The sequence below is a fragment of the Glycine soja genome, chromosome 19 (assembly GCF_004193775.1).
Source record: "Glycine soja cultivar W05 chromosome 19, ASM419377v2, whole genome shotgun sequence".
NCBI classification, from domain to species: Eukaryota; Viridiplantae; Streptophyta; class Magnoliopsida; order Fabales; family Fabaceae; genus Glycine; species Glycine soja.
Window position 1 is genome coordinate 49,489,663 of NC_041020.1, and position 130,945 is coordinate 49,620,607.

Here is a 130,945-nt window from a genome sequence, read left to right on the forward strand (position 1 = left end):
GATAGAGCCTCTGGAAGATCGAAAGGAGTTGGTTTTGTTACTTTTAAAAAGGAAGATCAAAAGGAGTTGGATGGTCTGAATACTAAATATTTTGATGGTTGGGTTATATTTGTTGATCTTGCTAAATCAAGAGAGTCCAATCCTTCTTACCCAAGAAAGGAATCTTTTCTTTTATTTATTGCTATTATTATTTTTCTTCTTCATGTTTGGCTTTGTCACACTGTTGTTTAATGAAGGGCATACACCACATTTTTGTCTCTTATCTTTGATTGTCTCAGTAAAAAAATTATCTAAAAGATGGTTACATAGTTTGGACACGGGCAGAGAAGGTTCTGATGAAAGATGCAAAAATTTGGAAGAATTCATAATTACGATGATTTTGTATAGTGTCCAAGGGTAGTTGATCGGAGATAATTGATTTGTTTGTATATCATGTTTTAATTTCTTAGCTGCTTCTCAATAGTGATCGAATAACTATTAATTAAACACATGAATCATGGTTTGTTCGGTGCATTGCAAGTAGCCAGGTTGATATAAAGTGGTATTTTTTTTTTCATATTTTAATACATTGTTTGATAAAAATATTCACTTTGAAATTCGTTAATTAATGTATTTAGCATTTGTCATCTTTTTATTCACTTTAACTATTTAGAAGAAATTTTATTCTATTATAAATTTTGAATTTTTGTATTAATTTTTCTAATAGTTTTAATATAAATTTATTTCTCTATTGCTTACTCTCTTGGGACTTAACTCAATTAATGAATATTTTTTTCGAATAAAATTTTAATTTTCTTTTTTTTACTGGATTTTAATTTTCTCTTAACTAATAATTTATATTCAATTAAATGAAAATATCAAATTCAAATACAAATTTTATTTCCGTTTTTTACATAATATTTAAAATTTTGAATCATAAAAAATTGTAAATACATGAATATTCTTTTATTATTTTCACATTAAATTTTATATATAAATTAATTTTAGTGTAAAAATATACATAAAACATAACACAATAAATAAATTGTGTCCCCGCATTAATATGATGAGGTTTTAACTTTTTAAAGCGTGTTTTTAACCTTTTCATGTTTAGCTTTTTGTCTCTCCTATTACAAGAAAATACATATATATGTTAAGTGAAATATATAAATATAATACAACTTATAATGCCGTCCATACATTGCACAGATACTAAAACTAGTAGACAAGCAGAAAGAGGGCTCTATCTTTTCTTGCTATGGTTTCCTCTCTTTGACTTATGGCACTCATACCCTGTGCCCCAACAATAAGCCCTTCTAAAACTTGCCATTATGCACTTAAAGTTTGCTGAAGATGGAAATTAAGGAAATAGTGCCTCAGAGACTTGGCAATATTCCACCTCCTCCATGCCCAGTTCCCAACACTCCAGAATCCAGATGATCACTTTGACCCTCCTCAATCCCCATCCATCACTGCCATGGCCATTATTCCTTGCCATTGCCACCTCTGGTACTTGAAATAAATTGTTTACTTGTTATTCTAAGTTACGAGTTAATTAATGCTGTGTCTTAATGTGTAATGAAATTATCTGGTTTCTTATGTTGTGCTCTTGCACTAGAGTTGACACAAACAATTTCTCCAACCAATATATTTGCATCGTATTCATCACGGGCTGCGAAACAACTGTTCATAGAACAGTACATTGATCCTAGTATTAATTTTACCGTTTGATTTTCATTCAATCCATGGCTAAACGGACTACACACTTTAGAATCGGCATTCTAGTTAATTAGAGAACTTACTTGTGTTAATACTAATGATACTATTATATTTTAAAGCATGAACCAAGGCTGCAGAATGCAGATTGCATCATATGAGTAAAAGATGAGAATCAGCAGTCCCTTTGACGTTTGGGTTCATACTAAATTCTTGGGGTTGACTTTGGTATTGTCGTAAAAAAAGAATATCGTATTAATTTTTAACTTATATTTTTTATGTGAAATGTTACAAATCAAATATATATTGAATGATAATACGTGAATGCTTATAAAAACTACTGACTATTATTTTTTATTTTTTTTTATCACCATAAGTAATTATAGTCTTTGGTGGAGTGTCTGAAATATTTTACAAGTTTTAATAATCTTTTGAGTTAGCTGTAGAATTAATTTTCATCCGTAATTTAGTTACGGTCCAAATTTTTTGTTCTTTCTAAAGATATACGGGGAATTGAATTACCTCCTTACAAACTTAGTTTGTGTTGTTATATTTATTGCTTAATTTTGTAACTTGAAAAAAGTAAGAGTATTTTGTTTTTAAAAGGGACTGAACTAAGGTCTTAGAGAAATGTAAAAATAATAAATAAACTTTTACTTAATTTAAAACAAAAGAATTAATTTATAAGAAAATATTGAGAAACTAAAATTATATATAATTCAAATTAAATGAATAATAAAAGGACAAAAATTATACGAAAAATTGAGAACTGACGTAAAACATGTTGTAGATTCCCAAAAATACATACACGAATCAGTCAAAAATACACCACAGATATGCTAAAAATTTCTTGGTTGGATATACAATTGTAGATAGACTTCAAGATCGATCAATAAATTGCCTTCGGCGACAATCTTTTGTCTCATTGCACTGAAAATGGTCCACAAATTCCACGTAAAAGAGGACATTCTTGAACAGACCTGATCCCACTGCCTGAAACGAATCATTATCATAAATCATAATCATTATGTACAAAATAGACCTTAACTATAGCGACAAAAGAAAACAGCAATCAGAGTACCATTTAAATTTGCCGTTTATATATTACTAACTAATTACAAAATAATAAATTCACAGGGACGAAAAAAAGTTGTTAAATAAAATTGAATTTGTGCTATATTAGTACTTTCATTATTATTAATTTTATTTAACCATACTTGTAATATGAGTTTAATTAAATAAATTTTCGTTTTTACGATACTTTTTTTTTACAATAAAGACAAAAATAAGAAGGAAAAAAAAGAAAAGAATTAATAATATGATAAAGGAAATATAAATGAGTTATGAGAAAGTGTCGTAGAATATAACATATGAATATTATAAATCAGTTGATGGATAGATGTGGGGAAATTTTTATTTTCTTACATGATATTGAGTTGAAGAGTGGAGCATAGAGTCTAAGATTAAACATTGATAGAGAGAGAAAAGAAAGTGGTGGGGATGGGAAAGGCAAGGTTTGACGAAGGAGGTAAATGTAACTTAACTAACAAGCATCCATATCCATATCCTGGGAGAGAGTAAGAAGGTGTTCCAAATACTCTGCCCCTAAGTCCTCCAACACCATCACATCGTGGAGTTGGTGCTTCTTGGTCTCTGATTTTCTCTTCATGGAGTGCCTCTTCTTCAACTCCAGAACTGGAGAAGAGCCTTCTTGGAAACTACCGTACTGCTCCATGTTCCGAAGCGATTGGCGAACAATCTCAGCTGGGAAGTTCAACACTGCCATGGACCCTCTCATGACCAGCGCGGCCTGGTCGTAAGCCAACGCAGCAGCCTCGGCAGTGTCGAAGGTTCCCAACCAAACCCTCACTCCGTTCCTCGTAGAGTCCCTTATCTCCGCCGCAAACTTCCCCCAGGGCCTCCTTCGAACCCCTCTGTACGAAACCGAAACCTCTGCTTCCACAACACTACCTGAACCATGAGACACCGAGGAAGTTGCACCAGCCTGTGTCAGCACTTGGTAAAGGAGCATTTCTTGCGAGTCATTGTGGTTGAAAGGAAGGGAATACTGATTATGACGCGAGGATGAAGAAGAACAAGAGTACTCGTAAGGGGATTCAAAGTTTGAGGAACTCATTCTCAACTCCTAATTTGAGTGTATGCAAAGTTTAGAGGTCTGGCGTTGTTTTGTTGGAAGAATGTGCTTATATATAGGGGAGGTTTGAGAGGGAAGGGAAAACGAATGTTTGAAATAGGTTTTGATATAAGATAGCCACTAGCAACAAGGGCACTAAATAATTTTGGAAGAGTGGGACCCAATTGTTAAGAGATGAGGTTGATCGGTACATGTGAGTCAAAGGAACTTGTGGGCTTGGCGGCCAGCCTCAGCCCTCAGGTGGGGTTCATTCAACAAACACATTACATGACTTCAAATTTAACTATATATCTAGCTCCTTAATTCTCCAAGCCTGCCTTCTCCTTTGTCTTTTATTTTAGAACTGCCTCTACTCCTACCATGTTCTCTAATATGCATGCATGCACCTTTTCAATTAAAACCAGGAGAGCCAGCCAAAGCAATGAGGAATTGATAATAATAAAAAACTCAATTCAAAACCCTAACTCTGAATTCAATTAAGAATCTAGAGAGTTGCAGAAAGGATTTTGGTTAGAAATTATGAGTGTTTTCTAATTTATTGGATAAAAAATTAATCTTACTTACCGTGCATGCATGATGTCTCGCTAACAAAGGGGCAAGATTATTGGTTTAAATTACAACAATATTGTTCCACCATTTTCACATCGATTATTAAATAACTGCTGTAGAATCCTGACGTAGAATACCACTTTTGCAGTAGTGGATAGTTGGAGTAATTATCGTTAGTCAACGTAAAATAACAAAAATAGTTGGGACGCAAATAATAAAGTTCAACAAAATTCGAGTGTCATCCAAGAGCGAGAGTACATTGATAAAAAAAAAAAAAAAGTGGAAATAAATGAAACAATTAAACAAATGGTCCATTCCTTTCTTTCGGATCGTTTAGAAAATGCGTGAACCTGTTGCCATTGTTGACAATCGATGCTGAAAGGTTACAATCAATTTTAGTTCACTGATTTAACGTAATAGGATGTTGATGCAGAAATTGCAATTTCCTTATAATACAGGATCAACAAACCACTCCAAAAACAATTTCAACTTTTTTGCTACCAACTTCAGTTCTCTGCGAAGTTATACATCAGATAAATGCATGCAAATTTGTAAGAAGGTCTGGATTTTAAACCTTCATTTTTTAAGATATACGAGTAATCTGGATAATAATTAAGCATATTAAAAATAAAGGGAGCGGGAATGAACGGATAAATAATTGATAAAGATGATGAATAATGATGAACTCGTTGCTTTGTGCATGCACTGTATACTGGGTCAATATTCTACTTTGCGATTCTTTTTTTGTCTTTGTCTGCTTGCAACCACACGTGCATGAGAAAAAGACAACACATAATTAATTGGAGATTTGGGGATCAAGAATTAATTAAAAATCTTAGGCTAATGCGAGAGTAAAATGAGCTTTCAAACTTCTAGTTACGTTGAATGTTGAAATTAATTAATAGGGCGGCACTGCTTAGTGCTTGCTTTCAGACCAAAAGGAATTCTTTCAGAAATGTAATTTTTTATAAAGCTGTCAAAGATGACAATTGTAGTGAACTTGTACATTTTTTTATTTAAATATCTTTTTTATATATAATATACTTTTTTATATTCTATTAACCTATTACGTCATCACTTAATTAATTAGATCATTACTTAATCAATGATTTAACATTTTATAAATTTATCACTTTATTATTTAATGAATCGAAATTAATGACATATTAAAAATAAAATTTTATGAATGTAAGACGATAAAATAAAATAAAAAACTAGATAATAAACTATATATATATATAAAATATAATATAAGTATGAAAAATATATTTAAATATTTTTTCATTAATCAATTAAGGATAAAAATAAAATAGTAAGTTATTATCTATATATATATATATATGAATATAATTTATTCAAATCTTAAATAATGATATTAATAATATAATATTAGTTTTCAAATAAAAATGTATTTAATATTTATTATGTTATTTCAGTAAAATATTAAATATTTTATAGATATATAAATATAGAAATATTGCAATAATAACATTCAATACTATATTAATCCTTATTCTTAACTTCTATTAAAATTTTAAAATTAGTTACTCAAAAAATAACTTAACGAGCTGAAAAAGAATGTGACAATACAACCAACCCAAGATTTTGTATAATTAATGATGTCACATTCTACTATATTATCATTTACGAATCCATGTTAACGGTGGGTAGTAAAATTGGAAAAAAAAAATGTGAGAAAAAGGCAGAAGAGAACAAGTGTCAGGGAGAATTCGAATTCATTACATTGTAAATGTAGCTTATAACCGATTTATTTCGTCGGCATTTTTACTGTTAGCTATCACAAGATGTTTTTGTACGTCATTTTTTTATTATTATCAATAACAATGGAAGACGCTAAGATCAATCATCCATTCCATGATCAAAGTTATCAAATTTAAAAGTCTAACTAGATTTATGAGAATGACATATAGAGAGGTAAGAGTTTATTTTATGTAAAAATAATAATGAAATATTTATAAATAATAAACCAATTAAATATTTCAACATAATAAAATAAAATAATAAATTATAAATTCTATAATATTTAAATAATTAAGTTTAGTAATACATCACTATTACATAATAATTTGTGGAGGTAAATATATAAAGCATTTCCATTTGAAGATTTGATATTATTGGAAAATAATAGTTTAATGTTGTTAGATATAAGTTTTTCAATTCAAGAATAATATATCAAATGTTGAACCTTAAATGCATAAAAAAGCAAATGACCTATATTTTGGTCTAATTTTTTTAACTTATTGATCCATTGACTGGTTCAGTAATAATCTCAAGAGTCTGTCAAATTTACATAAATTATTTTAAGTCTATACAAAATTTATTAATAAGAAAGTTATCACATGAAACGACTCACAAAAAATAAATGAACTCATAAGAATTAACAAATTGATTCGAATTTAATAATCATATTGATTGTCTACAAGATCAATAAACCATGAATTTTCTTTTAGCTACTATTTACTATGGATATGGATACTATTGTTGAAGCAAGTGTTTAACCAAGGTTTTTTTTTATGGAACAAGCAAGTATATTATAAGTAATATATAATTATAATAAGAGTTTAATGTAATTGATTTTGATCATAAATTATTATTTGAATTACTTTAAAATAATTATTTTAAAAATTAATAAACTTATTATATTATTATGATTGAAGGAGTGAATTTTTTTTAAACCTTCCCAGTATAATCATTTTTCTCTTATAATAATTAACAAACAATTAAAGAGACAGCAGAACATTTTAAAAAGTAATAGTACTTGGACTGTTGGACATGCAAGGAGACCTGATTCAATATAGTATTACCCAATCAAAGCCATATGAAGTGTCTTGCTTTCACTTTGACCATACCCACAAGCCTAGTTAATGAAGCTTCAGTCTTTTCAACTGTGATCTTTGTTGCTCCGTTTGCCGTTTTGGTCTCCTCATCTTCCGCTGGTGTTGGATCTTGTATTATAACTTCTTTGGGCTTTTACTCTGTCTTCGAATTATCTATCACCACTTCCTTGGTCTCCACATGAATAACCGGGAGCTCAGCTTGTGGGGCATCAATTGTTGCTGCTTCTATCGGTTCTTGTGCTGTTTCTTCCTTTGGTTTTTCGATTGCTGCTGGTTCTGGGGCTGGAACATCAATGCCTGATTGTTCTGTTTCTGGGATTAGTCTTGGTCGTTACCTCGTTGTTACTTGTTTCACTTTGGTTCAATTTTGTTGGGACTTGTGCATCCTGCAAGATCCAATTTCAATTCAAAAAGCAAATTCATGACTAAGTTAGGTGATAAAATGGCACGTCACATAATCAAATCTGGCAACTTAATTAGAGAAAAATGTGGATTGGATCAATAGGCATAGCCCAGGATGAGAAACTAAAGAATATTGAATCCTTGAACTTGAAGTGGCAGCTAATCAGAACTGATTTATTTCTTTTGTTTCTAATAAAAGTAGAAGTTCATATAATCCACCACTGGATATATACTATGTGATCTGTAAAATTAACTGGAAAATGACTTGTGCTTCACAACTAGATAGGGTCAGAACTCAGAAGGCATGAAACTCCGCCACTCTGTCTCTATTATATATATACCCTGAATTGCAAGAAGCGAATTTATGACCAACGATGATTCATACGACGCGAAATTGTGTATTACGTATTGTATATTGATGATTTGGATACGTAGATCTAATATAATACAGTGGTACTTAACAAGAACATTATGATATGTAAATTTGATCGGCTGATCAAGCTCAGAGTAGAATGAATCTCCCAACAAGAATAATAATTTATCACATAGATTCAATCGCATATATACTGCGTAGACTAATATGAAGTAGTAGTGTAATCTTGACTTTGAGTTACCTGAACACTGGCCATTGAGACAATGCAAATAATTGTAAGGAACTGAGACTAAAGCGAGAAATGGGCATTAGCAGTAAGCTAGCTAGCTAGGCAAAGAGAGTACTTTTGATTTGTGAGGAGCTTACCAAAGTGAGAGGTATATATAGTGGTTTGGGAGTTACAAATAGTGGGATCAAACATTGGAGAGATAGATATTGGAACAATCTTTTTTCAGACAGGCACTCCATGTCACTGACAGAAATAAAAGACATCAGCATGCATTTCCGTTACATAATTAGATGTTTGGACTGTTTAAGTGTCCATATTAACATGTGTTTGGATTAGTTTTTAATTTGACCAAAATCAATTAAGTTGAAGCCAAAGCAACAAATAGTTGCTTCAATTTTTTCAATTCTCTACCATGATTTTGAAAAGTATCCAGACCCACCGCTATTAATTAACACACTTTAAGTTATTGTAGTGTTTGTGTTTACTTTTTTCAACTTCACTTATTAAAATAACAGGACTGCTATATGGTACGAAAGACACGAAAAGATTACGTGTAAATATTGTAAAAATAACAAGTTAAAATGTTAAAAGAAAATTAAACAACATTGAGCCCAATAAATAGATCATAATCAAATCCAGCTAATCCCAAAGATATCCCACCAAAGCCGAAATAAACAAAAACCTAAATATCAAGATTTGCCAATAAATTCTGCAAATTTCTTTTGGTAGAGCAGTGCCGCTTTATCAATTTATTTTAATCGTTCTTTGATTAATATGTGGTAGAAAGAAAATCCATCAACACAAATAAAACCATTTTGGTATAAATAATTAGCAAATAAGGAATGGAAAAACTGAGGCTTTGTGGTGGCGCTAAAGAGTATAGGGGAGGAGATAATGTACAAAATGGGCATTCAACATTATTCCGGTTTATGGCAGCTAAAAAGAGTATCACGGTTTAATGAAATCAAATTAGCAGCAGTGGACATAATTCTTGAACAAGCAAAAGCTTGTTCACCGTAATTGTCGGGAATTTACTTTTTACTGTTAGGGTCAATATGTGCTTACCAATTTTAAGGTTTCATAGAGTAGCTTTTGCCAACCACAATTTGAAAGTGATGGCAGAAACGAAGGAAAAACAAGTGACAAGCGGGACCCAAGGTGTGTTTAGATACACGTCAAAAGTATTTTTTATTAAAAAAATAAATATTTTAGTAAAAATACTTTTATTCAAACATATGCTTAGTAGGACAATGTGTGGGACCTGCATGACCAACGTCATTACTAACAGGGTCTCATAGATAGAATCAATTCATTTATTTTGGTGAAGAGTTGAATCATAACTTTTTATTTAAAAATAAAATAATAAATCATTAAGATATTTAATTTATTTAATTAATTTTATAAACATTATTCTATATTTATCATTAGATTACAACTGTTAATTTTTTTAAAATTATAAAATTTATAAATTAAAATAAAATATTTAATATTTAATTTACATGTATTTACTTTTATTACAAAATTTTATTTTAATATAAATTAATAAATTATTAAATTATTATATATAAAAATTTATTCTTATTTTAATATAATTTTAAAAAAACACATTAACTAATATATAGATTATTTTAAAATATATATTTTATGTAATTTATGCAAAATTAAATTTGAAATAATATTTAAATAACCTAAAAATTAAACTGAAAATATATTACTTTTTATAATTAAAATGAAAAATTGTATTATTTTTATATAAAAAAATGTACATAATTTTCATAAATTACATAAAATAATTTATATAAATAATTTACAAATTAATTTATGTATTTTATTTATTTATTTATATAATTGTATTAAAAACTTATTTATTCAATAATTTTTAAAGTTAAAACAAAAATATTAACATGTAAGTTACCTAAAAAAATTAAATATTAAAATTTTATTCATTGATATAGTTAGAATAAAAATAATTAAAATATTAAAATAAATTTACGTAATTTGTATAATGTAATTATATTGATATATATAATTAGAGTAAAAAGAATTTATATATTAAAATCAATTTATAAAATAATTTATATATTAATTTATGAAATTTATTTATAAATTGATAAAACTAAAATAAACATATTAATATATTCAAAATAAAAATATATAAAATAAAATTTTAAAAAATTATATATTAAACATTTTATAATTTATAATTTTTTTATAATTCAAAAAAATTAATAACTCTCAGTTAATAATACATAGAAAATTATGTTTATAAAATTAACTATATAAAGCAAATGTGCAAATGTCTAAATGATTTATTATCTTATCTTTAAACAAAAAATAATCAATTGACAAAAGGACTAAAATTATTTATTCTAAAAAATAAAAAAGTTAAATATTTTGATGATTTAAAAATAAGAAAACAAAAATTTATAAATTTAAAATTATAAAAAAATCAAAATTACAATTTAATCTTTAATACACATGATGACGGATATGATGATATATGAAGAAAATGATATATGTAATGTAACACAGAACACCTTCCTTAGGGCAACAGAGGGATGCACGCAGAAAATATAATTGCAAATATGTAGTGCTTCATCCTTATTCATTCTAATTTACCAATCAACTACAGATATTCGAGCCTATTGCTTCCACAATTCTATCAACGTAATCTCTGACCAACTACAGACAGCTACGCATTTTTAGTTGGAACAAATGTAAAAGCAGATTTAGGAGTACAAATTTGAGAGTTACATTAATCATGGACAATTGACTCCTAGTTACACAAATCACTTATTATAATACTAGTGATTTGCATTGAATAGCAACAAACATGTCTCGAAACATCGTTGTATCAAAACTCACTTCTCTACAATCTGGCCACAATCTTCTATTACTACCGGTTCAGATGTCATGCCACTTCCTGAACCCACTTTCTCCATCTCCTGCACAACGCTGTATCCATCAACAACTTTTCCAAACACAACATGTTTCCCATCAAGCCATGATGTCTTTGTAGTACATATGAAGAACTGAGAACCATTAGTATGAGGTCCAGCATTTGCCATGGAGAGAATACCAGGACCGGTATGCCTCAAATTGAAATTCTCATCTTCAAATTTGGAACCGTAGATTGACTCACCCCCGGTCCCATTCCCTCTTGTGAAATCTCCTCCCTGACACATAAATTCTGGAATAATACGATGAAATACAGAACCTTTGTAGTGTAAAGGTTTCCCAGATCGTCCAATCCCCTTTTCCCCAGTGCAGAGAGCCCTGAAGTTTTCAGCTGTTTTTGGGGTTGCATCGGCAAACAACTCCATCACTACTCGTCCAGCTTTCATCTTTCCAATTAGAATATCAAAGAAAACTTTTGGATTCTTTGACATATTGATCACCACTTTCTCTAGCCTCAATGAAATTCTTAGTTCCTACATAGATAAGGTTGTAACTTTTAAAATAGCACTCTATTATTGATATTAAAAACCAATATGGCAGAATCCATTACATTATGGGCTATAACTGAAATAAAAACAAACTGAAAGCATACCCATAACTTCATTTTTGTCAAAGAAAAAAATATCATGTGACACCAAAAACTCTTCATATTCAAAATGCCTTGAATGGGAATCGAAAAAGTTTTTATTTAGATTGAGATATTAGAAAGGAATTATAATATTTGCCACAATGTGGAAGTGTTATTCCGATATGAATTGGGACACACACAAAAAAATCATGGTGGCAACATTAGATGTAGCTTAGGTTTATGTTTTGTGCTGATGACATAACGAATCAGTACAAGACCGTCCATAAGCACAGCATGTATATCAAACAAAATCCTCAAAGGAACAAGTTTCACTTGCAAAAATAGTTCCCTTTGCAAAATAAATAGAAATAAATCATTAATGGGTTGGTTAGAGAATGTTCATCATTCTGCATAAAACCCTCAAGACATGCACATCAAGAAGATCTGAATTGGAAACAGGATGATATGCGATTTCGCACAAGTTTTGAACTCACAGGCTGTAACAGAGCGCCTGCAAGTCTTCGATATGTGCAGTGTGAAACAATACACCGATAGTAATAAAATGGATAAGAGAGTACCTTTGGTGAGGTTGAAGTTGCCTACGAACAATGGGAGGGGCGCGCAACAATGCCATAAATATACAACATGCCGTAGCCCTAGCCGTGATGAGGATTTAGGGTTTTGCATAATTGCGGGTTGGGCCTCATACTGCAGGGATCCACTTACAAGGCAATTATTCCTGCACCTCCTTTTTTTTTCTTCTTACACCCATAGGAAGCACAATGGACTAATAAGCCCCTTCCCTCAGTAGCACCCCCCTTCCCCATCCAACCCTAGCCTTCCTTGCGTCATGGCACCCCCTCTCCCTTGGTCCCTCATGCCGCCATTTTCTAAGATCAACACCAAAGCTCTTGGATACCTTGGGATAGGATGTGTCACAATTTAGGAATAGCAGCAACTCGAGGGACAATGCTAAGAAGTGGACCTTTGATTTGGTTGGCGACGAGGACATCGCAGAAGCGTAGATTTTGATCATGATGACGGAGTCATCGTCTTTCCATGTGCAAGGTCTTATGCGGATATGTTGAGAAAGGGTGTGTTGATGTGGTGGCGGTGTGGCGCGGATGATGAGGTCTCCAATTAGGCCATTAGTGGAAAAAGGAAAAGTGAAAAGGCAACAAAGGTGTCACCTTATTCTAAAATGTGAAAATTATATTCCAAAATAGGTTTAAATGATGTGGAATACCTACTCCAGAATATAATTTTCACATTCTGAAATAGTTATCCCAAAATATGATATTATTTTAGAATGACCATTCCAAAATAGGAGGGGTGACTAATGAGGGATATTTTTGAGGGTTGAAGTCTTTGGGAGATGCATGAAATAAAAAATAGAGGTGCATGAAGTACAAGTCAAGTATAAAACGTGCTAAAAAAATATTGAGGATTCTTTTTCTTACATTTGAGTTTAGATGGAGTATTGGTAAAATTTTATAAATTTGAATTTTACTGTAACATGTCAAATCAAAAGTTGGTTTATAATTTTTTGAAGGTCTTGCTAGCAAGTGTTTTTAGAATATTGGTTAAAAAATTAAAAAGAAAAAAATATTTATTATGTAATTTATTAGAGAGCATAAAAAAATCATGTGCAACACAATTTTTTTGTCTTTCAATAAAAATATTTCTACTTTAAATTTCTTAAATAATACTGTTAAGGCACTAGTTATCATTTTTGCCTTCTTGATACCTCTAAAAAAAAGAATTTTTTGATAATTTATTCTTCAATTTTTGTAAGTTTCTTTTAATTTGTATGCATTTAATTTAACAGAGTATAAAACGTGCTAAAAAAATCTCTTAAAATTTGTATGCATTTAAGACGAGGCCAACTGTAATCAAATAGCAAGAACTATACACATGATAGCCTTAACTACTACCAATTTCTACAACTTTATTGAATAACTATTACTATCACAACCATATATATTCACCATTGTGCAACATACGTTGAAAAATCAAAGCTTTGGCACATTCATCCATCTTTTAATAAATAAATGCAAGAAAGTATACGCAATTTCAGAATTTTGCATTTCATCGTTTTCTGTTTGATGATGGGAAGCGGTTCTATACACCTTGTATAAATCCATAATTCATTGTACGGTAAAAAGATCATACAGAAAAATGGTTAGCAAAATGTACCTAGTATCTAGTATATTTAGTTTGTTATCAATTTCAGGTTCTCTTTCAAAATGTCAAAATAATGAATTTTGAGGAACCTAAAAAATTTGAGACATTTAAAATTGTTCTCACAATTTTTCACCTGCACGGTGCAGGACTGTTCTAAGTTCATCTGCCATCTCATGAAGGAGGATAGGTTTTCGAATCAATCCATTCATTCCCACCTGTAGACATCTCTCCTTGATGTGTTCTTCTGCACTTGCAGTAAAAGCAATGATCAAGGGCCAATTATGGCTTTGGAACTTCCGAATCCTTCTTGCAACTTCAAAACCATCCATTTCTGGCATGTGAAGATCCAACATAATAATTTTGAATGAGTTACCAGAGGCACTTATAGCACCAAGACATTCAAATCCTGATGAAACAGCAGTTACTTGACACCCCAGTTTCTCGAGCAGCTTCTTGGTCACAGTCCTGTTTACATCATCATCATCAGCCAAAACAACCTTAAGCCCCCTAAACTGAGAGTTTGAAAACTCTTTGGGAGCAAGAATGAATCTTCCATGAGATGATCCTATCTGAAACTTGAGAAGAAGTGTCATTCCTTGTGCAAAACCCAGAGAGTTAGTTGATATCCAAATATTACCTTGCATCATCTGCATATTATTCCATATTGTATCAATACTCAGAATTACAAACAACAATCACACCACAATAAACTAAACATATTTCAGTTGGTTTATCACTGAACTACTGAAGGCTGCTCTCGACCAACCCACAATCAGCTTGGTTTTAGGCCCAAGGACAGAATCCTTCAGTTATAGACAGGTGTTGACAGACACGAGATAAATTAAAGGTCATGACATAAAAAAAAAGCCTTGTCCCCTTGGCTGAAACATGCAAGGAGAGAAATCTGTGCAAAATTGAATGTCAATATCACAGTACCACATACTAGAGATCAGTGATTTTGGATTAACAGATCAACTGTAATTTGACTTTCTCAATGAATAATTAGAAGAAACCCTTCCGCTAAAGTGACCACTAAAAACAGACAAAAATACGGTCCATAAATGTGTCTAATTACCATTAGAGCCATTGCATATTGGCAAAGTCAGCATTATGATTTTAACTGAATGGCAATGACTGTCACTTTAAACTTAAAGATTTCCAATAATACAAAATCCTAATGCTTTAATGAAAAACAGTAAATGTAAAGGAGACATATATCAATGAATATAGTCAAATTTGGAACAGAAAGTCTACTTTGAGCATTTTAGGAGGCCACTGTCATTCAGCATCATGAGTCCATATTGCAAAACAAACAGCAAACTAAATAGGGGTTTTCTATATGAAGGCTGTTTCTTATTCTTAAAACTGACCTGATAGTTACACTACCACAATCTAATTTAATTTATAGTTTCATCACTTACACTACCACAATCTAATTTTAATTTACAGTTTCATCACTTACACTACCACAATCTAATTTTAATTTACAGTTTCATCACTTACACTACCACAATCTAATTTTAATTTACAGTTTCATCAGACATTCTCAACATCATTAACACTTCTCCAATGCATCATTCACTGACTCAAATAATTGAGGGTTCAATCCAATAATCATCTTCTAAGCATAAAATGTAATGCTAAGGGTTACAGCCAACACAATTCGTACAATTAATGCAGCAGCACATAATTTCTCAAAAGGGGGATAATGGTGCTTTTTAATAAACAGTCAAAACTTAAACATAGGAATAATCTATATAACTAACAGAAAATGATACATAAATTTTCATAAGAGAATGATGCACCTACCTGCACCAGCGTTTTGCACATGCTGAAGCTCAGGCCTTCCTTAAGTTCATTGTTGCAGTGATTTCTACCAGTATAATTTCTTGTTGAAACTGATTCATCTGAATGGAAACTAATACCATTTATCTGAAAATTAAATTTTATATGAACATACTCATTTTGTATGCTTGATCTCCATATTCCAAAACTTCTATCATCTTTATCTCCGCTATCACTTTCAAGGTAAACTTGAAAAGTGAGAGTCCCTTTATCATATATGTTCAATAAATAGCCAATCATATGTAAAATTACTTGGAAAGTCCTTGCCTCATCACCTATGACCAGATCAGGCAAAGACTTGTCAACATCAACTTCAAGACCAAAGCCTTTATATATACACAAACACTTGGCAGTGCAAGAAGCTTCCCTCATCATTGAATGTAGATGGAAAGGTTTCATCTCTAACTGGAAGCTTCCATTGTCATTTTCTGCAATCTCCATCACATCATTAATCAATCGCGATAGTGCATTGCTAACTTTCAAAATTGAGTCAATAACAATCTTCTGTTCAGGTCTTATATTATCCTCTTGAAACATTGAAAGCAAGCCCAGGATTGAATGCATAGGTCTCCGCATTCCATGACTCATAACTTTCTCAAACGAGCTCCTAGCCTTCCTTGCCATCATTGCATTCTTTTGAGCCTGTTGCAACGCCCGGTTTTGCTCTGCAAGTTTCTGGCTCATTAGCTGTGACTCTTCAAGAACAGACGCATGAGACAATGCCACAGCCACCTGGTCAGCAACAACTTCCACTATCTCCATTTCATGGGAGGTCCAAGCCCTGGAGTTTGAATTTGGAAGAACCAAAACCAGTACACCATAAGATGTTTCAACCAACTCTGGTGTCCCTCCTTTGAAATTCGAAACATGAAGTATTGGCAAGCGAATGGCAGCCACAGCACCAGAATCCCCAGATCCACCACCACTACTTGCGGCTCCTAGTGCAGAATCAGGCCTCAAAATCCACACCCCTTGGCTCTTCTTTATGTCCAACACATCAGGATCACTGATAGCAATAGAATTGTGAAAACTCCTCGCTGAGCTTGGTTTCAACTCATGAGTCAAATGCATTTCTCTCCTATCCTCATCAGGCATCCATACTGCACAATTGTGCAAATCCAATGCCTTGGAAAGCTCAACAAGTGTGGTATACAAGATGGTATGCTTATCCAGAGATTTCCTAATCTCACAAGTGAGCATCCTAACATGCCAACTAGCTTCCTTCTGTTTCTTCATCATCCCAACCTCTTGGCCCAATTCCAACACATTCTGCCTCAAAAATAGCTCCCTCACTTTGATTTTCAGCAAAAGAGGAATGAGTGTGGGAAAGGAAATTGCAGTGGCACAAGAAACAAGAGCAGTGAGGAACTTAGCAACAGTAAGGGAAAGAAACAACTGGAAGGAGTGAGGGCCATAGTAAGTATAGGCATTGAGCAAATGGGTCAATCCACAGAGAACTATGAAGGCAATGAATTGAAGGAAGACCAATTTAAAGGGGACATTGGAGCAGCTCACAAAGTAAAGAAGCTCAAGGGGTATGGAAAAATATGCAATGGCAATGAAAAAGTCACTCACTTTCTGACAAACCAGCACGCTGTGGATGCTCCAAAGCCCTTCCTCATCACAATTGCACTGTGAATATTCCACATCGTTGGCATAAACAGAAAGCACCATAACCAACAACAAGAACAACAAAAGAAGCAAACCTCTTTCCATGGCAACAACTCAGTACTACTTTTTTCCTTTTCTAAACCATACCTCAAAGTTAATAGCTCAAATAAATTGACATCACAATTGCCATACACATTACAATATAGATCCAAACTAAATTTAATTTAACATATCTATAAACTAAGTTCTTCAAGTTACGTAGATTTATAAATTCTAATCCCAATTTAAGTAGTTATAGACTTATGGTTAACTAATTGGATAGAACAGGAAAAGCTCACACTACTCACTAAAAAATTGGGGGTAGAAACAGAGAAGATAATAAGAAAGCAGGGCTTCCCAACGACAAAGAATAAAATTTCAATCCAAGTTTGAAGGGAGCACTTGATAGGTCTTGAAAGCAGCGAGAGAGAGAGAGGGAGTGGGACCCACACAGCTTTACATGAACTGAACCGGGACTGGCTTGCTCTTCTCACATACCTTTACATGTAATAATAAATGTCTTTAGTCACTATTAATTATAACATAAGATTTCATAATATCACTTACAATAATAATTAAGTTAAGCAAGTATACTTGTTCTTCAACCCAGGACCGTCATTTTATTTTTTTAAAATTTGAAAGTGTGATGCGATGCATGAATGGGAGCGAATCCAGTGTTGCACTTTCGTGTACTCCTACTCGTACTTGGGATATTTAAAATAAATTGGATTAATTGACAATTGCTTAAAATTTTAAAATACAAAACTCCTTCTAATTTAATACTCGAATACCAACCTTACTAACAAAAATATTGTCACGTTTTCATTGTATGAAATATTTTAGTCTTCCAGTAATTTATGCATAATGAATTATTGAGATTTATAAAAAGGACCTCTCCTGTTAAAACCCAATATATCTCTTTTTATTATTCTGTATTTCTCGAAGAAAAGAAGTTTGACTTTTGGTATTTTTGTATACTGTGATGTGAGTCTGTGACCCACAAAAATGACAGTGCGCTATCGTGCTGTACTGCTGATATGACCGTCGACAGGATTCGGATTCTCCCTCGACCAAAATATCCCACACTCTCTTTTTGTTTAGAAGGGATAGATAATAACTAAAAACAAAAACAATAACTTTTAAGTTTTTTTTTACTGAAAAACTTTTAAGTTATTTAATATGAGACTAAGTGAAAGAAAATGAAAAAATAATATGTATGTAAAATAATACAAATATCTTAAATGGAAAAAAAGAGAAAGTATTAATAAAATAACTTTCTTTTTATTATATAATAATAAAAAAATCTTTCATTTCTTTTTTGTCCAAATTGTTGGAAAGAGTGGAAAACAAGTCTATATAAAATCCAATTGTTTTGATGTGATTAAACTTTCAATTTCACATTCTTAAAGTATTACTTTCTCTTTTATATTTATTTTACTGCAACTTTCTCTCTTATATAGTCTTTAAAGTAAACAAATTGTATAGATAATTAGAAACTATACTAAATTTTCCCTCAAGTATTGGAAAAACATTCAAATTAATTTCTAAACATTAATAAAAAACATTAATATATGAACTAAATAGAATAATAGATGAATATTTTATACTTTAAGAATTACTCATATACTTTAATGATTTATTTTATTTGTTCGCTTCTAAACAATGAAAAATCATAAATATTCAATTTAACCGTGTCAACTTATGATAGTTTGGTCCTTAACAAATAAAAAATTAAAACTTAGTTTTTAAACGTACAAAAAATATAACAAATTCATCATATCATTAAATATCTTTTGTTAACCTAAACATCTTTATATATGTGGTACCTTTATATCTATTTGCCATCGAAAAAAATATTAACTATGTTATTTTCTCGAGACTAAATTATAACATACAAGTTTAGATTTTTACTATTTTTTTTTGCCTCTTTTCACAATTACTCTTTCTTTTTTTTCTTTTTTTTCTCGCATATGACAATTTAGTTTCTCTATGAAATCAACACACCTAACATTCTTTTCAATGACAAATGGGTCTAAAGATGTCACATAGACAAAGACATTTGGGTTAATGGAGAAACTTACAATATAGGAAATTTGTTGCATTTTTTTTTTGCACTTGGAACTAAATTTTTGTTTTCTATCTTTTAGGATCAAATTATCACAAGTTGACACATTCAAGGACCAATTTGAATGTTTAATCATTAAAATTTGAACAGATTAAATATTGTGGTGTTTTTCTTTCACTTACAATCATTTCATATTTCTATAAAATAAAATTGGCCATCATTGGATGATGATAGGATAGAGATTTCTATTTATTAATCACTTTATTAGTGTTTATCATTTTCCTTTATTTTCTCTTTTTGTCATATGATATTTACATTTTTTTAATCTTTTCCTTTCCTTTTTCCTTTCTAGATGTTAAATAGCATTTGAAATCTATTGATTATTTTCCTATCTAAGTGGGGAAATTCTTGTTTCAAAATTATTTATTAATTGAGATAAATATACATTATAAAACTGAGATAAAAATATATTACTAATACTTTATATAAGAACATTATTTTCAATTTGTTGAGAAATATTTTAGAACACTTTGATAACATTCCTTTCAAAAAATGGAAAAAGGAAACGCACTTGAGGTTGAGAGTTGATATAGTTTTAACTGGGCTATTTAATATCTGATTCAAAAGGTAAATCACTGTGACATTCATATTTATTATTCAACATGGTCGTCCACTTACAAATGCCATCATTACAGGTGCAATTACCACCAACTCTTCTATCAATTGTTTAAAAAAAAAAAAAGAACTAATATTAGATGTATGAAATAAAAATAAAAAAAATTTAAGTGAATAATTTTTATCATATAATTAAGCTTAAGTGAATAACATGTTATATCAGTTCTATACATCATTTTTAATTATCTCATACTGTTAACTAAATTAAAAAATTGCGTAAACAAATATGTGGTTAAAAATTTGTAAATCTGATATACATTTGTAACGGATTCCATCTATTTTAGTATGTATAGTTAAGACTTTGCCTAATTGCGTATTTGTCTCTCAGAATTGACAATTCTGTTCACTTTGAGGCACATTTTGTACATTGGTAATTAACAATGTAAACAGAGGACATGTTAATGATTTAAAAAAAAAACGCCATTGAAATTTGACAGTGTAACTTTAAAATATCCCTTAAATTTTTCATACACTCAAAAATCAAAATATTCTCTAACAAACAGTCAACACTTATCTTTTCAAGACGTGCGTAAAAACCACTGAAATAACTTTCACCTTTTCTAACAAAGTTCTTTCATAAACATTAGAAGAAAACCAAACTTTTGTTAACATGCTAAAAAAGCTACCAACTATCCCAAACTTTTTTAGTATGTCCGTTCTATCTAACTCTCCATCGGAATTGATAACCAACTTTAATAATCGTATGAGAAAAACACTATTGAAAAAGTTAATAAAAAATTACTTATTTAAAACTTCTGAGCTTTATATATAACTAACGCCACCTAAGACAAAATGAAGCCACCCATCTCACACTACACTTGAAAATTGAAGAAAATATATTCCACAGTAGATTGGCTAATCTAGGAAGCATATATCTATTATATTTATCCCGGTATAAACTAACAGGCCCGCAAAAATGAAGTAAGCAACCCCGATTTAGTGATTTATAAATACAACATGAGTAAATGAGACAGAACAATATTTTCAAGGACATCCACGAGTATTAATTTTCAGAAGCCACGATCCTTAATGAATGATGCATACTATAAACGGCATCGCGTGACAAAGACTGCTGGTACGTAGAGATATCATACATCTATCACACATTTATCACTGCTATCAAATCCAAAAAGCCATCTTGGTTTTTCAATCGGGAATTTGGTCATAGCCTCCATTCTCAGGAGACTGGTGCGCCCCATGACCTGTCCTTCCTGCAGATAGGAAACCTTATTGCACCATAATGAAAGTATTAGAAGGGGCGGGTTAGTCTGTACCTGTCAACTCAAAACCGGTATTTCTTGAATCCGGACGACCCCAGTCTGTGGATCGGGGAGGTGTTCCATGCAAACCAAGCTGTTGAATCATGAAATGACTTCCATCCATAGCTTGATGCTCATCATTTCCGCGGATTGGATTACCACTGGAAGAGTCAACTGATTGGCGGAAACCTAAACTTGATACCGGTTCACTAACTGGAGATGGCAACTTGCTGGCAGAGGCATCACCTTTTAAACCAGCACCATTATCTTTCTTGTTGTCAATAAAGAATGTTCCAACGATGACCTGTGTAGATTAACCTTTCATAAAAAGTACTTCATGCTGTAATTCTTCATATCAGGCAGTGTGAAGACAGATAAAATAGTGGAATTTGACATTAAGTAGATATAACTATATGAGGTTGGTTATATTAATCAAATGATGACATAATGTCCTAATCATAAATCATGGTCAATGACACATCATTTAAAGTCCTTAATGATTTGGCCTACAACTTTTCAAGGCATAAATGGCATATTGATCAAGACCAAGAAAAAGAGATGTAAGGCACAGCTCACATCTCCCACCCACAAATTCAGTTATAGTTCTTTCTGAAATTACCTGAACTGGACCAGCTGCTTTAAGTGGCCCACCAACTCCACCACCTATGATTTGCCCGTCAGTATTAGATAAGCATACACTGAGACCACCAGTTCGAGTTCCAAGTTCATTACGGACATAAGAACCAGTAAGTGAAATAATCTCAAACCGACCCTGATGTCAAAGCAAGAAACAGTTAAACTGTTATGACTGCAATATGAGCACATGACTATCAAATATGACAAAGCAAATTATTTGACTAAAAAATTAACAATTATTATTTTCAGCAATAAGTCATATGTTCATTAAGCTGTAGACTATGACTCCTACTTGATAGTTAATTCAGTGACAATATTACTAGTCTACTGCTTCTTGGCACTAACTTTAAGTGAGTAGTCATAATCTAATATAGACAGTTTTCATAAAGGACCTTAGTGTCTGTGCTCTGGCAGGTAACTGAAGAATGAAGATCAATTTTCTTGTAAGAGGGTGCAAGAGCTAACTACGGAAAACAAAACCATTTTGTTAAGTTTCCAACTTTGAGCATCAGAAAAATATGGAGAGAAAATTAGTTATAGTTCTTAAATAATATTTTTAAATTAAAGTTTCTAAACCAAATTTTTTTATCAGTATAATTGAGAAGCAAGAGGATTCAGAGCAGATTTGAAAATTTTACTGATGGCAAGAGAAAAACTTAAATTAAAGGGTGAATTACATTTTCCTCCCACAAGTAATGCTTAAACTACACTTCCTTTTCCTCCAATTTTAAAAATTACATTCTCCATCCACTCCAGAATTATGTTACACTTCAGTCCAATTATAGTAAATGATCCTCTCAATGGTGGTAAACTATTATGAATAAGCCTCCTAATAGGGAAGGAAATGGATAAGATTTGAAAAAGGGCACTATAGTATCCATTCCTACACCAACATTTAAAACAAATACCCATCTCCAAACCCATACCCACATCAGTAGCAACTTTAGTGTCCATCCCTGTACCCTTTGGTAGCTACATACATTTAATGAATTTTCTTTGACAAACTAGTAAAACAAAATGCTATTTTAAATACTGAAATTAATTCTGAAAAATCAACAAAACAAAGAACATTAATTAAAAATTCTACTGCAAGTTGGATGGAAGAACAACCAACTGCTCCCATAACTAGATGAATATGAAGCCGTGAAGACTTTAGACAACAAAGTCACAACAACAGCACTTAGGGTTTTGAGATGAGAAGTACATGATCTGTGTAGACTTCGATCAATTATAATTTGCATTGTTGAATAAGTAATTAAATATTAATATTTCTAATTTTAGATTTAATATATTAAATGATGTGTGTGTGTGTGGGGTGGGGGGGGGGGGGGGGGGGGATGCCACACCTATTCCTTTAATTTTTTGCAAGTATTTATACCTGGTCCCAAACCCATTTAGTGGATACTTTCCCTCCTTGTCATGGTTAGTTTTTGGTACGCATTGGGTCCAAATACGATCGTCATCTCTCCCAGGAATATTTTTCCTCTCTGCAACTTTTAGTGTCACTGGAAACTATTTTTCAACATCCGATTATCAATTTTAGGACTTTTAAGAACGAGATAATGTTTACTAGTCCTACTAGCACCTTTGGAACTTCACCCAAAATCTTTATTTTTATTATTTGATGGTTAAAGTTTAAAAAGTGTTGCCATTACCAATAATATTGAGTGTCACAGAGACAGAAACTATCTTTTTTTATAACGTTAAAAAAAAGACAGTTTCTCTCTCCGTGACACTCAACATTGTTGGTAATGGCAACTATCTTTAAGAGGCCTATGCACATTCAATAACTAAAGTTTAACAAACATTAATCTCTCTAGGGAAGAGCGTGTAAATCTTAATTTACCCAAATAAACAATAAAATCCAAAACAACATAACAAGATTTTGAGCCTTGGTTATCTTAATACTCACATAAACTAGATTTTGACCAAAGTTGCAAGTTTCAACAGTTCCTTTTCCTTTTATAGAAAGATTGTTTGAAGAATAGCTATTAGAATATAACAAAAAGATATGATGAAAAAAAGTGACCAATATTTTACCTCATAGGTAATGCTGCCTCCTGAGGTTGCTGGCTGGCGAAGAGAGGCATTAGAGATGGAACCAGATGCAGACAGAATACACATCTCACGCCTACTTTGTTGCATAAATAACATAATTTTCTGGCCAACATCCTATTGAGTGCACAGTTAAACAGTTATAGAAGAAGCACATATACAGAAGAAAGCTGAAAATAAAACTGGACAAATGACAAAACATAATATATTCAAAATCATGGATGGAGGAAATTTTCAAGTTATATAAAGAGTGGTGAACTACCAAGGAGAAATGGAATAACATCAGAAAAAATACAGAAAAGCATAGTTAACTAAAATAATTTTTTGTTTGGAAATGCAGAAAATAAATCAAGAAAAATTATTCTGACTGTTGACAGTTCACAACTTCACATCACATCCACAGGTTAGCTAGCTATTAGGCACATCCATTGTGCCTCACCTGGATTCATTATAGGAACCCTTAAGCAGGTGCAACTTGGTGAACTTCAGCCAAGGGACCCCCAGTGTGACTATGCTGACCCCTAAAAGGCATTATCCCTGAATTGCAGTAGATCACTCCCTCCCAATACACCATCTCAATTACGAGACATTATTGTCACATTATTTATCAAATCTCTCTCCATAAACTCACTAAGTAACATAGAACATGATCTACCAAGAAATTACCATTTGACAAAACTGAAATCACCACAACACAGATGGATAACCATATAGGATGAACAAATACCGATATGACTATATAGGAGGGGGTGGAACAAACCATATAATAATTACTAATTAGTAGGATTGTAAATGAGCTGAGCTATTCATGAACTATTTAAACTTGACTTGTCAAATGTTCGATCAAGCTCGTTTTTTTAATTAAATAAACAAACTTGAGCTTGGCATTGAGCTCAGTAATTTAAAATTTTAAATGAACCAAGTCCATGCTTTACATATATATATATATATATATATAGAGAGAGAGAGAGAGAGAGAGAGATCTTGCTATAGCATACTACATGTTGAGCACATACTTCTATTTGTATATTATCATTTAGTATTCAAATATTTTATGAAATACTAAATTGTTAAAGTTTAAAAATAATTTAAGGAAAATTTCCACAAAAGCAAAAATAATTAAGTTAAAAATGAGCTAAAGAAACCAAACTCAAGCTTTATTTTTTATAAATAAGTCAAAAATAAAGCTTTCAGTTAAGCTCGTTTAAATAAATGAGCCATGCTGAGTAATCCATTTATTTTACAAGCCAACTCTAAATTTCAGTTATACTCTCACTAATTAGTAAGAGTCGGCAGTTGAATTTTCCAATTCTAACGATACCCAGCAGTTATATTTATAAGGCAGTAGATAATTAAAATTACATGCACAACTTAGTTACCATTGTTAGCAGAATAGAATATAGATTGTCGGGCTGTTTATATATATATATATATATATATATATATATATCCAGGTGCATATATAATCATCAATTTAGTCACTACGTTTATATATTTTACTAATGTCCCGGGACTAATCGAAGGATTTTTCAATTTTAGAAAGACTAATTAATAGGATTTCTAATAGCTGAAAGATTGCTTATATGATTTGTTTATTTTATTAGGAACTACTTAGAAGAGAAAGTAACACTTTTTTAGGGATGAAATTGATGGTTTATTAAATAAATATAATATAATAGCCAAAACATTTGGGACTTTATTACAGGTAAGTCACTCTAGTTGCCCGGTGCAGCAAGCAAGCAGATGCAGAAATCTAAAATCAACAAACAAACATATTGGAGGTCTGTGAAGTGAGAACAACGCGTACCTCACCAGCGGCAACAGAAATCACATGCGGAGTGAACCCTTGCCCTGCATTGCCTGCATCACCCCATTAGCATCAAATTAAAATTCTGCCCTTTATCATGCATTCCATACTTTTTTAAGTTCTTAAGATGGAGTCGAAAGCATAAACCTTGAGCTAACGAAACAGTTCATACTTCATATATAACTAAGAAACACCTCAAAACTTGTATGAAATACTATACTCACTCGCAATCCCAATCTTAACAGTTTTCAAATTAGAAAGAAACACTAAACGCGAAACAAACAAACACCTCGAAATAATCACACTCCGGAAGCAGAATTTGAAATCTCCAGGAGAATTAGATAATGAAATTGAGAAAGGGAAAGCGAACCTAGAGCGAAGGAAAGGGATTTCTTGGAGGAAGTGAAAGAAGAGGAAGGGAAGGTCGGAGAGTGGGGCTTCTTGTCCGCAGAGAACGACTGAGACGACGTCGTAGCGGCTTTCTTCGCGGCCAGAGCTTGCTCCGGCGTGCCGTACTTCCTCGGCCGCCCCCGCTTCCGCTTCGCCGGTTCAAGCTGCGACGACACCGCGGACGCGACCGAGTGAGGGTACAGCATGTGGGACCCATCCGCGTTCGGCAAGAGACCGTTGGTCGGCGACGCCGTGGTCGGCGGCGGCGGCGGCGGATGCTGGTGCTGGTGCTGGTGGTGTTGTTGTTGTTGCTGGTGGTGGTGGAAGAAAGAGGTGAGATGGTTGTCAATAGGTTCCATTTTTGAGACACAAAGATGTGTGTGCTGCCAGGGCTCGCACTGCAAATTTTCTTTTTAGATATTTTTAATTTATTTTTATAATGAAAACAAAACACTCTATCTTAGAAGGACGGAGAGACTCTCAAGTCTGAACTGAAACCTCTGATTTTTGAGTCACATTCTCTTATTTTGACCATCATCATATCTTTTTTATCCATCATCTTAGTAAGTATTTATTAAATTTGATAAAAAAAAATTATTATTAATTTTCTAGAAGATCATTTTTAGGATTTTCTTTACCAATAAATTTTTTCTCATTCAAATATTTGAATTCGAAATGTTACTTTATAAGAATTTATGGATAAATAGTTACTTTTGTCCCTAAATGTGTAATTAGTTATAAATGTATTTTCAAAAGATAAAAATATAAAATTTAGTTTTTGAAAGTATAAAAAATAAGACAAATATATTCTGCTTCAATTTAATTTAAGAGTTTGTTAAAAAAATTATCCCAATCATTATAAATTTTTTAAAATTATAATAATTAATCATAATTTATTATTAACGTCCAGATATATTTGTTACACTTTCGAAGATTAAATTTTGTATTTCCATAGACGCATTTGTCAGTTAGACGGGAAGATGAAAAATTTTAAAAAATATTATATGAGAAATATGTCTCTATATTAACAACTAGAGATAATCAGACTAACAATAATTTCAGTAACAAATTTATGCTCATGTATCACGTAAATTATTTTATCAACAATGATGAACAGAAGTTAACGATCGAATATATTTATTGCGCTTCACACATTCGGTGACTATATTTTCATCATCTTCGAATGATATATTTATCATTGAATTATATATTTAAGGACAAAAATAACTATTTAAATGAATTTAATTGATCTGATGTTACTTGTATGAACCACTTGTTGATAACTTCATCACATGTATCTCCATTTTAAAATTAAAAAAAGTGTAATAATATTTATGAGAAGGAGTGGGACGTGGATATTTGTATGGGTGACAGACAAGTAAAGAGTAGGAGTAGTCACAGACAGCGACACTGACAACCAAATATACATAACCGATAAGGGTTGGGCTTGGTCCTAAATCCTAGTCACTCACTCACTCACCTCGCCTTAGACCCTTTACCTCATTTTATTTATTTCTTAAACGGCTTATATTCTCCCTAAATTCTAGCTGCCTAATATACACGACAAAGGACAAACATTTCTCTTTCCTCTCCACACAAATAGAAGATTTTTCCTTTCATTTGACTAAAACAAATTTCTCTTTCTTATTTTCTGTTTAATTATAATTGGATTACAATTTTAACTTAACTCTTAATCCTTACATGTGTTTTTTTAATTTAAACAAATAGATTTTTAAAAAGTTATAATTAGAGAGAGATTCACGTTAAATTTTTTGAACACAGCAGTTCTTATAGACATTTTAACTTTTTTTAATATAATATATATGCATAATTATAAAATTTTTTCTTAATTTGAAATGATGTAAAAAAGATCATAATATAAATATTATTGTCACATATAAGAGTATTTATTTTCTTTGCATTTTAAAACTTTTGAATTTTTTTCTAGAGATGATAATAGGATGTATGTTTTACATGAATAATATAATCAACACAGGTATGTTTGGCTTAAGAAAGAAAGTAAAATGGAAGAAAATAAATTTAGTAGAAAGTGAGATGATTGGTAAGTTTTTGGGGAAAAAATAAAATAAAGGGAAAAAAGTTATTTTTTTAAAGTAAAAGGAAAAAAAATGTATACAAAATGACATAAAAAATAAGCATCCCAAGTACTTTTAACTTTAAGGTGTCAATTTTTTCTCATTGTAAAACTAAATGACAGAACGAAAATAAATTACACACTTTTATGTTATTCTTCATTCTCTCATCTTGGCTTCTATTCTTTGAAATAGACCATATATGTATGACATAAACTAGCATGACAATAACTTGCATGATTAAATTTTTATTTTGGTTTGTATACTTAACATTTATTTTTAATCAAGTCTCTTATATGATGTTTATTTTCAATTTGGCTCCTATAAAAAATGCTGGATAAATCATTTTTTTCCTTTGGTAATTCGGGATAAATCATTTTTTTTCATATCTAGTGACTAATACCAAGGTCATTTTATGACAAGTCAAACTATCACTTTATGTACTACTACTATTATTATTATTATGGGAGAAAGGTTTTGGAACTCTTGACTTTATGCAAAGTCTTTAAAGTTTTGCAACGGTCATCCATCTAGAAGCCAAGATTGGATGTGGAATTTTGTTAGGTTGTGCTATTGGGTTTGTGAATGGGGAAACATCAATGAGTGAGAATACTATGTTAATTGTGCATCATGTGACATTCTGGGAGGAGTTGGTATAACGTAAGGTCTCTAGGACGAGGTATTAATAGACATGAACATCAGAGTTCTTCCAAGTAATCACACCTGGACCATTTTCTTATAATCACCAAATTTAAATTAACCTTTACGCGTAAAACTAAAAGGCCATTTGAACCTTTTATTCAGTAGTTATAATTCAACCATTTCATTACAATTTATTATCTGAACCATTTGAATCATTACTCAAAAGTTAAATGGTTTAGATTATTATTTTTTTAAACATTGCTACTAAGTTAAACAAAGCCTCAATTCAAACATGATAAAGTTATTTTTTTCCCCGCCGCATTAACATGGTAACTGAGAATGGGGGCAATGGCGATTTACTTTCAGAAAATGGAAAGACAAGAATAACCATCACACAAATTCTCTCTTCATTTTAAAAGATCTATTGTTTAAAATAATACATACATGTTAAAAATTTATTTATTGCACAAGTTATTACGACAAAAATAACTTTTTTTAACTAAAATATTCTTATTTAAACAATTAGTTTAATTGTAAATTAGTTAAGCATCTAAAGGTGTTGTTAAAAAATACTCCACTTTCTTGAACTATACTATTATTTAATAAAAAAGACGGATAATTTGAATTGAAAGGAATATTAACTTCATAATTAGAAAACACCAAACACCTATCTTGAAAACTTCATAATCATTTGTTTTCCAAAAGCTCTCTCACAAAAATGATAAAAATAAGCTGAACTAAGTGCTGTCACTCACTGTTATAACAAGTTTAGCAGTGGCATTAGGAAGGTTATGTGATTTTTAAGATTTGCCGTAACATAAATTAGATATTTTTTGCTCCCCGAGAGAAGAAAACATCAAACGTGGCAAAATGTTTAATTAGACTTATCATTTCCTCCAGGATCAAGGAGCATATGACATTAGAGGGGGTAGAATATTATGCATTAAGAGGGTCGAGGGTTATGACCGCTTAGACCATAAACTGGTGGTTCGTACTTTCTTCTGCCTAGTTTTTGCGCAAGTGAAGAAACTAAAACAGGCAAAAACTTAAAAATATCATTGAAACTTGAAAATCCATTCCATTGAAATTCTGTTACATATCAGAATAACTTGATAAGAAATCAACACCATTTTACCAATATAAATCACAGTTTAAGTAAAAGGAAGAAGTGATTACAAGTTACAACAGAATCCACCAAAGACAAGGATCAGTGAACAAAATTACAAAACAAAACATTACCAAAATCAACCAATAGTCACTCCCCAACAACAAAAATGATAATTTTACACCAGAAGGTGATGTCAAATACATGAATTACATGATACCGTTTGAGTTTGGTTAAAAACCAAATTTCCAGAAGTATTTTTCACAATCAGTAGTCACCACTACCCCCACTGAAAAAAAGAAGAAGAAGAAGAAAACATTGGAAAAATTGCAAACCAGGTTAAATACACCTGTATGGACCTCCAAGAATTGCAAGTTTCAATGCAGAAGCTTTAGAGCCCATCTTTAGGAGATTCACTATCAGTTGTTTCCTTCGTAGATGCCGTTGCCAAGGCATGCGAGCTTTTCATTTCTTCTAACTGTGAAACAGTATGGTACACATTGAATAAACCCTAGCATCCATCAAACTAGAAAATTGGATCGGTAGAACTCTCCCTAGATTAGTGATACTAGGATTTGCAAGTTTGCTAGAGTCACAATCCACTTATATGGTGATCAATCATTATATAGAAAGTTAACATATTTAAGAATACATCTAATAGAAGGCAAGATTTTGTAGAATCATTTGTATCCATTTTACTCCTATGTGAGGGAACCCACAATAACCAACATATCACATTCCTCCAATCCTGATAAATTTTGACTTGACAAGCAAATGTGTACATGCATGCGTATGCCATCATGTGTATTAGACGCGTATCAAGGGAGAGGGCCTTTTATATGTGAAATTTAGATGGACAAATATTGACCATTATATCTTATTATAAATTATGAAAATTAAAACACAAAAAATCACAACTTTTTGAAAAGGTTATGCGACTTTAAGTAACTGTTAATCTTGCTTGTCCGTATATATAAGAAGGGTAACATGTGAGTGATGAGAGGATCTGCTAATCTTGATCATACAATCAAAGTGGATGGTCAAAATTAGTTTTAAGTAAAACAATCTTGACTATCCAATATCCATTCACTCCATTGATGGTAATATGACTAAAATGAACTCTTATCACTTCTCACATTCTTGTTAGACATGCCACACATTTTGTGGCCACAAAAAATCCATGATACATTATCAAGCAGAGATAATGATTGGCTGATGTTCTGCTTCCTTCTCCTCTGTCAGTCCCCAATCTCCTTCCCTTCTATGCAGGTCCATAGCCTTTTTCCTATGATACATTACCTTCCAATGCCCAAACCCCCTAAACATAGCCAAGTTCCCTAACCACACAAGACATTAATCCATCATAACCAACATTTTCAAGTCCATAATCTTGTGGCTAATCAAGGATCCCACTTTCATCACATGCTTTAAAAATATATTTATTTCACCTGTCATCTAGAACCCACAATCGTTTTGCAACAGTAGATAAGCTTCAAGTACTTGTCTGAATAAACTTCTCCGATGAAAATTCTCTCGTCAACTTATCACAGACTGTATTTTAACTACAAATATTTACAGTAAACAAACAGTCTTGCTGAGTAAAAAGTAAAAGTAAAAAAAGGCACCTCTTTGCAGGTTTTGTGGTGTGCTGCTAAAAGGTCATTGTATTTGATTTGCAGATCGGAGAATTCGGCTTTCAACTTTTCATACACTGAGATGGAAGGACAGCTTAATTTCTGTTGAATGAACCTACCATTTTTTGTTTAGAGTTGATGAATTCAACATATTTTGCCTTCTGTGTCTGTTTATTTCATGCCGTTTTTTTTTTCTTTTTATCTTGGCTTAGGTCAAAACAGGTTGAACTCATCAAATCTATCAAAATTAAATATTCTTTAAATTGTAATATGAAATTTAAATATATTATAAATGAAAGTGATAACTTTCATATATCCCTCCCCTCCAAAAAAAGAATTATATTTTTGTTCCGACACAGCTTTTATATTTTCATCATCGCCTTGGCCCGTCATTAGTTTTTCTCCTTTTCACTCTTCCTTCCATCCAATATAATGTACCCAAAAAATTATAAAAACATTATTTACAGCGTTCTTTTCTCCCTGATTATATGATGGTTAATAGCAATAGGGCTGCCACTGATCAAAATAGAGCAAATGCTTTTGCTTTATGATTATTCGGCCACTCGAATGCTAACACCAAAAAACCCCTGCCTACTGAAAGTCTTTTGAGGGTGACGAAGGCAGAGTAATAACGGCATGTATTGATACATTGGCATGCATCTTCATATTCTGTGAATTCATGGATTTCACTATTATTATTGCATCTAGTGTCATTGGCTATCTGTAGAGAATGCTTAAATCATGGTTTGATAAAAAAAGTCTACAAGAAATTACTCAAAATATATATAAGAAAAAAACAAACATGAACAACTGATGTGTCTTCCATTATACAACAACAGTGTGCTTTCTCTTTTACTTGTACTTTTGTAATTCCCAAATAGGTTGCACAAAAAAAAGCTCACTTATTTGGGTTTCCCGAAAGAAGCAAACTATCTTTCATTTACATACAGGATCCAAGAGAGTTGTTTTTTGGCATAATACTACATGGAATAGCATTCATTGTGAATTAGATCCGGTAAATAACTATGACATCCTCGACAAATCAGAAAGTCCGCGAGTATTTCCTAATTTCATACATGATTGAAGATATGGAAACAAGATCCTTGTTCAATGCAGATCCACCGACGATTCTCTTAATGCAATCCGAGAGTCTTGTGTAATAAAGCAACAATTGAGTCAAGGCAGCCCTTAAAATCTCCATACCACACAAGAAGTTGCTGAAAGAAGTGATAACGTCTTTATGCATCAGCTCTATTGCAGCCTTCCACCTACTCGCAAAATCCTTCACTAGTGGCTCGACTTCAGCAACAGTTATGGGCTTATCCGGACTTGATGTTGGGTCCTCGGCTGATAAATTACACACAATCAAGCCCACATTTTTCAAAATAGAAAAAAAAAGAAAACAATGTGTCATTGTTATGATACTTACAGGCTTTGGACTTTACAAACTTGATTAAATCATTAAAATGTTCTTGAAGCAGTTCTTCCTACAAGGGATGAAGAGAACAGTGAGGACAACCACACGTGAGAACAAGCGGGAAAATTATATATTTCTTTGCCTAGTATAATTTATAGGCACCCTTTCCCCTTTTTCTAATTTAAACCACTTGTTATATTTATAACTATTGTAGGTCCTTTCTCCAAGTTGGAGATCATAGTCATCATTTCTGAGGTCTTATCTGCCTAAATGGTTTCCACTTCCTTTCACAAGTAACAAATTGAGTTCTCATGAATTGAATGGTGGAGAGACTCAGCATGCTAGTGTTATTTGAAAGTCATTATCTCAAGTTTAGGACTTGAAACACTACAATTTTCTAGGCGGGTCTTAGATGTGAACATTATATGGCAAAAGAAACAAGAATGTGAATATATAGCAACAGAAAATTGATGTGCACATTTCTTCCTGAAACCATCAAAATACAAACTTATCATTGTATTGAAACTGTATATACAAGAAATTGATTGTGGTTACCACAAATATTGTTGTATTGCTCTTTAGCAGTTCCTCAAAGTGCATTTGAATTTTCCCACCTTCAGGACCTGCTTCCTGTAATCAAGCCAGTGGGAAAACTTTAGTTGTCAAAAGTCAGAGAACAACCTATCTGGTTATGAAAACCACATTGCAAACCCTTGACCTTTCCATTGATTGATGCAGATATAGCTATACTTTAAAACTGTTATTTTAAAGATTCCTACCTTCAGAACAGTAATTGTCATATCATAATTGTTTATAAGAAACACAGTTTGTGATTTTGGTTTTGGGAAGTTCTTCGCAAGCTTGATAAATAAGTCATCAACAGCCATTCTAAGTCGTTCCAAATTCAAATCAAGCTGCAATTGATCAGAGGATAGATTATATTAGAATTTTACAAAAGAGAACTTGGATGACTCTAACTTTTATCATACTAACCTGACCATCTCCACATTCAGCGTTTAAATGGATAAGCGAAGCAGTAAACTCAGCATAACGCCTCATGACATAGTGAGGATGAACGTCATCTTCCCATAATGTCTTCACATTTGCATTACGCAAGCTGTTGAGGTGCATGTCAAATACCAATTTAAATCGAGGCCACAAGGATATATTGACCTGCCCAAAATAAAATTAGCTTCATCAGGGATCAATAGTAGTAAATTCTATATGATATACAGACACATTATCTTATTAGCACCCAGTCCATATAAATCCAAAGGTAACTTCCAACTATGAGCCAGATGCAAGTAAGAGGGATATCAGAAAACCAAGAATGTGTATATAAATAGAAGAGGTAATAAAGAAAAGGGTGAGAAGGAAGATGAATTTTGCCAAATAAATATCCTCCACACTCTGCTTTGTGATATTTGCCAAATAAATAAATTTTCTATATATTGTACAAAAATGTCATTTACATTATGTAGCAGAAAATAAAGTTGGAAAACCTAGTGCTGTCATAAAGCAAATTCAGTCACACTTCAAAGTGGGCAAAGGGTTAGGAAGCCATCAACATATTATACAAAAAAAATGTCGATGAACATTATCCCAAATGAAAACAAGGAGAAAATCTGGTCAGGTTTGAGTTTTCCGGTCATCAAAGAATGTCAATCATATTTTACTTTTTCTCTTTTATCTCTTGTTATTTCAACAAGAATTACATCTAAGTGACTTTAATACCTTATAGTGAATGGAGCTAGACTCACAGCTCAAAGCATGTACTAAAGCTATTCCTAAACACTCTCAAGAAAAGACTAATCTAGTGTAAATAAGTCTATAACCATTGCATAGAAAACTGACCTTGTCTAAATATGAATCCAAGCATGGAATCCGTCTCCGAGACATGATGAGCTGAAATTGAAAAAGTCAGTAACAAGCTGATTGTAAAGGTGAAATATATTCAAATGCACCAAGTACATCTGCTAAAACATGCCGCGCACTACAATTTTTTATGTTGATTGCTATATGCTTCTAACAAAGTTCTATGTCTGCATATGTTTTATGTGCTAAAAAAGTTCAAGAGCAGAGAGTCATCAATATATTCATGATGTTGCATGGATCATTTTGACATTATTCATTCATATGGTAGTTCCTTCCTAAATGATGTTCCAAGCCCCCCAACTGTTAAGTGAATTCTCTCTCAGTCTGTTTGGAATCAAATATTTTAAGAATTGATTTGATTTAAAAATGAAATCCTTTGATTATATAGATATGATATAAAAATTGATTTCATTTGGAAATCCCTTTTCAATAGTTGTGTGCAAATAGAAATCCACTCAAATTTGGTTGGATTTGACTTAATTTTAATTTTAATTGTTGAAATTGATTTAACCTATTTTATGTAAACTTCTAACATAAAGTCAACTCAATTTATCTTTAATGTGTTCCAAACATGGAATCTGATTTGTAAATAAATTCAAATCCCTTTTTATATAATGAATTTAAAACATAAGAATTAATTCATAAATCAAATCAAATTATTTCTAACTCTTTAATTCCAAACACAACCTTTGAGAATTTCAGGAGGGGGTTAAGATTCAGAATTAGATTCTTGGAACTTGGAATAAAATGCTATAACTGTTAAGAATCATCCATTGAGATGACACATACTTAGGCTAGAACTGTCTTAATTAGCATCACTATGGTTTTTGCTTAGACATGTTCTTTTCACCCAAAGATCAAAATCAGAGTAAAACATTACCTGATGCTTGTGTATTATTCGAATCATAAGCATGAGACCTATAGCATCATAACAATTTGGAAGTATAGAATTGAAGTGCTCATCAATGACACCAAATGGACCTGAAAATACCAAAGAGCAAATAATAAGGGTCTGCTTGAAAACCCAACTCTGAGATGAAATGGAATTCAACACTGAAGTGATCTAGTGGTGTTCGTATAATTAGAATATATAATATACAATATATACCACAATGAATTTAACAAATATGCTTTCTTGATTCAAATTCAAATCATTACAGCAACCGCCACCAAAGCCGTTTTCCAGAAGGTAGGGTGGCTATATGAATCGAATTCAAACCATTATAACTAATTCTTCGAAGAGATCATTAAATTCTAAATCCTTCTGAATGGTTTCATTTAGTTTCTTTCTTGATCTAGCTCTACCCCAAATTATTAGGCTATCCATCATCTACCAATTCTTATAACTAGGGCCTTTAGCAGTCTTCTTCTCACAATGCCCAAACCATATTAGATGCTATTTTACCTCCTTTTCCTCACTAGATGTCACTCCAACTTTCTATCCAATATGAATATTCCTGGTCTTCTTTCCTTGTATGATCATCTTATTTCTCACAATAACTAAGTTCTCATCAAGGTGACAATGAATCCAACAATGTTCACCTCACATATTAATAAGCTAAAAGTCCTCCTTATGTATACTATTTGTTTAATTTTAAGTGAAAAATTCCTCAAAATAATCAAGACAGTCCATAAAAAATACCTGAAAAAATTTCATAAAATATAGATTCTTCTCCAAAGAAATCATCACAGAAATTATATCTGCATATGAATGAAAATAATGTCAATATGCTTAATAGTGACTTTATGCTATGACAACATGACATGACATAGTGAACTTTTAGAGTACTCTGAAGTAGCAGTATCCATCAGCAGCTTCTGCAAGCTCCTGAACAGCACCTCATATGGATATTTATTGGAGCTGGCTTCAGCTATATGAGGAATTAATGCAGGTTCATCAATATCCTGTTAACAGTAGAACAATTAATGTACAGTCAAATATGACGCAGTTATCCAAAAGTCTGTAAAATCTGTGCAGAGTCGCCTAATAATATATCAATTCCTATTAAACCATGCAAAGCTCAAGAATGACTTAATATTACAACAAAGGAACAAGTGTACTCTGATACCATATTAGAAATGAGATATCTTACCCCCACTCCTTAGCATTAGGAAGATGAAATTAGCAAGACTGGACATCAATGAGCGACCCAAAATAAAAATTGGATAGACTCTAATATCATATTAGAAATGGACTAAATATAACTCAAACCCAAAAGCTAGCTTAAGAAGGGAGAGGGTTGCCAAAGCATTATATAGAGTATTTTAACTATGTTCCTTGTCAATATGGGATATCTTAACAAAACGTGATTTCTAGTATGAATCTATTTATTTGTTGAATCAAAGTAACGTCTAACTAATCATTATTGCTTTATAAAATTAGTAATAGGTCCCTAAATCTTCAAAACACAACTTGCTAAAATAAAAATATGTATTTCTTTTCTAACAATTGTTTTTCCTAGTTTTAAAATTGACCTTCACTCCTTGAAGGAAGCTATTGACATCAATAAAAATATAACTAAATTAAATAAACACATGGATTTCTAGGCCAATTTGATTAGTAGTCATAAAGAGAATCACATTGCATGAATTTCCTTATTTTTTCCTGGACAGGGTTATACCTTCAATATATTAATCCTATCCCCAAGAGCAAATACAGCAGATCGATTCTTCAGTGGTTCCCTTGCTCTTATGAATAGGCCACTGCTTCTAGTCTCTACACCAATTAAATCATTATATGTTGCTATATCCAATTGTAGTTTCTCCAATGCTTGTATATAAGCACGGAAATGAGCACTAAGAACCTGCAAACATTCAACAGCATTAGCTTATTTCTTAAAATTATCTTCAATTTTACTGTTTCTATAATTCTATCTAAAACTATCCCAGTGTGGATTGTGAAGGGCTTATTTGGGCTTGTTGAAGTTGCTTATGGCCTTCCCATGGGCTCTTTTTAGTTTATTTCAGTAAGTTTCATGGAGAAACTAGTAAGCTTTACAATCAGACTTATGAATAAGCTCTCATTTGACAAGAGTTTATTGGACAAGTGCCTAATTATGCAAATTTCAGCAAATACAACCCAAAACAAAGTCTTTTATGCAAATTAATGATTTAGAACTACAAATCTGTGAAGATTAACAATAGACTAATCAGGTATAGCATCAAAGACACTTGATTATCAACCTAGAACCATTAACATCTTCCATACAGTAGTTGTCCTTGTCAGGCCAAAGCAGAGCTACATAAAGTCTCCAATGCTATCATATCCATGTCTCATTTTAAACTGCATTTAAGAAAAAATATTTTATGTATTTTTGGTGTGGTGGGCTTTGGCTTCCTTCATTATTGAACCTAGATTTAGGTAGTATCATAATCATACAAAACAAGGTTTTCGTCATCAGATTACAAATTTAAAGGAGGCTTAGGTTTCAAAATACTAAACTAAACTTATCAAACAAAAAAACTCTCTTGAAGACACATGGGCCATGATGTTCATCTAAGGTTCAATATACTTTGAAACAGATGCTGTGGATCAAGATTATAAACAAAGATAAGTACATCAAAAGCAACCAAACCTTTTCTACTCCTGATAGCAATATTAATTCAAGATTCTAATTTTAACAGTTACCTTGTTCATCGTATCAATGTATGCTGCATGAACTTCATTATATATTTCCTTGCCATGTTCCTTGAGGAAGGAAACAACATACCTACACATGTATACTTTCATTCATTAGATTAATAGAGAACCAAAAGCACACAACATTACCAAAGTGATTCCATAATTTAAAGGAGAGGGGGGCCGGGGGCAAGAAAGTGAAGTATAGATTGGTATATTTCACAGCCTTCCAATGTTGGCAGGCAACCAAAACATTTAATTGAATACTTAGTAAATAGATTCTTCAAGATTAACAGTTCTGTTTATTACCAAAGGCTCTAATGAATTAGCTGCCAGTGGGCACTGTGCAAGAAAGACTGAAATACACACCAATTTAAACAAAATAATATTTAGTCAAAGAGGAGATTTGCTCGAATACCATCTAATTATCCAAGAGAGACACATTTAAAACAAAGTTTGTAGCTGTTATCAAGTAGATGCAATTACATGCTAGAAAAAATTATCAATTGGACTTCGAATAAACTGTCAAGGAGTGGCTTATGAAGCACAAATCAGCTTCATAGCAAAAAAAAATGTGATATAGCAATTCAACCAAATGCCAAAACCAACAGCGAGTTCCATTTCATCCAAATCCAAATAAAAAACATGAGCAAATGTTGCCAATAGATTTTAAAGAAAAGGAAAGGGTTAATTATCAAACAATCCGTTAAATTCAGGATATTAAAAGGTAATACAACAACAACAACAACAACGCCTTATCCCACTAGGTGGGGATATTAAAAGGTAATACAAAGAATAAAATCATTCCATTCAAATGGTAACCAAATCCATAAAATACAGATATCCAGAAACACAGGTTTCAGAATGAAATAATTATATTTTCACTTATCTCAACTCTCAAGTCTCAAGCAAACACCACCATAGCAAACTACTATGATCTAAGAAACAATAAGAAAAACTCACTTGTATTTTAAAAGGACACTTTGTTGAAGTATTTGGATATTTGTTTTGGGCTTTCTCAGTGCATAAAGTTTCTGAACAATAAAGTCAAACACCTGCAGATGGAAAGTCATGATGATTATTTTTTTACCTATTAAATGGTCAACCAAATAAAAAGAAAAATCAGCAAGAAAAAAATATTATTCTTATTATTTTAGGCATCAATAACCTTTGAAACTGCTTTCTGCCTGAGCTTTTCAAGCTCAGGTTGGACATCTTTTAGAGCTTTTGAAGCTTTAACCATTGGATCTACTTCTACAAACTTCAGTTTTTTACTGAGAACCTCAAGAGTTCTCATATATTCCTCATTGACCTGAAAAGAAGTCCAAAGAGTACAAGTCTAATTAAAAGGGAATATAATGGTAACATGTAATATATAATGAAAACTATACACATTAAGAACCAAGTGATCTAAATGAAAATCAAAACATAGACCAGGATGATTAAATTGAAATAAACTAACTCTAGGCAAAAACATCAAAGAAGATCCAGAAGATGTATCTCAGCGGAAAATATAAACTGTCAATCTAGACATTATTCTCAAATTCAATATAATCATTATACATTTTATAAATGTTTCCATGGCTACCAATGTCTAGATAAGTAAAAAATAAGATATTGAGTCTATAACATCATAAACAAGACGTGACCGATGGTGTGAACAATCAAAGTCACAAACAAAGCACCTGAGATCCTCAATTAGAATGTTGGTTTTGAAGTCATGAAAACTGAAATGTATGTAAAATGCAAGCAAAATAGTATAATACTATAGGAAAAGATTAAATATTTTCCACACCACCAAAAGCAACTTATGCAATATTGGTGGAGAGAAGTAGGTCATGAAAAAAATATATATACCTCTCCATCAACAAGAACGTCAACCATCCTTGGAGGGACTATTATGTCCTCCACAAACTTAGCCAATTTGGATTCAGCCACCTGTTGGATGAAACAAGACAAATATCAACACAAGTAGATATAAAAGATGAAAATGGAGAAAGAGCATGTGATAAACATTAAAAGAAATCCAATTGTTAAGTGTAAACAGCCTTCTGATGCAGGTTGCTTCCCAGATCAAAAAGGATAGTAAGTTACACAATACTAGTCATTTTGCTTTGGTTGTATTATTATTAAGCAAAGGCAAAAAGGGTGGTACAATTTATGAACAACTTTGAATTTTTTTTGTCTAAATTAAACATTCATACCTTGCGATTCTTAAGTCTCAAACTCATATCCATAGACTTCTCTTGGAGAATCTTTATGTCCGAACTAATGGAACCAATTTCAGCCTGATAAAAAATAAGAAAGATTTCATGATTTAATATTCAATATATACAAGAAAAATGTAATCCAAATTTTTTATTAAATCCTTCAAATTATTGAAGGTATTCTATGAACGTACATGGTTTTAGTTACATGACTATTAAAGATGAAATATAGGTCAACAAGTATTTCAGCATTGCAGAGTGAATCTAATAATTCTCATGGGGATAAGTCTTCATAAAAAGAGAGGAAAATTGAAGTGTCAAATTCAAGCTTCAAGATAAAACTTACTTGGCCAAAATCATACCTGAAATCCACTTAGAAGAGTTTCCATCTGTGATAGGATACTATCACAATCATGAATTTGATCATGAAGAGAAACTAGATTATCACTTTCTTTAATATAATCCTGCAAAAAAGGGAATAGGAAACTAATCATCAAATCAAGCAAAAGCAAAAGCATTAGCTGAGTACAACCAACCACACTTTAATCAGATATTCATAATAACCAGGATAAGCAAAATAAAATGGAGGAGCTGTTAAAATTTTCAGAAAATTGACCACAAACCTGAATTGAATCCAATTCAACTTTGCGCAAATCGTTCTCAACTCCTTTTGTATAATCCCTAAGTTTGGTACCTTTAGAAAGTATATTTGCAACTACCTACACAGAACAAAGCAACATAATAACTTAATACACGCTGATCCATTTCAATAGCAGCGTTTTCAACACAACAACGGCAAAGTCACTCACATCATTGTTCTTACACTCTTCTAGTTCCTGTTCTAGTCCTTCCAACGATATATCATCGCTGCAAAATCAACAACTAGTAATATAATCTTGATTCAAAAAGTTGCATGCTCAAAAGTGCACGAACTGGAAATAAACTTAGTAGAAAGTGAAGAAGACCTGCTTGGATCATCTTCCAAAGTTAGGTCTCCAACAAACGCTCCCAAATCGAACACATTCTTCTGCGCATCGTTGGTTTCCCCGATGGAGGGACTCTGCAGAGAGCCGAATGAGCAAAAGATAAAAGAGAGAGAGAGAGAGAGAGAGAGAAATGAAAAAGTGGTGATAACAATTGACTGAAACTGGGAACTAGAATCGTTTCAGCTGAAGTGCAATTGAAAAGAAAGGTGACGGGTTCGCACCACTGTGGCTCCGGCGACATCGGCCATTGTTGACGAGAGTGTGAAGTGTACGGAATGAGTCGTCGTGTGATAACTGAGTGGATTAGAAGAAGCGCGGCTTCAAGTTCAGCATCGTGAAAAACAAATGCAACACATCGTTGTTTGGATTGGATGCGATCTGAATGGATCCACGAAGAAGAAACTACAAGCCTGTACCCGATACCAGTCGAAAGAAAATAGAGAGAATGGGATCGTTCGGGGAACCAAACCAAATAAAATTACCATATCATTTCTAATTTTCTATAATTTATTGTAAACCCCAAAAAATAAATCCATTACATGTAGTATAAAATAAGTTTCCATTAAATCAGTGCGTTCTTGTGGATATGTTTTTTATTTTATGATATTAGTTTATTTAACATTAATTATATTTTTAAATATTGTAATATAAATAAACTTATTAAATTAAAATAAAATAATTTATATTTTTCTTGGATCATCTCATGACATTAGTGTTATCAAGATTAATGAAATTTTTCTCACTAATCACATTCTTAATGAGACCCACATTAATATCACTCCAACAGATAACTTGTTAATAAGTATGTGTGTTTTAAATATTTAAAAATTTTACCTCATAAAAAAATTAATGATAAGTAAATGTTGAATGATTTAAATAAATATTTTTAACTTTTTTAAGATAAATAAATATTCTAATCTCAACTCTTGAATAAAATAAGGTTTAAGTTTTGCATGTTGTATTTTTGGAATGTATAACTATAATTATAATCACCTAAAAAATTATAATTATAATTATTTGTTTTTAAAAATTAAAAACACTCATGACATGTGAGACCAAACACATCATTAAATATTTGCCCCGTAAATAAGATACATTTTATATAAATCTAATCTTTTTTAAAGGACATATAAATTTAATCTATTTTTCTTACTTCTATAGTTATTTTTAATCACTATAATTAGAATATTTGTTCATTGATAGAATCCTAAGATATCTCACAAGTTTCGATATCTTGAGTTGGTCATGAAACTAATTCTTTGATACATAGCTTAGTCATATTTCAAGTTATTTTTCCCTCCCGAGATATGTACTTTACAATATCGAATCCAAATCTTTTTTATACAAACTCAACGTGCATTACAAATTTAGTTACACTCGTTAAATATATTGTTGTGTAATAATATATAATATATATATTATGATCTAATTGAGTTGGGTCAAACAATTGAGTCAATCCAAAATTATACTTATAAAAAAAATTATAGTTTCTAATGCAGTGTTAATTCTTTATTATTTGATAATATTAACTTAATATAATGATAATGCTTTTAATGATGTCAATATCAATGATAGAGATCAAACAATGTTCGAATCCAGGGGTATTATTTGTTTATATAGTTTTGGGTAAATAATTATTTTTTGTCATTGAATGTGTAATTCGTTGGTAAATATATTCCTGAAATATGAAAATACAAAATTTAGTCCCCGAAAGTGTAAAAAGTGCGACAAATATATTCGACTGTTGATTTTTTTTTGTCACCGTTAATAAAACATTCAAGATTTAAAAAAGTGAAATATGAGATATATTTATCTTTTAGTTATAGTAGATTGTGACTAATTATTATAATTTGAAAAATTTTATAATGATTGGTACACTGTTACAATATTTATCTTGGAAAATTTCTATTGTGACAAACAAATTATGGTTGATAATCAATATTATCATCACTATTTATTTGAAATTATGTTTGCCAATATATATTTTAAGTGATCCTTATAATATTATGCTTATAACGATAAAAAATGACAAAAATTCACCTTGAAATTATATTTTACCCTTAAATGAAATGAAATTTCAAATGTAACAAATTAGTCCAATATAATCATATTGATATTTAGATCCAACAAAAAATTATTGACATTTTTCTCCAATAAAAAAATATTGGCATTTTTGTCTAACAAAAAATTATTAACATTTACGTCAAAAAATGATATCTTACTGACATTTTCATTCAATCTAGTCATCATGATCACATTGACAATTATTTTAATGACAAATTTGTCTCTCTCTACCACGTAAATTATTTTATTAACGGTGACAAATGAAAATTAACCGTTGGATACATTTGTTGCACTTTTTACATTTTCGGGAACTAAATTTTATATTTTTATTTTTAAGAAACGCATTTGTCAATGAAATACACAGGACAAAAGTGACTACTTATCCTATAGTTTTCCAAGAGTTATAGGTTGGGTGGTGTAAAAAAAATTAATTTTCATTTTGTATAAAAATGTAACAAAATAGAAACTTGTTTTTTCTTACAAAAATATCGCATTAAATATTTTTTAAAATAAAATATATTAAATTAGTTTTTGATCCTCTATTTTATTTTTTAGATTTAATTTGGTCCTCTAGCTTTTGAGATTCAATTTGGTATTCTAATTTTTAAAAATGATTCAATTTGACCCTACTACCTAAATTGGATCGACGGTGTTAAAAAATCGTAATTTGTGATGGTTTAAAACCATCGCTAGATGATTTTAAACCATTGCAAAATGCATATTTCATGATGTAGTTAGTTTAATTGAAATGAAATGATCAAATCGATAAAAAAATTAGATGACCAAATCAAACCTAAATAATAAGTTAGAGGAAAAAAAATAATTTAACAAAAAAAAAACAACTTATCTACATGAAGAATAATAATAATTCTATAAAAGGAAAATTAAGAAATGGGAAAAAGAAAAAAGGCTTAATTACAAAATTAATCCTTTTATTTTGTCTATTTTACCAAATTGATCCCCTTATTTTTTTTAATTTACTATTTGAGTCACTCTATATAAAATAAAAATAAACTTATATAAATGTACATATTTTAATTGATGCAAAAATGGAATTTAATCTTATATATTATATTATAAAAGATAACATATAATATTATAAAAATATAATAAATTAAAAAAATAAAGTTTAAGTTTTAAATTATTTTCATATAAAACTTATATTAATACTATATTTTGTACTAAATAATTAAATAATTGTGTGAATGTAATAGTAAAAAAATATTATTCACTTTAAGGATCATGATTTTAGTCGATTAATATTTAAATTTTTTAGCCGTCATATGAAAATAAATTTTTAAATATAATAGCTTTAAATAATAAATTAAAAAATAAGAATACAGATTTTAAAATAAGTCAAAATAAGAAGTGTGAAAATCATGGCCATTGAACAATGAGGTTGGGCTGGGCCAGGTGTGATCACGTTTTTTTCTTTTTATCAAAAGAAAATATTTAGATAACGTCGTCGTTTGGGGAAAGGCGAGAAGGGAGCATTTTCCATTTTGAATTGGGCAACAGAGCTGTGAGACATAAAACCCCATTTGGTGTGGTTAGACAGCACACAAGTGAAGAGAAAGAGCCTTCCAAAATGTTCAAGCTATCTCGCATGCTCCCTCTCACTTCCACTTCCAGGTATTTACTCGCCTTCTCTTTCTTTCAACCTTTTTTTCTTTCACTATCACTTCTTACTTTCTAATCGATTCATTATTCTTCGCAACCTTGTCCGAACAGAAAAGAAAAAGGTTATAAAAAAGGCATAGGCTTATTATATTGTTTTAACGTGGAATCACGCTTATGCAAAATAAACATATGCTTTTGATGACATCACGAGATGCATTTAAATTTTGCAATTTTGAGACAGGCATAGGCTGTTGGAAGTGCTGTCCTCTAGGAAAGTTGAAGTCGGAGACCGTCTTAGCCATTCAGCTGGCATTTCTACTGCTACAAATAACTATGCTGCCAAAGGCATTGCTTTATACAAGTGTTTATATTTTTGCTACCTGTTTTTGGCTGACATTGAACTAGGCATTAGCTTTACTTCTGTTTTCCTGCCATTAACTTGCAGGATATGCTTCCGATCGAATATTTGCTCCTTATACTGTTTACAAGGGCAAAGCTGCATTCTCGTTGATCCCTTGTCTTCCAACTTTCACTAAGTTGAATGTAAGATTGAGGTTTTCTTTTAATAAATTTATTCAATCTGACTTTTTGTGTGTCTGTGTGTTGTATTAACCAAACATCATATTTATCAATTCCCCTTGTCAGTCTGGGACTGTTGTAGTTGATCGACGTGGTTCAATCATGATGACTTTCATGCATTCTATTGGAGAGCGCAAATATGACTGGGAGAAAAGACAAGTAATTGTTTTTGCTATTCCATTTGCATGGTTAAAGTTGTCTGGGTTGTGACAGGTCCCCCTTCCCTCGTTTTTGCAATAGAGAATGCATTGTCAAGTTGACCTAATATCTTGTTTCTGATGTTCTATTTAGTAATTCAAGGAGGAAACATACATAGAATCTTTTGACGTCCCTTTATCTTCCTCTTAGAGTAATTACCCTTTTGTAGAGATTTGCTCTCTCAGCAACTGAAGTTGGTTCTTTGATAACAATGGGCGCTCAAGATTCCTGTGATTTCTTTCATGACCCTTCAATGTTATCAAGGTTGTTTTCATGGCTCTTGGATTAACCTATTAGTTAGAAATTATTTTTTTATTTATACCACTTCAAAGATGATTAGTGATGGTTTAGTAAGCACCTTATGTTGCAGTAATGCTGGTCAAGTAAGGAAGAGCTTATCAATTAAGCCTCATGCAAATGGCTACTTTGTGTCTTTGAGTAAGATTTTTTTTTTTTGTTAAGTTTTTCTCCTTTTGTGCTGCTTACTATATATTGCACAGTGCACCCCACTCTCTCTCTCTGATTATTGCTCCTTCTTTGACAGCTGTTGTCAACAACCTGTTAAACACCAATGACTACTTCAGTGTTCCTGTCACAACTGCTGAGTTTGCTGTAATGAAGACAGCTTGCAGTGTATGCCTTTTATCTGCTTAGTTTCTCATAAGTTTGCGTTAATTATATTATAGCTTCCACTAGTTATGGACTGATGAGTTTCTGCTTGCAATACTTATGAAATAAGAATGGAGAGGGTTATCTGTTATCTTGCCAACAATTTTCTTTCGAGCGCTGAAGTGATAAACCGATAAAGAAAATAATTATCCTGTCTTTCTGCATGGCTATTATTCCATTAATCTTTAATCAACATAGTTCTTGTCTTGAAACATTGGTTAATACATTACAAAAATGCCTGTGGTCCTTTAAATTTATCAGCTTTCTGATCCAGAATTCAGAATTTCAGACTGACTGGTGGGTTTCTCTTGACATTTTTATTAGCATTCTTGAACTTTTTTTGCACATGTGACCATGTTGGCAACCACCCACTTTTGTTTTTAGGTGAGGGTTGAAATATAGTTGAATATATGTTATTTTGTTCACTGAAAAAAACTGTCATAGTGTTGATTTCATTCATAATTTACTGTAGATAAGTAAAACTTAAAATAAGTATATATAAAACTGTTCTAGTCATTAAACTGGTGAAGGTATTCTTGGTTGAACCAAACATATACACTCCCACATGCACACCATATTCTATGGCCTGCAAGAAAAGAAAAACCCAGTATGAGAGGTTAAATAATGATCATCCTACAAATACAACATGACAAAACATTAAAGCAAAAAGAGGCTGAAAGGGTAACTATTGTGTTGCTTGATGCTTCGAAGTCTCACATTGGACACTCAGTCAAACATACAACATATATTAAAGCTAAGAGGAGGTTTTATTTGCAAGTTCCTCATAGGATAATGAGTACACCATACATGAAAAGTAAGAGGGAGGCAAGTCATATCATGCCTTGCTTATATGTTAGCCTTTGTATTTTGAAACTGGTTCATCATTTGGCTTTTGTTTTTTTTTGGTCAGCGGTTCATTATTTTGCTTAAATAAACCTGGTTGAATATTATTAACTTTTTGAAAGGTTCAAACCACTTCACCACCAGTTCTTTGCTTGGCCAGTTTTTTTTTTAAAATTCATTTCTCAAAATAGCTGTTTGTATTAGGCAGCTAGGAGCATTCATGCTAAGTTTCTTTATTTGTGGGGCTAGGATTAGACATGGCAAGAAAATCCGTACCCGTGGGTATCCATCCGAATCTGTTCCGACTTTGACGGGTAATACTTGAGTTGACTGGGTATGAGTTCGGGTTTGGGTTTTTCCGATAACCAAAAGTCGGGTACGGGTACGGGTATGAGATTACTACATCCGTTCTGACCCCGAACTAGGACTCGTCCCGTCACTTAATTTTTATAATTTTTGCATAATTTAATCAAAAGACCTAGAATTTTTATTACTAGTTAATTTTATTTTAGAATTTTTATATAATTTAACATTTTTTTCTTAACAATTTTTGTAGACACATGTGCTATAATAAATTTATTGATATATAAGTAGTTAAAACTAAATGTTTAACAATCAATTTATTTTTTTTAAAATCAAATTTTTAATATTTTCTTTACAAAAAAAATTATTTTTCTAATTTGAATCGGGTATGGGATGGGGTCGGGGATACCCGATCCCAACGGATACGGGAATGGAATAATAAATTTTAACCCGTCAGGTACGGATATGAGGACTTGTTGGGGAGTCGTAATCGGGGATTGGGGAGACAATACCTGTCCCCGCCCCATCCCATTGCCATGTCTAGCTAGGATCCAGTTCTTACTTCTGAGTCCCCGCTTGTTTCTTGAGTGGTTTTGGATCCAGTTATACATATATGACCCCTGGTCCTTCTTAGATGATTGGTTTTATTCATTTTTTTTAATTCTATTGATAGTAGTTAGTTACTTTCAGTTTTCTCTCGTTTCCTTCTTTCTAATATTTTGTGGTTATGGCACAGGCATCCAAACAGGTTGTAGAAAGCCACAGTAGCTGATTCAATGAAACTTTAACTACATTTTCATCTCTACATTTATTCTAACAGTTCTCGCCCCCCACAAACTGTTTAGTATTATTTTGCACCTTGTTAAGAGCTTTGCCAATTATTAATTTGTCTTTTGATGCAGTTTGCACTGCCACACATTATGGGTTGGGACCAGATAACTAATCAACAATCCAGAGGCATAGATGATCTTCAAGCAAAGGGTGACTCTAAAGTTTCAGACTTGGAATGGGAAAAATGAATTGCTAGGAATATCCGAATATGAAATGGATCCTTTTTTGTTTCGCAATTCCATTTGGTATATTGCCAATTTGAAGACAAGGATTTGCTGGGGGAAGATGTAAATTACAATCTTTAAGAAAGGGATCTGAAGTTGTATAACTTGTTAAACTAGTTGTTTGAAAAATTATCAAATGACAAATGTTTTATTTAGATAGATAAAATTAATTAAATAGAAAAGTATATTAATGTTTGAATGAATAGAAAAATAAATAACATAATTTTAGTATTAATTTAAAAATTAAATTAAATTCTAATATATTATAGTGATTTTTTATCTTAAAAACTAAAAAGAGAAAAAAATTATTTCTATCTTAATTAAATAGAAAAGTATATTAATGTTTGAATGAATAGAAAAATAAATAACATAATTTTAGTATTAATTTAAAAATTAAATTAAATTCTAATATATTATAGTGATTTTTTTATCTTAAAAACTAAAAAGAGAAAAAAATTATTTCTTTCTCAAGAAGAAAATAACCAGAATCATATGATTTTGTCCCTTTTTGATATATATCCTAGAGAAGAGAATTATGTCATTTTTATCTTAAAAACAAAATGGTGATTTATTTTTAGTGTATGCACCTGGGTGCATGTAAATTTTACAATAAAATGACAAATGAAGCCCCATTGAGATCCAACTCATGACCCTTCATTTATAAAGCAAATGCACTGCCACTTTGTTATGAAGGTTATTTGATGAAACCTGGTGAACTATTCCTAAAGAACTATTATACTCTTACATCCTTTTATTTTGTCTTCATAGGTCAGAGATACGATAAAAAATTAAGTTAAAATATATTTGTGGTCTATAATAAATATTTAAATTTTATGTTTGTTTTCTAATAATATTTTTTTTTTAAAATCTAATGACGATAAAATTTAGCAATGATTTCTTGGATCAGTAATAACAAATTATCACAAGAACTCATGGAAATGCACGTTTGTGCATGTACGTGCATGTTAATTTTATGAATAAGTGATTAAAATATCATTTTAAATGTGTTGTTGATTATATGCACTTAATATGGTATCTGTTTTTCTTACTTTTATTCTTGAAGTTCCTAAAAGAGACAAATGTGAAGAGCCCTTTAAATTTGGGATACAGAATCCTTAATTACTTCTTTGTCCAAAGCTAAATAATCATGTTGAATACTTTGCTACAGAGGTTGTTTGATGAAACTTAGTGAACGATTCCTACAGAACCTAAAGAACTAGTACACTCTTAAGTCTTTCTATTTTATCTTCAAAGGTCATAAATCCGATATAAAAATTAGGTTAAAATATTTTTTTGATTTCTAATAAATATCTAAATCTTGTATTTGCTTTCTAATAATTTTTTTTTTCGTTTTTGCTCTTTGATAAAACAACAATTTTGATTTTGGTGTTTGACACTTTTTTGAGAACAAAAATCAAAATTGTTGTTTTATCATAAGTAAACACAAAATTCATGTATTTATTAAATATCGAAAATATATTTTAGTCCAAAAATTATATAAACAAAGTGAAATGACCTCATTAGATAAATGTTCATTAGTCATTACTACGAGTTTATTATAGAAAATTTAGATAAAAAATGTATATAAAATGAAATTAAGCCTAATAACTTCTTATTTTAATATTTATATAATAAAAGGTAAATACACATCGATTTATTGGTTAGTTTGGTAGTACATAATAATTCTCTTCTAATTTCTCTAGTACCTATCTTTTTATTTTTTACAAAATTTTATCTTTCAATTAACTATTAAAAAAACTCCAAAAAATTCATTCATTATTAGTCTTCCGAGTTCCTTCTTGCTGGTGCAACTTCAAGTCAAGTTGAATCTATACCCACACTGGTTTATGCCTTTAGATTGATGACTATGGACTATTGAGGGTGACAAGTGCAATCAAGAGTAGTATTCTCATTTCATTTGCATGATTTGGAATTTGGTTTACCAAGTGTATTATATACAAGATTTTATTGTAAAAACAATAAAGAGATAGAGACTAGACCCTTTTAATTTGTTATTCTAGAATGTAAATTCATTCAAGAAACACACATGCATGACATTTTACAATTGTTTCTCCACTTTCATATAAATATTACATTCCCATTATTACTTTGAGAAAGAAAAAATCATAACTGAATATTGTCACCTAATTTCAAATATTATCTCCTCTTGAGTTAAAGACTTTACTAACAAGTGACTTACCCTTTATCATAATTTTAATTTTGCTTTAGTTTAAAAATATGTTTGCTTAATAAAATAATATATTGTACGACAAGAGTCTAACTGAGTTTGTGGACATGATGAACATGAGACCGGAGGCATAAGCTTTTTTTTTATAGGAATTATATATTTTTTTAAAACTAAATTTAAGTGCTAATTTTAGATGATGGAAAACATCTAGACCATTAAAATGTTAAAGGTTTAAGATGCTTAGCTTTTTTAAGGAGATATCAACTAAATAATTTATAAAATCTTAACAGAATATCAGAACTTAATTTCAAATATTACCATCTTTTTTGTTAAAGATTTTCCCAACCTGGATTTATAGTTTACAGTTTAACAAGTTAAAACAGAATATTACAATTTAATTTTAAATCTATATTTTATCTTTCAAATTCAAATTCTTATTTTCTTCTTTTCTAAAGAGGGTGGTTTATCTTTTCAAATTTTTTCAATCTCTATCTTTTTTTAATTCATGTATAATTTGTATTTTTTACTTTATTATATAAATATTTATTCTTATAATTTATTTATTTATTTTTATTCATTTTAATTGATCAATGTGAATATTTTTTTAATTTTTATGATAATTAATTATAAATAATAAAATTTAGATATTAAAGCTGGCCTAAAATACTAGTTGACCAAAAAAGGATAAATGGTTCACTCAAGAAGAATTGTAACAAGAAAATAAAAAGAAGAAAGCAAACTCAAAAAAGAACAACATTGGACTTGAAACCCATCTAAAGATTTAAACCGATGTCTCAAAGATATAAGAAAAATTAAGGAGAAATATTTGAAACATTATCTTCAATTTAAAACAGAATAATTCATTTTGTTTTTAGGGGGTTTGTTATTTATAATTCAGTTAAATTTAAAGATATTATCAATCTATTTTGATTATTTTAATATTTATTTCATCTTCTAAGAATAAGATGTTATGGGTATTATGTTAGTATATAAAGTTAAGAAATAGAGGTTTGACATAAGCTCTTCACATATCTTTTCTTTAGCTGACCAAAGCTAAAGCTCTGTTCAACCTTTGGTATTACATGACGCCAAATAAACTTTATTTTCATCTATCTCCAGACCTAACTACAGTTTTCTTCCATTTAACTCCAGAGCTAACAATGTCGGTTGAAAGCAAACCTACAGAGCTAAGGTTATTAGAGTTGGGTGTTATTTCGTGGACAAAGTGAGCGATTAAATTTCTTCCAACGTGTTATTTATTCTTAATTTGCTCTATGTATAAATGTTGATTTTGTTTTGGTTATAGATGGGGAAGAGCTCCAGGACAGTACGAGTCACACACAGAGGCACAAGAGACATATTTTTTGTTGAAAGGGAGAGTGAAGTTTATCCCGAAAGACTCAACATATGACCCTATAGAATTTGGTGCTGGCGATCTTGTTACCATACCAAAAGGACTCACATGCACATGGGACATCTCTGTTGCAGTCGACGCACATTACAAGTTCCAGCCCTAATTAGTTCCTTTACTACTTACCACTCATTCAGATTATTGCTCTTTATTTCTTGCTTCTGATCGATCACAATATTATATTTATACTTCCCTCTTTAATTTCTATCCTTTTGTCTCCTAAGCTATCAAATAGAGTGTTCATATATCTTTATCCTTAATGTTATAATCAAAAGTTGCACCAATGGTTATATATACAGGTGTAATTGATTTGTTATATGCATGCTGGGGAAATAGGTGTTGAAAATTCTTCTTTTTTTTTTTAAAAAGTATATGCTTGTTCATGTTGCTTTGATTGGTCAGCTTAAGCTGTCAATTTAATTATTACGGCTTATATATCATGTTTATATATCAATTACGTCTCAAAATTTATGAAAGAAATCCATACAGCATACCGTGTTTATTTTGAGTCGACCCAGTTTTTGCATCTCTGATCGATGTGTTGGGTGAAACTGAAGAATAAATAACTTTTTTTGTTGTTGTGCACTGTGTCACATGGAAAAATATTTTCGTTGTGTTAATTTTTTCACAAAGCACAATTTTTTTATCACAACGGAAATAAATTTCCAATCAAAATGCTTAACAAAAACTAGTTTTAGATTACTAATAATAAAAAAGATTATTGGTTCAATTGAAAAAGGTAATTTATATCACAATTATTTGATTATCGTAAAAAGGATAACTTGTATCGTCATTAAGGTAATTTATATCATTTTTTTAAAAACAACTTATATAATTAACCACACAATCAAAGTACACAACAAAAAGATATTTGTTATTTTTGATACAATTCGCATCTAAACGTATTTTCATTGTATATTGCAAAGTTATATCACAACAATAGCATATATTCCGTCAAGGGTAACTCTGTAAAAATAGTTTTTAGAAAATTTGGTGGTGAACTTAACAAAAGAATGTGAAAATAGCAAAGTCTATTTCCTCATATAGCTTGATCTAGGCCTGTTTCAACTTTGAGGGCAGGGTGGAGCCATGCCGTGCTGTAACTCATATTTTATGGACTCAAAAAGTCTAGCAACTTATATAGTTATTGGTAAATTTTGTTTTTAATTCTTGAAGATTTTGATATTTAAGATTTTGGTCTTTAAATTTATTGGTGACTGATCAACGCCGTTGATTTTTTTTTTTGTCAAATGTTTTTATTCTTTTCCTTCAATTCGGTCGTTAAGTGATAATGTAACAAATTAATGATGTAATCTCCCATTGTTGTGGTACAACAAACAAAAGTATTAAAATAAAAAAAAATATGATAAGAAAATGATGGTGAGAGAAAATGATGGAGAGATAGAGAGGATGGAAGGAGACCGGAGAGGGAGAGGATATATCCAAATGGCTGGTCCTTAGTTTATTTGTTACCACAATACATGAATTTTAGAAAATTTAGGAAAATTGATATGATTATGAATTTATGATAAATAAAGGGAGTGAAAAAAATTTAAACCTTTAAACTCAAGCATATAATCCTCAATTCAATTATTGCACTCCTTGTAACTATGGGATATTTAAGAAAGAAAAAATAAAAGTGAAGGAAAAAAAAAACAGAATTAAGCTTGACATTTACTAGATGAAAGTCATTCAATAATTGCTTAATTGCTTAATTATTGACTACAAGTCTAGAACGTGAACACATACATTTTCCTTCGATCCCTTCCAAAGGAAACAAAACAAAAAAGTGAAGGCAGAAACAAGAATGGAAATGGCTCTACAACAATAATTCTATAATTACGTACAAGCAAAGAATGCAACAACACGAAGATATTACTTGGACGTGAACTAACTCAAAACAATAGTGCTAGAACGAAAAGCTAGCCAGGTACGTCATGATGAAGATATTAAATATGATATGATATCATGCATTATGGGCACTGAGGATTGTTGCCTGGCCCACCATAGTAGAAATATGTGCCCCATTCGTTACTATAGGAGCTCTTGATGTCATAACAATTGGTGTTCTCAGCTAGTGTTAAGATATTGTGCACCGAGCTAAGACTATTGTCGGTGTCTACAATCTCAAGATTACGAAAATAGCTTGCCTTTCCAAAGCCATCATCAGCAAAGTGGCCCGAGCCCATTTGGGTGGACGTGTGTTGCCCATTGGCACGTGTGTTGACCACTTCGCCACCCCACTCCACCATGGTGGCGTGTGTGGCCAAGTGTGTGAATAACTCTTCTGGCCAATACCCTACCAATGTGCCATCACCAAAACTCATCCACCAATTCCCTACTTTTGGGTCCTAATTAATTAATATTGCAAAAGGAAGTGAGTATATAATTGATATATTGGATTTGCTAATTATTTGGAGAAAATTAAATCAAATGTTCTTTAAATTAATTTGCATGTGGAAGAAAAATATTAACCTTCCAAATGAGGATGGTGATGTCATATTGGTTGGATTCATAAGATGAGATGGGGGAAATGGCAGCTCCAATGGCTATCCTGCCATTTGTTTGCACAAAACCCGCACAAAGAAGGTTGTAGCATCCGGTTGCTTGATATGAGTCACTCTGCATCACCCAAAAACTAGACAAAATTTATAAATTTCCACTCAAGGGCAAACTATCCCAATAATTGTTTTCTGAGTAATAAATACATGGGTTTAATTTTGAAGTATATGTATTGCAAGTTTTTTTTTTGTTTTTTTTAATTAAAACATCTAATAAGAATTCAGCCTATCGCTTTATCATATTTTAATGAATAGAACGACGGGACAAGAGAGTAAATTTTGATTGAACAATGTCCGTGGAAAAATATTTTACTCTGAAAAATGTAGATAAATGAAGATTCAATGTCTAGACATTAACACATTATTACGGGTTCTATATGCGAATTCATGTTTAAAGCTTGATTGATGTGAGTAAGAGGAGAATGAAGAAAAGAGAGATGAATGCTGACCGTCCAGTAAGTGAATAATCTGGGCCTGCTGTCACCATAAAGCTCCGGACTGACCTGACTAGTAGAACAATCAAAGATTTAGAGACCAACATTTCTTAATAATCCACCAAAAACCATATAAGAGATATATATATATATATATATATATATATATATACTGCACTATTTGGTAATTAAACTTAGCTTCTCCACATTGAATTTAGACAGAATATATACCTGCCATCCAGCTTCAATGCTGTTGAGATCTGAACCATCAAAGGAGCCAGAAAGAATCCAAATTTGAGAGAGACTGAACTCGTTGACTACTTGGATCGAAGGTTCCCACACATTTATTGTTGCCTTTGCACCGTACACCTCCTGTGATGATCCAGTGTATGCGATCGCATGCTACATAGTACATATACACACAGAATTATAAAAAAAATTGTAAACTTTTATTTATTATATAAAAAAACGTTACGAATTCAATTTTTTAAAATAAAAACTTGATATTTGCAGAATTAAATTACCAAACGAGACGATGTAAATGCTTAGTGGGCCTCGCCTCGGTCAAAATATTGACACGTATTTATAACAATGACATAAATTGCCAACGTCTTATTTATGATGAAATTCAAAAATAAAGAATCTAGCACTTCTTGGAGTTTCACTTTCACATTTAGAATAGTCAACTATACAATATTTTGCAATAACACTTTGAAATTCACAAAATGTTTGTCCATATAACATGCACTACGAATTTATTAATTTTAATATTTTTTAAGATAAATTCTAACTAATATCCTTAAAATATTGATTAAAAAAATAATTTTTTTATTCGGATGCATAAAATTAAATTATTCATAATTTTTTTATATTCTCTTATAATCTTTACAAATAAATATTTTTTAAAATTTTTTTAACTAATGTCGTAATCCCACACGACACAACTTAAAAAAAGTGGATTTGATATCCTTTAATGAAAATGACATTTACAGCTTCGGTATCTTGCTTAAATGATATCCTAAGGAAAATAAATTAATGATGCAATAAATGCGATACAGGGAGTCAATGTGATAGTAGTATAGAGCCATAAATAGAGAATTAATTAATAATGTAGAGTAAAGAATGGTAGCAGCGTTTAATTGTTTACTAGTAGTTGAAATGAAACGTACGAACCTCGTGCCCATTGCCGCTGACTACATCGGGGGCGTCACTCCGGCGACGAGTAAGAGGAAACCGTCGTTGTTTCTTTCCAAAGTCAAACAAAGACTTTGCTCTCAACACGTCATGCACCGTGCTCCGCCGTACCGGAATCGTTCCCTTTGGACACCGCGTTCCATTTTTATGCCACATTTGCCGTGCACTCCTAATTTCCATCCTCTTCACCTTCTTCATACCCCTTGGCATCTTCGTTGGTACTTTCTGTTATACATATATTAATCAAATTAGAAAGAAAAAAAATAGTAGTGAAGTTAATTAGGTTCATATATATCTTATGATTTGAATTATGAAGGAGGTGTACGCGTACCTGGATCTTGTGATCCTTTAAAAGGGGGTGATCTAAAGCTGGTTGTTTTCTTTTATGGACACAATCTATGAGATCACCATCTGGACTCTGAATGAAATAATAAGATTCAGCATCGTCAAGTACTTATCAATGAAAATATTCTAATGATGATTATTAGTATATAGAAAAAGAAAAAAAATGACATTTTTTGTATATATATATAGTCTATACTCATTAACATTTTCAACCATTGATACATACACATATTTAGCATATTAATTACCTCTATGGTGAGGACAGGGGGCTTGTTAATGTTGTCCAAGTGTCTCTGAATCCTTTGGAGTCTCAAGCTGCTGACTTTCCTGTACCTTGTGCAATTTAGGGCGCTGGGTTCAACCTCAACCGTTTGAAGAAGAAGGGTCAAGAAGAAACCAATAACAAGGAGAAGATGATGATGGTGATGACTAGGATGAGGAGTAGTAGAACAAGAACATCCAACAGTACCCATTATCTTTTTCTCTTTCAGTGTCAAGAAAGAAAATGGGTAAAGTGGAAAACCATTACTAGCAAAGAAAACACCACAAAGTAAATCTGACTTTCATGGGTTTTTCCATATACCACACCCAAATAGTAACGCAAACAAAGAAAAGAGAGTTGGAAAAAGACTTGTAATTAAGGGGGAGTAAACCTGATCTCTTTCTCTCTCTATCTTAATAGTATTAATGGTGAGGATGGGGTGGTGGGTGGGGTTAATTAAGGTGCTGCTCAGAGACGACCCTCTTGGACTTTCAGCATCAATATCATGATTGCTTGCATTTCATTCATCATGTATATTAATGGTGCATGATCATGGAGCTTCATCATCTATCTAAACATGCCGTATGTTTCAAACGTTGAAGCAAATTGAGGAGAGAGGAGAAAGTTGTGGTTGTGACCTGGCTGGCCTCAAATTCAAAACTTAATGAAAGCAAAAATAAAAACGCAGACCTACCCAACTGAAAACAATCCCCTTTTTATTGCATTTCTTCAATGTGCATCTGCCACCATACACTTTGCCATTAATATTTCCCTTGAAACCGTATATAATGCCTTCCCTCCTTTACTGCCCTATACCTTTGCTTTGGTTATCTTTTTTTTTCTCTGAAAAAAAAACTGACAAGTGGGCACTCAAATGGTGGAGAGCTGCATGTAATAAATGGATGTATGTCAATTCACAATATACGTTGAATTTATGAGAAAAAAATTGAGTTTAATTCTTACAAAATAAGAAACGAAATTCTTTTTTTAATTGTGACGAAGTATTGGATAAAGTATTAGTCTTATAGTTGTTTTAAAGGATACAAGTCTTTAAAATATCTCAAAATCTCATAGGAAAGTCAAACTTTAGTTAATATGGCTGTCATAGCTAGCAACTTTTCTATATTATGGCAAAAAATTATGGCCAAATTATGTAAGCAAATGATCTGTGTAGCCATGCCTCTAATTAATTAACAAGAATTATATATTCACCTTTTGTATTTATTTTTTAATAGAAATAAAAATTAACCAGTGTGTGTATTGGTAAAATCTAATAGTAGTACTACCTAGTGTTGTTCAGCTCTTTGTTTTTCTGAGGTCGGATGGAAAATGAAAAAGAAAAAATAGTTATTTTTGTTACTGTAGCATTTATAGAGTAATAATGTTTCGTTTTGGTTTTGTACATCCCCTTCTCATGTTCTTACAATAGCTTTTTTATAATACTTTTTTATTTTATATTTCTCTCCGTAACATCACTTATATTTTTCTCTGTTTTGTTCTTACTACTCTCTTAACTGAAAAAAATGTGGTGAAAAAAAATGAGGAATGCCTATATATTGCACCTCTCATGTCTATTTGTCACTTGAGTCAATAATTTTGATCTACTTGGGATTAAAATTATTTAAATAATAATGACAAAAAAGATATTAGAGTAATAATAAATACACTCGAAAAAATGAAATGGAAGTAGAATTTCTCTTTCATGATTCTCAAATAAGTGTCTACTAATAACAAAATTAATCATTATTTTATCTTTCTTTTTTCTTGTTGCAATCATTTTTTTAATATTAGACCCTGTTAAGGCACAGAAAGAAGCTAAATGAGAGATCCTACAGAGGACGAGTGAAAAAAATAAATATAAATTAAATCTCTTATAAAAAGAAATAGCAATCAAATGTCTCAGTACGCTCATTGGAAATGCAAAATTAGTTTCATAAAATGATAAATTACAGTTTGAATTTATATTAAAATAGAGTGTTCTGGGCTAGAGTTTGCTATTGATATCTTTGAGTTTTTGTTTGAGTAGTTAACTTTACTTAACAAACAAAGTAACTTTATTAGGAGATATGGGAGATATAAGGTGGATTAAATGATTAAGAGAAAGAAAAAAAAAAAATTTAATTTTTTTATTAAAAAATTAATAATTAATGACAAACATTTTGCTAATAAAAAAAGTAAATATAGGACGTGATTTAAGATATAAAAATAAATCTCCACTGGAATCTGTCTACGCTTTGGACTTTAACACATCGTAATCGAAGCATTTAGTCAACGTATTGGGGAGGCTTCTCTCTGGTTTTTATGAGAGATCCATTTGAACATGTGTTTTACAAACGCACGGCCATCCATATGACATGGAAACTAGTACAAATACGAGAATTAGTAGAGTATTTAAATCGGGTAAACTTCTAATCGCGAATCTCGAATTATTCTTTATTTAAGACAAAATTTTAGTTGTCAGTGCAGTGCGTATCATATACAAACTAGTATCATACTCCCTAAATTTGCAGCTATAGTAGTTAGACTTTGATAACAAGTTTTCTAATGTTTTATGACACTTATTAAAAAACATTAAATATATTATAAAGTGTTTCAATTAAAAAAGTGAATATATGAATATTTTATCTTTTTAATATAAGAAATACTTTTTAGTAAAAAAAATTACTACAGCTCAGGGCACGACCTTCGGTCTTCAATCATTAAATTGAAGTTTCAAAGACAGATAAGCAGCTTCCTGCTTTATCCATTGAGACATGAATACATTTTATGGAACACTATGATTATGAAATAATATGGGTTAAATGAAGTATTTTGTTTTAAAAAAGTGAAAAAAGAAAAAACGAACACCATTTCATTTGACTAATACTAAATATTAGATTTGATATTTTAGTCATCTTATTGTATATAATCAAGCAAACCAGCACTACAGGTCAACATTGGGTGATGCCAATTAAGTCATTATCGTAATGAGCTCCCTTCGAAGGCAAGGAGGGATTGGATTGCAGGAATAATGCTAGAAGGTGAATAAATTCCAGGGTATAATTAAAAGGTAAAATTATAAATTTATTCTTCCTATTTATTTCATAATTTGATTTTAATCTCCCTTTAATTTAATTTAAGAATTTAGCCTCTTAATTCTTTGCAATCTCGTTATTTCAATTTTCAATCCTAAAATTGAACATTGAGGGTTAATTCCTTACATTGACTGTCAAATGTCACGATTTTATTGAAGGTTGATGTTAATTGAATGCATGAAATTGACATCCAATAAACGCGTAACATATGGTGATCAACGTCCAATAAAAATATGACATCTGGTGATCAACGTTGACAAGTAACAATAGTCAACGTCCAATTTTAGAACTATGGACTAAAATAACAAGATTGAAAAAAATTGGAGGACAAAATTTATGAATTAAATTATAGAAAAACTAAAATTGAATTTTAAGTCAAATAAAGAGATCAAATTTACAATTTTACCTAATTAAAAACAACAGCACCTAACTATCACTTATTTGACAAGATACTACGTCGTATTTTCTTTTTGCAATTAAATTGTAAAAAAAATTTACAACCATGACAAAGATAGAAAGAGAATAAACAAAAAAGTACACAATAAGTTTATAACAGGAAAAAAATATTTAATTATCATGCCTATCTTTGTAAAAAAACTACACAATCAAAAATCAATATTTATAATGTGTTTAGAACAACTGAAAATTAGATTAATTTAATAATCAATTATATGTATGATCAAATATAATTAATTCTGTTTGAAAGCAAAAGAAAAACAATTTTTATATAGTAAAAGTATAACAGCTGAAAGAAAAAAAATACAGCTAAACGATGATCATAAACTATAAATTATCAGATTCATAAAAATAACCTAATCTTTTAGAAGAAAAAACTTTTTGCTAAATTTCAGCTGGTGTCCCAATATTCAGTTTTTAAGCTCACATCTCGTGAATAACCCCTCCGTTCAGTTAGAGCTATTAACTACCCTCGCATATGATAAATCAATGTAATGAAAAAAACATCTTAAAAAAATTAGCATCATATATTTCAATATATCAAATCAGAAATTGAACTGACCAACAAATTCTCCTTATAATAAATAGATGTGATCACAAGCTAAAACTTCTTCCCTTAAACTAACACAACAAAAAGACTCAACCCTATTATTTCCATATTGATGTAAATACTCCATTAACAGCTTTAAAAAATAATTAGACAATAAAAATCAAAACTACTAAAATACAATTTTAAATAACAACCATAACATATTTTAAAATTATATATGACAACATAAAATCCAATCATAACTATATCATAAAATTCAATCCATTAATTTCATGTTTTAATATGTTATGTATATGTAATGATATTATTATAAATTAATTATTAACAGAACCAGTTCAAATATTAATAATTTCATCCCCGATCACGAATCTAACTTTGGATATCGGAAAAAACCCAACCCCAACCCCAACCCTGGTCAACTTGAATTTTTTCTGTCAAAATCGGAACGGGTTCGGGACAGGACCTGCAGATTCGGGACCCATTGTCATGCCTAGCTGCTATGATAGCAATTCCACCATAGAATGGACAAAATATTGAAGTAAGAAATATATTACCACCAAAATTGATTGAGTAAAAATCTCTAGTATACAAATAATTCGCCTCATCTAATTTACAATTATAGACGTAATCAAATACCCAAGCCGAAAAAAATTGGGTAAGGTGCCTCAAATTGCGTATATCTATATATTTTGACTATATAACTGTGCCACCAAAAATTTGGTTATCAACGAGAATTCTGTATTCTGACCAGATAAGAAAGGGAAGGACACCACTTGATAAAAGACAAACTACTTAGCTACTTGAGGTATCTTCGTCACTGTCGTCACTATCATCACTGCACAACAGTAAACACGAGAGATTTATCAATAACATGTTTGTGCATGGGTTGTTGGCTTAAGCTCAGACATTACTTACAAAACCAGTAAAAAACTACCGAAACGTTTATTGGTAATTTAGAGTTTCTGATATTTAACAGAACTTAGTTAAGATGAGTAATTATTTTTTTATACTGATTTTTTTTTTTTTTTTTGTAAAAATCAACAAAGTTTATCTATGCTAGTAATAGAGTACTCAAGTAATTTTGCATCTTCATGTTTTGTAAATCAAGTTTGAAAATTAACCTATAATTTCAGTATCTTCTAATCAATTTTTTAAATTTTATTTTCTGGGAAAAAATACAAGCGATAAGCTTTTGACATTTCCTTCCCTATTCCTATATTTCTACATTTAATTATTTTCTCTCTACTTTCCTTGTTCCTCAACAGGGTTGCAAGGGTAATAGATAGAACATTAGGTAGCCAGGTTGCCTTGTTTCACCAAGAGTGCACGTTGTTTGATCTCCGCCCCATTTAAAAGCAGATCAATGCAAAGTGACTCAAATTTGCATTGACAGCTGCTTATCAATAAATGAATAGGCTAAAATGCATCAAGAATTTTTCTTCATTTTCTGACTTGTTTTAAGTTAAAAGTGGATTTTTGAATCTCATCTGGACCTAAAAGAACTTTTTTACCAGTTGCATGTCAGATTATTATCATTTTCTTTTCTTCCCTGAATATACAGGATTTGGTACTTGCATTGGGTAAGATTGAAATGATCATTCTATAGAAATTCATATTTGATTATATAAGTACCTATATTCAGGAAACTTGGATAGGCGCCTAGCATCCAAGCCAGTGATATACTTCTGTGCTGCTTGAACATTTTCTGAACCTGGAAAACACAAAAGAGAGTTAGGAGAGTATCTCCATAACAACTATCAGTGGTTAAATCTAATATCCTGTTCCAGTAGACAGAAAGGAAAACCTATTCAATAATATACAGTTGTGATATTAAAAATGTTGATATCAGCCGAAACTTAAGATTTTCATAGATGATCTATGCTTTGATAGTAAGATTAAACATATAAATTTTGGAAGAGGTTTTTTGTTGACACGGAAAGCTGTAACAGAAAGAGTGGCACTTAAGTGTTAAGTGTTATATAGATGGCTGTTTTGGAGTAACAAGTTATTTCAAGCCTGACTAGTTTAGAAACAGATTGAAGCAAGAACTGACTGGGGTTCTGAAAGAAATGTACAGAGGAAAATAAATGCAGAAATATCTAATAGCTGTACAGTAAAATTTTCCCTTAAGCTTGAGTGGCACCTTTTTGTTGCAGATAAACACTCAAGGCACTCCTCCATTTCATCCACCCACTTGAATCCTATGCTTTACATCACCCTTTATTTCTCCATTGTTTAAATGATGGACCCAAGATATTTAAAGCGTGTGATTTGTAAAAGCCATGGTCGTTAAGTTTCATCATTAAGAAGAATTAATGCACCTCATACTAAACTAACAACCCATATACGCCGTTTTACTTCTACTTAAACACAAGTCATCAGCTTACAGAACTTCTCAAAGTCATGAAAAAACACCAATCTCTTTCATTCACAAGACTATCATTCAACTTGTCAGAAGTACTATATGCTGCAACAAGTGTCAGCCAGAAAATTAAAATTCAAAAAATCTTTGATTAGCATTTGATTATTGCTTACACCTTCAAGACTAGACTCTTGCACATCATTTATCTTATTTATTCAATGGTCAAAGACAGATATATGTTGAGAACATAATCATAATCAACCTTGCCCAACAAAAATATCAACAAAAAGATAACGAGCATATAACAGAATACAGGTGAAAGTACCCTTTGTTAGTTGAAAGGCATGTAGAGCGCATCGTTCTGCAGCAAGTCTAACCGGAGTATTTCCATCTTTCATACACTCCGCTAATGCAGGACCAACAATAGTGCCTAGTGACATAATGGCTGAAGGATTGGCCTGTAATGTTGCAGGAATGTAGACCATGTAAATTTTCAACCATATAATTCTACAGGTGATATCTTGGTCAAGGCAAGCTGTTCAAGCACATACCTTGGCAACAGCTTTTATAGCAGATAATGCCCTTCTTCTAACTTCACTGGAGTCATCATGTGTGGATGAAACTAGCAATGAAAGAACATCTTTGTAAAGCAGTGTGTCAGAAGGATCCACCTGAGATCTATAAAGAAGGAGCCTTCCCAATGCCTTGGTTGAAGTTTCGCGAAGAGGGAACTGTTTTATGGAAAAATTGAATAAAATCAGACAATAGCAATATAAATGGGAACTTGTTAGACTTCAAAAATAAGCACAATAAATTCTGAAAAAATTATAGAAATAATCTGGATCTTAGGCCAGATTTGAGATCAAACATAAAAAACATAGGGTTTTCCCAGAGAAAGAGTTTCCACCTTAAAAACACCAGAAATAAAAATCTGACACCTTAATTGCCATCTACAAGTTTCACACAACCTATATATCACTATAACTATCACATCATAACATATAACTGCCAAATTTGAAATTAGTACAAAAAAAACTTCTTATTTACTTCCAAATGCAGAATTAAACTGCCTACTTCAGAAACTTAGCCTACCAAAACTAATTGAGGATTAACATACCTTCTCATCCTTCAGGGTGTCTCTGAGGCAATCTACAATAGTTGGGAACAAGGAAGACGAACAAATTGTTGCTGGGTTGTAATGAAGTAAGGAAGAAATTGTAAGGATGGAACCATGCCTAGGTGGCCAGCTTGATGAATTAGCTAGACTTGACAGTTCTTGAATCAGCTCTGTTAGCTGAACATCTTCAAGGTACTGGAGTTATAGTTACACAACATTCAATAAAACATTATAAAAACAAAATCAAACAGTAAAGTAGAATTAAGCATCTGCGATAAATCTAGGAAATGAAAGCAAATGTAATAACATAATCTAGCAACAATATCAAAATGAATCATTAAAAATTAAAAAAAAAAATCGAACAAAATGGAAGTGACATATTATAGTGATTCAAATAAGGAAAGATTAGAGGAAACAGAAACATGTCAGTAAGTACAAATCCATTCAATAGTCTACAAACCTGTGTCAAGATACCCAATATGCTAGAAGCATATGTTCGAACTCTATCATCATCATCATGAATTAAATCCTTGAGAATACTGTAAAAACGAGTTCTAACAGCAGAGCTCAAATTCTTCCCAGCATGCTTCAAGACACCTTTCAAAGCAGTCAGAATAGCTTCACGAACACCACCATCTGATCCCTAAATATTCAAATTCCAACAGTTTTGTATTGGACAGGTAACATTCAGCAATACTAAGATGTTAGATTCACAGTATTGCATCAGCTTAAGCCAAAATAGAAGTAATGAAATCACCTGCAAACTTGACAGCAAATCACTAACTAAAGGGTCAACCCTGGTACTGAGTCCGCTGAGCTTCCCAAGCGCCAGGGCAGCACTAGAACGAACAGTTCTGCAGTCACATCTAATCTAATAAGCAAAAACTTCGTACCCCATCTAATCTAATAAGCAAGAATAATAAAATATAGAAGAGATTATGTTAAGAGATTGCTGGCCAACATTCCCCTGCCACAACAGTCAGAAAAAGTGTCGGTTTCTGTTTTTTTCCTTTTAGTTTTTATTGTGACGTCTTCTTCCCATGAGGATTTCTTATCTCTACATTTGTATCTTAATCTTCTTAATAAATTATTTGATAATAAATGAGAATACAAATCTTTATATATTAAAAATGTTAGTAATTCCCTTAAATCAGTCTCTCCCCTTTAATTACGGCATAACTGAATGTTGAAGTTTTTACTATATTCCATCCATTTGAAATTTCCCCACTAATATTGGTGTTGTTAGCAAGTCATGTGATAAATCCTGCAAATATTTAATTGCATGATTTACTAAAAAGACGGCAATTTTTGTCATTGTGGGAAGTTGAAAGGTGATTTGCATATTTAAAAACCAGGAAATCAAATCTACATGAGTCAAAGTTCAACGGGGTATGTTGCATGCTTTCCTAAATAATACATGCAGATGAAAATAAGAAACAGGGAGCGTTTATTATCTCAAACCTTGTACTATCCTGTAGACACTTGACAAATGTTGTTTGCAGCTGAGGAAGAAAAGGCTTCAGGGAGATTCCACCCTTTTTTATCATTGTAGTTAGAGTAGACAAGATGGCACTCTTCACTTGCCATGGGAATCGATCACCTATTATACGGATAAGAGGCCTATGACAAACAAGATTGGCAAAGTCAGAATGTATAAAATTTATGTCCCAAAATAATAAATGATAAAATACAGCATCTCATTTGAGTATAAAGCATGGACAATCAAACGTCTACCTCACCTAGAGCCTTGAGAAAAATAAACCTATTGGTCAAACTGGCTCTAATACCCGTCATGGATTTAAGGGCTTAGGGTCTAACTCAACCCCACAAAACTAGATTCTAAGGTGAGGACTGCCCAAGTTTTATAAGCTCTATTTAAGCCACATGTCTAGTTGATGTGGGACTAAACCACCGCCCTTGAGGCTGCAATTAAGGCATCCCTAAAGAGGCCGCATTGCCACAACTAAGGTGGGCTAGGGGTGACTGCAAGTAAGGCAACTTTAAAAAATGCAGATTGCAAGACTGGGCTAATTTATTGAAAGTTTCTTAAACATAGAAAATGTCAAAGACAAATCTTTAGTGTCAGCAAAAGCATACAACTACCAATGAATTGGTTCAGTTAATGTACTGAAATAAGAGACCAAAACATTGACGGAAATATTAAATTTTAAAATGATATCATAACACATCAGAGCTTGCTATGCTAAAATATGAAATTCCTTGAGTGCTAAAATGTGAAAAAATAGAAAAATAATCTACATCAACAACTTTTTTTATTATATACCCTGTTATTGGGATGACAAACTCCTTGAGTGATTGTTCACTAGTCACTTCTATCAGTTCGCCAAGTCCCAGAGCCGCCTGCTCCCTCAATTCAGCAGACCCACTAATGAGACCCTGTGTGCAAAAAGTATAACTTGGAGAATGAATTTTATGTGTAAATCTTCCAACTTTATCTATAACACACAATGTAAGACTAAGAAGCAAGCAATGCAATATAGATAAAAAATTTAAACTCTGTAGGAAAGAAAACATTCAGCATATTTGTAGTATTATTTAAAAATTGTACATAAATGATATCAAAGCCAGATGAAAAATAATGCATGAAATTTGATGAAAACCCCATGTAAAAGTTGCCCACAAAATGGTAAGATGAATTGTGCTTTTCACTCAGCAGGAGTGACTGGGGAGACAAGACTGAACAATGAGACAATGGAACTGCAAGACCACAGATGAGTAAAAACTGACAACAGCAATAACATACAACTTTTCACTGCTTTTAAAGGAGACTAGAATATCATTACTATAAGAATACAATCAACTGCAATGTTCCACAAAGAATGCTAAAATGGTAAGCATGCAACTGGATTGCAAAACATGGAATGATCATACAAAATGCAGAAATTTCAATTGAATGAAAAGAAGAGTACTTGGAGAAAAATTGGCAATATAGGCTGAAGTGCTTTTGGAAGACAAAATCCAGGTATGATAACTGGTCCTCCCTGCAGAACAATAACACTCAATATGTGCAAATTAGCAATTAGGAACCTAAAAAGTATCTGAAAGTCCCAGATAGGAATAAGTTTAATAGTAACAGCCTCACCTTCTTCTTCCTTCGTTCCTTATCTCGGGATGTTGACACGGCATCACGGACAAGTTTTATATAAGAAGGCAGCACCTCCTTAGGTACTGAAATAATGACCCTTGACAAAGCTTCCCATGCAACCTAATGAAAAGAAAATTATAACAATATACTATATAGAGGATCTATGTATAATATCAACAACTCCAGCACTTACAGTAACCGTAGATGAATCAGAATCACTTAGCAAAATGATTAGAGTAGATATCATGTTTGGAGCTTCATCAACCAGATATAACTTGCTATTTTTGAAGAAATATCCTATCAGATATGAACTAGATCTTCTGACAGCAGCCTGTAGACACATCATCAAAAGGAGAATAAACTGTAGGAAGGGCATCTAGGAGATAGATGAAGGGCATTAAATTCTACCAGTTATTAAAAGAAAATTACCTGACTATCATTAACACCTTTGACAAGCTCTGATATGAGTGGCTCAATACCTTCCTCATCAATAACCAAGACCACTGTTTCAGCGGCTTCCTTAGCCAAAGTTTGAACCTCCTAGAATATCAACAACCAACAAAAAAAAGGATAAAATTCATCCAAATCAATCCACATTCTAAAAGGTCAAGACTCATAAATAGTCACATGAAGATGCAAACATAATGTCTGAATTCTGAAAAAGTATCTCTCCAAATTATGTGAGCATAGTCTACCTTATCATCATCACCCATTGCTGATAGCAAAGGAGGAAGCACAGTACAAAGATGAAAGTCAAGGCCAGGCCCAGCAACCACTGCTAAAGCACCTAAAGCGTGTGCATTGAAGGCACTGGACAAGTACCAAGAAAGTTCTTAGTTAAGAATCTTAAGATACAAGTGCTATATCATCTAGAACAAATGGGTCAAAATCGAAAGACACATACGACAATGGAGGATGAACCAGTTTGGGTAAAATGTGAGGCAATACTGCACTTGTTCTGACACTAAAAAAAAGGAAAAATGCAAAGGTTTAGTTTAAAACAAGAAATTGGCACAAATAATATAACATCACATTAAGAAATTGATGGCACTGCACATTTTACCTCAAAATTTGCTTAAGGCCATCAAGTGCAGTATCAGAAGTTTCATCATCCTCCAATGCATGTAGAAGAGTTGGAACAATCTCATCAATAGCTAGCATTCCGGCACTCTACATTCCAAATTTGGGGGATAAGGTATACTAAAATAATTGAATTTTAATCACTAATCACCACTAACAAAAACTATTAAAAATTTAATACAGTAAAAGCCACAACCTTATACAAAGTGCTGAATGCTAAGCCAGCTGATTCACGAACCTCAGAAACACTGTAAACATATCCCTCTCAATATCAGATAATGCAGTCTAAAAATTCTGCAAACAGTGAAATAAGAATAAAATGCACAAACCTATCACAGAGGGCAGTCCGAATAGTTGGGATGAGTTCATTCATGAAAGTCAACAACTGGCTCTTAGCAGCACTTGCCATCACTTCACTCAGACCAACACATACACCCTTACAACCAATAGAATTAATAATTGTATCAAATAACAAGTTATGAGCTATTGAATCTATGATACAACCAATGTAAAAAAATTCATGCGGAAGAAATAAAAATATTCCAACACCATAAGCTAGTCTAACCTGTCTTCTGCTGCTGTTGGGGTCATTCAGCCCCTGGGATAAGATTGGAATTATTAAGGGAAGTACACGTTCACCAAGCTTCCTGACAAGCTCACCCAGTGATCGTCCAGCAACCTACATTAGCAATAGGGATATGTAATTTCTGTAAGCTATGATAAAAAATGGGTTGACAAAGATATAGCACAGACCTGCCGCCTTTCTGATGATGATGATGCAAGGGATGTAATTAAAGTATCCATCAGAACTGGCATAATTTCCCTAAGAGTCTTTGGAGTATTTGCCACAATAGTTTTCCACACATGTAATGCAGCCTCAAAAAAGAAAAATGCATTCAGTCATTACATTTCTTAAGCATATTCCAATAACAATAACGAACTATATTGACTAAAAAAGTAAATATAATAGTCATTACCTGACGTACTGACAAACTAACATCAGCTCGGACCATATACAATGCAGCAAGTACTTCATTACGTTTATCACGCCCCAGAATCTCAATGATGGCACGTCCATGTGCCTCAGTACTAGAACCTTCATCATCACTACCCCCCTCAAGCAAAGCTTTACCAGAAGTTCCAGCAACCTAAAACAAATAAATTGGCTCATAAGTCAAATCAAGTTCTGTGAAGGCGCTGCTCTAGAATGAGCAACACGTACTTTGAATAATAGATCTCCCAGCAGCTCGACTGAGCTCTGTCGAATACGCCAACTATCATTAAAAATGCCATCCTCAACAGCTGGAAGGAGAAGGGGTAGAGAACTGTAGGAAAAAAATGATTAATTGTTATTAGAAATCAATGAGCTGAGAACATGAGAAAATAGAGAAAAATTTCAAAGAAAATAATGATATAATAGAGCATACGTTGTTGCATAATGCTCGACCAGGACATGGCCAGCTCCTAGGGCAGCATCTCGTACAGATTCATTCTCATCAGCAAGACCTATAAAACATTAATAAAAAGTAAACATAGTATATTTTCAAAGATAACAAGCCAAGAAATAGCAATAATAGCACATAAATTAACCCTCAAAAAATTAATATCATACCATCTAGAATAGCAGGCAGCACCTGGGGAAGATAGTTTTGAAACTGGACTCCTAATGACCGTGGCAAATACTACAAGAATATTTTGGAAAAATGATTAAAGAAAGTCTATAAAAATAATCTTATAAAATTCCAATGTGATTTGTGAATGTTATTGCACTTTCACTATTTACCTTGAACAGGGTCAAGTATCCATCTCGTACAGATGCTTTTTGATGGGAGCAATTACGAATAATATCAGGAAGTACATGCTCAAAGAACTCAATCCCAAGAGCAGCTAAGACCTGTAAATGAATACCAAGTCAAAAGAAAAAATATGGTAAAATGGTCTCCTTAAAGAATGGTGATATCTTTCAATGAGAATCAGAGAGTTTGATGAATTCATAAAAAATGAAAAGCTATTATTTGTTAATTGGTAAAAATGATTTTCACACTGAGTGATGTTTTGAGCTGCAGTGTAAAGATCAGATATAACTAACTCGCCAGCTGTCAAACAACAAACTAGCAGCTAACTAACCTATAAGCACGAGAGCTGACTTGAAACTAACAGACTTGAAAAAGCACAACAATTACAGAGAAAATAACACATTAAAGTAGTTCTATTCTAACACCAGAATACCACCAATATGTTTCAAATAGTCATCCACGATTCTTGTCAGTTTCCAGTTCTACTATAAATACCCAGCTTACTTAACAAACCCACTATCTTAGTATTATAATTTTTCTGATCAAAAGTATATATAGTTTCCATGTATAGGGTTCAATAAAAGACCACAAACATTCGCATAATTGAAAGTTCCTCTAATTTACAAGCTAACTAGTAACTTTTTCAGCCATAAAAAATTATTTGCAACTTGCCAAACAAATGATTCTCTATCCTTCTTAACATTATTTATTCGAGGTTTACACTCAACTTTGTTACAAGGTTTCTCTGCCAACCCAACAAAGAAATCATGTTTTTTGCCTTGGTCATACCAAATCAGAAGCCAAGTGTAACTATAAGAAATTCCAAAGGCCTTAAAAAGTAAAACCTATTAAAAGAAAAAATCTGACCTCACTCAGCCCTTGAGCTGCTCCAGAGCGTTCAACATTACTATTATCAGACTTCAATGTGTCAAACAGCCATGGGACAAGATCAGGGAAATTTTCTTCGCCCATTCCTCCTATAAGGGATCCAATGGCTCTAGCAGCAACTGACCGAACTTCAGGGATAGGATCCACAAGAACCTGCTCTTATAATACATGCATGAAATGAGAAGAAACCAAGGCCAATGAAACAAAAGTAAAAGCAGCATTATATGGAATTACCTTTTTTACTTCAGGAAGCAACAATCCTATATATGGAATCATATCCTTTGGTTCTGTAACCAAGGAACACATGTTTCCAACTATTTGTGCAGCCCTCTTTTTAGTGTCAGCACTCCTTTCCCTCAAACCTCTATGTACTATCGGTACCAATAATGCAAGTGAAGGGGCATCAATTGAATTAACAAAGGTTGTCTGCAACCAACCAAAAACATATTAGGTAACTAAGTATAAAACTAAACAAAATCAACAAGGTAATTTCCGTTAACCTTACTTGAAGAAGAATATCAAGGGAATATTTTGTATGCTCATTAGGATCACTAAGTCCCTTAAGTAGAGTAGGGACAAGAGCAGATATTTCTGGATTCTTTATCACACTCCCAACCTGGAAAAAAACATGAAAATTAAAAATATTAATCACAGAAACAGGAATCAAATGGATAGAATAGTTCATAAGTCAAGACAAACCTGTTGAAGGGCCATCTGCCCAGCTGACTGGACTTTAGGATGTGTATCAGTCAAAACCTTCAAATAGTGAGATGGGTTAAGGTAATGCAATTTATAGCTTAAAAGGAATTTAGAAGTAAAAAGTAATGTTTGCTTCATATTATACCTCAGTCAATTTGGGAACAATCTTAGGGAGACACTGAGACAACTGTTGAGGAGCACAGTATGCCATAGCACCAAGTAGTTGTACACTACTTTGTTTTGTCCTCCAAGCTTTATCTTCAAGACCCTGAACAAATAGATTAGCTATGCAATAGTTCATCGAAATAGAAGCATAGTAATTGTCATATCTATAGTTCATCGAAATAGAGGCATAGTAATTGTCAGATTGACAACTCAAGCCGCATTTAGCACAGTTGGATTATTGAGATTTGAGAAACATATCACTACCATACTCTCCTTCAGATTACAAGTTGCAAAAGACATTAAAGTTTATTTAGAAACCAAAAACTAAAGAAATCTCTATATTCAAAACCCTGAGTGCAAGGAATTTGACGAGATTTTACAAGAGGTCGTTGAAGTAGCACAAGAATTCCCATTAAGTATATCAATAGTGCAGTATCCTAATGTCTACAAATATAGGATTTGCTGTGATCAGGCATCTTATTAATATATAGTTTAAAATCAAAAGGGAGGGAAGGGTGGATTTAAACATTTCATGCCGATAATATCAATCAATTACTTCAAGTCAAGATTTTGAATCTATAAAAGATGATGACAGGAGTAAAGCACCCAAGCATCACAATGACAATTTACACTTTTACAAAACAATAACAAATTTGCATTTTGGCAACTCAAACCACGTATACTATTGCAGATTTAAAAGTGCATATCAAACACATTTTGTTTATCTGGAGCAGACAAAATGTTTCCTCAATCATAATGGTAATCCATGTTTATAACCTTCAAGAGAGACGGAAGGACAAGCTTCACTCCTTGAGCACTGAGTTGAGACATCATTGCACGGGCAGCACATTCAGCTGCTTCCCTGACTGCATTAACTTGATCAGAGAACGAAACCAAAAGTAATGGTAACATCTGAATCACGTACCTGAACACAATAATTGTGAAAATAATTAAAAAACACACAATATAAAAATAAAAACTACATTTAAAATCAATAATTTTAGGGACGAAATACTTGGCAACTTACGGTTCAAATATTCTTCCAAGTGTTTCACAAAGGCACTCAAATCCAAGTAAAGCTCCTTCACGAGATTTTGCAGAATTCCTACAGTTCAAAAATAAATTAAAAACAAAAAAAAATAATGTAGGTAAATTCCCTTCTCTCATATTTTGATGGTCAGAAGTCCAATTTAAAAAATGACAGACTGATTTTTTTTTCAATTCCATACACATCATAAAATTTAGAAAATAAGCAGTGTTTAAAAAGAAAAAAAATATGTTAACAATAAACTCTCCAACCTTTCAGCAAGACTCTCTTGAAGTGTAATCACAATCCTATACTTTTTCAAGCAGGAGATACCAAATCCCTTAACCAATCCTGCAAGTCCAAAAGCAGCCCCACGCCGTTCTCCATATTTTTCACTTTTCATCATTTGATCCATCAGCCGACTAACAAGAGCTGCTGCATCATCCTAATGGTTGTAGTATCCAATAACAAAAGAATTCAGTTGAGTAAATCTAGAAAACATCAAAATGTAAGACAATATTAACCTCAAGCATTAACTATGCATTTATGTTCCGGTAAGGTGCTGACAAGCTAGCATAACAGCACAAACTTTGTACTTTAAACCAGATGAATTACTCCCAAACAAGCATGTGAATTGTATTGCAACAATTTGCCACCAGGTTTCAGTGTTCCTTTCAGTAAAATAATGTGCAACCATATAAATGCATCCTAAACCAAGCATCAAGAACTATTTATATTGGACCTATTGCTTGTGTCGATATTTCATACTATCCACCTAATCAACAAAAGAGGGGCAAGAATAAATATGCAAACAAGGGTTATTTTTTGTCCATTTTTTTTTAATTAATGCTGATTAAGTGGCACTCCTTTCATAGAGATCAGAAGTAAAAGCATCAGATATTAATTATTAAATGTAAGAATGCTCTTGCATACTTGTTTTGATTGCATTAATGGAGATAAGCACGCAGAGACTGCCCTTTGAACTGCTTCAGAAGGAGTATTTAAAACATCCAACAATTTGTCCACAACAGCATGAACCTTAGGATCATCCTGCTCCAAAAGGAATATAAATAATAGCAAAAGTTTTAAAATTCAACTAGCTACCAAAATTAGGAAACGAGGAACAAACTTTAATACTAACCTTTGCCAAGTGTTTTGCCAGAGCTCCAGTGAAGATAACCACACCCTCACGAACCAAGTCATATTTTTCTTCATCTGGAGCCTAAGACATTGAGGGAAAATCTATTAATAAAGCATCACATACAACTCTTAAAAAAGTTTGAAGGGCCAAACTACAAAGAAAGAAAAGAACAATAGGACGAGTATCCAGCAGATCAATCTCCCAAATGATAAGGAACTCACAGTTTTGTTTAAGTAGTTCTCAAAGATAGGGAATAACAATGAGACATTATCTTTTCCATTTTTATCAATGATCAATATACCAGCATTAATCATTCTGCCTCTAACATCAGCATTCGGATCAGCCTGCAAATGAAATCAATCCCCAAAGTCAAACGTTTGGTAGAAAAGTTACCCTATAGATGAAGGTAACAGTTCACAGACAGCATCGATACAAAGCACACTACAACCAAAAGAGTTGATCAGATTACCTAAACATTCTCGTTTACTTTCAACTTTAAGCGGATTCTTTTATTTCGTAACATTAACATCTATTATTGAGAGTATCAAGCATTAAAAAGTTTTTAATTTATCTCATTTCATTTGAAGACAAGGGACATTTTATTGCACCTTCCTGAACCTGTGTTGAATATGGGCTAAGGATTATCATATTTAGGTGTTTATAGTGGTTTGTTTCAACATCCAAGTTTCCCTTTTGTTTAGTAGTCTGTCAACCTTTATAACAGTAGAATTCAATCCCTAATTACTCAAGGATATGTATTTTTTTGTGGTGGAGAGAGCACATTGCTCACTCCTAGAATGGGTTGCATGATTTACAATACAATTTGGTATGAACCATGAGGTATGGGTTACTTATGTGGCACAACATTTTGCTAGGAACATGGATGAATCCCTAATACCCTGATATGCAATCAATGAACCTTAAATAACACTGTTGTCCATCATATATTCACCCCAAGAAAATTCTTATTCTACGTTGATGAATGAACCTTGTAAGGCAAAAATTGAAAATTCACCGCAAAATTATTGCTATATTCGTCTGAAATAAGCTCAATTGTGCACAATTCGCACTGAACAGAAAAAAAATGGATGGAGACAACAATAAGTAATATCAAATATTAACTGGATAACAAATTATGATTATCTCAACAGTGAAAAATATTTTCATTTTTGAGTCATATATTAGTTCTTACAAAAGATGTTGATTCCAAATGATAATAGGTTTCAGTTCCAGGATTATAATGAAAATCAAAAAATAAATGTCAGTAAAAATTTACCAGTGCTCTTGATATTAGAAATGTCATGACAACAGGTAAGTCTTTCGTCCCCAAAATATCAGCAGCAGAATGTAATGCTAAAGCTATTCCTTGCCTACCCAGCCAACCAGCATCAACATTGACATCTCCAACACCCATGTCCCGAATATACAACGAAAATAAAGTGGAAAGGGACTCCTGAAAATTATCAGTAAATCATGAGACCAAAAACACATAGCAACAAAGTGAAAATTATAAATCAGACATACTTGTATAGAATCTGGATGTTCATCCAAGGCAGCAGCTAATGCTTCCGCAGCTGCCACACGAACATTGTAGTTAATGTGAGCAAGTGCTTTGTAAAGTCCAGAAAAATCGGTTCCGAAATCAAACCCATAATGATCCCATATGTCTTCCGCCACTTGAGCAACTGACTGAAATGTTGAAAATAGTAAATTTGCTATCTTAATATAGTTCGAGTTAAAGAAAATTAAATGAACATAATAAAAAAAATAGAAAACAGTACAAAATAACCAAGCTCGATCAGCAAAAGCTACTGAAGCAATACAAAGTAAATGAAAACCTAATTGTACCATAATGAAAAGAATACATAACCAAGAATATAACTTAAGCATAATGTGGAACAGTATTTCATGACTTTATAAATCAGGTGCATGTATAATTACCAAAACATTCTGATTTGATGGAAAATAAAAAAGCCTTCTTCGTGTGCCAATTAAATGAAGTCCAAGACCAGGTCAGTCAAAAATAATTAATTCAGCCATTTACAGGTCCAGTCAGTTGAGTTCTTAACAATTGGATCTATAAATAATTAAACATAGATTTTCTAGGTAATTTGGGAATGTAAACTTAGCTATATCTTTAATCTCTAATACTCCCTCTGCCCATTTTAATAAAACCCTTTCAACTAATTCACACCCCTCAAGAAAAGTAGTTAATTTAGTTAATCACATTAAATTTGTCAATTATTTGTATGGTTCTTCTAAAATTACCCTTATTACTTTTTAAATTAATCATCTCTCTCTTTCTACTTAATTACTTCTCATCTAATAATGTTTGGAGAGAGAATAATTAATGTAGATGAGTGAGAACAGTAATCTGAGGCTATATATTCTCCAATCCTAATACGGGAGAAAAAGGGTACTTTAGGAAAAAAAATATTTAATGTATTTGGAAATTAGAAAAGGGTCTTATAAAAAGGGACAAACAATTTTCTGAAAGGGTCTTATAAATAGGGACAGAGGGAGCAGTCTACATCAGCAATCCCCAATTTCAACCTCAGAAACAATCGTCAGATGAATTGAACAGTTGATTCCTTATGTCAGCACTCAGCATTCTCTTGGTTCTTCCCTCGCTATCATTGTTTTGCTTGCAAGAGTGTTCAATTTACACATGCCCAGGATATAAGCTCTCTGGATTTGACCATTTTCAATGAATTTTTATTGTCTTTCTAAAAGAAATGGGCTAAGAATATATAGGAGACCCACAGAAAAGGCAAAAGCAAAATTAAATATCAATGTATTACAAGAAAACAACAATCTAAAGTGAAATTGGATTGAAATTAGTTGAGACTATGATATATTTGATAATAATACTTGGGCATCTCACACACACACACACAGCTGAAATATATTTATATATTAAGAGTTAAAATACAAGCTGTCTCTCAATGACAGATAACTACAGCAGAGAGAAAAGACATCAAAATATAAAAAACTATATATATAAATTTAACAAAAATAAAAGGCAAAGACATCATATCATAATTTTTAAAAATACTAGTTTACTCTTTGTGGACAAGGGAAACTAAAGGAGAAACCTTGAGCTATAAGTTTCCAGTGAAAAATGTTCAAACCTTCTCAGGGTCATGTAATGCTATCCATATACTTGTTGCAACCTCAACGTTTTCAGGTAGAGAACGATTAGCAACAGCAGGGATACATTTGACCGCATTCAAGCAAGCCATTCTTACATGAACATCTTTTGCATAAACTCCATTAAGTGCCTATAAAATTAGAAATTGAGAGATAACATTAGCATTCTTACAAAGAGTCAAAACACAACTGGACAATGCAAATAGAGTCAAGCATACACACAGAAGCAACTTCAGCAGGTTGCAAACCAAGACTCAGCTCATTTAGTGCAGGTCCTATCAATGCTTGATAAGCTGGAACAACACCAAGTACATGGTAAAGTACCTACAGAAAAGAAAATTAATCAGGCAATTGGTAAAATAAGAGAATACTAAATAAAGCATAAAATGTTGGAGAAGTACCGATAACATTCGAATCCTGGGAAGAGGTAGATGAGGATCAAGGTGTAAATAAAATATCCGAAGCACATCATCATGAAATTTTGTTTTCTTAGAGCACAGAAGAATTCGCTCAATTATCTGTAGAGAATCATAGTTAGGAACATAGAAGCCTTGGTACAGTGATTAAATTGCATTTGAAAGTATAATTGCTTACTGGGAATATAAAAGAAAAAGAATCTACAGGAAGTGCTCCTGATTTACAAGAAATAGATAGGCCATCTAAAATTCGCTCAAAAAGGCCGTGTGGCCTTTCATTGGCTTCCTCTTCAGCAACTGATGGAACTAGATCCAACAGAAGATGAACTTCATCAGTCACAATTAAACGCAAAGCAGTGGAAATGTCAAGGGCCCAATCACATAGAGGGGGAGCAGTGCATCTTGCTAACTTCACCATGGTTTCAAAAGCCTCATCACTTACAATAGGCGATCGCATCAACGGTTCGACAAACTTGACCTGACACAAGGTTTGGACCCAGAATCACAGCCATATATAATCATAACACACACACACATATTATATATATATATATATATATATATATATATATATATATATAAAATGAAAAGCACGGAATTAGAAATGGAGTGGGCCAAAATCAGCACCAAAAACTAGCTCAAAGGGCAAGTATTGCAGAAGTTTTAAATGGACTACTTGCCTATGACTAGATATTTGATATGTGATAGTTACAGGACTGAATATTTACCCATAACCCCACAACATAAAGACGAGATAGGCTTTGGTAACATATTAAAAATGGACTAGACCTAACTCGACCACAAAAGCTAAGACAATGAGGAAAGATTGCTCAAATAATGTAAGGAATACTTTAGCTGTAATAATAACAGATGAGCATCTTAATTGTTTTAAATTCAGACTGATTGTAGTTAATTCAAATAGCATCAAATATATGGTAACAAAGATTAGCAGGCAGCATGCCAATACCATTGAAGGCAGCCTACTATGAGCAAAAACTGAATTAGCAGTGGCCATATCTCCAAGAGTTCTTAGCATCAGAGACAGATTTTTCTGTATTTCACGGACTCTATCACGTACAGAAGCCTCCTCCTTAAGTAGCAATTCTCTTGCCTCCTCCTTTGCCGTCTTCCCTTTGTCTAAATGAATCACAATAACATCATAAGTAAAAAGCAGCTTAGGTGAACTTTAAATTCAAAACCTAAAAACTAAGACGAATAGAAGTGCAACACTTACCAGCCTTCTTTGCTGCCTTCCCAGTATCCTTTTTCCCTGCACCAGCAGCTTCTCTACTAGGTTGATCTCTCTTCACTGAATGGTTAGAACGGGTATTATCCTGATCAAAGAAACAGCATAGTATAACTAACTAAAACCCGGAAATGGAGCAAAGAAAATGGAAGAAATTATAATGTACCTCGCCATCTTCATCATCATACATCCGGAAGCGACCCTTTGCTTGTTTTGTGTTCTTTGCAGTAACAGATTCAGCAACATAAACCCCTTGCTCGGTGAAAAGCATTCCTTCAGGTGTATGGAAGATCTGAAAACATGTGACAAAAAAATATAATATTGCCCGTAGAGTAAATAAGATTTAAAGTAGTAATCACAACAAATGAAAGACATTGCACTGATGATATTATTAATATCAATCAATAGACAGTATAAAGCGCATCATGTGAATTACCTGAATGTCATTCTCCGAAAGTGTATCATGAGCAAACCGCTCAGGAAGATTTAGCAAATTCTGACATTACGAACATGTGGTGAGGTTATCCATCAGAAAATCACAAGCTTGAGAGATTACAGAATCCAGCTGAATTATGATCTGAGGAAACATATATAAATAACATGTCTACCTTTTCAAACTCTAAATATGTATCTCCAGGGATTATAGACATCAAGTTGCACAGTGACAATATCGCTGCCTGCTGTTCTAGTGGATTAGCACTCTTCAAGCCCATTGGTCCTAGTAAGACCTGCAACACAATATATGATTTGGCAGTTAGTAGAACATAGTTAACCTTTAAAAGGAGATCCAGTTTACACATGATTGAGGTCAAACAATTAGCACAAAACTCAACACAAATATGTACTAACACAAATAAACAGATAACAAAGAAAGCAATGAAGTTTCCCTAAACCATTCAGTAAATTTAGCAAAAGCAAATGATTACAATATAAAGTATATAGCCAATTCCGCTAGGCAATCAGTGTCTCTATTCTCTTCCCAAACAATAGGTGGCAAATTTTAGATCATCGTAGTCAATCCCACATAGTGGTTCCAAAAATGCTACAGAGGGATAGCAAGTAATGGGATAACCACTATTTTAAAGTTTAGATACACATTACATAAATTATACTAACTAAACACACGAATAAATTTTAAAAAAATAACTAAAATTAAAGACATGTTTATAATGGATGGATAAAGCTATTATTGTTGATCAACGGGTAGACAACACCAGTTAGAATAAATAAAAAATTGCTTAATTAAGTTTTTAATACCTGAAATATAGCCCGCTTTCAAAAAACTACCTAACATTCATTTTTCCCCCAGATACCTGAAAAAAATTTGGGTTTCATTTTACTATCTGTTGTTAGTCCGCATCCATTAAGTGATGACATGGCAGACGGAATGCCACATCATCATGCCTAATCACTAAACATGTAGGCATAAGTGTCCATGCCATTAATTTTTGTTTTTTTATTTTAAAAAAATGAAAGTCATCTCCACCTTTGCAGGCTTCCCCCAACCAAAATCAGTTCCATAATCTCCAAATCGATTAGACCCTGCAATTCCAAAGGCTTCAACTTTCTCTTTTGCCAATTAGCTTGTTCGGGGCCGCAAACTTATCATGGTTGGCGCAGCTAATCTCCACCATCCTGCACCCTTCCCTCGCGAAAATGCCGAGGAATTTCTCACAATGCACGATTGGGTGCTCGTTGGCGCCGATTCGGACCATCTCGTAGACGAAGGGGAGGTCGACCCACGCATGGGGGGCACTCTGTGGGCCAAACATGGGGTGGGTGCAGAGAACGTCAAAATCGGAGGGGAGCGCATGGAGAAGGAGGTTTTTGGGGAACTCTTTGATGGAAAACACCTCGACAAAGAGTGTGCTGCATTTTAAGTGCTGGAAGGGGAGAGTGAGGAGCACGCGCTGAGTGGAGATGATGGAGGAGCATAAGAGAATCACTTCAGGGTGTTCTTTGCAAAGGTCGTGGGGGTTTGGGAAGAAGGTGACGCCGAGTTGTTGGGCCACGAGGAAGTGGTCGAAGCGGGAATGGGCCAGGACAGTGTGGCCCTGGCGGATGAGGGTTTGGGCCTAATGACGTGGAGAGGCATGTGCTTACGTGGTTAGTGACTAGGCATGATGACGTAGCATTCTTTCTGCCACATCATCACTTAACAAATGCAGCCTGACGGCAAGTACTAAAATGAAATGCAAAAATTTTCCAGGTACCTGGGGGAAAAAATGAATGTTAGGTAGTTTTTTTAAAACGGACTATATTCCAGGTATGAAAAACTTAATTAAGCCATAAAAATTAATGGGCGGGGCTTAGAAGAATTAGAGAACACAGAACAGGGAATAAAAAACCTATTAGAGACATTGAGAGAGTAGAGAGAACAGAGGATAAAACGGAGCAATGTTGTGTGAGTGAGGTTGGCTAGAACAGTGACAAGCTTGCCAGAAAATGCTGCGATGTCAGATATCTTGCCAGAGAAAGGTGTGTATTCATCAGAGACAAGGATCTGGGTTCCTCACTCAATGAGCAGGGCATGCAAGTGAGGGGGAGCGAATTGGGTTTCTGATCTGATTAAATGAAAATGAGGCAAAACCACAAGATTGTTCCCACAAAAATAAAACAGCACCAAACAACACCGTTCCAGGGCCAAAAGAGCGATTTTCACCCATAAGCAGAAAAGTAGCAGAGATGTCCACAAATTCATGCAAAAGCAGATACCATTCACTCTGCTACAACCACTACAGAAACCCATTCCACAACCAGCCACGCAAAAGTGAAAGGTGCAACGTGATGCCGCTATAGCAGCTCTATCACACATAAATCAATACTATGACATCATGGAATCATATCTGAACTAGTTCTGTCCAGAACATTTCATTGGATTAGAGTCAATCCGGTGATTCAAATAATGCAAACACACAACAAAATGTGCAGCAGCATCATTGATTTTAGCAAAATATAATATACATTGAAAAGAAAATTTTAATATTTAATATATTCATCGCTTCAGAATATAATCAGACAGCTACTCTAACCATATAGAAGAAAGCACAAAAGATATGAAGTACATCAATCACACAATTACCTGTAAGAAACCCCCCACATTAGCTGAAATGATATCAATGACAACAAAACCATGTGTCTGCAGACACTTGGAGAGCCTCTGGAAAAAGAATGAAACAGGTTAGCTAACAATTCAAAAGAGAGGGGGGGGGGGGGAACACAAATGTACAGTAAATAAGATCCCCTCACCATGTATATTTACAGGCACACAGACATGCCATTTACACTAGTAAAAAGTAAAAACAATGATGATGATCATCCCACAGATAATTATCAAAACCAGAGTAGATTACTCATTCAAAGGCTTGTCAACGAAAAAATTCTAAACACGCCTTGTTAAAAAACAAAAAAATTGAAAAATAATACATACAGTTTTTAGGTATGGGCCAAAGATATACTTCCATCTAGCTAGACTATGTGTTTAATGCTTTTAGTAAATTCAAGATGTTTCCCTCCCATTTCAGCACAAATTTTTTTTATTAGTTTAAAAGACATTTTAATGGGGATGGATTATATGTATAGATCTTTGGGGTATTTGGCATTTGGCTTCAAAGAAATGAGTATATCCTTGACTTCTTTTGTAACCATTTTTCTTCTGTTTAATGATGTTACTCCTTTTACACAGAAAAAAAAAACAGCATAACCTTGTAATATTTAAAACTAAATCATCATAATGGTTGAAAATTAACATTATTAGAAGGGTAGTGTATGTGTGTTACATACTCCCACCTTTTACCCTCCCCAACTACCAAAAATCTTTGGATATTTTTTCTTTAACCCCTAACAGCATAATAATATCAGAAAAGTACATGCTGCACAGTATACCTCCTTGAAGTAAAGAACCGTGCACCACAAAATGTATATGTATGCATCTATAAGTCAGCCAATTAAGCTTCCTAATGCCTAAACATTCTGTACAATGATAGGAGAGAACACCCATAATTCTATATTCATCATTAGCATTATTATATTTGCTTAGTTACAAGATTTATTTTATAGAATTAGGTAACAATCATGAACCAACTATTCCAAAGGCTTAATCTAATAGGTGAAGACCCATAATTTGTTTTTTTTTTTATCAGCAAACCCATAATTTGTTTTATATTATATCTCTAACACCCCCCCCCCCCCCAATGCACAAGCCCTTTGGACTTAAATCGAGGACAAAACCTTGTTTCGACATATGGCCATAGAGGTTCTAATAGCATATCATGAACCAACTATCACAAAGCTTAAACTGTTGAGTATAGGCATACAAATGATTTCATATTACAAGTTAATTAGTAAATCTTATTTTAAGCATAAGAGAATAATAAATCTAATAGGTGAAGACCCACAATTTGTTTTATATTATATCTCTAACACCCCCCCCCCAATGCACAAGCCCTTTGGACTTAAATCGAGGACACTACCTTGTTTCGACATATGGCCATAGAGATTCTAATAGCATATCATGAACCAACTATCACAAAGCTTAAACTGTTGAGTATAGGCATACAAATGATTTCATATTACAAGTTAATTAGTAAATCTTATTTTAAGCATAAGAGAATAATAAATCTTGATCATACCATGCATAAATAGTAAGATTAAAAGTTAATTAGTGGTTACATGACAACTTAAAAAAATCAAGTGAGCATTTTGGTTATTGTGACAAATGAGAACTATAAGTCTAGATTCTAATAATATACGAATTATCAAGATTAAAAACTGGTTAGAGGTCAAATGCTCACATGTAGATCTATGCATGGCAAAATAAAAACCAAACCAAATTATACCACTTTTTTGGATTAGTTTACTATGCGAAACCAGATTATATTTATTGAACCAATTCAGTTTTGGTGAACCAGTTCCAAAGTGGTTTTGAATGGGTACTACATTGATTTAAGTGTAGAAACAATTTTAAACCAGTTTTGACTGCTAACTGGTTTTGAACCAGTTTCTAAGTGTGGAATCAGTTTTAAATCAATTTTAACCAGTTTTCAATTGTATTACAATCGTGTTTTTACTGGTTTTACCAATGAATTGGTTTATCTTTTTTCCTTAATTTTTTTTTCTTTCCATTATTTATTCTATCTAATAATGACATTTAAATGCAAGACATTTGTCATCATTACCTTATTTTTCTTTCCGTTTTTTATTCTCTCTTTTCTTTAAATGTTATTTTAACATGAAAATTCTAATTTCCAAACGTCTTGTTTGTCTACACTAACTTCTAGAATTGGTCCATCAAATAGCGATCCCACCTTCTCCCATCTTGTGTAAGGCACTTTACCCGTTCATTCAAACTTAAAACTGCTAGTGTAAATAAAATATTTGAAATAAAAATTACTTATGTATTTTATGATTAATAATTAATTTTGAAAGATTTATAAAAGAATATTTTTTAAGAAAATAAGCATAAAAAAGGTTGAAATGATACTTGAATGTATATTAAAAAATAGTATTTATATTAATATTTAGTTTTAAATTTTAAGAATAATCTGGATTGGTTTATTTTGGTGCGCCAAACCTGTTAGAAGAAATGTAGCAGCATATCCAAATCCAAATAATAAATTAGTTTGGTTAAAGAACCATTTTAAATGTTTTTTTTAATTTGGTTTAGTTTTTTTATTTGGTTCTTTGGATTTTTTACACAGCCCTAGTACTCACATGATCACTTAAAAAAAGTGATGTGCATTTATCTTTTATATAATCCAATAGTCAATATTCACTATTTCATTGTTCTCATTTCTCACATCAACTAAATGTTCTCACTTGAGTAACTTCCTACACACACAGAGAAAGCCATTATACAGTTGATTGATAAAACTTTGGTGCTGCTAAGAGCAAGTTTTTGCCTCTTTTTGGGTTATGAAAAATCAGACAATGATGTATCAAAAATAAACTGGAAGAGAGATGAGCCAATACCCACATGTATGGAACCAATCATATCATTTTCCAAATAGATAATGCCACTGTAAGATATAATCATCAATACACACATTTCAATTGAACTGTAACTAATGTCAGATTCATTAGGCTATTATCTGATCACAAGCACAAGGCCAGGCTTCTAGACTGCTGAGTTTATACTAGTTTATTTTTTATTAGAAATTAATTAAATAATTAAAAGTGAAAATGGAATATAAGACCACACACATGTAAATAACTACCTTCCACACTGCATCTCTTTTTGCACCACCAACTACACATGGGTGATGTGAGCAAAGTATTATTCTGAAAAATGATTCAGGAGCATGTTTCAGAGCTGCTGGTGACATAATAAGCAGAGCCTTTACCAACACCTCAACAGATGGAATGAACAGAACTTGAGGGTCCAAAGAAATATCAGTATCACTGCAAATTAAATATAAAAGTTTTAAAGCTGAATGGAAAAGATTGAGATTGGTGAGAAGTACAGAAGTATGATTCAAATGTGGTAGGACACTAGGACCATGTTTGTGACCCTCTATAAACTATAATAGGTAGTGAGGACTGAGGAGTGGTATGAAAAAGAACAATTAATCAATGAAAATTGAATTTCCAAAATAGATCATTAGCTTCTCGAGGAATAAGATAGGCACAAGCAATATTTGCTAGATTGTGGAAGAAGTTGCTCCAACCACATTAGAAAGTGTTTTTCCAGAAGCAAAACCAAAAGATACTAAACAGTGTTACCAATCTTATAAAACAGCATTTTCCACTCATGTGACTATTAGTAATTTAGAAAAGCAACAAAAAACCAAAAGGGGAACTTGAAGAGGAAATTTCCAGATAATTTCTTGCCACTGGACAGGAGAAACACTAAGTTTTTTGTAGGTCCAAATCTAATAGCAAAATATGCAACTTTTACTACCAAGAAGAGGTACCTTTCGGAAATAAGCACATCTAAGTCCAGCTGATTGATACAAACTTAACTGATAAATATGCAGGTCAGTGTAACAAAACTATTTACCTTATTTTTAAAGCTAAATGTTTCTCTCCAATCAAAGTAAGGTACTTTGAAAATTCCAAAAATAGATCTTCAGATAACTGTGGAGCAGATGTGATAATCTTCCTAGCAACATCATAAGTCATTCTTCGAATATCCCATCTTGGATGACACATAAAAGAGATCATTAACTGCATGAAGTTAACAATAAGTGGATCAATTTAGAAAGTCAATATGGGAATCTGATAAAAATGCAAAGTGTTTTACCTGCAACATCAATCTGACCGAGAAGTTGGACAATGTACTGCAAAACCAAGAAAATAAAACATAATCAAGCATACAACACATAAAGGAAAAAACTACGGTTATCTTTTTAGCATTATAATGGAATTTACCGTTGCAAATGTTCCACAAGAAGCACTTCAAGCAGATCAACACATGCCATGCTATCCTCAATTGATAGCTTTGAAGCCTGCAGAGCATCATTTCAGATATGTAGAATAAAACCTGGGTAATACTATTTACAATTTTTAGTTGAGTAATCACCATAGAAATTGGCACGACCGAAGGTTCATTTTGTGATATCAGAGCCCATATCTTTTCCTTTACCAATGTTTCCTCTAGGAAAGTAAAACACAATTGAACAAATGAAAATTTTGGCAAAAAATAAAATAAATAAAAATGAACTAAGCTAGTACTCAATATTAAAGAATATAAAGATTTCTACTAATACAAACCAGCTTTAATATCAACAGCAGCTATCGTCACGACTAGTAACAATGCATACATGCCATCTAAACGTTGCACTGCCTTTGTAAAGCCAGTTTTAACAAGTTGGACAAGAGGGCCAAACAATGGTAACATCTGAAAAATATAGTTGAAACATAAGGGAATGAAGTTCACATAGTATGCATGAAATAAATTAACATGCAAGTACAATTAATGAAAATAACAGGTCACCTTTAAGATAGCATCTTCATTTTTGCATATAGCATGTAGACTGCGCAGAAAACCCTTTCTTAAAGTTTCCTTCTCTTTGAGGCCAGAAACTAAAAAGGAAACCAAACTCTCTTGAATGATATCAGTAGATCTAACTGCCCAAGAAGCTATAGCTGACAAAATCACAATTTTAACCTCCTCGTTTCCTGTCAATTAAGTGTGGAGCATGATTCAGCACCAAATAATATGATCCTTATAAAGAACTGCTTGCAAGGGATATTGTCAAGTAGAATAGCTCTTTCAAATTAAAAGAAACATCATAAAAAATTTTAAGTAATTAAATAAGCTTGTAAAACAACAAAATACCAAAAAAAAAAAAAAAGTGTTACCATCTTTGTTCCTTTTTAAGTGTCTTAAAGATTTTTGCACAGGAGCCAAGAAATACAATAAATTCTATCGTTCCTCATAAAATAGTTATGAAGTTACCTATTTAACCCTTTTTCATTTTTACTCCACAATAAATATACATTAGTTATTTTCTATTTCCACTTTCACGATAAATATTAATTAACTAAAAATTAGGTGGGAAGTAATGGTATAATTGACAAAAAAACAATCAATGTTATCTTGAACTGTGAAAATAACAGATAAATAGGAACAAAAATGACACTTACAAAGGAATAGAGAGAGTAATTTGTTTATCAAATGTTAAAAATTGTAGCTTAAAACCAAACTTATATCATTTTTTTTTTGGTCAGCAAAGATAAGTATATATATATATATATATATATATATATATATATATATATATATATATGTGTGTGTGTGTGTGTGAAATGAATCCAAGTACAAGAGGTACCATGATTACAATAAAATCCAGTGGAATGGTTCCAAAGATCAGACTACACAGCAGTCTCAATGGGAACCAAACTCGAAATCAGATAGTATAGCTACCACTAACTATGACTTCTACCCTCGACTAAGAACAAAAGCATCTCTAAGGTTAGATGACCAATGGTTGTAGGGGACTACGAAATCTTTCTCAAAATTTCTGAGCCATGACCAAAGTAAGAATATAGCATCCTCCAGCAGTTTGTTGCCGTTGTAAGTACCATTCGAAAATATGATCTTGTTCCTCAGCTGCCATACAGTCCAACTAAAAGCCACCCACCAAAACGTTCATCTATTACCCCGAATTCCTTCCACCCTACATACCAAAAAGTCCAGAGGAGGAGAGCTGACCAAATAATGATCAGTGACAGTAACTGCACCTCCTTTGTAACTCATTGATTTACATTAAGAATAATGAGACATACCAATTGCTACTCCCTGGCATTTAAAAGCATTACTAATGACATGCTGCATATTCACATACCTTAGACAACTTTTATCCTAAATTATGAGTATTAGAAATAGCATTTATTTTTGCATTGTCATGTGAGGTTAACTACTATTGTTATAATTTGTTTGGGCCTCCTGGTGAACATTGAACGTGTCCTTTCAATCTTTCACCTTAGAAAAGTTCTTGTGATACACTTTAAAGGTTTTCAATGCCAATATTTGTGGCAATGAGCAGTTTTTGCAGATATCTGTTATACGTGGTTGGAGAGGAACACTCATATTTTATACAATGCCCCCATTGCCCTAAGATTTGTAAGGGGTTAGGAACATGTTTTGAATTTCCTAGGTGGTCAAACCAGGGTTGCTTTTAGGGGACTTCCACTATTGATATATAAGGGATTAAACAGCTCTTTAGATATTTTAGTCTCTTTGGCTTATTATTTTACTTTCATTTGTCAGGTTACTGTTTAGGAGGATATCTGATCCCTTCCCCAAATATTTACCTTCTATCTTTTCTTTAGAATAATATTTTATTCTACCATTGAATAAAAAAGTAAAAGACCAACTTAGTAAAGAAATATATATATATATATATATATATATATATGCCAAAGATATGATTTTATCTTTATGTAAATATGGAAATAGGGAAACAATGATACAATTAAGGAAAGTAATCTCTAATGTAATCCCTAATAATATATATAAAATCAGATTAACAATGAAAAGGAATATTAGAGCATGTGCTTACCATCATCCTTGTAGTATGATAGAAGAAAATCACATATTGTGCGAGACAGACTGATGAGGTATTTTCCATCAGGTGCATTAGACAATTCTTGTATCGCATTCACCATTCCAACTCTCTGGTATGGAAAAGCCAGCCTTCCTTCTGAGCCTACTCAGAATGAAACTCGTGTAGTCAAAATATATAACAACGGCACCACTAATTCTGTCAATCAAAACTCTATATAACCCACATCTCCAAATGGTTTAGTGGGTATCATAAAAAGCCAACAACACAAGCATAGGGACATTTTATACCTTTAATAACAGATTTGATAGCATTGAACATTGTGTCTAATGCATCCGGATTGCTAGATTTTTGGCTCAGACTATGGACTATAGCTAATGCCCCATCCCTTCTCCCTTCATCAGCATGCCGAGCCTGTGCTAATACTACCGAAAGAATTTCAGCAGCGTACTTACTCAGATCAAGGTTAACAGACTTCAACAGAATCCTCACAGACTCCAACACAATTTCTGGGTTGCGTTTTAGCATTTTAACAGAGGATGGTATCACAAGACTTTGAAAATCTCCATGTGACATTTGCAAATAAAGTGAATGAAATGCTTCAGTAAGACTCTTTCCTGGCTTTTCTTTTGCACTCAGTATTGCATTAACATATATATCAAGAAATGCTGGCTGTAAGGAGCAAAGAACTACATCAGACCCTATGAGGTTAACATCAACCCGATGCAAAGACAAACCAGAAAACTTATGTACACCCACTCACCTTGAATTCCCCAAATAAAGACGGAGATCGACTTGAGAACTCCAGCAACAGCATTAATAATTCCGGACTATCCTTGAAAGGAATTCGGCCATTTCTAAGCTCTTCCATGTAGACTTTATAAATATCCGGCGACTGATAACAAGTATAAACATCTAAATTACACTATAATTTCTTATATACATTATATAATCGAAAAGGAGGATATCAGAACTCAAAAGCAAAAAATTGAGGAAGCAACACACGTATTAGTATTAGCATCAATAAAATAAAAAGAATGACGGTTGAGCTGAACCTGAGAAAATAAATGGAGAAACTTTTTCCTGCAAGCCTTTCGCTCCCGAAAAGACCTTCGCAAAACTAAGCTAAGTAAAGAAGCTTGCGCCGCAGCCACTCTACAAAGAGCATTCTTAGAAACTGCGGCGAACTGGCTCTTGCTCAGAAGTAAACACGACCAGCTGAGAAGTCTATAGCCCCCAACGTGAGATTGAAACTTGGATTGCTTTTCCATATTCTGAACGAGAGCTCCTGCAAAAGTCTTCATGAACACTGTTCCACCTAAGGCTCTCACAATCACATCATCAACGGCTTTCCTCGATCTAAGATCATCGTAAATCGCGACTGTTCTGAATATTATATCGATGAGTAACGAAGCGAGCTCCGTTGACATTTCTGCAGAAAAAGACCAAAACGATTAGGTCGAACAACAAACAAATCACGCATTCAGACCATGCATGTTTATCTAACTAAGCAATAACGAAGAAAAACAAAGCCTCATTCGCGATGAAACGCTCGTCGTTAAATGGAAATGGCGCATTGAGTTTGGGAAGTGTGAAATGGAAATGGCGTGTTAGTACGATGGCTTCGGTGCTGACCTGAAGTGGAGGAATTCAAGAACGCAGGGATTTCGCGACGGAATATACGAACACGCTGGTTAGTGGAGGATGTGGAAACCAATTCGGAGAGGGAGACGAGAGATTGCAATGATTCAGCCGCCATTGTAGAAAACGGGAAGATCCGAAGGAGAATCTGATTAATACTGCAGCGACGCTACCTCTGCCACAGTGAGTGTGTTTCAGTTCCTCACTACTCAGATTAGCTAGGGTTTTGGGTACTGCTATAGCTCGAACCTGTCGTGTTCGGTTCGGACTTTCGTTGAAATGAAAAACAAACCAACGACAACTTTTTTTCTTTTTTCTATTTTCTATTCTAATGCTTCTCTACATTTTTTTTTTATCTCAAAGGACACTTGGAGTCATAGTCTGTCCTAGTAGTTCTCATGGGCTTTTGCTTTCTGCACTTCCTAAATTTAAAATATCCCTATATTGCCCTTTCTCTCTTTCAACTCCACCTTCTTTCCCCCAAATTGCCCGTCGAACTTTAATCCAGCATCTGTTACTGGAGAAAGGAGGTGCCTAGTCACTCAATAAAAGAGGAAAAAAGGGTATTTCTGTTCGTTTAGCTTGTTTTCAATTTTCTAGAGTGTAGGAAGCAAAAATGGTGTGCAGGAAGCAGTGGCCTAGTAATGGGCCTTAATAATCATAGGTCCCCTGTAATTTCAACATGCTATTGCTAACAAATGTTATTTTGTTTAGTAAATATCTAAGATAAATATAACCAATAATGATTGACGACAGTGACTTGTTTCTGTGGTTTAAAATTTAAATCCTAATTAATTATTAGGTATGAAATATATATCTTGTTGGGAATAAAATACTTAACTTTTATGCGTTTACGGTCTCTAACAAAAATTAATTTCTCTGTTTAACAAGATCCATTATGTATCAATATTATGTTAAAAAAAATTAAAATAACATGCATGAAATAGAAATGGCATGATCTGTCTCATTGTCTTCTTTTAAAAATCTAGAAGGCTTAGATAAGTTTTACTTTACACTACGTGTTTGGGGTGAATTTTAGTTGTAACATGTGAGTTTAAAAATTGTTAAAAACAACCGCCAGAATTTTAGTTTTTAATGTTTTTTAATTTCTCTTAATTTTTTATTTTAAAATAAACTTATTTTAAAATTTTCAAAGAAGAACCTGCATAACAGATACTTTAGGAGTTTCAACTCGTAAAACATAAAAAAGCAACCCTGGATCCAAATAAGATGGTTGTTGCTCAAAAAATAGAAAGTCCTCCTCCATTTCCTATTTCAAGATGTGTGGTTTTAAACATATTTATCATTCGAATCCTATTTTAACTATCAAGTATCTCAATCAACAGAGTGGAGTTATTATCACTTACCTAGAAGTCTTGAATTCGAGCACTAAATATATAAATATACAGTTAGCGTTAAATAGATACTTTCAAAATTTGTATCCTATTTTAAGCATTCTTTTTACTGGTTCTTTGTTAGTATTTGTTATAAATTGAGGTTTTTGAGTTTTAACATTTAGCAACCCTGTACATGTTTCTTGCTTGAATGCCTCCGCCCTTGCATCATCCTGCGTCTGATTCTAAGCATTTCACATTGGTAATCTGGCCTCTTTTATGTAATAGTAGTTTAAAATAGATTTAAAATAAATTTTTATTTAAGCGTGTTTATTGATAAATCATGTTTTGACCAATTTCAAATTAGTTGTTAATTTTTGCACGTTGCATGAATTTCATTTTAATGTTTTGGAGGAGATGGGTTGACTTTTTTATTTGATGTTTTTTAATTGTTTTCTTAGAGATATCTATTTTTTTTTCAAATGGTATCAATTTTAATATGTCATGCATGTGATAGTAAAAAAAAAAAGACTATGCTCTTTTATCTTGGCCTCTCTTAAATAAAAATCCTGACTCCGCTCTTGTACCAAAGCACACTGTGCTTTCTTTTAGCTTTAGGGACTTCATCCAATGACTTTGTTCTGTCATTGGGCTATGTTTTAGCTGGTTCCATTCCATGTACGCCATTTGTCGGCTTTTTCATTAAATAGGGATAAAATTTTATCTAATTTTTTTAAATCAGAAATATATTTTAAAATATTACCTAAAAACAGGATAAGTTGTGTCATGACTTCGGAATTATAAGTCATAATAATTGTTACAATTTTTTATTTTTTTTAATTGAAGTAGTAAATAATTTTTTTAATTTTTATTTTTACAAATTTAAAGTCGTAATTTTTTTTTATTTTTTTAATTGAAGTCATAAAAATTATTTACGACCTTTTCAGTTAAAAACTTTTTTTTTGATATTTTTTTTTCTTTTACGATTAAAATTTACAATTTTGAAGTCATAAATTTATTTTTTTTAATTTATAATTGTTTATAGTTTTATTTTTATTTTAAAAAAATAAAAAATATCTAAATATATAATAAATAATATTAAATTGACTTATTTATTAATATATTTTTTATGATTTTATTTGATATATTATTAATTTATTTTAATGTTTTATTATTTAAAACATGTTATATATATTTTTAATATAGTTTTATTTAAATATTTTTTTATTTAAAGTTTAAATAATCTATTAATAAAAATACATAAAAAAATTAAAATGAGATATTAAAAATTTGAAAGAATTTAATTTAAAATTTGATTATATTTAAATAAAAATTACATATTTATTAAAGTAATAATGAGACAATGTCCCACACCGAGTTCTTTTAAATATGTCTCAATAAAAATAACTTGTATTTTTATATTTTTCTTTCACTTATGTTATGTGTTTTATATTAATGTATTAATTATGTTGTTTTTATTTTTATTAATAGAATATTTAAACTTTAAATATAAAAAAACATTTAAATTAAACTATATTAAAAACATATATAACATGTTTTAAATAATAAAGTATTAAAATAAATTAATAACATATCAAATAAAATCATAAAAAAATATACAAATAAATAAGTCAACTTAATATTATTTATTATATATTTAAATATTTTTTAAAATAAAAAAAACTGTAACAATTGTAAATTTAAAAAAACTTTAATAAAAACTTAAAAAAATTACGACTTTAAATCATAAAAAAAATTTAACTGAAGTCTCCCGTTAAAAAAATAATAAAATAAAAAATTATGACTTTAAAGTAAAAAAAAAAAAAACTGAAATCATAAGTAATTTTATAACTTTAGTTAGAAAAATAAAAAGTAACTCAGTCATATCTGACACAACTTATCTTTTATTGGATAATTTTTAAAATATTTCCGATCAAAAAATTGGGTAAAATTTTGCCCCTATTTAATAAAAAAAAACCTCATTTGTCTTGTGACCAAATTTTGAGTGTTACACTATGCTATTATGCAAGATGTCACTTTTGCCACCAGTTGTTAAGTTCCGTTTCATACTCATATCATGTGTGTCCGCTTTTCCGGTTTCTCCGGTATGCTTATTAATTTTAACCAGTTCCATGAGATAATTTTGTGTGAATGCTTTGTAGCATGACAAAAAAAATGAGAAAATGAAGAGTCCAACGCTGCGTTTTGGAATAGTAAAAAAATTAAAAAGGTCAGTTTGAAGTATTTATAAAGTTTGAAAACTATTAATTTGATCCTTATAAAAGTAAAATATATTTTTATGATCTTTAGTGGTAATTCCGTTAGATGACGATATTTTATCGTGACCAATAATTACAAATGAATTAAATAAGTTCTGACGGTTAAAATCTCACAAAATAAATTAAATAATTTTTTAAGGCTAAAACTCCCCACAAAATTGTAATTTGTTGTTACTTGTTGAACGATTTTCTTGTACTTTTTTGAGAGATTAGGGGAAGATGAAAACAAATATAGGTTTTCGTGTCTTCTAAGTATATTCTATGAGGTTGAGAGAAAAAAGTAATTAAGATAATTAAATACGAGAATAGTTTAATAGAATTATCATTGAAGACCATGAAAAATATTTTTTATTTTTATAGACAATAAATTAATATGAAAAAATTTCTAATGATCAAATTAATACTTCTTAAATTTTGCAGCAATCCTAAACACATTCTATGCAGATTAAAATTTCAATTCAAGAGAAAAAATAAAAGAAAATATTATTTCTTAAAAGTAAAATTTTCTTTATTTTTTTTCACATCTTCTCTTCAACTAAGAACATATATAATTTATTTGTGGTTTAAATAGTTTATTTTCCCTTTAAAATGGATTGATTTTTATTCTAATCTTTTAAAGATTATTATTTTTGTTTTAATCCTTTAAATTTTAATAATTTTTGTTGTCTCAAATAACTATTAATTGATAACTAACAACTTCAAAAGTCTTACATTATCAAGGAGACAGAGATGACAATCACACACTCACATGTAAATTTTTTTTTATAAATTATGCTTTTAAATTCTTTATTAATTAGTCTACGACATAAACTATTTTAAACATATAAGAACTTAAACATAATCTACCAAAAAAACATATTTATTATGTCATTATCTAACTTTGTTATTCAATAATAGGAAAAATAATCTTTAAAGTACTGAATTTTAAATAAAATTCTTTAAAGACTAAAATAAATATTAAAAAAATTCTTTATTTCATATAGATCAAGCCTTCATTTGTATTTTTTCCTTGCCTATTTTCTTATTTATTTACCAAACATAGCACAAAAGTAACAAAAATATAAGTAAGATTAAAATATTTTAGAAGTTTTTATTTATGTATTTTCTTCTCTATTTTTTGTTTAAAGTACAGAAGTGGTGCCAGTTGAAATTGGAGGTTATTGTCCAAAAAATAAAATGAGCTTTGGTGTTAGAAAGAAACAATGGAACAAAAAAAAAAGTTATAGAGATAAAACTAACATCCATTTGCTAGTCCTGGCCTCATGAATCCATGTAGGATAAGTGCTCATTATTAGACATGACCACTTAATACTATAGCTCTGTTAATATGGATTAATTCAACAGCTAGGTCGGTCCATCTTGACTCATTTATTTAGTGAGATAATCCAATCCAACACACTTAAATTTAAAGACCATGTAGACACCAAGAAATGATGGGTGAACTTAATCTAATTCAATCCATTAAGATAAAAAAAAAAAAAAAACCTAGAAATCAATATGTCATTAAACATTGTGAATTTTGAAAGAAAGGCAAGAAAAGACCAACATAAATGGTAATAAATGCTATTATCTTTATTGTATTAATTTATAAGAATGTTCAAGATTAAAAAAATAGGAATAATATATTATTTTTATATTTATTTGTGAAGGAAAAGAAAACAATATATATTGTCAAAATGTTTAAGAGTTCGGCTACAAATTAGATAGAGAGGAAGACATGAGAAAAAAAGACGTCAAAGATTTAAATGTAATTATAAGCTTCATCTACAATATTATTCATTGAGTTATATTTTCAAAATCATGTTTGGATGTTTAATAATAAGTAAAATAAAATGCACAATAGAATTAAGTGAAATGAAATAAAGTAAAACCATATTTTTATTATCTTTATGTGTTTGAAAAATAAAATTAAAAACTATTTCCACCTCATTCTCCAGATAGAAAGGAGTGAGAAAACTTTATTTATAAACAAAATAAAAAAGTATAACATGAAATTTATTTTTATATATCATATTTTAATTTAAAAATCTAAACATCAAGCTCAATGCTATTTTATTCCACCTTTTTTTTAACAATCCAGACGTGATTTAAAATATCAGACATTCATCTTTTCTTTTTTACAAATTTAATGTGACTTAAAACATGATTTTATTGAATGATGCGCAGGTCTAACATTTATTTACCAATTAAAAAATATAAAACTTCCTAGTTCCTATGATGGAGTGAAAAAAAATATAAACGTTATTAATATTTTTATAAGTCCTTAAATGAAACTTAAATTGTGCATCTCAAAAATGTTTACAAAATGTCGATTTCAAAATAAAGTCGCCAATATAGAACAAAACCCATTGTTATAGCCCTACTTCACAATTCACGTGCATTCTGTTTGTTGTTGTGATTAATTAGCTTAACGAATAGGATATAAGGATATGCAAGGATTATGTGAAGGCGATATGTATCCCATGATCAAAACATGTTGAGAAGAGAAACTACCCGTTTAAAATAATTTTGTTATAGTCATCTTTTGATTCAGTATTTAAACCTTTAGAGTCCTACTTTTAGAGTTTCTTTAGATAATATTGTTTTATTCATATTTGTTGTCTTTATGTGAGTTCCTTTGCACAATACTAATTTATTCAAATTCATTGTGGATTGTTATAGGTCTTCTTGATTTGACTTGGGTTGTTGATGAACAAGTGTTGATCCGAAAGAAATAATAAAGGGAAAAAAATTGAAAAGTTCAGACTCTATCATGTTTATTTTGTGTTAGGAGGATGAATTTCGTCTTATAGCGTGTTAGATTTGCTAATATAAGTAGCCATTTAGCTTTGAATAGTGTCTGAGTTGTTATTGTTTACTTGTCGTGCATTACCGAAATGTTCTTTATTTAGTATCATATGCTCTTGTAAGCATCGTTGGACATTTTCAATTAACGATATTTTGACTAAAAAACACATCATTTGATATATCTTTTCTTAACGGCTTTACACGAGGGCGACAAAATAATTTATGTATTCTTAATTTAATTATATTTAAATTTTTAATCAAATAAAATTATTTTACAAATAAAAGTAATTATATTGAATAATTTGGATTATTGTGATTAATAAATGATATCTTTGATCATTATGTCTAACTCTATTAATATAAGAAAAAAATTGCGTCTAATTCTCATTTTATTTGGCACATTTTTCTATAACAGTGAAATGGTCTATTTAAGATTTTGTGTAACAATATTGTGTTTTAGGGGATTTTTTTTATTGGTGTGTTGGACTTAATAAAAGTTAGAAAGTAGACAATAGCGTATCTAGGGTCCACTGTCCCAAGCTAGTGCGAATAAAATATAAATACTGAATTCAGCAGGTGCAAATACATAAAATTAAAGGAGATAAATACAAAAAATATTAGATTTTATTTACAATTTTCTGTCAAACAAAAACTTTACTTGTGATTTTATTTTTAAAATGAGGGGGTGCACTCACCCTCGTTACAACGTAGATTCTCCTATGATCGTAGACATGATTTAAAATCAAAATTGATTTAGTTAAATGTTTTTTCTTTGATTGGTGTTCTAATCTTGTAGGTTGTCTTTTTTATTCCTAAAAACTGATCTTATAAGACTTTTTGTGTATTTATTTCCTCAAATTCAAATTCAAATTAATCAGACGGCGGTCAAGCCTCGTGAACTTACATTACTAAATTAGTTAATGCACCCACTAGACCATTCGTCCAACTTATTTATTTTAGTCACGTGCCTCGAAATAGCAAGCATTAATGATATGCACTTATGATGCAAGCAGAAAATGAAAATTTCACTACTTAATATACTAGTTAAAAAACAAAAATCAAAAGAAAATTTAGAATATTTAATACTAAATAAGTACGTAGTATATTTGAAAATTTCACAAAGAGATTTTAGAAAAGAAAAACAGAAGTTAATTTGTATTTGTTTATAATTATAAAAAAAATTCAAAAGAATACGTTGATTTTATAAGAAGCTATTCAAAACAATTTATGATTTTGTTTAGATTTGTATTCTTTTGATTATTTTAAAAATTTGAAACAAGCACATGAAGAATTTATAAAAAAAATGTTTTTTTTTAATTAGAGTTATTTTAATTTATTGGAATCTTTTATCAATAATTTATAAACATCTTACTTTTGTCCATTGTTGGCCGAAGAAACTTGAGCATTAATTACAATATAAATAAAATAAAATAAATAGTTTAAATGAATAAAACATATTAAAGAAGAAAATATTAATTTAATCATTACAAATAGAAAGAGAATACCATAAAACGTTTTGACGTTTAAAATGAGAATTCAAATTTGTAGTATAATGGTTGATTTTTTTTTTCAAAATTATATATATCGGAAATTAGCAAGAAAACGTTACCAAATCATTTATAATTTATAAATTTTATAAAAGATATGATACAATCATAACATTTAAGCATTTTTATTTTTCACATCATCAAGATGAAACACATCTTAAAATCTCGTTTAATGAATGATCATTATGGTCATACGCTAATTAGTCTTGGGATTATGTGAAATTTCACAAACTCTCTCGTTATACACAAATCTCTCTTAATTTTTGAAAAAATATTCATCGATAAATAATGATGAATTGTGATTGAAAGTAATAATTTTTTTAATTTTAAATAAAGTGTATATTGAGTAATATTAAATAAAAAATAACATGATATTTATAATTTTCTAATATTAAAAATTAAATTTCACTCAACTCATAAGAAGATATAAAGTTTGTCCAATTGGAGAAAAGTGAAGGAAGAAAAGAGGGAAGGAGAGTGATTATGATTCAAACCTGACATTTTAAACAAAACTAATAAATTAATATTTAGAGATAAAAAAACACTCAACTCATAACATAAAAGTATTTAAAAATAAATATTGGAAAAACAAGTCAAGTCTCATTACAAGTAAGCCTGGAGAAGAAAGTACTTAGTATAAGATTTATGAGTCTTTTTTGGTAGGCAAGAGTAAGATTTATGACTTTTATGTTATAAAAGTGTTCTAATTAAACTCTACAAATTAATCTCAACATTTTTTTTCTATAATTTTTTTAATTATATGAATTGTTAAGGAAACAATGCTACCTGATGCATATAGAAGAACAGAGATCACCACACCGAGATTTTTACAAAATGCAAAACCAAGAAACATAGGGGCACTTGGTTTGCCCATTTTCTGTTTTTATTTTCACTAAAAACAGAAAATGAGAGGAAAAATACATTTGATTTTGTATATTCATTTTCAAATCCAGAAAACAGATTCAATATTTAAAAAAAATACACGAAACGCAAAATAATCGTTTTCGGTGTTTTCAAAGAGTCTAAAAACATGGTGGCAATCCTTGTAATTTAATCACATTCATCTTCTCTAATGCACCCACTTCTCCTCCACCCCCTTCCTCGAACAAAACGTTGCTTCTCACAACATTGCAAAGCAGAGGCGTAACCTCCATCGCGCCACCCTCACCCACCACAACCTGCGTGCGTCGCCACCTCCCCCCTTTGTCGCGCATAGTTATCTGTCTCACAGATTTGCACGGGCCATCCTGTGCAGGTGACCATGACACCCTTTGCCACTTGCATGCTTGCGTGACTCACTTTGTCGCACAAACACCACCGTGCGCCATTCCACCCCTGGACCAGAGATTGGGGTCTTGGTTGGGACCTACAACATTTGTTGCGAACAAAAGCCACCGTATCTAGGAACTTGTTTCAGTACAACGTCTCATGTTTTGGTGCGTGACATGCAACATTTGTTGCAGTGGGAGAATTTGCAACGATGACTTGGTGGTTTGGGATTGAAGGAGGGATAACGATTTGAGAGGGATAATGAGGTTTGGTCTTGGCTGGGGTGGAGATGCAATTGTAGAAGCGCTTTGGGTGGAGAACATTCAGTATTTTTTATTTTTTAAAATAGAAAATAAAAATCTTAACCAAACATATTCTCTAAATCTAAAAATTTAGAAAATAATTTTTTTTAGAAAATACAAACAGAAAATAAAAAAAAACTCAAACCAAGGGCCACCCTGCTTGTTGGAAATATTTAGAACGTTCCAAACAAATTTAGTCCAAAAACAAGCACGAAGGTGTTACCTCCCTACACAACACATGAAACTTGCCATTAATTAATTGCAACTAATATCAAATAAAAACAAGCATAGGAAATTTAGGGTGTATTTGGTTTGCATTTTCATTTTCTGTTTTCATTTTCTGAAAATTGTTTTCATTTTTAAAAGATTAGAATTTTGAAAACATGTTTGGTTTGACTTCTTATTTTCTGTTTTCATGAAATAAAAATAATGAAAATTTATGATAAATTGAGTTCTTGTCTTTTTGTATTTTTGGATTTGCTTAAAATTACATTTATTGCCACCGTAGTTTCATTTTACTCGAGATGGAGTTTCTGTTCTCAACTGAAAACGAGAATTTATTGTTTTTATTTTCTAGTTGTTTTCTGTTTTCATTTTTACTGAAAATGTTTACAAAAATTCAAGCAAACACATTTTCATCACATTTTCTGTTTTCAGTGAAAATAAAAACAAAAAACAATCAAACCAAACATCCAAGAAAGCCAACAATATTCACAAGATTAAGCCAACATTTACATATACAAAGTAAAATTAAGATTACATTGAGAGAGAGAGAAAGACCATGAAAGGACCCAATTAAGTGAATGAGGTAAGAAAATTGATGAAAAACGAATTTGATGATGTTCATTAAGTTTGAAATTTAGTATTGTCCTAACTAATACTAAATCTAAGCATTTATCATGTCATTATATTACCTAAAAAATCACGCCATTATATTTTAGTTTCTACTTGGCCAATGCAAATATATGTTTATACAAAAAAAAGGCTTAAATACCCTTATCATCAATATAAAATATAGTTTTTTTAGTTTTTTTTTCTTCTTTTAGACCTTTAAATTATTATTTTAGTCTTTGTTATCAAGCAAGAACTTTAAATGATAATGCAATAATGGTGTTAGAAAATGAATTTGTTGCGTCATTACAAGTTTGACAAGAAAGTTATATGTAATTTTTTTTAGGAAATTATGCTTTAAAGTTCTCATAAATTTAAAACAATTGATATCTTCAAATTAATTGATGAAGGATGTAAAAGTATAATTTACAAAAAATACACATGACTATTCTATTAGACTCCTTAATTGATGTGACAAGTTAATGGATTAGTAGTGTTATTATTATATCATTTGTGTTAACGCTGATACTTGACCATAACAAGAAAAATATCATTAAGCCACCAATACAAAAACTATTGCAACATTAGAAAAATCGGTTCCTATTTTATTCAATGACTGAACTAACAACCAAAAAGAAATACTTAGAAGTCCAACCCGCTACTCATTAGCAACTGAAAATATATCGGTCGCTATGCAGACACCGATTTTATCCGTCGCTAACGTAAACTAAGTCCGTCACCTGTTATTTTGGTCGATTTTATTACCTTATGACTACTTTAGCAACCGCTCTGCCTCTGATTCGGTCGCTGAATTTCGTTAATTATTTTTCAGAATTGTGGAATATACGATCGTGCTACATAGCCACTGAAATGTTCCGGTCACAGAGAGTATTAAATAAAAGAATTTGTAAAAAATTAATATTGTGAAACATTTCTGCTGAATTTAATATTTTTTCATGCTATTTACCAACCTGCTTCGTATTTAGAGAAAACATTAAAATTGTAAATGTAATATAAAATATGGTTAGATATAATTCATAAATCAATTAATGAAATATACAATGTGTTAATAAGCAATACAAAATGCAAATTAATTCAATGAGCAAAAAGAAAACTATATACATTAATGAAATATAACTAAGTTGTCTCAGTTCATAACATGAAATATACAACTATCCAAATGATTTCTTGTGACTCTACTACATGATTAAACTAAGAAAAATAAAACCCTTATTTATTGTCAATAATAGTGACTAAAATTATAAATTTTATACTATAAAGGACTAAAACAAAAAAAACACCCTATTTTATAGTACCAGTACTATGCTATTTAAGCCAAAAATAAAATATAATTAAGTTCCGATGGTAGTGTTGAAAACATCTCAATACTAAAACTCTCATTTATTGTGGTGTTTAGATTGATGTTGGATAGAATAGGCTTTTAAATGGAGAAACAAGTACATTTAGTAGTTAATAATTTATAATTAATGGTTGAATGGACAATAATTATTAACATTAACTTAATGTATGTTCTGGTCTTCCATTTTTAAATGTGTCAATTGAATTATCTAAATATATCAATTGTATAATTTTGAGTCCTCTATATGAAAATAAATATATGACAAATTTTGTTCTCGTGATACTAAATGATGAATGTTAATGATGCAGCGTTGATGTATTTGACTCATGATCACATGACTTAATCACACTTTTGATTAATATCAATCATGATGAACCAAAAGTATAATTGAGCCATGTTTTAATTAGGCTTTTAGCACAAGGCCATTAATTGCCAACCTGAACGTAGGTGGATTAGTTTTTTAATCTATTGTTGAGATACAAGGCTTATGGCCCACATGGACTGTTATTTATTAATCCAATTTCTACGAGATCCGTATACAGGTTAACTGGGTAGGGAAAATTGGGAACAAGAGAGACCAAGTATTGAAGAGGCTTGAATGTGGTAGATTGCAATTTCAGTTTATTTTTTACTTCGTGAAGGCGTACTACATGATATGCAAATCGAAAGTACCAATTCCTCCTCCTCCTTCTTATACATATCCTTAATGGCAACTATGGACTTTGATCTGTTATAGACACTTGCATACTACCAATAAAATTAATTGACATGCCTTTTCAAATAGTAGGTAGTAATAAAGAAAAACTTAGGTAAAAGGCAATAAATGTGAAATATTCTCAGTATAAAAGTAATCAAAACCACTATTTTTATCTCATTATTTGTTGGCATTTATAAGAAAATGATGAAAATGAGAAAAGATAGAAAAGGCACATCTAGCTGTAAGGTGTCCATGATGCATTTAACGCACATGAACTGTGGTACACAGAATTGAATTCGAAATAGTATCGATAGGCCTCTCTTTATTACGGGCGTTATCTCCATCTGCTAGTGGTAGCGAAAGATATTTAATTCGGCACATCAAATATCACAACCAACAAGCTCTATATAAAGCTACTCCAATATTTCTATCTCAATATACTTGTAATTCATAGGCAGATATCTACCGAGAGGGTTAAACACTTAGCATCTGCTGAGGGTACCTTGGTAGACACCACACTACCCATAATATGGTCGAAAACAACAACCCAAGGGTTTTTGGTTCTTCTATGTTTCTATGTTTGCTTGTGTTGATGATTTGGAACAAGATTGTTGTTGTTGTTCCACAAGCCGAGGCTCGAGCATTTTTTGTTTTTGGTGATTCGCTAGTTGACAATGGCAACAATAACTACCTATTCACCACTGCTCGTGCCGACTCATATCCTTATGGCGTTGACTATCCCACTCACAGGGCCACTGGCCGTTTCTCCAATGGCCTCAATATCCCGGACATTATCAGTTGGGTCCCTAATTATATACACTTTATGTCATTGTTCCTAATTAATTGGTTTCAGTTACTTTCAACTCCATGTTTTTATGTTTTGTAATGTTTTAATTAATACTCTTAACTTGATATAGTAGTATACCCTAATAAGCTACATTTATTGTCCGTTATATATAATAAATATATAACTATGAGTGCGTCATGCATCATGTAGGCGAGAAAATTGGGTCAGAACCCACATTGCCGTATCTAAGTCGCGAGCTCGATGGAGAGAGGCTACTCGTTGGTGCCAATTTTGCTTCTGCGGGGATAGGAATTCTCAATGACACTGGAATTCAGTTTGTAAGCCAAAGTTTTTTTTTTTTTTTTTTTAAGTTTTAGTTGTGAATGACCACTTTTGCTAATTCAACCCCGATAATTTTATTTTAATTTTTGTTATGGCTATACATTCTTATTTAAGTAATAATACACACACGCAGACATGAAAAAAAACTTATCAATAAGCACTTAGAAAATAAAATAAAAGGGTAAAATGAATTAAACTTTTTTAAAAAAATTAAAATTAGTTTATGCATAAATTAAAGTCAATTTTTTAAAAATTCATAGCTAAACAAGAGAAGTGAAAGTTTTCACTGATTAACTTATATATAAACTAATTTTCATTTATTGAAGAAATTTGTTTTATTTTACTTTTTTTTCCTCCAATAAGTTATTATTCTTAAATAACATTCCTGTTTAATCAAGAACAGGGACCAATTATGAGGCAAATTTGCATGCATCCTCTGTCCAAACTAGTTTTAAGCTGTTTGATAGATGCTGGTATTGAATGAGGCCATTAAAATGCTATATATCTACATTTGCAGATAAACATAATTCGAATCACCAGACAATTACAGTACTTTGAGCAGTATCAACAAAGGGTGAGCGCACTAATTGGACCAGAGCAGACTCAACGACTGGTCAACCAAGCACTAGTCCTCATAACCTTAGGTGGCAATGATTTTGTTAACAACTATTACCTGGTGCCATTCTCTGCAAGATCACGCCAATTTGCACTTCCAAACTATGTTGTATACCTTATTTCCGAGTATCGCAAAATTCTTGTGGTATTGCTATCCTTTACTTCTTTTTCTGTTGCTGTTATATGTTATACTACTATTATTAGTATTATCCCTTTTTAAATTTTGGTCTTTACTTTTGCTGGTACGTTTGTCATGCATATAACCATGTATACGCAGCATTGATGAACCATCCAAAAGACTACTGAACAACTTGAACAACAACAATAATAGTTAGACATTTCACTATTTTAAACACCTCATCAATACATCTAATTTTTTCTCAATCTTTCTCTTCCTATCACATTATATCACCTATCATATTTATATAATTTTTTCTTTCTCTCACTAGTGTAAGTAATATTTTAAGTGTACAAGTATATTTTTCCTTTGAATAATGTATATATAGATTGTGAATAAGTCACGTTCATTCTTCATTGAACTTTAACTATTTCCACTTTAAATTTTCTACATTTCTCTTTAACATGAGAGAAAAAAGTTACATGGTGCGTTGCTTTATTTTTAAATTTTTTACTAATAATTATAAAAATATCACACTATCTTCATTTGAGTATTTGCAAAGAATTAGAATTCACAATTGTGCATTGAAATTTCTAAAAATATTTTTCAAACTTTAATTCAAACATAGTCTTAAAAATTCATTTTTTTTCACATGTGTGTGTGCACTTTGGTGTGTTGTTCCCCCTTTCTCTTCCTATTAATCTTAAGGATATGTTTGTTTTAACTTTTAAGGTCCATCGAGTTATTTTCAAGAAAAAAAATGTAATTTGAAATATGAAGTTTTTATATTTGATATAATTAAACTTCAAAAAAAAATATTTGTGGCCATTGCTGATTTTTGAGAAAATAACATTATCATGTGTTTATTTAATCTTTCATATAGTGAAGAATGAGTAGCGGATCACTGTGGATGTGTTGCTTTTTCATGATAATATTATGTATCTTTTTATTATTTGAATTTTAATAAAATGCTTTAAAATAAAAAATTAAATCCTATTCCTACCCACCGAACATGTTCATTTATAAATTACCTAATAATAATATTCTTGAGAATATAATTTTTGAAAGTGTAATACGTAATACTTAAAACCAGCGCAAAGATCACTGTTAGCATTCATTTGTAGTACTAGGCTACTAGCTAGTAATAGCGTTGGTGATTCTTGGGTAAATTAATACGCATCCACCTCTGTCAAATAGAGGACACGATGATTAATTGTGTCTGAGAAAGAAAAAAAAGTGTACCTGGGTTGGACAAGACACGAATTCAACAACAGATATAGCATTGGTGTTTTACCTACATAGTCTTAATGAATTTGAATCTAGAATTTAATAAATGAAATATAGTTTTCTACTTTATTAGATTTCAACCTCTAATTAATTATTGACATTATGAAATGGTGGGAACTTCAGAGAGTAATATAGATATGAAATGAATAATTTATCATAGTATATGATGTATGCGTGCCTGTGGCAAGCAAGTTGAGTTATGGTACGACATGACGGGTTGTTAGAAGCCATTGAACATTCATTCTACGGATTTATAAACATTGAGTAGCATCAAAGGGATTGGATCTAATGGAAGGGGCTAATCTCTCACAACATGGTGAATAAGGTTCAAATTCCAGCTAAGAGAGATGCTTACATTTAATGTCAACCATGCCTTGAACATATTACCTCCGAAGGAGAAGACCTGTGGGAAACCAAATAAACATTGAGTAGCTAGGAAGCATGTGGGCTAACGTACTATAAATGTAGAATTAATGTGTCATGATGTTTTTTAAGCATGCTGACTATTCAGCACCAATAATTATTGCTATTGTTATGTTAACTAATTAAGTGGATGCATGCAGAGGCTTTATGAATTGGGAGCAAGGCGAGTTTTGGTGACAGGAACGGGACCTTTAGGTTGCGTGCCGGCAGAATTGGCGCAGCGTAGCAGAAATGGGGAGTGTGCAGCAGAGCTGCAACAAGCTTCTGCTTTGTTCAACCCGCAACTCGTTCAGTTGGTGAATCAACTCAACTCTGAAATTGGTTCCGATGTCTTCATTTCAGCCAATGCTTTCCAATCCAATATGGATTTTATTAGTAACCCACAAGCGTACGGTATGTATGTACAATCTGTTACTTTGCAGCATTTACTCAATTAGATATGGTTGTTCTATAGATTTTAATTTCTGAATCTGTTATGCTTGTTGGCTTAATGCTATAGAGTCATTAATAATTTATTCGTAAAATTTAAATAAAATTAGACAGTTAAAAATAGTAAAATACACAAGAGATAAATATATCATTATTGTTATCCACATTTTATGCAGATAGTAGGGGTGTGCAATATAGGATCCATATTAAAAATCCTACTTCAAACTCTGCACGCATCCTTGTTGATATGTGCTGAGTATTGTACTTTTTCAAGTGTCTTTCAGAGCAAACACGTAGAGGAGTGTGGTCCATAAACAACAAGTAAGGCAGATAACAACAACTGTAAGACATAAAATCATTGGTGTGTTTTCGCACAATAACTTTAGCCTTTTGGATGAGATGATTCCTTTTATATATATCTTAGCTGTGTATTGGTCTGGTCCTTCCTTACACTACTTATTTTAGTTATTTAAGTCTTTGGGCCCTTCTTCAGAAGGCCAACCGCCAATCTCTCACATTAGGCATGTTTGTTTTAATGTTAGGAGGTTTGCAATAAGCTGTTAAATGAAAAAATTCTAAATTTTTACTTTTCACAAAATATGCATTAGAGTGTGTGCTCGTTTAACCCAATGCTAAATCAAACGCACCAGACATTTTGTACAAAACCCCTCTCACAGCCTGTATGAAAAATTCTTATGTACTGGGTATGACAAATTATTTCAGGCTCACTTATAGCATATTAATATTATTCTTAGAATAATTAAGTATTATTTGGCACAATTGTAATTTTTTATTCTTACATAATAATTTTATTCTGGGGCAATTTTAAACTAACAGTTTCTGTCGGTTTGGTAAGTTTGGGAGCGTGAAGCTTGGTAGCTAGCTATATTAATTTTGAACGCATTAATTACCTTCTTTACAATTCACATGCAGGTTTTATCACATCAAAAGTTGCATGCTGTGGTCAAGGACCTTACAATGGGATTGGACTGTGTACTCCGGCGTCTAACTTGTGCCCAAACAGAGATGTGTATGCGTTTTGGGACCCCTTCCATCCAAGTGAGAGAGCAAACAGATTGATTGTGGACACATTCATGATCGGAGACTCCAAATACATGCACCCAATGAATCTCAGTACCATGTTGCTTTTGGATTCAACTTCAAGGACCTAGCTAATTATTATCTTCTTCCTGTTAGGGTCGTGGCATACATTCTGCACTAGATTTTGTGTTATACATTGATTGTTTAAGCTATATTGTTACAAATTATTTGAAACCACTGGATTTCGTATGATTTTTTCTCTCTCTAATCTCTGCTTTGAGGGAGGAAAATAGAGAAAGGAAAGTCCATTGTGTGATTGAATGTCCCAATTGTAACTTGTGAGGCATGTATTGTTCGGGTGAACTGGGTCAGATAATTTGTGGGTAGAGGCTAAGCCCAAAATCAGTTTGGGCTTGAAGCTTTAAGTGTGATAAATTTAGGTATCCGAGATGTATTAGTAATTTACAACAAAAATTATTCCATGCAAACCTTAGCTTAAATCCATATTGTTAACTCGTTGTTCGCAACAAATTTGTCATAGTAAATTATTCAAAATTGCGAATCTCAATTTCCACATGGATGTTTGTACTTAAATTGATGCAAATTCAATTTATAAGTAAGAGATAAAGAATTTAAAATAACAGATAAAGAAAGATAGTAGATAAAATAAATATGAATTTAAAATAACAGATAAAGAAAGATAATATATAAGATAAATATTTAAAGATAAAAATAGAAGATAGAAAAGATAAAAGATTTAAATTAAAAGATCATAAAGACAATGATAAAAATATAAGATAAAAAAGTAAAAGATTAAGATGAAAATAAAATTTTAGATTTTTCTTTATCGATTTGTTGAATTTTTTCCTACCTACACCTACTCCTGATGTCTACAAAGACCCAATAGATAAAATGCATGTATATCTAATTCTAGATGTTTGCTTTAATGCATGAGTATCTATGTCTAACAATGATTTTATTAAGATACTCTTTCCTTTTTTAGTTCTATTAGAAATTACCATTTGTCGAACGACTAATCCCTAAAACTGATGCATATAAGATATTCCTTTTATTTCTATTAAGGATTATCCTCCCTCGAGCACCCAACCCCTAAAGATGAATGATACATGAAATTAAAATAAGAAAGGATAATAAGAAAGAAAATACCTGTTTGCATTGATAAATATAAAGTGTACAATACATCTTTTGGCTTTTTAGGTCTACTGAACCCTAATTAAGGATTTAGCATCTCGTAATCATAAGGAATCTTAATAAAAAAATAGAAATTGATGAAAGAGAAAGAATGGAAAAAGGACATAAAAAAAAGGATTTTCCCTATTTTAGATACTTGGGCTTGAGATACATTCATTAGAGAGCTCTCAGTCTTCCGGATGGTATCTTTTCTCCTTATCTTGACTCCTTTTTTATAGTTGTTGAAGTGAATTTAGTCTAATGTAAAAAATCTTCCATATTCATGTTTTTTATATTTTCTGGATTTTTTTATTTTAATCCCTCATTTTCATAACTGGAAGCCATAAATAAAAAAACATCAATTCTTAATATTTAAATAAAAAATAACTACTAAATAAATATTTTTAATATATTTTTATTATAAAAAATAATTCATATTTAACAGGTATCATATATATACTTTATTCCGCTATAAAGCTTTATCTACAATATGCAGAAAAATAATGCTTGATACATGTTAGTACCCATCACACCATCTCACACAAATGTGGGGACTGGGGTGATAAAGATCAAACATAAATATTTCCAAAAAAACAAAAAGACTTGATTGATATGAGATGAATATGGATATGTATTTGAGGTGAATGGTTACACTGAGGTTAGTTTAAGTTGTTGACTCATTCCAGGTAGGTAAACATGGATCTGCTAAATTAAACCATCTAAATTAATTTATCCACAAATCAAACATTAAAAATGGTATGTATATTGACATGTTTAAATAGGAGTTTATGTAGTTTGTTAAATGTAGGGGGAGCAATGCGAACATAGTTACCCAGCCGAGTGTCATACAAGTGATCAATTTAGTATTATATTATGTATATTTCACGTGTCCATGACCTTAGCTTGATACAAATTAATTTATGGTGTCAAATTGTCGTCTGTAATCCTTGCTAAAGATGAACACAAGTTTGATAATCCTACAAGTGAATCCGTACCGGCTACCCACGTATGTGTGTATGTATACATGTAAACCATGAAAATCCTAAAAGTGATTCCGTACAGTATGTTGTCAGAATTCATCTAATCTTTTTTTGGGTTAAGCCAACTTGAAAATATTTGGAAAAAAATGTATATCCTCACTATATTTTAATTTTTGAAGTGGTAGTAGACTTTAGAATTAGAGTACCAAGACTCACCTCTACTTGAAAATCTACGCGGGTTGGAAGTTATTGCAATCTCAGGTTTCAAAAAGTAAACTTAGAGTGTGGTTGATAAAAACTTAATTAATTTTGAATAAACAAATGGATAAACTCAGGTTTAAATATATAATATATTATTTTCATAATTGAAGAAAAAATAGTTAATTAAATTTATTTTATTTAAATTGTTAAGTTATTTTTACGTTATATTGAAATAAACTAAAAATAACTTGAAAATATACGGTAAACAAGTTTTATAAAATTTCTCAAATATTTAAGTTATAAGAAAAATCTGAATAAGCTGTAAATAAACTCACTATTTGTAAAAAAATTCCAATAAGGTTCAAGTCACACTTCAAATAAGTCAAACTTGCAGGTGTTGTATAATTCTTTAAAAAAAATTAAAAAAATAATGATAAACTATAAAACACAAAATGAAAAAATATTCGCATGTATGCAAGCACAGGCCCCACCCATTCTTTCTTTTAGGAAAAGTTAAAGAGCATTCAAACCCACATACACGCACACCTATTTTCTTTTGACAATTTTTTTTATTTATTGTTAATACTATATACAATGAATATATACGAATAGTACACAAACGCATAATGATTTTTCTGTTAAAAAAAACAAACACATAGTGATTTTTCTTTTGACAATATTTTTTTTATTATTAGTACGACATATAATAAATTTATACGAAAAGTACTTAAGTCTTTAATCATGAAATGTATCAATTGTGCCTGTCGAATAATATGATAAAATAATAGTTCAATTTTTGGGCGTCCTAGTTTTATTGATGAAAAAAAAATGAATGAGATTTTATTGACTTGAATTAATGTGAATTCTATGATAGTGTAAAATAGTTTTTTTTTTTAAAATTATATTCGAGATTACATGGAGTATTCTTTTGTAGGCACGGTTCGAGAGGATTCTCAAACTACTTTAGTCAATGTTTGATTCCATGAAGACATTGAACCTCTTGCAAGCTAAAATTTAGGAAAGTTGTACATATCAGAAGAGTCAGGAAGAACCGTAGGCCGTAGCTGTCTTTGTATTTTATATGTGATATTTGTATTTTACTTATGCATCGTTTGCATTTGATTTATATGAGTATTTGACTTTCTTTTTTAATTGTGTAATATCTAAGTCTCCTATTTTATTTATCTAGTAATTTTAATTGTACAATTATTTATCTAGTAGTAATCCTAAGTAATAATCTCAAGTAATTTGTTAAGAAAAAAAATCACTTAATAGAAATTAAATTTTTAACATACTTCAGGTGTTGATTATTTTGTTGAATCCAACCACATGTATAAGGGTATTTTTTGAAAATAAGAATGATAAAAACGCAAGCGGTGTTTATAAAAGATGGAGTGCAAAAAGACTTTTTTTTTTAGACTTTTGCATGTTTTGTTTTGTTTGTTTAGGGAACACCAGGCAATCCTCGGGGAAGGGGTTTAAATTAGTGGAACTGAAGTGAATATTGAAAGTTTAACTGTTTTTTGAAGTTCAACGTTAGGGATGATAATCCGTAAGGTCTTAATAGAGAATTATAGTATTTGTTTTCATATTTGTATTTTTTTTTATAAAAACTTGAACCTAAGGTTAGATCCGAATTTCTAGTAACTTTGATTCCTGTGTTCTTATATGCTGAGTACTAAGTCCCTAGACTTATATATGTTACCTGAATTTTAGTTAACTATAAAAAATGTATTGATTAAAAATATAACTAAAGTTTTATTAAAATACTATTTATAAAATATATATCTTCTATAAAACAATATAAACATAATTAGAATACATTATAAACATTACAACAGACTTCAACAATAACGAATTTATAAACTTTTAAATCTATTGTGATAGTGGTGCACCTTTAACATGATAGTCTGTGAAGTTCATTGTATTGATTTAGTCACAACTTCGTAATTCATGTATTATACAGTGGTTACAGTCACAAAGAAAATTGAAATTTGAACGGTGACAGAAAAAAATAAAGAGAAAGATTTACTAGATTTTCATAATTTTTTTAAAAATATATTATTATACATGTATGTATTATTATAATCATGTTAATGTTACAGATATCATCATGTTTAAAACTAAAATTGTCTCGATCGATAGTGAGAAGGTTTTATTAAAAAATTTAAAAATGTTTTACTAAATCATTTATATCCATCATAGTAATTTAACATTCTTAACATAAAATTCCCTCACTATGAAAGAAAGTGGAACTGTGGAAGCCTTTCTGCCAAGGGAAAGAGATCTAAAACTAGTCGGTATTGAACAGGAGGGTAGCTAGACCGAACGCCACCCTATTTATGTGGATCTCGTATCAATCTGTCTACTTCCGTCCCCACCCATAATCGAATCATTATTTAGGGAAAACACCTCACTATTTTTTTATTTCTTGTTTAGCTCAAAAGTGCATATTATTGACCATTTTTTGTTTTAGTTCTAAACTAAATTAACCAAGATACGAGTGACAGTAAAGTTTAACACAAAAACATAAATGATTAGTCATGAATGAACTGAAATATATCTGAGAACGCAATCTTGTCTAACTCTGTACTACATATCTTTCGTGTTTTATTCGTTTAATTAATCTTCTTCTATATCTGCCTAAGTTTGCGGTGCATAAAACAACTAGGGGTTTCCCATTAGGCATGTCTGATATATATTGTTGTTAGACTAAACTACAAGTAAAGCGACTTGGCCAATATTTGATTAATTTTAGCCTATGATTTGACACATCCAACAAACTACCAAAAAATAATCCTCAATTTCAAATGCCCAATCCTAGTGATTGTAGTATTTTTGAGCAAACTAATCAAGGAGTTAATACTAGATATTTGAGTTTCTATTAATTCAAAGATCATTGATGGATGAAATTGAAATTATATTGATTGTGATTTTGAAATGGGAATTAAGAAATATTCAAGTCCCACATCAGTTGTCTCAATCGAGTGCAACTTATATATATGTTGGATAACTTCACTTAATGTCTATTGATTTTAGGATGAAACGTGATAACCAATTACAATATGAAACTTATATAATGTTTAACATTTTTATTATTATTTAACGTCAAATTTCACCTTATACTAAAAAAAAATGTTACAACTCGCTCTTTCTTAGTGGTTGGTACGCAAATTTTTTTCCAGGTAGTTTGAAATTAAGGAGACAAAAGATTTGTTTCTCATTCTTTTTGTCATACTCGAATTGGCTACTTCTTCCCTAATTGAACTTTCCTAAGTTAAGTCCTAATTAACGTAGTTCTGCTGACCCAAAATTCTGGTCAATTAATACGTTAACTGCCAACTTTGACAAATTACATGCAATGCAACCAATGTACCGATAGTTTGTTCTTGGAAGTTGTATTTACACCCGAGGATGTCATGTATCATAAATTGCATAGTAAAACATTATGTCTAGAAGCAAAGGTAAAAATATTTAACTTGTGGTTTAATTTTGAGGAAGAACGAGTCTCAATATTTTTAACCCTGTCTACCTAGGCGGCTAGGAATTACTAATGCTGGTTTTGGATGTTGAAATTGAGGGAAGGGTTCCTCTTCTGCTAAGACCACTCACTCACTAGAGCAATTACTTGATGTACTTGCTTCCTCTAGATTCGGCGGTCTGCTTTAACTCTGAAGAGGTGGTAGCTAGCTAGAGAAAAAACAAAACATTTACGAATGTGGTTTGCAAAGATAAATTAACCTCTCAAGCTTTACATACACACACACATATATATATATACATAGCCCTTCCAATTGCTTGATGTAAGCCACGAGTTATCAAACCTAAGAAGCATATTCAAATACAATCAACAGTGGTCACTCCTGTTTTGCTGCTATGACTAGTGTTTTGGTGTTTGGCTTTTGTGTAACAGTAAGCTTGGTTCTAGCACTTGGTTCTGTTTCTGCTCAACCAACACGGGCTTTCTTCGTTTTCGGTGATTCGCTCGTCGACAGTGGTAACAATGACTTCTTGGCAACCACAGCCAGAGCAGACGCTCCACCCTATGGCATTGACTACCCAACACACAGACCCACTGGACGCTTCTCTAATGGCCTAAACATCCCTGACTTAATCAGTATGAGTTCCTTTGTCACATACTGCCAAATAATTAAAATCAACATATATGATGATACATATATCTTCTAGATATCATTTGCTTGCATGGCCATATATAATAACTAGGCTTGCATTGCCTCGCGTGTAGTTATTTATATATGGAGTTGTGCAATTCTTGTTAATTCCAGGTTTGGGGCTTGGCCTAGAGCCTACACTGCCCTATTTGAGCCCGCTACTAGTTGGAGAGAAGCTTTTAATTGGTGCCAATTTTGCATCCGCTGGAATTGGCATTCTCAACGACACGGGGATTCAATTTGTAAGCTTAAATATTACTAATTGTTAATTTTATTGCAATCCAAGCTTTATATGTTGAGAACATATATAGTGTAATTTAGAGTCCATATATCGGTTAATTATATAAAATCAATTCATGGTAACTATATAGTATGGTTTGGCAGTTGAACATTATCCACATTCAGAAGCAACTGAAGCTATTCCATGAGTATCAGGAAAGGTTAAGTTTACACATTGGTGCAGAGGGAGCTCGGAACCTAGTAAACAGAGCACTCGTCCTCATCACTCTTGGAGGCAATGATTTTGTCAACAATTACTACTTGGTGCCATATTCAGCAAGATCTCGCCAATTTTCTCTCCCTGACTATGTGCGCTATCTCATATCTGAGTACCGCAAAGTTCTCAGGGTATGCATTCTTTTCCAAACCCAATAATTACTATCTTTGAATTAAGTAGTCCCTTTGATAATTAATCATCTTGTACATGATTAATATCCATAAATTTATGATTAATATTGCAGTTTGTTAAGGAATTTTAAAAACATAGACATAAGGTTCGACGGGCAAATATAAATAGTGCCTATATTTTAAGATGAAATGAATCATCGATTTAAAAATATTTGTCATTGGCAAAATAGTGGTCAAAGTCTTGTTTTTGAGAATGTTCTGCTGCATGTACGTACCAGTGTTACTATCGGTGACGGAATGTGTGTATTAATGCAAAAGACACATGTCTATGTTTTGGTTGGTGAGGGATACCAAAATCTTTTCTCACATTTTAGCATCTTATTATTCAATGCGCAATTTATGACACATTACAATGTTTTATATATCCAGCTACATTATAAAATTATTAGATTATTTATCCCTAGCTAATGTACATATATGCTCACCTTCAACTTGCTAAAATATATATATATATATTAAGATCGAGTTAATTAACACAAATACTTTAATTGAAAACACATGCAGAGGCTTTATGATTTGGGTACTCGTAGGGTTCTTGTAACTGGTACAGGACCAATGGGGTGTGTTCCTGCGGAATTAGCGACGAGAAGCAGAACTGGTGATTGCGACGTGGAACTTCAGAGAGCTGCATCGTTATTCAATCCCCAACTCGTTGAAATGTTAAACGGACTAAATCAAGAACTCGGTGCTGACGTTTTCATTGCTGCTAATGCCCAACGCATGCACATGGATTTCGTTTCCAACCCTCGAGCTTATGGTATGAATACAATTTTGAAACTTTCAATTAGTGGCACTAAGTTTTTAATTTAGCTTACACTCACAATCTATAGTATTGGTCCTAATTGTAATTTTCTCCATTTTCCTTTAGCAGTCATGTGACGATTATGAGATGACAGACACCCATACATGACATTGTTTAAATTTTGTTCATATAAATTTTATAGCATATATATTGAAAAAATAAATTACAATATTGTTTTCATTTTTTTAAATTAAAAATTTCATAAAATATTTCTCACGTGAGTAAAAAGTATACAATATGATTACATAATTGATAGAAATTATGGTTTGTGTATATTAGCATTATATTAAATAATATTAATTTTATTGTTATCATTATGTTTGACCCTGCATGAAGAAATAGATAATTCATTTTATTTTCTTAATGACTCGTTTTGTTGGATGGAAAGAAAGAAAAAAAGATAGGAAAAAAAATTTGTATTAAAGAGAAAGTAAAAGAAAGAAAAAAAATTGGATTTTTTTCTCTAGAAATAAACATTTCCCATCCTTTTTCCTTCCACTTCCTCCTTTTCAACTAAACAGAATGACCCGCAGGATTTAACAAATAGATCTTAGTCTTTAGAAAAATTAAGGAGTGTGATTATGAAATTTTAAATTTGATAGTTAATATACATGTATTAAGTATATGAGGACGAGGATGGTAAGCCCAATCATTCTCCTTTTGAATATTTTGATCGAAGAAGGTCTAAAATGTAATTGGGCCGACAGGATTTGTTACATCGAAGATAGCTTGTTGTGGGCAAGGGCCATATAACGGGGTTGGACTGTGCACAGCGGCCTCAAACTTGTGTCCAAACAGAGACCTTTACGCGTTTTGGGATCCATTCCATCCATCCGAGAAAGCTAGTCGAATCATAGTCCAACAGATCCTCAGAGGCACCACTGAGTACATGCACCCCATGAATCTTAGCACCATCATGGCCATCGATTCCAGGACTTGATCAATGCCTCCTTCCTTCCTTCGTTTTTTCAATTTCTCTCGCAAGTCTTCACAAGACATAATTAAGTTGTAGTTGGTCATATTCTATCTATTTGTGCCCCTTAATTAAGTTTATTTCATCTTCTCATGATGATCCCCTAGCTAGTGCATGTGGTTTGTGCTGCAAAGTTATCATGTACTGGTTTGCCCCTCCAATTGTTATTGCTCTCTTGGAAGTAATTTTGGTCTGTCACCAGCAATAAAATGTTTTCTGTTCCTTAATTTGCTTGCATTGGGCGCAAAACTTCTTTTTTTATGTAGGAGGATAAGCAAAACTTCCTTCCGACCTAAATATAAGAGGAAAAAGGTTCATGTACAGTGATTAAAAAAATAAGCAAATCTACACTAATTGCATCCTATTTAATTAAATCATTTCCAAAAAAACATTTTATTTAATTCATATTTTATTACAAACGACCCTATTGATTCTTGTAATACCAACTGCATGACCTTCAAGATGGAGAAATAGAATTCCCTTATGAAACAAGTTCTCATAAAAATGAAGTCTTCCATAAATTAGCGTAAAGGGTTATTTAGGAAATAAAATTTATTTATGAGATTAAAAAATTAAATGAAATTGTTATAAAAAAACGAAATTAACTAATATTCTTAATCAAGTGAGTTAATATTTTAATAATCTCGAGGGATTAATTATTTTAATAATCTTTTCATTTTAAGTTGTTTTAAATAAACTAATTCAAATTATTGTGATGTTTGTGGTTATGCATGCAACATCTTCATAGACTTAAAGAAAAATTAAACACTTAATGGGCAATAGACAATTGCGTTAATATTGTCAGGGATAGAATTCAAATTCACAATAATTAACGAGAACGACAAAAATAGATAGGTCTTAGTGTGTTTGTTTTGTACCCATGCATAAATAAAAACTTGTAAGGCGGATTTGTCAATGCAAACTTTATTATAACAAATGTTAGATACAAACATAAAATTATTAATGAAGCTTATAAAAACAGTTATTAAAAATATGCGTATGTATTTCCCACACTTTAAGTTTAAAGAACATGGGGAAATATGTTTGTACTATATATAAAAGCTAGTATTTATTACATTTACTATCACAACTTTAATCTAATTTAAAACAAAGACTATTGACTTGTCTTCGAGGGATCATCTAGCTTTTTTTTACTTGTATAGTTGTAGTTGTCTAGCTGAAAGATGATGAATTAATGCACATGATGAATGCAGGGAAGTTTCTGAAATATTAAAAAATAGGATTATTAGCAGTCACGCTTTCAATACCCTAAAATTCAGAACAGTGCATTTGTACGTCTTCAAAGCTGTGTGAGTATATGTAGGTATGTAGGCTCAGTCAGCACAAAAAAGTGAGGGCATGAAAGCACAATTTACATCCAAATACATTTAAAGAATGCACCAACCTTAGAAGATGGCAACTAAGAACGTTGCCGAAATAAATACGTAGGGGCCAAGGTGCGCTACTCATTAGTCTCTTAGCCTGCATGTGGCATTAACTCAGCCTCCGAATGCGGTCTAGGAGTAAATTTAATTAATTTAACTAATTGCAATTTTGACCTTGATCTATGTTTTTGAAACCAAAGCAAAATAGTATACTAAAAGGCAAAAAGCCAACCAGAAATTAATGAGTAACCTTAGTATTGTTATTTCTTAGAAAATGTAGAACAAGTCCTGCCACATTGTGCAGTTGCCATGTGAATTTACTTCAATTGTGCTGTTTCTTAATTACTAGACTGAAGAGGGGGAAAGGCTATAGGTTTGAGGAAGTGTCTGAGCCGAGTTTCAGATCAAGTTTAAGACTTAATTGGGTTGGAATTGAATAGCCTGGAATGTTGGTTGAGGTATGTCACTGGAATCAATTATAGATGATCAAATTAACACACTGTCACGAGAGAAGGGGATGTTAGTTGAACTGTTTCTCCAGCCAACTTATGTGGTGTCGAGGATATTAGGTGTAGAGTAGTTGGTATTTTAAAGTCTATACAGCTCATATATTGTTATTCTTATTTCAATCATAAATTACCATATAAAGTCGTCCTTATAGTATAATCATCATCAATCTTCTAAAGAATCCAAAAAGTAGGGGGAGTGAGGATTCTCCTGTTACTGTTTATGGGCCTACTATTATTTATGATGAATTGATTTAATTCCCGAAAAATAAAATTATATTTTTGTTTTAAGGTAGCCCCGGGGGAGGGGAGAAGGAGAAGGGGGTGAGAAAAATATCATGTTAGCTAGTTACTTAATGATATTTGTGTTTCTTATTGTTTACCGTTATCAGTATGACAGTATCTAGATGCTACACTTAGATATTTGACTTATCTAGCTTAATTCAGGTAGTTAAAATGTGTTTACATTATATTTTATAAAACGGATTTTTTTTTTTTTTTTGTAAAAATTGATTTTAGTCATAGATGTGGATGAGTTAAAAATGTGGGCTTATTATTTTTTTCTTTAAACTTTTAAATTTCCTCTTTTAGTCCCTAAGATAAATTTAGATTGGTTAAAGTCACTAAACAATAAATTTAGATTGGTTAAAGTCACTAAATATTTTGTTATATGTTGGTAAACAACAACGCTAAATGATTATGTAACAATAATGTTAACAATTAAATAACTTGTCATATCATAAAAAAAAATCTATCAAAATAATCACATATAATTTGTTAAGTAAATTATATTTTTAATCCTTCATTTATTTAAAATATCTGATGATGCCAAATTAATTAACACTAGATTAAAAATATAATTTTTAAAAAATACGTGGTTATCTTGTTAAATTATTTGATAATGTGATAAGTTACTAAGATATCAGTATTGATAGTACAAAAATTTAAGAACCAAAAGATAATAAATCCAAATAATATTTACCTAAAAATTATTTTAATATAACAGTTGTTGTTGTGATAAATGATTTTAATAAATTTCGTTTAAATGTTTCTGCTAATAAACATTAATTAATTTAAGTTTTCTTCTTAATAGAAGAAATAAAATATTACTTAATTTTGTTGTTCGACAGTAAAATCATTATTTTGATATCAAATAAACTTATATTGAAAACGCTCCAATATAAAAAAAATCTATGAATAAATAATATATAAAAGTTATTGTTAAATTCTGATGCTTTGTTTGTTACATGTAGGAAATAAATTCATTTTTCTGTGATTCATCTATTCCATTCGTGTAAAATATAATCTAATTCATCCAGTTCTTAAAAAAATGGATTGCATTGGGTGAATAATAAATTATTCATCCTTTCTTGTTTTTCAATTCTAATGAACCATTTAATTAACCCTTTATGGAACAAAATCAGTTCAGCATTATGTTTTTCTTCTAAAATACTTGAATTTCTTATAATTTATTAAAAAATTAGAACGTATTATCGATGGGGTTGAATCAATTTAAATTTTACATTAAAAAAATATACAAATTTAATCCAACTTAAACTAAAGTGTTCTAATTTGCTTGGGCATTAGCTATTAGGTTTAGTCAATCTCAAACCGAAATCAAAATCAACATATATTATTAATTTAATTGATTGGTTTACTTCGAGTTTTACAAGAAAAAAATATGCAAATATATATGACACAATCTAAATTAAAGTATGTCTGTCACTCAAATCAATGATAAATTTTGTTGACTGAAATTGATGCAGCATAATTTTTTTTATGAATGAGGTAAAGTATTTTGAATCAATAATAAAAATTAATTTATATATGGATTGAATATTCCTTCATAAAACAATTAATCTATTGATTGGATGGTTTTTAAAATAAAAAAAACGGATGAATTGAATTTTTTAAACGAATTTTTAATCGATCCTAAATTGATTAATTAATGGATTGTTTTTAATCCGTGTGTTATAATCTAAATAAAATTTTATCCAATCCATTAATTTGGCAGACCTAATTTGTTTTTGTGGAAAATGAGAGGAAGGGTTCTAAACAAAAGGAAATAATAAGGATAAAAAAAAAGCAATTCTTCTACTGTTTGAAAGTCTTTAAAGTGTTTTGTCCACTTTTGGACGGGAAATGGAAGTGTTTATATATATATATATATATATATATATATATATGTATGTGTGTGTGTGTGTGTCACTTTGTACACAACTAAAAAAAAAACTTTTATACATTCAAATAAATTTTTCTTCAAAGCAAACTTATAAAACACGTGACACAAATTTCAAATTATTTTTATAGCAGCAAATGTAATTTTACGTATTAAAATTTGCTATTAAGTTCACATATACCACTGTTCGGTCGGTCCACACATATATTTCGATCAAAACACTGTTTTACTGATTCATTAATGTGCTCCAATAATTGACAACAAAGGTCTCAGTTTGTCTTTATACTGTTATATATAATTGAATTTAAAGTAACTTTAATCTATTTACTAGTGAATTTATAGAAAATTCTAAACAATGACCCTATTAAATGCTGATATTAAATTCTGAAACTCTTTGAAATCATTTAGATGGGAACTTGACCTACAGCTACTTATATTCCGATTAAAGAGAGGTTGAATAGAAATTATGCCCTCTTTTTTTTCCTTTGGAAAGATACTTTAATCTCACTATTTAAATATTTTTGCCTTATAATTATGGTTTTAAGTTATTTTATATATATTAAAAAAATTAGTAAATTGATGAGAAAAAATATCAATTTTATAAAACTAATTTTATTATTAATTAATTTTTAATTTTTCTTATCAATATCCTTAATATTATAAGAGATTTAAGTAAAAAAAAAAGTAATTCAAGTTACATGAAATACTAAAATGATTATTATTTTTTTAACAATTTTTTTCTTACATAACGATATAAAACAAGGATAATATTATAAGTCAATCATTAATGAACAGCACATTTTTTTTACACATTTTTTTAAACAATTCTCTCTTGTTAGTTGAAATTTGACTTTTTTTTAAAAAAAGTAGGTGAAAAAAATTTATTTATGTGAATAGAATGAATGATTTCAAAACTATTTATATGGCCTTCCTCATTTGTTAGAAACTGCACCTTGAGGGACACTTTGTATTCATTTTTTGTGAGAAAGTGTCCTTCAAAGTAATGCTTCTTATTTTTATTGTATTTTTTGCATTGATTATATTTACGATTGATGTAAAATAACCTTATTTTTATATTGATAATAGATATAACTAATGTAAAAAAAAGTGTAATAACAATCACGATAAGAGACATTATCCTAAATAATACATGCATGACATCTAAAATATAATTCTTTAATCTCAATAAATACATATTTGAATTAAAGTTTACAAACCTGCATCAAATTTAAGTATGCAAAAGAAATTCAAATATTGCTTCTACCAAACTTAATTTTCATATCTAAATATATTTCTAGAGAAATCAAATATATTACCAAAATAAATTTATTCTCCACTGAGTTTAGAACTTTCTAAATAGAAAACCAAATATAACCTTAAGTTTGCTAACATGCTATAAGTCAAACATGCATTGATTTGAATTTGCCTAAAGTAGAAAAAAGAAAGAAAACTTTTAAAAAATAAAAAGGAAGGAGGACCCACTAATCCACTAGGACCACTAAGTGTTAAACAGATCAAATAGAAGAATTTTAAATTTAAAGTTTTACTCTCTCTAATTTTTTTTTAACATTTTTAGTCCATTATTTTTTTTCATTATTCATAATTCATAGGGATTGAATTTTGTCCTATCAATCTCAGGGACTAATTATTAACAATAAAATATATTAGAAATAACACTCAAATCTAAAATTTTATAAGAATTAAAAACTTATTTAAACCTTACTATTTTTTTTTTAAAAATATTTTAAAGTTCAAAAATTTTAAAAATATAATGAAATACATATTATATTAGAGAAGAATTCAAAACAAAACTCATTTAAAATCTTTTAGACACAACCCTGCATAAAGTTCATACATGATTAGGCAAGCCGAGACAGAGATGATCCAGGTAGCCTGAAGATTGATTGTAAAATGACAGATTAGAAGCATGTCAGGCCATGAACTTTGTGGCCACGGAGGTCGATCGTATCCATATATAGGATTAGGAAAGGTGATCAAATAAAGACTAGCTAGAATTATTATTATAATGGGAAGAGTATTATGTTACAAGAAGTCGAAATCAATTTTTGAATGAAAGGCACATATCAATTACGACTCGAAAGTGCATAGATAATGAAACTGAAACTTGAAAGGAGCATCAATTTATTTGCTATATAACTCGGGAAAAGTTCTCTGACAACAACAATGGTCGGAGAACTCGTTGCAAGGGGTCAACTATAATTAAACTTTTGAATGAATGCCTTGGTTTCATTTAATTAAAGATTTTTGTAAACACAGATTATATAATATTGAAATGCGATTAATGTAATAGTTAATAAAAATTATACAAATATAATTTGATCGTGTATGTTTCGGACGATTAGGTGTACATGTATGTATGAACTTTAAATCAAATTCAAGATATATTTTGAAAGAAAGGGTGTGCAAGAAATATTTGCTTGTCTTTTTTTCTTCTTCTTCTTTTTCCCAAGCATTAATTTCAACGTCCCACCAAACTCAAATACGTGAATTTAGAATGCAGGGATCCTTTGCAGAGCATGAAATTAAATATCTGAAGTACTCCTCTTTCACAGTATGTACGAGTAAAAAGCTCTCCCGATTTTCTTTTGATATAATTTTTTTGTTAATAAAAAAACAAAAATGACTCTTTTTCATTATTTTTCAGGCTTAATTGCATTTATTATTATTATTTTTTAGTTTTCGCCAAATTTTATCCCAATAAATTAATTTGACACATTTTATCTCAAACTTTTAACTCTTAAAAAGTTTATGAATTTTACTTTCCATCATTTATCCATTGATAAACACAAAAGTTTGAGAGTAAAATTTATCAAAAAAAAAAAAATTAGAAATAAAATTTGCTAAAACATAAAAAATTGGAAACATAATTTGTCAAAAAAAAATATGGATAAAAAATACAATTATATATTAGGAGTAAGATAATCCAATATTAAATTTATAATATTCTTAAAAATTAAAAAGAAAGCATGTCAAATCAATTTATTGGGATAATTTTTTTAAAAATTATAAAATTAAGGATAAAGAGTACCCTTAAAGCCTATTTTTTATATACTACAATAACTTCTTTGACTGAGTAAACTTGTAGCATTAAAATAATCTATCAAGGGGTTTATTTTAAACAAAGTATAGTAGTTAATTATCTTTTTTTGTTAGATATACAGGAGTATGAGATCGAAGATGGTTAAAATAAAAGTGGGTATTTAATATCAGAGTAGGTTTGTTAACACTTCAATTTAAAAAGCCGTAAATGAATATTGCTTTTTTTAAGGTAAATTTGAGTCAGATACACACTTAAACTCTATGAAAGAAAGCTAGGTTTGTGAATAAACATATATATAATATAATGGTAAAACTTGGGTAGCCCAGAGATATATTATGGAGGAAAGAAAGATGTTGAAAATACAAAAAATGGCAAGGATTGTTTCATTTAATTTAAGTGGTAAGTGTGTGTCCCGTGGGGCAATGGAAGGAAATTGTCAGTTGTTTCTTTCTTTTGGTTCGTAATACTGCAGTCTGCAGAGCAGAGATTTTACATGTACATAAAGGACGGTCAAATCTTCCCACATTATGAGTTCATTCAGTGAGTCAATCACATGGGTGAATCTAAACATGATTTTGTTTAATACTCCTTCATTGGTGTGACGACATGATGACCTCACAGCCATAATTTCCCATATATACAACTACCTGTACTAGCTAGCTGTGCAACGTGGGCCAATCCATTCCAAAAATCGCATTATATAACACCCCTTCCTCATTCCTCCTCTGCTTACATACTAGTTCAGCAGCAACTCCACTCAATTGTATGCATTGATCCATGGCTAGATACATTAATATTGTACTTTTGGGAATAGTGTTGGTAGTGGTGAGATTGAAAGGTGCAGAGGCACAGCGGGCGTTCTTTGTGTTTGGGGATTCTCTTGTGGATAATGGGAACAACAACTTTTTGGCAACTACAGCTCGAGCAGATGCTCCTCCTTATGGCATTGATTACCCAACCGGAAGACCCACTGGCCGGTTCTCTAATGGCTACAACATTCCTGACTTCATTAGTACGTACATTCCCTTTTTAATTCTCTCTATTTTTCATTATTATATAATAATAATAATAATGTACTTACTAGTTGCTTAATTTGTAACTCATTGTGATCATACATTTATTTACGTGTAGGTCAATCACTTGGGGCCGAATCCACATTGCCTTATTTAGATCCCGAGCTCGACGGGGAAAGATTGCTTGTTGGTGCCAACTTTGCTTCTGCTGGTATTGGAATTCTCAATGACACTGGAATCCAATTTGTAAGTCATATATTACTTATTTGCGTGCGTGTTTCGTTCATGCATGTGTACATATAGTTCTTTTTGTAAGTCACACACACACATATATATATATATATATATCTTTTCCAAGAGTTGTGATATACTTGAGTTATTTTTGTAATTAAGATGATGATAACGATTTAATTACTTTTATTATATACATAAATTACGACTAGTGATATTTTTATAATTTATACTCTCTTTACCCTATTGCTTCCACTTTTTATTATATATAAAATATTGGTGGATTATGTGTGTGTTACAAATTGCAATTGCAGGTAAACATAATCAGAATATACAGACAGTTGGAGTACTGGGAAGAATACCAACAAAGGGTGAGTGGTCTCATAGGACCTGAGCAGACTGAGCGCTTAATAAATGGAGCATTGGTCCTCATCACTCTTGGAGGCAACGACTTTGTCAATAACTATTACTTGGTCCCTTACTCTGCAAGATCACGCCAATACAATTTACCAGATTACGTCAAGTATATTATCTCTGAGTACAAGAAAGTTCTAAGGGTAAGTAATTAACTCCATCCTATATATCTTAATTTGAAATGGCATATTATATATTATATGTGAATTTGAAATGCCATGTATATTATATATTATATTTCAGAGGCTATACGAAATTGGAGCACGTAGGGTGCTGGTGACGGGAACTGGTCCATTGGGTTGTGTTCCAGCGGAATTGGCCCAGCGAAGCACCAACGGTGACTGCTCAGCTGAGCTGCAGCGAGCCGCAGCCTTGTTCAACCCTCAACTTGTTCAGATTATCCAACAACTCAACAGCGAAATTGGTTCCAATGTCTTCGTTGGAGTCAACACGCAACAGATGCACATCGACTTCATCAGTAATCCTCAACGATATGGTAAATATTATTATAATTAATATACATACAGAAATGACTACGTACCCTTTTAAAATTTAAATTAAAAATATATCTTTTTTTTCTTACATAATATTCGTATCCTTGATCATGTCATATCCAACATATAAAAGCCACGCAACACTCATTACGTACACAAAGACAAAGGGACTACTTAATGGGGATAAAGTTAATTAATTTAGGTAGATGCATTTAATGGAGGCATGGCCCATGCATCAATCATCATATGGGGGGAGGGAGATAGAAGATATATCCTTTAATTTTCCTTTCTTTCTTTCTTTGTATAGGCTACCAATAATGTACAATAAATAGTGTCTCTGGTGTCCAGATTTTTTCTTGTTGGAAAGGAGGGTGCTTCTTTTTGCCACTAACATATATACAACGCTTATAATTATTTGGTTCTATATTGAACAGAGTAAAAAAATTATCATCTTAGATTTGCATGGTTCATATTGAACTGCATCGCTGTCCACATATATATAGATAGATATAGGTAGATACAAATTCATTAATTAAAAGCGGAATGCAATGCGTCTACATACATGTGGCATTAACGAGTTATGATATGGAGTATATGTATATAGTAAAGCTCGTGGTTGAACATGCAGGATTTGTTACATCAAAAGTAGCATGTTGCGGTCAAGGACCCTACAATGGTCTTGGACTGTGCACTCCGGCATCCAACTTGTGCCCTAACCGTGATATTTATGCCTTTTGGGATCCTTTTCATCCATCAGAAAGGGCTAATAGGTTAATCGTTCAACAGATTTTGTCAGGCACCTCAGAGTATATGTATCCAATGAATCTTAGCACCATTATGGCTTTGGATTCCAAGAACTAGATCAATCAATCAAGGGTCTCTGTCCATCATTTTATTACCGCACCTCTTTTGTGTCTCACAATTATATATAGTCTACCTGTTAATTTGTCATATATTTATATATATATATATATATGTGTGTGTTCAAATTTGGTGTCATATAATATATAGTAATTATCTCCAATGTGTCAGTGAATAGTATATATATTATAATGTTGGAGTGGATGGATGATGGTAAGTACCGTCCTCCTTCTCCTTCTCTTGGGCAGTACAGAAGAAAGACTGCATGTATAATAATTGAGTGAATTTTTATCTTCATTACTATTTTCTCTTTTTTCTTTCTCTTTTATTTAAATATTTTCACGCGATCATCTTAACATAACATCTTTGATGATAAATTTATTCCATCTGTTTGGTTCAGCGTTAAAACTTAAAAGCCTACAGCATTCCTCGTAAATAACTCTCTTAAAGAACAGCAAGAAACAGCAAAATCGTATATAGTAATATCTCCAATTAAGTTATGAGGAATACTAACAACAGGAAAGAGTTAATGTTTCATATATACAGATTCTCCATCATAACGTAAGATATATAAAACCTCTCCTATCCAAGTCAAGTGGCATAGACTAACAGAATTAAGCCAACTAAAGCTGGATAAAAAGGATATCATCTCCATTAAAAAGGGGGACTTTGTTCTTAAACTCAACCCCAATTAATGACAATCTTCTTCTAGCATAAGCTCCAAAGAACACGCTGCAGTAAAGCAACATACCTAGGTATATACACCAGCAGCACCAAACACAAAGCCAAGATCCATCAAGATATATAACATCATGAACCATCACACCAAAAGAAAAACCATAATAAAGGGCATGCTAATTAAGACTTAAGCACGATGAGGATCCAGCACAGATCAAGATCAAAAGTTATAATAGAGCTAGAATCTAGATGGCACCAAAAGAGACAGTGTGATAAAAACAGCAACACAACACAACAATAACAATGCCAGAGGACAGAAAAAAAAAATGCAGCAGTAGCCGACTATCCAGGATTCTAGATTTCCTGGAAATATTAGTACAGTGCATTCTAAAACCTATTATTATTTATTTTCTTTTTACCTCATATAAATAAAATTTCTCATTTACTATCTCCTTCAATACTATACTATTTATTATAATTATACAACTACTTACTATAACTTTAATGAAATATTTTGATTTTTAAACAAAACACAAGACAATAATTTATTATTAAATGAAAAAAATATTTGCGTCTGCATGATAAAAATTATATACACGTACGTGTCTTTTTTATATTTGTCAATTAGTATTACTAAATATTTTAATTTAATAAGTATGCTTAACAATTTCTAACATTTTTTTTTTACTTTTGACTACTCATCAACCATTTTTGTTAAACATATGTAGCCTATATATATGTGTGTATTTTTTTTCTTAAAGAAAAAAATTGACCATACTCTGCGTATCTGATTCCTTTATAAATTTTCTCTAGCCTCTGCCCTGTTCTTCGCTTCGGTATGCTTTCAATTTTTCATATATATACATGTTGAGAATGTTTGAACCTTTGAATGACAGTGTGACTTTGTCTGGAATAATTTATCTTCTATATGATAATTAATATAATTGAGATATCCTGGTAACGTGATGAAAAAGTATAACTTTGCGACCTTTTTTCCACAAGTTCGTTTACATTTATAATCATATCAATGAAAGAAAAGGTACGGTAGATGTTTACTTTCGTTTTACTTTTTGGGCTATCTGTTTCTTGACTTTCTTTCTGACTTTTCTTTCTTTAATTTTCATTCTATGCTCTGGCATGAAATTAATAAGAATGTAAACATTTTTAGATTTTTATGGTATGTTCTTTACATTTTTATTATTTATTATTTACTATTGGCAAACTAATATTTCTTCCTCTCTTTTTTAGTGCAATTCAAAAAATAATAATTAATGTTATCTTAAACTTTTAAAATAATAGACAAATAGAAATGAAATATTATTTAAAAGTGATAAATAAAAAATAGTAAAAGAAAATTTATAAACTAAGAATATATGATTTTAAAATTATTTTGTTTAAGAATTTATTTAAAATATTCTAATACTTTGGTGTTAAATTATGTGTACTTGGACTACATGATTAATGTGACTTAGGCATGACAATGAGGCCCGAATCCGTGGAATTCGTCCCGATTTTGATGGAAAAAACTCTAGTTGATCATGGTCGGGGTCGCGATCAGATTTTTCTTGATAGCCAAGGTCGGGTTCAAAGTCGGGGATGAGAATATTAATACCCGTCCTCAACCCGCCTCGTTAATAATTGATTTACAAAAATATCATTATATATATATATATATATATATATATATATATATATATATATATATATAATACATTAAAACATAAAACTATTATATTGAATTTTATGTAATTGGATTGAATTTTATGTTATCATGTATAATATAAAAATATGTTATAATTGTTATTTAAAATTATATTTTTTTATAAAATTTTATAAGTATCTCAGAGGCGGGAATAACCCGACCCCGTCAGGGACGAGGATGACCCGTTGGGTTTGAGAGTGAAGAGGGAAATGGAGAGTTGGGAGCGGTGATGGGATAAATAAAACCCGATCCTAATCTTTCTTGTTGTCATGCCTAATGTAACAGTTTGTTTTGAATTTGAGCCTATTTTGTATATTGGATTTGTTAGGAGTATAAGTTATTAGACTCTTTTTATTTACACCCCATTTTTCTAAGTATACCCTTGTACT

The 130,945-nt window shown here is 31.4% G+C and overlaps 12 protein-coding genes and 2 long non-coding RNA genes across 16 annotated transcripts in view; 6 read left to right on the forward strand and 8 right to left on the reverse strand.

The window, feature by feature from the left end:
• LOC114400048 overlaps positions 1-262 on the forward strand; it is a 1,079-nt gene extending 817 nt beyond the window's left edge. Inside the window, exon 2 of the long non-coding RNA XR_003663892.1 lies at positions 1-262. This exon is cut by the window's left edge and continues 14 nt beyond it. This is a non-coding gene — a long non-coding RNA (uncharacterized LOC114400048).
• Positions 263-2,930: 2,668 nt separating this feature from the next.
• LOC114400047 (ethylene-responsive transcription factor 1B-like) lies at positions 2,931-3,906 on the reverse strand. The gene has a single exon (XM_028362297.1). The coding sequence runs from the start codon at positions 3,830-3,832 to the stop codon at positions 3,239-3,241; it is 594 nt and encodes a 197-aa protein (XP_028218098.1). The 5' UTR covers positions 3,833-3,906; the 3' UTR covers positions 2,931-3,238.
• Positions 3,907-10,833: 6,927 nt separating this feature from the next.
• LOC114400732 (peptidyl-prolyl cis-trans isomerase CYP19-3-like) lies at positions 10,834-12,464 on the reverse strand. Its single transcript, XM_028363349.1, has 2 exons — positions 12,366-12,464; positions 10,834-11,692 (listed from the first exon to the last, which is right to left on the reverse strand). The coding sequence occupies exon 2, from the start codon at positions 11,648-11,650 to the stop codon at positions 11,123-11,125; it is 528 nt and encodes a 175-aa protein (XP_028219150.1). The 5' UTR covers positions 11,651-11,692; positions 12,366-12,464; the 3' UTR covers positions 10,834-11,122.
• A 1,385-nt stretch (positions 12,465-13,849) lies between these two features.
• LOC114398200 (protein EIN4-like) lies at positions 13,850-17,955 on the reverse strand. The gene is made up of 2 exons (XM_028360367.1): positions 15,781-17,955; positions 13,850-14,618 (listed from the first exon to the last, which is right to left on the reverse strand). Exons 1-2 carry the CDS (start codon positions 17,530-17,532, stop codon positions 14,091-14,093), a joined length of 2,280 nt encoding a protein of 759 aa, XP_028216168.1. The 5' UTR covers positions 17,533-17,955; the 3' UTR covers positions 13,850-14,090.
• Positions 17,956-20,999: 3,044 nt separating this feature from the next.
• LOC114400331 (AT-hook motif nuclear-localized protein 14-like) lies at positions 21,000-26,805 on the reverse strand. Of its 3 annotated transcripts, none has more exons than XM_028362755.1 (6): positions 26,334-26,805; positions 25,964-26,016; positions 24,142-24,273; positions 22,085-22,237; positions 21,481-21,769; positions 21,000-21,432 (listed from the first exon to the last, which is right to left on the reverse strand). In XM_028362755.1, exons 1-6 carry the CDS (start codon positions 26,710-26,712, stop codon positions 21,353-21,355), a joined length of 1,086 nt encoding a protein of 361 aa, XP_028218556.1. In that variant the 5' UTR covers positions 26,713-26,805; the 3' UTR covers positions 21,000-21,352. The 3 variants fall into 3 exon arrangements, with proteins under 3 accessions (XP_028218556.1, XP_028218558.1, XP_028218557.1); XM_028362757.1 differs by having other exon boundaries at positions 21,000-21,408; positions 26,334-26,728; XM_028362756.1 differs by having other exon boundaries at positions 21,000-21,417; positions 26,334-26,728.
• Positions 26,806-30,509: 3,704 nt separating this feature from the next.
• Positions 30,510-32,014, reverse strand: LOC114399897. Its single transcript, XR_003663859.1, has 2 exons — positions 31,819-32,014; positions 30,510-30,671 (listed from the first exon to the last, which is right to left on the reverse strand). It is a non-coding gene; the product is annotated as an uncharacterized LOC114399897 (long non-coding RNA).
• Positions 32,015-32,588: 574 nt separating this feature from the next.
• LOC114400549 (vacuolar protein sorting-associated protein 52 A-like) lies at positions 32,589-42,411 on the reverse strand. The gene is made up of 20 exons (XM_028363041.1): positions 42,153-42,411; positions 41,911-42,005; positions 41,755-41,812; positions 41,569-41,664; positions 41,308-41,409; positions 40,943-41,026; positions 40,596-40,676; positions 39,907-40,050; positions 39,702-39,793; positions 38,748-38,829; positions 37,741-37,923; positions 36,909-37,024; positions 36,762-36,820; positions 36,000-36,100; positions 35,099-35,149; positions 34,238-34,417; positions 34,024-34,158; positions 33,800-33,874; positions 33,257-33,314; positions 32,589-33,174 (listed from the first exon to the last, which is right to left on the reverse strand). Exons 1-20 carry the CDS (start codon positions 42,177-42,179, stop codon positions 32,870-32,872), a joined length of 2,124 nt encoding a protein of 707 aa, XP_028218842.1. The 5' UTR covers positions 42,180-42,411; the 3' UTR covers positions 32,589-32,869.
• A 3,055-nt stretch (positions 42,412-45,466) lies between these two features.
• On the forward strand, positions 45,467-49,423 carry LOC114398385 (single-stranded DNA-binding protein WHY2, mitochondrial-like). The gene is made up of 8 exons (XM_028360572.1): positions 45,467-45,627; positions 45,857-45,960; positions 46,061-46,158; positions 46,261-46,353; positions 46,562-46,656; positions 46,763-46,830; positions 46,937-47,025; positions 49,110-49,423. The coding sequence occupies exons 1-8, from the start codon at positions 45,584-45,586 to the stop codon at positions 49,224-49,226; spliced, it is 708 nt and encodes a 235-aa protein (XP_028216373.1). The 5' UTR covers positions 45,467-45,583; the 3' UTR covers positions 49,227-49,423.
• A 3,065-nt stretch (positions 49,424-52,488) lies between these two features.
• On the forward strand, positions 52,489-53,197 carry LOC114399036. The gene is made up of 2 exons (XM_028361130.1): positions 52,489-52,675; positions 52,757-53,197. Exons 1-2 carry the CDS (start codon positions 52,533-52,535, stop codon positions 52,965-52,967), a joined length of 354 nt encoding a protein of 117 aa, XP_028216931.1. The 5' UTR covers positions 52,489-52,532; the 3' UTR covers positions 52,968-53,197.
• A 1,337-nt stretch (positions 53,198-54,534) lies between these two features.
• LOC114399430 lies at positions 54,535-58,447 on the reverse strand. The gene is made up of 7 exons (XM_028361615.1): positions 57,644-58,447; positions 57,382-57,468; positions 57,030-57,275; positions 56,088-56,258; positions 55,872-55,925; positions 55,337-55,483; positions 54,535-55,212 (listed from the first exon to the last, which is right to left on the reverse strand). Exons 1-7 carry the CDS (start codon positions 57,866-57,868, stop codon positions 54,835-54,837), a joined length of 1,308 nt encoding a protein of 435 aa, XP_028217416.1. The 5' UTR covers positions 57,869-58,447; the 3' UTR covers positions 54,535-54,834.
• A 3,818-nt stretch (positions 58,448-62,265) lies between these two features.
• LOC114400256 (protein ILITYHIA-like) lies at positions 62,266-91,890 on the reverse strand. Its single transcript, XM_028362609.1, has 60 exons — positions 91,573-91,890; positions 90,993-91,369; positions 90,701-90,832; positions 90,228-90,609; positions 89,935-90,081; positions 87,864-88,048; positions 87,641-87,767; positions 87,450-87,523; positions 87,299-87,375; positions 87,171-87,207; positions 86,928-87,094; positions 86,146-86,329; positions 83,013-83,090; positions 80,539-80,658; positions 80,367-80,426; positions 80,097-80,222; positions 79,919-80,018; positions 79,652-79,821; positions 78,863-79,162; positions 78,670-78,786; positions 78,491-78,592; positions 78,250-78,399; positions 76,643-76,807; positions 76,395-76,571; positions 75,340-75,462; positions 75,119-75,199; positions 74,911-75,027; positions 74,250-74,422; positions 73,978-74,055; positions 73,728-73,875; positions 72,931-73,053; positions 72,786-72,842; positions 72,592-72,702; positions 72,321-72,512; positions 72,066-72,239; positions 71,186-71,296; positions 71,015-71,084; positions 70,830-70,908; positions 70,625-70,727; positions 70,380-70,550; positions 70,156-70,278; positions 69,968-70,081; positions 69,732-69,838; positions 69,599-69,650; positions 69,386-69,492; positions 69,227-69,286; positions 69,018-69,132; positions 68,752-68,862; positions 68,516-68,653; positions 68,320-68,442; positions 68,147-68,218; positions 67,501-67,613; positions 66,678-66,836; positions 65,974-66,070; positions 65,677-65,859; positions 65,217-65,411; positions 64,651-64,830; positions 64,425-64,557; positions 63,370-63,448; positions 62,266-62,572 (listed from the first exon to the last, which is right to left on the reverse strand). The coding sequence occupies exons 1-60, from the start codon at positions 91,694-91,696 to the stop codon at positions 62,530-62,532; spliced, it is 7,893 nt and encodes a 2,630-aa protein (XP_028218410.1). The 5' UTR covers positions 91,697-91,890; the 3' UTR covers positions 62,266-62,529.
• Positions 91,891-104,418: 12,528 nt separating this feature from the next.
• LOC114399209 (GDSL esterase/lipase LTL1-like) lies at positions 104,419-109,600 on the forward strand. The gene is made up of 5 exons (XM_028361345.1): positions 104,419-104,781; positions 104,982-105,109; positions 105,631-105,873; positions 107,697-107,949; positions 108,919-109,600. Exons 1-5 carry the CDS (start codon positions 104,514-104,516, stop codon positions 109,155-109,157), a joined length of 1,131 nt encoding a protein of 376 aa, XP_028217146.1. The 5' UTR covers positions 104,419-104,513; the 3' UTR covers positions 109,158-109,600.
• Positions 109,601-115,140: 5,540 nt separating this feature from the next.
• LOC114399894 (GDSL esterase/lipase At5g33370-like) lies at positions 115,141-118,259 on the forward strand. Its single transcript, XM_028362114.1, has 5 exons — positions 115,141-115,515; positions 115,685-115,812; positions 115,955-116,197; positions 116,762-117,014; positions 117,767-118,259. Exons 1-5 carry the CDS (start codon positions 115,275-115,277, stop codon positions 117,997-117,999), a joined length of 1,098 nt encoding a protein of 365 aa, XP_028217915.1. The 5' UTR covers positions 115,141-115,274; the 3' UTR covers positions 118,000-118,259.
• Positions 118,260-125,883: 7,624 nt separating this feature from the next.
• LOC114399277 (GDSL esterase/lipase At5g33370-like) lies at positions 125,884-128,479 on the forward strand. Its single transcript, XM_028361431.1, has 5 exons — positions 125,884-126,175; positions 126,295-126,422; positions 126,722-126,964; positions 127,065-127,317; positions 127,944-128,479. Exons 1-5 carry the CDS (start codon positions 125,941-125,943, stop codon positions 128,174-128,176), a joined length of 1,092 nt encoding a protein of 363 aa, XP_028217232.1. The 5' UTR covers positions 125,884-125,940; the 3' UTR covers positions 128,177-128,479.
• Positions 128,480-130,945: the final 2,466 nt, after the last annotated feature.

Bases quoted from the DNA above. Each gene is read 5' to 3' on its own strand.
- LOC114400047 (XM_028362297.1), bottom strand. From the start codon at position 3,832: ATGAGTTCCTCAAACTTTGAATCCCCTTACGAGTACTCTTGTTCTTCT.
- LOC114400732 (XM_028363349.1), bottom strand. From the start codon at position 11,650: ATGTCAAAGAATCCAAAAGTTTTCTTTGATATTCTAATTGGAAAGATG.
- LOC114398200 (XM_028360367.1), bottom strand. From the start codon at position 17,532: ATGGAAAGAGGTTTGCTTCTTTTGTTGTTCTTGTTGTTGGTTATGGTG. The intron at 14,619-15,780 runs GTAGGTGCATCA...AATAATATGCAG, and splicing joins TGTGCAAAACGCTGGTGCAG to ATGATGCAAGGTAATATTTG.
- LOC114400331 (XM_028362755.1), bottom strand. From the start codon at position 26,712: ATGGAACCTATTGACAACCATCTCACCTCTTTCTTCCACCACCACCAG. The intron at 21,770-22,084 runs GTAATTTCAGAA...TAATCTACACAG, and splicing joins AAGCAGCTGGTCCAGTTCAG to GTCATCGTTGGAACATTCTT. The intron at 21,433-21,480 runs GTACAGACTAAC...TGGTGCAATAAG, and splicing joins TACCGGTTTTGAGTTGACAG to GTTTCCTATCTGCAGGAAGG.
- LOC114400549 (XM_028363041.1), bottom strand. From the start codon at position 42,179: ATGGCCGATGTCGCCGGAGCCACAGTG. The intron at 38,830-39,701 runs GTGAGTTTTTCT...ATACATGTGTAG, and splicing joins AGTGTCCTTTTAAAATACAA to GTATGTTGTTTCCTTCCTCA. The intron at 37,924-38,747 runs GTAACTGTTAAA...GAATGTTTGCAG, and splicing joins ACATTGATACGATGAACAAG to GTTCTTAGTGCTCATTTCCG.
- LOC114398385 (XM_028360572.1), top strand. From the start codon at position 45,584: ATGTTCAAGCTATCTCGCATGCTCCCTCTCACTTCCACTTCCAG. The intron at 45,628-45,856 runs GTATTTACTCGC...ATTTTGAGACAG, and splicing joins CCTCTCACTTCCACTTCCAG to GCATAGGCTGTTGGAAGTGC. The intron at 46,831-46,936 runs GTAAGATTTTTT...CTTCTTTGACAG, and splicing joins TGGCTACTTTGTGTCTTTGA to CTGTTGTCAACAACCTGTTA.
- LOC114399036 (XM_028361130.1), top strand. From the start codon at position 52,533: ATGACGCCAAATAAACTTTATTTTCATCTATCTCCAGACCTAACTACA. The intron at 52,676-52,756 runs GTGAGCGATTAA...TTTTGGTTATAG, and splicing joins GGTGTTATTTCGTGGACAAA to ATGGGGAAGAGCTCCAGGAC.
- LOC114399430 (XM_028361615.1), bottom strand. From the start codon at position 57,868: ATGGGTACTGTTGGATGTTCTTGTTCTACTACTCCTCATCCTAGTCAT. The intron at 57,276-57,381 runs GTACGCGTACAC...TATGTATAACAG, and splicing joins TAAAGGATCACAAGATCCAG to AAAGTACCAACGAAGATGCC. The intron at 55,213-55,336 runs GTTAATATTTTT...TTAATTAATTAG, and splicing joins TCACCATCCTCATTTGGAAG to GACCCAAAAGTAGGGAATTG.
- LOC114400256 (XM_028362609.1), bottom strand. From the start codon at position 91,696: ATGGCGGCTGAATCATTGCAATCTCTCGTCTCCCTCTCCGAATTGGTT. The intron at 90,082-90,227 runs GTATAAAATGTC...CATTCTGAGTAG, and splicing joins TATCAAATCTGTTATTAAAG to GCTCAGAAGGAAGGCTGGCT. The intron at 87,095-87,170 runs GTAAAACACTTT...AACTTCATGCAG, and splicing joins CGGTCAGATTGATGTTGCAG to TTAATGATCTCTTTTATGTG.
- LOC114399209 (XM_028361345.1), top strand. From the start codon at position 104,514: ATGGTCGAAAACAACAACCCAAGGGTTTTTGGTTCTTCTATGTTTCTA. The intron at 104,782-104,981 runs GTTGGGTCCCTA...TGCATCATGTAG, and splicing joins CAATATCCCGGACATTATCA to GCGAGAAAATTGGGTCAGAA. The intron at 105,110-105,630 runs GTAAGCCAAAGT...CTACATTTGCAG, and splicing joins ATGACACTGGAATTCAGTTT to ATAAACATAATTCGAATCAC.
- LOC114399894 (XM_028362114.1), top strand. From the start codon at position 115,275: ATGACTAGTGTTTTGGTGTTTGGCTTTTGTGTAACAGTAAGCTTGGTT. The intron at 116,198-116,761 runs GTATGCATTCTT...AAACACATGCAG, and splicing joins AGTACCGCAAAGTTCTCAGG to AGGCTTTATGATTTGGGTAC. The intron at 117,015-117,766 runs GTATGAATACAA...TTGGGCCGACAG, and splicing joins TTCCAACCCTCGAGCTTATG to GATTTGTTACATCGAAGATA.
- LOC114399277 (XM_028361431.1), top strand. From the start codon at position 125,941: ATGGCTAGATACATTAATATTGTACTTTTGGGAATAGTGTTGGTAGTG. The intron at 126,176-126,294 runs GTACGTACATTC...ATTTACGTGTAG, and splicing joins CAACATTCCTGACTTCATTA to GTCAATCACTTGGGGCCGAA. The intron at 126,423-126,721 runs GTAAGTCATATA...TTGCAATTGCAG, and splicing joins ATGACACTGGAATCCAATTT to GTAAACATAATCAGAATATA.